General features: G+C 35.9%; 3 long non-coding RNA genes across 7 annotated transcripts; 2 read left to right on the forward strand and 1 right to left on the reverse strand.

Annotated features, from left to right (window-relative positions):
* Nucleotides 1–3255: 3255 nt before the first annotated feature.
* LOC103098462 (uncharacterized) lies at nucleotides 3256–117179 on the reverse strand. Of its 5 annotated transcripts, none has more exons than XR_008912884.1 (7): nucleotides 117124–117179; nucleotides 80753–80863; nucleotides 77408–77478; nucleotides 73890–74151; nucleotides 72749–72829; nucleotides 53082–53165; nucleotides 51288–52803 (listed from the first exon to the last, which is right to left on the reverse strand). It is a non-coding gene; the product is annotated as an uncharacterized LOC103098462 (long non-coding RNA). The 5 variants fall into 5 exon arrangements; XR_008912885.1 differs by having other exon boundaries at nucleotides 73886–74151; XR_008912883.1 differs by lacking the exons at nucleotides 51288–52803; nucleotides 73890–74151 and adding an exon at nucleotides 3256–3647.
* Nucleotides 89219–97675, forward strand: LOC103098864 (uncharacterized). Its single transcript, XR_001622959.2, has 3 exons — nucleotides 89219–89463; nucleotides 97173–97439; nucleotides 97525–97675. It is a non-coding gene; the product is annotated as an uncharacterized LOC103098864 (long non-coding RNA).
* On the forward strand, nucleotides 97697–99879 carry LOC107648910 (uncharacterized). The gene is made up of 2 exons (XR_001622961.2): nucleotides 97697–98055; nucleotides 98174–99879. It is a non-coding gene; the product is annotated as an uncharacterized LOC107648910 (long non-coding RNA).
* Nucleotides 117180–144179: the final 27000 nt, after the last annotated feature.

A 144179-nucleotide genomic window follows, 5' to 3' on the forward strand; every position in this document is an offset into this window, starting at 1 on the left:
CCCAAAGGAGATGGAAGTAGGTTGACTGGGGTTAGGCGTGGAAGGGAAAGAGTTTGAGGTCTCATTTGGTTTTGGTGGAAGATAGAATAGATTTATCCATTCAACCTTTGTTTAATCCATTAACATGAACAAATCATCTTAAAGTTGTCAATAAAGCTCAAAGTTAACATTCAGATGTCATTTCACGGTTATTAGAAACATTTGGTGTTCTACTGATCTTAATGAACATGTTTGGGATTTATTTAATATTTACATATCATAGGACCAAAAGACCATGACAGCAAAGCCTCCATGACCTCCTCTGATTTAGCACATACTACCAGGATGTGATTTTTGGTTACAATATTGCAAAATTTGTGAATTATGCTCCTCTGATCTTTAGGACAGTCTGTACATGACTTCTAAGTTCCTCCTTGCATTCTTACCCTTTTCTTTTGTCACTTTCCACTTATAAAATTACTATTTTGACTAGCAGAGGGTGGGGGAATCCTCAGGGGGAACAGTATAAGACACAATTTTAACATATTTTTTAAGCAAAGTTGGCTTTAAAATGAGTTTGTAGAAATTGAATTGCATTTTTTTCTTTGAGTACTATTTGAAGTTGGAAATACATTCCCACAGGAAAAGAAAAATAGTAAACTTAAAGAATCACTCATTTAATCTATAAATATTCATTTAGTGTCTACTACAGGTACTATGATTACAATACAAAGACAAAAAGGAAACAATCCCTACCTCAGAGAACTTACTTTCTATTGAAAGAAATAATATATACAAGTTTAAGTACATAAAAAACTATACAAGGTAATTTTGGGAGTGAACACTAGTATCTAGGGAAACTGAAAAGAAATAATCAAAATTGCACCTAATTATTTTCTACTGGGAAAATAAAAACAAGGCCCCAGTAACAATCAATAATCAAACACAAGAAATTTAATTTTCCTAGATTTAGGATTTCAGTAGTATTTATTCCATTGTCCCAGAGTATAACTCCATTACAACTTAGTAAATTGTATTCATGGGTCACTATGGTCAACTGCTTGGTGACGTGTCTCTCCAAATATAGCTAGGACTCATTGAGTATACTCTCATATCTGTATGATATATCTTTCAACTTTAGTAGAACCTGCCAGAATTTATAGTCCCCTGGAAGTAACCTTGAGAATCCTGGAGCACCTCGACACAACAAGGAACCACCAGAGAAGCACTTTAGAGGACTTAAAGAATTAGTACAAGAAAAATGCATTTTTTAATTCAAACCAAGTTACTATATATATATATACATATATATGTATATGTATATATATATGTGTGTATATATATATACACACACACAAAATATACATGCCAAATTATATTTCTTTGGTGCTAAATTCATGGTGGAAGAACTGAAGTCAAGTCCTGCTTTTGAAACATATTAAAGCAAAGCAGGTACTGATCCTAGTTAACAGAAATTTCCCTACAAGGTGGTGGGAGAGGGAAAGGAAAGACAGAGGAGAGGAGAAAGTGATTAGTAGCAACATACAAGGATATTTAATTTATTAACATGAGTTATCTAGAAGTCATTTACCTGGCCAAGTGGGTAGGATCAGGAAAAAAGAAAACCAAAGACCTTGCAACCTGAAATAAGTCATAAAGTCTATATAATTTATTTATCAGTGCCTCTGATGTTGAATACCACCAACAGATAGAAGAAAAAAACTGAAAATATCAGCGGAGACATTATTACGATATTAGTGAACTACTGATCATACAAAGACACCACTAGCAGCTCAATGAGATAGAAAAACTACAAAATGCAGAATTGGAAAATTAAACAAAAAACACAGACATTTTGGGAGCTATTATGATTAATAAAAGGAGCTCTAAAGTGATTGCTATATTTTAGGACAATAATGGATCATAACAGAAAAATTATCTAAGAATTTTTGAGTCAGATTTAGAGATGCTATAGGTCTTCAAGGCCATCTAGTATAACTCAGTGTATAGATGTGAAAAATTAGGTATCAAGGAGTGACTTGCTCAAACTCACATAAGTTGCAAATATAGATATCAACATATGAAAATGGATTCTCTGACTCCAAATCCACAAATATATTCACCATTCTACATTGCCATTCAAAATACAAAGTATATTAAAAGTTTCTGTCCAAAATTGCTATAATAATTAGGGTTTTAGTTCTTAAGGGGTCTAATTTCCATCCCTTTTTAAAAAATAGAACAAATATACATTTTTAAAAGTTGATGTTTCGAGAAGGATATTTACCTACAATAAAGATAAGCCTCGTCGTGGTGAAGTCTCAAAGCATACCTTCCCAAGGCATGCATTTGTTTAATGAGGTTTGTTCATTTTTATTTTTTAAAGAATTGAATGGGCTGCTTTGGAAGACCATTTTAATGTTTAGGCTTTAAATCAAACTTCAAGGATTTCTTTTGCTGGTGTATTCTTTCAATTCTGTCTAGATTATAGTCTCTCCATTACCCAAAATCTTGATGAATTGCTCTAGGTGAAAATAAGCCTCAGTTAGGTATTGGGAAATGAGACAATGGGTATGAGAGGCAGATGCTTGTTGTAAGGAAAAATTTCCTAAGAGTTAGAAATCCTTAAAAGTTGATTGAGTTTTCTTTGGATTCCCCTCGCTAAAGGTTTTCAAGTGAAGGCTGGATAATCATTTGTCTTCTAGGTTATAGAGGCATTCTGGCTCTGGTATGGGTTAGACTAGATAGCTGTTGAATCCTCTCTGAAACTTTGTTCCAACTGAGATTGTATGAAATAAGGAGGATCCTGGAGGCAATCAGATATATTGTCTAGAAAAACAATTTACTATAGGTTGTTAGTAACCTACAAACAAAGATTTAGGCTGAGAATGTCACCTAATGTTCTGAAAGAAATATACTGCCTTGGGAAAAGTCTTGCAGTTCACCAAATCAATGGCTGAAATATTGCTCATCTTCCACAAAGAGGCAGAGAAATGTGTGTTTATTTTGTGGCATTAGCCTGCCCTGTATTGATGAAAGGATGGACTATATGATTCTGTGAAACAGGGCTGGTTTACCTAAAGAAGGCCAAAAAAAAAAGAAAGAAAGAAAGAAAGAAAGAAAGAAAGAAAGAAAGAAAGAAAAATGGCTGACAGAAAATGTAAAATGGGTAAAAAATAATAATAAAGACTTTAAAAATGAGATTTGTTCACTCCCAGGCCACAAATGGCCCCCTTCTTTCTCATCAAGAACTATCTTAAAGAAAGTTAGCGCCCTGGCAGGTGATACGCGTGTCTGAGCAGACTTGGCGCGATTGGCTGTCAATGTCATTCCAGTCATTGTACAAATGTATGAGCTCTTTACTTCAAACTGATTGGAAGGGTTTTCCAATTTCAGTAACCAGTTAGTCTGCTCATTCAGGCATCTTTCCTCCATATGAGAATTCTTCCTTATTACAAGGTCACTTTCACCTTATATCTCTGCCTTCTGTTTGGATCTGAAATATCCAGGTGTTATCAATATTAAAAGACACACATCTTACCCTTTTTGAAGATTATATTCTGATGTTTTTCCCCCAAGGGCCTTTACATTTATTTTGTAATAAGCTACTTGTTTGATGATCCATTTTCCTTTTTAATTAGGACGTCCTCTGTATTTCCTTCCTGCTTCTACAGATACATACACCCAAAAAAAAATTAATCAAGAAATATCTTTATGAGATATGAAACAATTAAAACGCAATTCTTGTCTGGGTGTTAGTGAATCAAGTGAATCTGGAATTAGTTGTTCATTATTATCATTATAAAAGCTAAACTTTCACTATAAATGTAAAACATATCTGATAAGCTATATTACACAAATTAAACACCATTTTTAAGATTTTTTTAAATGTATCTCTAGGTCTGCTGTGCTGGGTATCTAGTAACAACTTAACAGAGTGTCTGTTATCAACCAATGATTATGATAAGTGCTGCCTTGGAAAGAAGCAAATCCTGAGAAGTAATTGGATTTGCTAAATCCTGCTTTGCCTTGGCTTGGGTTCTGGCACCTGCAACAAAAAAGGACAGCTGTTCTGGACACCCACCAAGTAAATACCATTAAGCTCATTAACACAAACCTTTTGGCTATGATCAAGTGTAGGATCAGTTTAATCCATTATGTGTCTTCTGCCTTGGGATTCTGCCTTGTCCTAGGATTCTGAGAGGTAGGGAGGAGGGACTTGGCAAGCCAACAAAATCTTTTTCATCTCTAACAGCTATGATTTGTTATTTATGAGCCTGGTAGAATAAATGGCATGATAACGATAATGAGAATAATACCTTGGATGGAAAGAACACCCTAGCTCTAAGAAGCTCAAAGATCTTTGCTGACATTTATTTAATCTAATTAATCCCCACCACATGCCTGGGCTGGAGATTAGAAGTGGGGAGCATTATGGTCAGTTTACAAATGAGAGCACAGGGCCAAAAGTGACTCGCCCAATAACACTAAGTAAGCTATCGAGGGAAAAAATGTCATAACTAAGTTCATCACCTCTAAATACAATGTTATAATTAAAGGAGCAATTATTGTTACATTTTAGGTTCCTTTTATAACAGGAAATGTGTGTGCATGTATATATACATAAAAGTCTATAAACAGTTTTTTTTTATTTAGAATATTTTTCCATGGTTACATGATTCATGATTTCCCCATCCCTTTTTCCTCCCCCCTCCTGGAACTGACAAGCAGTTCCACTGGATTATACATGTATCATTGTTCCAAACCTATTTCCATGTTATTCATAATTGCAGTAGAGTTATCTTTAAACATCAAAACCCTAACCATATCCCTATCACACTACATGGTTGATCATATGTTTTTGTTCTGCATTTCTGCTCCCACAGTTCTTTCCCTAGATGTGGATAGTGCTCTTTCTCATAAGTTCTTCTGGATTGTCCTAGATCATTGCATTGCAGCTAGTAGAGAAGTCCATTACATTTGATTGTAGCACAGTATATTAGCCTCTGTGTACAATGTTCTCCCGATTCTGCTCCTTCCGCTCTGCATCACTTCCTGGAGGTCATTACAGTTCACATGGAATTCCTCCACTTTATTATTCCTTTGGGCACAATAATATTTGGTCATCATCAGAGACCATGATTTGTTCAGCCATTCCTCAATCAACAGACATCCTCATTTTCCAATTTTTTGCCACCACAAAGAATGAGGCTATAGATACTTTTGTACAAGTCTTTTTCTTTATTATCTCTTTGGGGATATACAGTTCTTAAAGCAGTTTCTTAGTTTAAAACTGCAGAATGTTATTACTTAGTAATTATACCAGGTTACTTAAAACAATGAGCAACCAATGTCAATAATATCTTTAATGATGAAAAATTCAAATGAATAAATTCTTCAGATAATCCAAGTTATTTCTTTTCATCACAAATTTTGATATGTGTTCTGGCATAAAGTTTGGAATGAGAGGTATACACACAATGGAAGTCATCCTAGGATCATAGAAATCATTTAGTCAAAACATCTTATTTGAAATCAAGGAGTAGGTGGCTCCATATGAAGAAAAAATTATTTATTTAAAATCAGACAAGTAGTGACAGAACCAGGATTCAAATTCAGGTCCTCTGACTAAATGTAATAATACTCTTTCTAGTGTACTGTGCTCCTAATCTTCCCCTTAGACATTCCTAAAAGAAAAAAAATGTTGTTCTAAAGAAATTCTGAGACCAAAGATTAAAAAAACAAGGGATTGAGACTTAGTTTGGGGTCCTTTTAGCTGTATTCCCTTGGATAAATCACTTGACTATTCCAATGTCCTCATCTGGGAAAAAAATAGAAATGAAAAAGAGGAATTGAACTAGATGATCTCTGCTTCTGTGTTCATTCTAAAATCTATTGAGTCTTCTGAAGCCTGAACAAAATACACCATGGTCTAAGCAAATAGCTCCAGGCAGACATCATGAATGTATTACCATAGAAAAGTAGCATGGTGCAATGGATAGAGAACTGGCCTTGGAGTCAGAATGACCTGGGTTCAACACTTTCTTTTCCCTTACAGGGTTGATCCAGTGACTGATTACAGATACTGAAGCTAGTAGCTCATACCACACTGAGATTCAAAATAGAAGAAATGAGAAATATGTGACCAATTACCAAAAAAAGAAAAAGAAGAAAAATCTTGGTTTTGTTTTCTTATAAAGGTATATTTGTGTGTATGTATGTATGTGTGTGTGTCATTGAAGGTAATCTGATATTTTCCCTTTTCTGCTTGAAGTTTTTCTCTTGAAGTCTTTCTATAATCCAATAGATGTTAGGTCCTATCCCTCTCAGATTTTCTTCTCTTTACACTGAGCATGTCTTCTCCCCCATTAAAATATGAGCTGGAGGACAAGGACAGTTCTTGTCTTTCTTCTCATCCCCAGCACTTAGCACACTATTCAACACATAGTAGGTATCCGGTAAAGGCTTTCTTACTGATACGGTGTATCTATTTTCTATTTTGTCTATGTACCTGTGTTATACTATTTAGAAACAGATAGATAGATGGATAGATAGATAGATAGATAGATCCATATTTGTTTGCCTATTTGCACGTTGTCTCCTCCAAAAGAATGTAAACTCTTGGAGAGCAGAGACCATGTTTTTTACTTTCTTTGTATTCCCAGAACTTAGCACAAATCCCAGAATATAATAACCACTTAATAATACCTGCTGACTGGCATTTGCAAATCAAAAGAAAACTACTTAGGACAGGGTTTTTTAGAAAATATTAGTTTTAGCACATTGCAATGGAAGACAAATCCTTTTCCTTGTTTTAAGCCCCAGGCCTCCAAGGGATCTCCATCTGTGTTTCTAGGCCCCTTGATAGATAAACCAGAGAGAAATTGGGGTAGTTTCTTGAATACTAAACTAAAACAGATAATCAGTCTTCTGTGATTTGCTCCAAATCTAAATTCCAGAAAGCCCCTGCTCAAGTTCACTGTTAAAATTCCTGCCATCATTTTCTGCTTTGTAAATTGGAGATGTGTTGGGTTAAAACTGTTTTAGCTTGTATATCCATTATCCTTTTCAATTTCCCCAAATAGGTGACTTACTTTGCCTATCTTGTACTAGTATACAACCTCCCAAGAAAGAAAATAGGGCAGATCTTAGTTCCTTCGAATTCATCCCTTACCAAACTCTACACAGCATCAGCCATGGAACTCTTCCAAAAGACAAGAGACCTGTCCATTACAAACAAAATTTTGTTGCAGGGATTGGGGCAGGAAAGAGTTAGGACTTGTAAAAGCTGACAGATGCATGTTCATGGAACATTTCTTCCAACAAAATCCACCTTTCCAAAAATGGGCTTTGAAAAAACAAATGGCAGAGGCCCATCCATTTGGAGACCAGATGAACAAATTCTGGGATGAGAAAGTAATACTAATGTGCCACGAAAAAAAGGGAAAGTGATGGTTTCAGAAAAACATGGAAAACTGTATAATCTGATGTAAAGTAAGCAGAACCAGAACAACTTAAAAATGACAGAAACATTGTAAAGACAACTTTGAAAGACTTAAGAACGGTGATCAATGTAGTGATTACCATGATTCCAAAAGAACAATGATGAAAAATGTCAGACAGCCCCTGACAGAGATGCAATAGACTTGGAGATGTGTGGCTATGTATATGTGTGCATGCACATTTGTATACATGCACATATATGGATATGTATATATAATGTGTATTTATACATGTAGAGAAATACAGTTATTGGACATGGCCAACATGGAATACTTTGCTTAACTGTGTGTATTTGTAACAAGGGTTTTGTTTTTCTTTTCTTTTTCCTTATTTAGTAAGGAAGGAAAGAAAATAGATTCTTAAAAATTAGAAATAATTACATTTAATTAAAAAACCCCAAAGGCAGAAGTTAAGAGAATGACAATAGAGTTTTCCCTTCTAAGAACTCTAACAAGAAAATGCTGAAGTTTACAGCAAGAGTAATTTCAAATGTAAATTTGAAAACATTTTGCATTTTCTTCCTACAGGCTTAGTTTTCATCAGGTGTTTTTTTTTTTTTAAGCTTTTAATTGTTATGGCCTCTTTGAGGTAAAAAATAAAAACAATGGAAATGTGAGTTTTAATTAGGAACATGAAACATCTGCATTCATTTACATGATATTATAACTGCCAATATGTAAATATGTTGTCAGCCACTGTTCACACAAATACAAAAGGTCAACTAAATCTTGTCCTCAATTGCTCATCCACTTTTGATCAATATTCTGCTCACTAGTATTCACATGGCATTTAAATCCTCTTTAATGCAACCCAGAAGTCTCATCACAAGGTGACATTTTTCTTAAGGATCTCTTATGAATAATACTCCAAGATACAGTGTACATAATTCTCCACAAGAGGTCCTCCAGGTACCAGGGGAAATTTTTTAGGTTTAAAGGTCATTATTTTTGCCCTGTGGACCAACATGCACATCTGATATCAGAAATATCCCAGAATGACATCATATGGGGACAATCAGTTGGGACGGAAGTAGAAATAGTGGTACTGTGTAATTAGAATTTTCTCCCCAGAACTCTCTTTCCCAGCTTCCCATTTTCCTTCTCACTGTAACATGCTAATGTAGGGAGGTTATATTTTGATGTAACCCCACCCCCTCACTCTCTCTTCTTTCCAGAACTTGTCTGGGGAGGTTGGGGGGAGAGCTTAGCAGGAAAGTTTCCTTACTTGGTCATACTTAAGCTTTTGTACTTCTATTTTTTATTTCTTCTACTTCAAGTGATCACTAACAAATCTTATAGTACAACATCCTTAGAGATACATTTATGTAACTTGCATTCTCTTATTTATCAAGATTTTTTAAAACTTCAATAGTCATTGACTAACTTTGATTAAACATAACTCCCTGATGATGTGAATTGTTTCACACTTTGGTCTTTATACCCCCAAAGAAAGTACAATGCCTGGCACAGAGAAGGCATTTAGTAAATAGGTGTTAATTAACCTGGAGAAAACTTAATTCTTTGCATGCAAGTCTTTTTTTTTTTATTCCCACTCATTTGATAACATAATAAACTGGTTTTAGGGTCTTCTAGGAACAAAATTCTGACTTGTAATCATGTCTCATTAATATAGCTCTTGTTTTCAGACATAAAGATCTACTGTCATTTAAATAAGTGTTAGATTAAGATTAATAATATATATAATAAAATTTGATTAATAAATAATAATAAAACTATCATAATTGAGATCAGCTATGGTTGAGTAGAAAAGCATGTTGCTACTGAACCACTTTACCTTAGTTTTTTCATATTTAAAAAGGGGATAATGTTTCCTTTTCAACCTATTGCATTGATTATTTTGGCAAAAGTATTTAACTGTGAGGTTATTTTGGAGCAACACCATACCTAGCACAGCCCTTTTCTGTGTCCAGAATTTGACTCCACAGTGCCTCTCTGTCAGAGCAACCATACATTTAGCCCACCTTGGTCCATGGTTCTTGCCCTGTTTACTTAATTTAGTCTGAATTCGTGATCCAAGAGTTGAAAAAATTATTCTTTAGATTCTTTTAAAATTTACCAATCAATAGTCAGTTTAATAGTCTTCTTATATCTGGAGTAATTGTGAGGGGGCCTGGGCTATACCTTCTTTCCTATTCTACCATCTTTCTTGATCCAGACATCCTTTTTTTGTGAAAATTTTATTTAATTAGATGATTTAGAATATTTTTCCATGGTTACAAGACTCATATTCTTTCTCTCTCCTCTCCCCTAGCCTGTTCCTGTATCTGATGCATAATTCCACTGGGTTTAACATGTATCATTCTTGATCCAGTCGTCGTAATTTCTCATGAAGAAGCAAGTTTTTCATAAAAGATATGTTGATCTATTATCAAATGCCAGTAGACTCTAATAGAGACAAGAATTTTCATTTTCTTTCAAATTTTGAGAAACCAAATGCAATCAAAAACACTAGAAGGTGTGTGTGGTCCTTGTTGGGTGTTTTGTTTTGTTTTTGCTGAAACTTGATAAAAAGAGGATATAATTTTTAATTAAAGTGAAAATCTAGGTCCCTTATTTTAAAATCAGATAAAAATTCAACTAGCAATTAAAAGCTCTTCCCCTAATTCCTAATAATAATAATAGGAGAGTAAGAAAGAACCCAAATATTTTTAGCATTTCACAAAATAATTCTATATACTTTTTAAATACTGTTACTCAAAAATCATTGATCTGAACACTACCTTACCCAAATCTCTGATTCCTCTACATCATTTACTATATATTTGACCTTTATTCAGTGGGAATAATAGAAAATTTCTTTCTAATTCTAGTTTGTCTTTCATTCAGTCAACATATACTATGAGCATGGCACTATAAATCTCAAGTATCCATTTACAGGAGGAAATTTCTCCAAGTACCCTTTCGTGAGCATACAACAACTTTTATATATAGACTATGGAGAAGTACAGACATATCAATCCAACATCAAGGTATATTTTGTATGGAGATTCTTTTGAAAAGACACAAAACAAAAATCATTAGACTAACTTCTACCTAAGAAAATGATGTCTAAGGGACATATTCCTGGAACCTAATAAAATCAATATAGCTCGTGTTTGGAAATGGCCCTGAATGTGTGGATATTATTTATGGACTGCATGAGTTCTTAGAAATTCCATCATTAGGTCACTAAGCACAAGGCAGATCTTGTAAAGGAAATTCCATCATGGAAACAAATACGTATAAATGCTAATTATCATGAAGAATTGAGTTTTAATCTTGGTTCAAACAACTTCTACTCATGTAAACTTGGGTAAGTCACTAAACCTCTATATGTTTCAGTTACCTAGTTTGTAAAATGAGGATAGTAATAGCAATTCTCTGAAAAGGTTGTTTGGAGAGTCAAACAAGAAAATGTGTCAAATTCTTTGATAACTTAAAGCATCATATGCATGTGAGTTATCATTACTGTTGGTAGTAGTAGTAGTAATAGCAGCAGCAGTAGTAGTAGTAGTGGTAGTAAAAGAATACAGTACCTATGAAATGTAAAGAATTGTGACTGTCATTTTTCACAACTAATACTAGAGGTAGAACAGAGAAAAGACACAATTGTTTGCAGTTTTGTTCCCTTGTCACCATGTTTAGACTAGTCCCTCTACCAGTCCTTCATTTCTGAGTGGATACAAATCATTCCCAAACAAAGTATTTTTACTGTCCCCTTCTCTTGATCTTAACTTCTCTTATTTTTCACTCTGTCTTTGCCCCACCGCTTTTTCATCTCCTTAGCCTTCAAATAGAAAATTCTGCTTTACAGAAATTTCATGTTATTTTTAGAATACGGTTACCTATGTCATAGAATCATCTTATCTTGGGGTTGGGTGACCTCTTTGAGGTTATCTAGTTTAACTTTTCAATCATTGAATATATCACTCCTATAATATCCCTAAAAATGACCATCCAACCTCTGCCTGAACATTCTTTTTCAGTGATAAGAAATGACAACACAACATATCCTGTCCATTTTGGGGATAATATTTATATTTAGAAAGTACTTCCTTATGTTGAAAATTATTCTAATGCTTACTGGTATGGATACATTAATCAGCACTCTTTGGATAAGGTCATTTAATCAACTAGAAATCTACCTAACTAAAAATCTGGCCACATTTTTCCATTTTGTACACATGGATATCATGAATGAATTCTGTCAAATTTCTTGCTAACATTTAAAAAGTCTATCTCTCTGATATAATTGACCAGTTGGGAAATCTTAACTAAAGTAGATAGGTTAAAAAAGAGAGAGAATGTGATGCTAGTTGTGGGGCACAATATGTGCAAAGATACAGAAGTAGAAGTTAACCTGGTATATGAGAGGGATAATGAGATCAAACTGGCTGTTGAAGAGGAGCCAATAATATCTCACTACTTCCTGAATAATTAGAAAGGGCAGAATACAAACTACTCTTTTTAGAGTATAGTTTCAGAACTTGCTTCTACTCTTGAGGACTAAGCCTTCTTATCTAGGAGGGTGGGAAAAAAGGTCAAAGCATCAAAATAGCAAATATTAATTTATATGATGAAGCCATTATTCAGTGTCATATAATTGAAAGTAGCTCAAAGACACAAGTGAGTAATATAGATGGAGAGATCAGGAAGGAGGATGCTATTCTGACTCAGGAAGGATGCTACAATGAGGAATTCTGGTCTTTCAGGAGATGTCATGGAGAACACCTTGATACCAGAGAAGAGTACAACATTAAAAGCAGAGGGAGCAACTGAAAGTGCCTTAGAGACTAGCTAGTTTTTCATTGTACAAGTAAGGAAAATTAGGTCTGGAAAAACTTGTATAAGATCATATTGCAAGTCGGTGACTTTACTCATAGATCAGTGCTCTTACCATCATAGCCAATTACCTCATTTACTAGTGCCTTATTTATGAAATGGGCACAATTACAATTGCTTAAGCCTCAAAGGTCTGAATAATAATAGTTGAGATTTATATAGTTTTTTAAGGTTTGAAAAGCACATTACACATTTTTATCACCTGCTTCAGTCCTCACAATAGTCTTGTAAAGTAGGGACCAGAAATATTATACCCCTTTTAGAAATGAGAAAACTGAAGATCAAAGTTTAAAGGCTTTTCCATAGTCAAACAACTTATATCAAGGGTAAGGATTGACGGAATCTTATTCCTAACTATAAGGACATTTCTCTTTCAAGTTTTGCCTCTAGAATTAATGAATACAAAGCAAAGGAAAGAAGTAGAGTAATGAAGAAGAAAACTCTCCAGAGTATGGCTTGAGATGTGGGTTTGAACTCCACTTCCAGTATTTATAAGCTGTGTGAACAAAATTATTTAACCATTTTCGGCTTTGGTTTTCTCATCTTTAAAATGGTGATAATAGTATATGTCTACTGCCTAATTCACAGGGCAGCTTTGAGGAAACTGTTATGATAATTATAATAATAAACTTTAAAATAATGCAACTCAATAGGCTATATAGAAGGCCCCAATTTTATAGGCTTCAGTTTCCTCCTCTACAAAAAAAATTGGGTTTGAACTAATCTTTCAAACCTCTTATAACCCTAACAATCTATAATTGCATAATTATCTGTAATTACTATCATCATCATCATCATCATCATCATTATCATTGCTCTTATTATTCACAATCTCAGCTGCAGATCTGGAAGAGACCGCAATGATCTTCCAATCCAATTTTCACCTGAAGGAAGAATCTTGTCTATATTGTCTTTGCTAAATGTTCATGAATCCTCTACTCCTAGTCCTCCAGAAATGATGGATGGACTTGCTGCATTTTGAGAAAGCCCATGCTATTTTTAGACACCTAAAATTTGGGATTGGTTTTTTTGTTTTTTTCTTTTTTTTCTATATGCTAGGCTGAAATATTCCACCTTATAATTTGCACTTCTTGGTCCAGGTTATGACTTTGGGGATTGAGGACAGGAAGAACAAGTCTAATCTACCTCTTATATGATGACTTGTCAAATGTTTAAAAGCAACTATTCACGCACTGATTTTACTAGTGCTTCCAGCAAATTCCTTCATTTTGGAGCCTCAGGGTTAACATGGTCTTATGCCTTTTTGTAGGACTGGGTAGATGATGTAGGATATCATGTCATGTACCTAAAAAGAAACTTACTGGCTGGACTTAAATATATCAGCAATTAAAAGATTAAAACAAATCAGGCAAGTTAATCTAGACCAAATTTAAGGTACTGAATTAACATAGGTAAGACACTATGGAGAAGGAAGTGAGTTCTACTTGGGTCCCAGGCACTACCAATTCACAAGGTGATCCCTTCACTTGACCCTTTCATAAATACTCATAAGAATACCATGAATACACTTTCTGGATTTCTGTCACAGTGGCATCCAGTATCAGCAACAGTACAAATGGGCTAACTCCCTTTGAGAGAAAGTGATTAGATCCTAAGGAATAGAAGCAGAAAACCTCTCATCTTGGAACATCTCCCCAACATCATTGGGCTACTGGCTGGAATCTCTCAACAACATCTAGGGTCTCTTTGAAGTATCTGCTGCTCACTTTGCTTCTGCAGCTTCCTCCAGCATACTTCCTCTCCAAAGCTCAGCAGGCTTGGCTACTTTATTACTTTGTTATATTTTCTGTCAGCCCCTACCAGAACTGACCAATTCCACTCTTCCTTTGAGCTTTGATTGCCATCATTACAGTTCAGGCTGACCTCTCTATCTGCTCACTTCTCTTATTTGGACTCCCTGTCAGTGGCACACCTCAGGCAGTAGTCAGACAGGAGAAACCTCCTACAGTTGAAGAGAGAAGTTTATAGCTACTAGACAGGTAGATTTGATCAAAGTCTTTGATCATTGGTTAGATCTGTGACATGAAGAAGGCTTTGCTCAGATGGTAACTGGTACTTCCTAACTTGCTGCCTCTCTTTCTTCATGCACTCTGCTGTCACACACTTAAATTCCAAATAATTCAAAATGAAAGGTCAAAATGAAAGTCACTAATCTATTTTCTTTGTATTCACTTCATGAAAAAGGATGTTTTTCCAACCAGTCTTTTGGTTTTCTTCAAAGCCCTCTTTCTGGTATATAACATTGAGCACTTGTTCTTGGTTGAACTATCAAAGAACTTCTATAGAAAATACTATAAAACTTCATGACTCCAGTTTCTTCCTTCTCTTTTCCATTATCCATAAAATTTCTAATATCACCTTTCCAAAAGCCTAGGTCACTCCCCTGCTCAAAAATCTTTAGTGGCTCGCTATTGCTTTAGGGATAAAATATAACATTATTCTGACATTTCAAGCCTCCCTTAAACTTGCTCAATCTCATTTTCCGGTCTTATTTCCCTTCACTCAAACTAGATTTCAGCTAAACTAATCTATTTGTAGTTCCCCAAACCCAGCATTTCATCGATTGCCTCCTGCTCAACATTCCCACCTAACCTCCATCTCTTAGAATCAATCCTAAACTAAGAGGTGCTACTTTCTGTAGCAAACCTTTCCTAATTCCCTAATTACTAATGCTGTTTTCCTCCTCATTAGCCAAAATTCCACTTCCTTTTTGTAACCCTCACTGGAAAGTAAAGTCCTTGAGGATGTTTGGTTCCCCACACACACACTCATTCATCCATTTAAGAGCATTCCCTAAATACAAGGGTTGGTGCTAGGTACATATAAGGAAAAAAATAAGCTCTCTCTGACCCTTAAAGAGTTATTGTTGTATTATGAGTCTATTGTTATAGTATTTATATTCCAAACAGACAATACTTTTCATTGTATATAGTAGGTACTTAAAAATGTTTTTTATTCACTCAACCCAAATCTATAAATGTAAAACAGACAACCTGGAGTACAGGCAAGAAAAGAAAAAGATCACTAATATCTCATGACTCTCTGGCTTTTGCACCAAAATAAATGTTATCACAGACATCCCTTTATGGAAAATTCATAAATGAATTTCAACATGGAGACAAGGAAGGAAGGAAGGAAGGAAGGAAGGAAGGAAGGAAGGAAGGAAGGAAGGAAGGAAGGAAGGAAGGAAGGAAGGAAGGAAGGAAGGAAGGAAGAAAAGAAGGAAGGAAGGAAGGAAGGAAGGAAGGAAGGAAGGAAGGAAGGAAGGAAGGAAGGAAGGAAGGAAGGAAGGAAGGAAGGAAGGAAGAAAAAAGGAAGGAAGGAAGGAAAGAAGGAAGGAAGGAAGGAAGGAAGGAAGGAAGAAAAAAGGAAGGAAGGAAGGAAGGAAGGAAGGAAGGAAGGAAGGAAGGAAGGAAGGAAGGAAGGAAGGAAGGAAGGAAGGAAGGAAGGAAGGAAGGAAGGAAGGAAGGAAGGAAGGAAGAAAAAAGGAAGGATGGAAGGAAACAATTCTGTTCATAAAAGTTCTGGGTCAAAATATTTTTGCTACTGTTGTACATAGTTTGCAGTTACCAAAAGAATTGGTCCCAGTGGCCAAACTATTTAGAATGAAGACAGTAATAAGCATTTTAAAAAGCACCTACAATCCTTCATTCAAGTCATAGTACTAGGAACGAGGGATAAAAATACAAAAAGAAAATCAGCCTCTCCCCTCATGGAACTTCTGTTCTGATTTACAGACAATGAAGTGTAAGATCTTTTCAGAAGGGCGAGAGCCCAAAAGATACTTAAAATACTCCATTACTTCATTTATTCAAGTCAATGAACCTTTATGGATTCCCAACAATATACAAGACTGTGCAAAGCTAAATCAGAGATGTAGAAACTCAATACTAAAGATGTGATTTGAATGTATTAAATAGAATACAAAATAAAAGATGAAAAATGAATCCTAGTGTTACTACTAAGATGTGATGAATTGAGAGTAGGACAAGAGCATTTCTTCCTGGGAAGATGGAATAGCTTCAAAGAGAAGATAGTCTCTGAACTGAGCCTTGGAGGAAAATTTCAATGGACATAGGTGAAAGAGGAAGAAACATATCAGACATAGAAATTTTTATGAAGTCATGGATGCTATAAATCTCAGAATATGTTTCAGTGATAGGGGCAGCAATAAATTTGGTGAAGGACTTAAAGTTGATGAAATATGCTATTTGTCTAAAAGAAAGACAGTGAGGAGTGAAAGAACTGTCATATTGAAAAGGGATTAGATTTGTTCTATTTGTCCCAAGTGGGAAGAACTAAGAGCAATGAGTAGTGTCCAAAATTACAAATTTAGGTTTGATGAAAGGATAAACTTTCTAACGATTAGAGTCAATGAAAAAATTAAGTGGACTCTCTCAAGTCTGGAAGGCCACCTCTGAATCATGTTATTGAGAAAATGCTTTTAAGCTACCAGTAAAACTAAATTGTTACTGAGTCTTTCCAGCTCTGAGTCTGTGGTCCTCTGATGCCTAAATAATATGGCTATTGAGGTCTCTAAATTCTGAAATTCTGTGATTCTGATAAATACTCCAGTTTGGCTGTAGTATTAGAGTACATGAATAGGGGAATGCATGAGATAAGTCTGCAGAGGTTGATTGGAGTGAAACAATGGAGAGCCATGAATGCCAGGCACTTCTTGCCAAAAATGTTCCTGCCTGTAGGCTTTAGGTGGATTGAATTGGACAAAGGGGATTTTGAAACCTACACATATAATACAGGTAAGAGAAGGAAACAGGAGGAAAAGAGGAAATTCTAACACTTAACGAGCTTTGAATTCTCTGTGCCAGGGAATCATGCACAGATACCACCATTGCCCATCTAAAGTAGTTACTAAAAGACAAGCATTGGTTTCATGCAATATATTGTTCATGTGCCTTTTATAGCAATGTATAGCTTAATGAAAGTTGCCCATTGTCTTACCTAAAAATTACTTGATTGCCCATGCTGAGATTTGAAGTTTGTATTTTTTTGTTTTTTTTTTTTTTGGCCTGAATTGGGTTTTGACAAGCTTGCTTTGCCTCTTGGAAATTCTTTCTTATTACTTGCTCTATAGTAGAGAGTGTTCCGCAGTGGAGAAGCCACTGAAATGTATTTGAGAAGGTAATTTAAAGATATTATTTCTGCCATTTGTTCAGGAGTGTAAAAACTAGGCCTCTTATGGATTTCTCCTGTATTGAGAATTACTCTGTCTTTAAAAAGTTCAAGTGATGTTGCTGGATAATGGGCCATTTTTGTGATCTGCTCTCAGTCTCCTGGAAAGATATTGGAAATAAATAAAATCTAATTAGAAGGAAAAGACTGAGCAATACTTATGCTCAGCATTCCAGTATAGTAATGAGACTGCTTTTTAATTATTTTAGAGTGTCAGAACGATTTGTCTTCATTTCATTTGGATAACTTAACCATTAATTAGTGTTCAGTGACCACTTTCCACTTCTCTAAGTTCTAATCATAAATATATAGCTGCTGCTCCATAATGAAACAATTTCTCCCAAAATATCTGGGCTAAAGCGAAATACACAAACAAAAAATGGGATTTTTTTCACATGTATAAATGGATCTGGATGTTTTTAAGAGCCATGTTCTCTGTTCAAGTAGTGAAAATGATGAGATAGAAACTAATGAAGAAAGGAGGAGGGATAAGAAGTAGCTCCCAATTAGATACCACCACACAGAATTATAGGCTATTAGTGGTAGAAAACACCTTAGAGATTAACTAATTCAACTCCACTCCTTTTATAGAAAGAGAACATCTGGTCAAAACAATACCTGAACAAAAATCCCCTCCACAACATTTGAAATAAGAAACTACCTAATATTTTCTGGAAGATTCTTGTGATGGACAATTTATTGCTTCCCAAAGTAGTACATTCCATTTTTTCATAATTCTAAATGTTGGGAAAGTTTTCCAATGACACAATTCAGGCCAGAAAGGAATCATAGATTTAATGCCAGAAAGGAATTTAGAAGTTATTGAATTCTTATATTGTACAGAAAAAGAAACTAAGGCCTAGAGAAATTAAATTTACCTAAGTCACCCTATTAAGTGGTAGAACCAATAGTTCAACTCAGGTCTTCTGACCACAAATCCAACATTTTCCTTTTTTTTTTTAACCCTTACCTTCCATCTTAGAATCAATACTACATATTGGTTCCAAGGCAGAAGAGTGGTAAGGGCTAGGCAATGAGGGTTAAGTGACTTGTCCAGGGTTATAACTAGGAAGTGGCTGAGGCCAGATTTGAACCTAGGACCTCCCATCTCTAGGCCTGGCTCTCAATCCACTGAGCCACCCAGCTGCCCTCATTTTTTACTACACCAAACACTTAAGAATAAACCAGTAGTCACTAAAACACCACTGACAGCTCAAGAGCTAGACAAAAAACAGTCTACAGCATTTATTAAACACCTACTATTTCCCAAAGCTAAAAAGATGGAAAAGATATAATCTCTAACTTTTAGAATCTTATATTCTCTTGGCATGAAACAATATAAATAAGTATAGATAAGATAAATAGAGGGTCATTTGGGGCAGGAGGACAACAGATGGGAAAGATCAGGAAGCTTGAACTGAACCACAGAAAGACACAAGAGGTGAGGAAAGAATCTATTCTAAGCATAGTGAACAGTCTCTATAAAGGCAGGAAAAGAACTGGATTTTGGTTTATGAGAAATAGCATGAAGCCAGTTTTGTCTGATCCATAGAATGCATTAAGGGGTTAATATGTCACAGGACTGGGAAGGTCATTTGGAACCAGTTTGTGAAGAGTTTGTGAATTCTAAAAAGAGAATTTTGGATTTTCTTAATTCTATAAGTGATTGGAGGCCATTGGAATTGTGGCAAATGAAGGAGGGAGGATGCTTGACTTGATTAAAGCTAAGATTTAGAAAAAATTACTTTGGCAACTGAGAAAAGGACTGATTGGACTGGAAAAAAGTATGAGGAAGAGAGAACAATTAAGAAGCTATTGCAAGAATCCTGGTGAAGGCTGATAAGAAACTGAACTCAGGTGGTGGTTGTATGAATAAAGAAAAGACAGATCAAAGATGTTCTAAACAAAGAAATAAGGCACCTTGTTCAAAACTCTTCTGAATTTGCCCTCCTCTACCTTTCCTGTCTTCTTCCCACTTTATCCTTCCTTTATCACCTACCATATTTTCCGGGATCCAGTGCAATGACCTCCTTGCTGTGTCCCAAGAAACAAGACACTCCATTTCTCAATTCCAGAAATTTTCAATGACTGTTTCCTATTTCTGGAATGCTCTTCATCATCATCTCTGCTCTTGGGTCTTTCTGATTTCCCTCAAGTCCCATGTGAAATACTATCTCCCACAAGAAGACTCACCCAAATACCACTTAATTCTAGTGCCTTCTCTCTTTCTATCTCCAATTTATTCTGTATATATCTTGTTCATAAATAGTTGTAAATATAATTGTTTGTATATCATCTAAACCATTAGGCTGTGAGTTCCCTGAGATCAGGAATTATCTTTTACCTTTCTTTGTATCTATCTTTGTAACTGTCTTTCATCTTTCTCTTCATGGTTGTAGCATCTAGCTCTATTTCAAACTGAGACAGGGCTCATAATGTATTGAAGCATAGGGAACATGGGGTAAAGCTCTCTAATTTATACTGAAATGGCTTAGAAAAATCTTTTGAAAACTGCAAGAATTTAGGAATAATTAGAAATACGTTTGGCTTTGCAAGAAATTGTTCAAAGGTAAGGTACTAAAATATAAGGGGAAGAAGGAATAAAAGAGGTAAGTGCCAAAGAATATCCCACATGCCTTGCATGTAGGGAAAAGATAAGTAAGAGTAGAACTGAGTCAATGTTCTCCCAAAGAGTTGAGTAAAAGAAGAAGACTTTTTTGTTTAAATCAAGAGGGAAAACATACTAATGAGAAGCCATAGAGTCAATATGGACGGCAAAGGCTGAAAGAAGGAAATGACTAAAATCTGTCTCAGGACAAAAAGACACTTTGTAACAACCACATAGATGTTTAGAAAAATACATTAGCATTTATCATTATCACTCATAAAGATATTTCATCTATATTACTATGTGATGCAATGTGATTACTATGTGATTACTTCTAGTAAGTTAAAAAAACACACACACATTGACTCTTATGGGGGAAAATAGAAGGTCTTCTAGTCAGGCTCATTTTACTGATGCTAAAATCACCAGAGAGCCAAAGTGATTATATAAGATGACAAAATGAGCAAGAGACAGACAGGGTGATGAGTTTTGTTTTGAAAAGCCTTTCCAATGGATGATTCTACTTTCAAGAAAAATTTCTACCAATATTCTTTTTTTTTAAACCCTTAACTTCCATCTTGGAATCAATACTATGTATTGGTTCCAAGGCAGAAGAGCAGTAAGGGCTAGGCAATGGGGGTTAAGTGACTTGCCCAGGGTCACATATCTGGGAAGAGCCTGTCTCTCTAGTCCTGGCTCTCAATCCTCTGAGCTACCCAGCTGGCCCCTACCCATATTCTTATGAGAGAAATGGAATTTTCACAGTAACTTACTTCAAACAACAGTCTGAGTTTATTTCAATTTTTTCCTGTGAACAATGAAAGAAAGATGCCATTTGTGACAAGAAAAGAAAGTAACAACAGAAAGGATAGGTAAATAAAACATTTAAGCACTTACTATATTCCAGGAAAATGTGATAAGTGCTGGTTAAATAAATAAAAGCATGCTAGATAGTCCCTGCCTTCAAGGATGTTACATCTTAATGGGAATTGCTGAGGGGAGTGGAAACTAACCAAAATAAAGCAAAACTAGGGGAAGGGAAGAGTAGAGAAACAGGGGGATATATAGGTGGCTCAATGGATAGAGAGTCAGGCCTCAAGACAGGAGGTCTTGGGTTTAAATCTGGCCCCAGACTCTTCCTAGCTGGGTGACCCTGGGCAAATCATTTAACCACCACTACCTCTTTTGCCTTAAAACCAATACATAGTACTGATTTTAAGATAAAGGGTAAGATTTTTTTCTTTTAAGTAAAGAAACAAATATGTTATGCTATATAAGATATTTAAAATAACACAACAGGAAGAAAATATTACTCAGATATTACTCTTAAGATTACTTATCTAAAATAGAGATGTCTTATAGAAAACTTAAAATTAGCATCTACTAACCTAAGCTGATGTGATGGATTGGACTTGGAGTAAGATGTCCTGGGATATAAACTTGAACAAGTCCCCACCCATTCTGATCCTCTATTACAAATACCTTTTGGAAACTTTTATATTGATGTCCCATCAGCATCTTTTGACATATGCAAAATGGAACCAATTTATATCTTGACTAAATCTTTGGTTACTCAAAATTTCCAATTTTCTGTCAATAGCATCATGAGCTAAGTGAAAGAATGGCACCCACCCCCAGATTTTTCAGTCAGGTTTATAACCTTCAAATTGTGCTTAACTCTTCCTTCTTCTTCATCCCCTATATTGTTATTTCCCAAATATTATATAGATTCTATGTCTTTACATATCTACATATCTCTCTCTATATATATATACACATACTCTACCATTAGTCCCTTAGGACTATAGTATCTAGAACTGGAAGGGATCTCGGGCCATTTTAGTGGATCCAGCCTTCTCATTTTGCAAATAAAGAAATGGGTACAGAGAAGTAAAGGGACTCTTTTGTTTTCTCAAAAATAAGAAATATCAAATATAAAATGTAAACTCTAGTCCTCTACTTTGCTCTCTCTATTGTAGCATATTGTCTCCATTCATGCATCTACCACCCTAAATCAAATTCTCACCCCCATCCCTCAACTCTTGCCTGGATGATTGCAATAACCTCCTAATTGTTCTGACTTTGGCATCTATTTGCTCCAATCAATGATCCAGAAAGCTGCAAAAATACTCCACTTAAGGTACAGGTCTGATCACAAAATATCCCTAATTAAAAAAAATTCAGAAAATACAAAATATCTTAGCCTGGTATTTAAGACCTTCCACAATCTGACCCTAATCTGTATTTCCATTCTTATTTACATGCTTTTCCCTTTATAAATTCTACTTTCCAGGTTTTAACCATTTACCAAATAACAGTCCATCTCTTATTTCCATGAATTTGCACCAGCTATCCCCTGGCTTGGAATTTCTTTTTTCAAATCTACCTTACAATATACTTACCTACCTTCAAGGCACAACCAGTGTGGTACCTCTTCCATGGACAACTCTGAAACCTAACTCCATCTCCCTCTCTTATTCCACAAAGTACCTTGTATTATATGTAACGTATTTACATTCTACCATAGTAGAGGGTAAACACCTTGAAGTCATGGACCATTTGATTGCTGTCTTGTATTCACAGAGCCTAGAACCTTGGATTTAATAAGTTTCTTGAATTATCAGATCATTCTTGATAATAAGTAACAAATATGAGTGAATATACCTATGTACATCCATGTGAGTATATATGTAATACACACATACCCAGATAGAGACACAAACATATCCATTATTCTTGACTAAGTTAGAGCATTTCTTGGTATATAAAATCCTTTGTAAAACAAATGGGAAAGCTAAGCTAACATTTCCAAAGCCAAGTACTATTTTTTGTGTTGTTAATTAGATACTTACGAATATATATACATGAATATTTTTAGAAATATACATCTGTGATCTTCTCTTTAAATGCTAAATGGGAGTGATAATGATGTAAGGTACTAATAGTCTCTGATGATATTGCCCCTAAAACATGCTATTCATTTTCTAGCACCTCATTACCAGAAACTTATAGATTTCTTTAAAAAGCAGCTCTGAGGTTTAAAGTCTACAGGAATTCATTCACAGATGAAGGTCAAAAGAATTTTACCAAACATTGAGAGCTCATTAAGTTATCATCAATATATTTGAGATCTGGACTGTGTGGGACAAGAGATTTACACTCTGACATGGGGAAAATACTCATTAAGTCAGTGTTATGATCTTTAGTGTTGACTGGCTATGGTTAATATTGGTAATGCAAAAAAAAAAGGCAGGATGAGTTAACCAAGTGTCTCCCTATAAGGTTGGTACGTTGGAGAGGTCACTACCATCCAAAATCTAGTCAACTTTGAATTTTCAGAATTCAGCTTCATTAATTCACTCAAAAATGAATTGAAAGTTAGGGAAATGGCCCATTCTAGATTGACTTAAAGAGCCTAATTTATATTTGGGGGTATAATTATCTGGATATCTCTGCCCATTATCCAGTATACTCCCTTGTCAGTATCAAGGTATTGAAAGATTGAATCAATAATGCAAAGATTATTTAACAAATTAAATCTTGGGGAAAAAAAAGATAGTGGAAAAAAACAATAGAAGTTTGAATTCTAGCTCTTGGTCTGTTACTAATTATGTGACCTAGGGCAAACCAAGATTTCCCTAAGTCTCAATATTCATACCCAAAAAGAAAAGGGATGAAACTAGGTATGCTATCTTCTGGTTATAAAGTTCCTCTGAAATCACAGAATCTTTGGATTGTCATATGGGATATTTCAATTAAGTTATAGTACAGGATTCTAAAGAATTAATCCTTAAACAAGAGGTGGAGAAAATAATTAAACATAAAATGTATAATTTTCAATACATGAAATTGAAAAGTTTTTGTACAAATAAAACAAATGTTGCTAATATTAGAAGGAAATCAAAAATTTGAGGAAAATATTCGTAGTCTCTCAAATAGAGATCTCATATCTAATAGAGAGAGAGAACTTTGTCAAATTTATGAAAATAAAAACCATTCATCAATGGATAAGTGGGCAAAAATACAGATAGATTTTTGGATACAAAAATCAAATCCATATATAGCTATGTGAAAAAATGCCATAAATCACAACTGATTAGGGAAATACAAAGCAAAACAATTCTGAGGTATCATTTACACTCATTAGTTTGGCTAAAATGAGAAAAGGGCAAAATGACAAATGTTGGAGGGCATATGGAAAAGTGAGAAAACTGATGCACTGTTGGTGGAACTGTGAACTAATCCAAACATTTGGAAAGCAATTTGGAATTATGCCCAGAAAGCTATAAAACTGTGCAATACTATTGCTAGATCTGCACCATAAGAGATGATGAGCAAATTAATTTTTTTAAAAACTTGGAAAGAACTACATGAGATAATGTAGAAGGTAATGAGGGGGCAGCTGGATTGCTCAGTGGATTGAGAGCCAGGCCTAGAGATGGGAGGTCCTAGGTCAAATCTGGCCTCAAACACTTCCTAGCTGTGTGACCCTGGGCAAGTCACTTGACCCCCATTGCCTAGCCCTTACTGCTCTTCTGCCTTAGAACCAATGCATAGTATTTATTCTAAGATGGCAGGTAAGGTGTTTATTAAAAAAAAAAAAAGGTAATGAGTAGAACCAAAAGAATGTTATATACAGTTACAGATTTAATATTTGAAGAATAACATGTAAACGCTCACCTCCAAAGAAAGAACTGAGAAGTGGTAAGAGGAAGGATGTAATTTAAATATACATAACTGTCAGACAATGCCTTCTATGGTGTGGGGAAGGGAGGCAGTGGCTGAAAATGCAAATTGACTTAAAAAATAAATACAGTCAAACTTTGGGACTCAGTTTCAGAAATCATTGAATTTTGTATTTGACACATTTTGACAAGAAAAAAAAAACATCCCAGTATTCAATATTTGCTTGGAGTTCAATAGGTTTGCTAGAAAATGTTGACTTTGAGATTGGAATATTGAATCTCCAGAAGCATAAGCCTGGTCCTACTAGAACAAAGGATCACATGTTAGTTCAGGAGTATATAAAGAAGAACTCAACATGGAGGAGCTGCTGAAACTTCAAAAGAAGTAACTACAGCCAGTAACTACAGCAGGGGAGTTTTCTCCAGGTGAGGAGGAGCAAAGAAGTGTGTTCCCACTTCATTAATCAAGGAAATATGTGCAAAATGGTGGAATGACAAACCTTTTTGTTGAAGAATATCACCCTGATAAAGTTTTACCAAACACAATTATAAATTTGTTAAATGATCAGACCATTTCCCACTTTAGAGGAATTCTGAAACACTAACAAAAACAAGCATCATTGGATATGTTTCTTGTTAAGCTTACATCTGGTGAATCTCAAATAGGGTTCAGTCATGATAAAAGAGGAAGAACTTCAGAAGGACAGTTGCCCTCAGATATTATGGAAAGGGACTTCTTTTAGACAATATCATCTCTACTCCCCAACATTCCCTTAGGCTATGAACTCCTCTCAAAACAATTAAAGTTAAAATTCTTATTTAATTTAATTGTTTTTTATTTGTGTGTAAGTCTTCTTAATGTTTATTTAGAAAAATACTCCATTAATGAGATAATGCCTTATAAAATCTGGGTTTTCTGGGTTAATTCAATTTACATTATTCTGTATGGTAAAAATTAATTTGGTACTTGATCTTTTTTGGTACTAGACATGCCTTCTGGAACAAATTAATGACAAGTACCAAGGTAACACTGTAAAAAAAATTATAATAAATAAATGAACCTTTCTCTCTTTCAAAATATGTCTGCTTGGTGACCAAAATACCCATGCCTATATCATATTGTACCCCTCTCTCTGACATGCCTTAACAGTAATTTCTTATTTTCTGTTTTTAAAAAGACTTTGCCAACAACTATGCTAAGACTGTAAGTCTTCATTTATCTTTAATGTTATAATATTCAAGATCATATCTCATTTTATAGTAATTTGTCTGGTCCCATCATCACCTCAAGTCAACATTCTATTTTTCCGCCAACTTAAAAAAAAAAATAAGCCAACTAAGTTGACTACAGCTTTTTCAGTTCCAGTCAATTCCTAATGCTTTTCAGTCTGGTTTTCTCAAAAGTTATCTCAGAGGTTACCTATCACCTCCATTAAACTACTGAGTCTTCACGCTATTTGATTTTTCTATAGCTTTTAATACTATTGACCATCTCCTGTTTCTTGATATTCTCTTTACCTGGTTCCTGTGACACTATTCTCTTCATTTTCCTATTACCTCTCTGACTACTCCTCAATCTCTTCTGCTGGATTATCATCTATCCCCACTTCAGTAAATACCCCCAATCTCTTCTATGAGATCTTTTAATTTCTCAAAATTCTGAATCTTTATGAATTTGTCATATCCCACCCTAATCTTTCTCCTGAGAGTAAGTCCCATATATCTAAACTGCCTATTGGACAGTTGCAATTCTCCCTGACATCTCAATTTCTTTTTTTAAAAAACATTGTTTTATTTGGTCATTTCCAAACATTATTCATTGGAAACAAAGATCATTTTCTTTTCTTCCCTCCCCCCACCCCCACCTCTCCCATAACCAATGTGCAATTTCACTGGGTATCACATGTGTTCTTGATTCAAATCCATTCCATGTTGTTGGTATCTACATTAGAGTGTTCATTTGGAGTCTCTCCTCAGTTATATCCCCTTCACCCCTGCAATAAAGCAGTTGCTTTTCCTCAGTGTTTTTACTCCCACAGTTTATCCTCTGCTTGTGGATGGTGTTTTTTAGATCCCTGCAAATTGTTCAGGGACATTGCATTGACACCAATGGAGAAGTCCACTACCTTCAATTGTGCCACAGTGTCTCAGTCTCTGTGTACAATGTTCTCCTGGTTCTGATTCTTTCACTCTGCATCACTTTCTGGAGGTTGTTCCAGTCTCTGTGGAATTCCTCCACTTTATTATTCCTTTGAGCACAATAGTATTCCATCACCAACATATACCACAATTTGTTCAGCCATTCCCCAATTGAAGGGCATTGACATCTCAATTTCAACATACCCCAAATGGAACTAAATTACCTCACCTTCTCCAAATCTCACCTTTTCTGTTGAGGATACCACTATCCTTAAGTTACAACCACAGGGTTATCACTTATTCTTGCCTTTCCTTCATCCCACTATTGAATCAATTGTTCCAAGTCTTATGAATTCTATATCTACAATATTTCTCATAATCAGTCCTCTTCTCTTCCTACATACTGAATTCTACCTAATTTAGGCTTACATCATTTTTAAGAATTACATAATATAAAAGTTAGAAAGAAACAAAGAAGCCATCTAGTTTAGTCTCTACTTGAAAAAGAACACTATTACAATGTATCCCAAATTGGTCATTCAGCCTAGTGACAGGGAAACAAATATCTTTGGAGACATACTATGCCCCTTAAAGACAGCTCTTATTGGGAGCAACTGGGTAGCTTAGTGGATTGGGAGCCAAGCCTGGATATGGGAGGTCCTGGGTTCAAATTTTGCATCAGAGGCTTCCAAGCTATGTGACCCTGGGCAAGTCACTTGACTCTCATTGTCTAGCTACATCGCAGGCATTGATTTGAAGACAGAAAGTAAGGGTTAAAAAAAAAACGATAGCCCTTATTGTCAAAAGTCTCCCCTTTCATCAAGCTTAAGTTTCTTTTCTGGCAACTTCTACTATTAGTCTTGTTCTCCCCTCTGGCACCAATTCTAATGACTACTGAAATAAATTCTCATATCCCTCTGAATTCTCTATTATCCACAGTATAAATTTCCAGTTCTTTCAACTGCTTCTCATAACCCAACATCCTTCATTATTTTGATTGCTATTCTCTGAACATATTCTCACATACCAACCAACTTTCCTAAATGGATGCATCCACATTTGAATGAAAGATTCTAGATATGGGGTAGCAATGGTAGAGTGAGACAGGAACATTACCTCTCTATTAGTGGAAGCGACGCTTCAGTGCAGCCCAAGGTGAATATTATCACATGGTTAATACTTTTCAACTTTATAGTTCATTAAAACATTGAGATCTTTTTCTAAAACTATATTACTCTTTATACCAGAATTTTTTTCAAGTTCAATGTAAACTTTGCATTTGTGCCTATTAAATTTTATTTTGTTAGGTTCAGTCCAATGTTCTAGCCTTTAAAGACTGTTCTGGATCTCAACAGTCATTCAGTGTGCTAGTCATGCCTCTATTTGTGTCATCTGCATTTATGATAAGAATACTATCTATGAGTTTATCTAAATCAGTTATAAAGGACTAAACAGCGTGAGGCCAACTATAATCACAGCATGACTCCACTGGAAACCTCCTGTGAAGAGGATACTAAACTTTCAACAAATTCACTTTGAGTCCTACCATGCAACCTGTTCTGAATTCATCTAATTGTACTACAGTGTATAATCAAATTCACATCATCATCTTTTAGTCAAGAAGTCTATGAGTTCAACTTGATTTTGTTTTTATTAATTCTTTTCATCACTTGCTACTTTATTTTTAAATAACAAGTATTTTTATTCATCTGTCACTTCCACTGCTCCCTATTATGCATATTAGACCCAGGCTACCCATCTTCTGAATTCCTCTTAATACTCAGATCTAGGATATATGTTTGACTCAACTGAGATTTGCACTCTTCTGTCATGAAATGTAGGAGAATGTCACATTGCTCCAAGGTTCCCATCATTTCCCCCAAATGACCAGATCTACCCTGTTCATGTAAAAAAGACCCCAAATAGAATTTCACTTTGCTGGTTGCTCCTGATGGAATCATGATTAAGGGAAGTCAAGAAGTTATTAACTGTTTGCCTTTTGGCAAAGAAAGCTCCAGCAGGTGTCTAGATAATTAAAGTCTCCCATCATGATGAAATTATGTTTCTGTTCCAGGCTCATGATTTGTTTTACAAATTTCTCTTAGAGGAGAAATTATTATATACTTCTTCTTGGTCTGTAGTATATACAAAAATTATTATTTCTCTCTCCATTGATCTTTACCCAAGTACTCTCCATACTGCTTCACCTCTCTGATTCCTGGATTTCCTTATTAGAGTATAAAATATAAATAGATTTTGCTACCCTACCATCTTTTCCCTAGCCTATTTCTTTTTTAGTATTATGTGATCCAGAGATGTATTATGTTATATATTATTATTATATGATAAAAGCAGATATTATCATTAGATATGTTATAGGATAGGAATATATAATGATATTATAATAACTATGTCCTACCACTAAATTTCAATAATTTCTTGATTATTTGGTGCTTCCCTTCTTGCATTTGGACCTCTATGCTTACTTGTTTGTGGCCTGAATTTTGGGCTTAGTCCTACAGATACTTTAGGTCATAGCTCTTTTACCATTAGCTCCTTATTTGGATTTTTTTTCAGGGGCTGTTTGCTGATGGATATCATAGTCAGAGTATTTAGTTGCATCTTAAAACTGTAAGGAATCACAATGATCATGTCAAATAAAGTCTTCATTTTTCAGATGAGGAAACTGAGGCCATAGAGAATAAGGGACTTTCCTAAATTCACACAATCATTAAGTAAAAAAGCTGGCATTTGAAACAAAGCCTCTGACTCCAAATCAGTACTTCCCATTTATCATGCTAACTCTTTGACCACTTTTCTTCTTTCATTGCCACTACTTTTTATGCTATCTGGCTTGGTAGAAATACATAAGCAATTACCTCCCTCCCCCATCCATTTTATAAACCTCTTTTGATTAGATTTGCAAGGCAACAGGCAATTACATCCTTCCTAGACTTTAGGAGGGAAACTTCATACCTGTCATTAGTCTCTTTTAAGCAATGGTCCAAAAAATAAAAATTCCATTTCCAGACACCATCTTTCTAGTCAGATGTTAAATTCCCAAATCAATTTTTCCTCTCTCTTCCTTGCCTTAAAAAGACAACAATGAGGAAAATCCCACCTGTGCCCCTGTGGTCCTCAGTTTCTTGTCCAAGACTTAATAATCTTTTGGCAATACTTTCTAGGTTCCTTCTGGCAATATCACTTGTGCCCATGTCAGTCACCAGAAGTTAGTGATAGTCATCCAAATTGACAAATGTTTATAAGTTCAAATTTATATTTGGAATATATACTCTGGAAAGACAACAGAACTCTCTAGTCCTGTGATCAGATCAACAAATAGCTGCCTGAGTATTGACCACTGACCACTATCACTTTTCTCTTCTTTCTTGGACCTTTTTGTTCACTGATTTTTCACTCTTTGGAGTATAAGCAGTTACTTCTTCCTCAGACCATCTGTCTGATTCTTCAATTAGAATTCAAACTCATATTTGTTATTAACTACAAGTATACAAGTATCTTTTTTCCTTCCCCTTTTGTGTGACCCTCTTCCAATTAAACTCAATACAAGTTAAATTTCCCCTCTGTTATTTCAGGTTTTTTAACTCTATTTTTTCTATTGAATTTCTCCCCTGAGACTTTGGGCTTATTTGGAAAGAATGAGAGGTAGAAGGGAATCTTTTCTTCTGTTTGTTTTCAGAAACAGGAGTATAAAGAGGAGAGATCTTCTCTTCCAAGAAGGAGAACAACCTATTCTTCCACCTAGATCTCTTCTTGTTCTGCTGTGTCTGGCCATTCCTCTGTTTTCTTCTTGGAGCTTTATCTAGGTAACACCTACTAATGAAAGTGTCCCTCATGACTTTCTCTTAAATACTCTTCTCTTCCCCTGCTATACCATTTGGCAATCTCATCATCTCCCATATATTCAATTACCATCTCTTTACAGATGAACCTCAGACTTACTTGTTCAACTAGAACCTTTCTCAGAATGTCCTGGAAACATCTTCATCTTAAACTCAACATGTCCAAAAGAAAATTCAATGTCATCCACTCCCCCTCATCCCTACCTCTTTAATTTTCTTATTTATGTGGTGGATACTGCTACCCTCCCTGGCTCCATCCCTGTCTCACAACCTCACTATCATCCTCAGCTCCTCACTTTCTTTCACCTCCCAAATAAAAACTATTGCCAAATCCTGTCATTTCCACCTTCATAATGTCTCTTTTTATATCCTCTCTTCATTCTTCTGACATCCTAGTCCAAGCCTTCAACACCTCATTCCTAGACTATTGTAATAGTCTTCTAATTTGGTCTCCATACCTCAAATTTCTCCTCACTTCAGCCTCTCTACCACCTACCTGTTAAATTAATCTTCCTAAAGCACAGGTCTTACCCTGTCAATCCCTCCCCATTCAGTCAGCTCTTGGAGTCCCTGATTACCTCTAGGCTCAAATATAAATTCTTCTCTTTTGCTTTTTATGTCCTCCATAATCTGGTCCCTTCCCACCATTCCAATATTCTTACACTCTACTGTGCCACACATACCCTTTAATCCAGGGACACTGACAGCATTACTGTTCTACTCTGAGGCACTCCATCTCCTGGACATTTTCATTGACTGTTCCTCATACTCTCATTCTTTTCCTCTCTTTCTCCTGGCTTCCCCAAAATTTCTCCAAATCTCAGCTAAAGACCTATCTTCTTCAAGAAGTCTTTCCAGTCCTACTGAATCTTAGTGCCTTCCCACTGAGTATATCCCCAATTTATTTTTTATGTATCTTGTTTATACATAATTGTTTACTTATTGTCTCCCCATTAGACTATGAACTCCTCTAGAGCAGGGACAGTTTGTTTTTTCTTTCTTCATATCTCTTGAACTTAGCCTCATGTCTAATACTTAGTAGGTGATTAATCAATGATTGTTTCCTTGATAGACTTGATCTTAGCAATAGTTTTCTGATTGGTCTCCCTACCTCCAGTTTCTCCTTTTTCCAAGTCATCCTTTAGAACTGCCATAATCATATCCCTAAAACATGTGTCAGAAGTCTACACACACACACACACACACACACACACACACACACACACAACTTTCAATAGTTCCTTATGTCCTTTAGAATAAATTGTTGTTCAGTAATTTTTGACTCTTTGTGACTCCATTTGGGTTGTTGTTGTTTTTTTGTTTGTTTGTTTTGGCAAAGATACTAGAATGACATGCCATTTTATTCTCCAGCTCATTTGACAGAAAAGGAATGGAAGTAAACGGGGTTAAGTGACTTGCCCAGGGTCATACAGCTAGTAAGTGTCTGAGGTCAGTTTTGTACTCAGGAATCCTCCTGACTCCAGGCCCAGGGTTTTCTCCACTAGGCCACCTAGCTGCTCCAGAATAAAATACAAACTTCTTAATCTATCATTCAAAATCTTCTACAAACTATTTCCTGCTCACTTTGCAATCTTTATGCCAAACTTTAGACCTCATTAACCCTTACAGATTTCTACCTTCAAGCCATACTTTACACAGGTATATTGCCCACATTTAATATTCCATCTCCTGCTTTCATACAAATCATCCCCTATTCCTCAATACACTTTGTCATCATTTCTGCCCTTTGGATTCTTGCCTTCCTTCAGGGCTCAACTCAGATGTTACCATCTCTGCAAAGGCTTTTCTCATTCTTTCCTGAGTCCCATTCCTCAGTGCTCTCTATCTCAATGGATGTGTATGCTTATCTTTGTGCAGATTAAATCTCTTCAGTAGAAGTAAGCTCTGGGAATCACTTTTTTTGTGTTTATATCTTTCATGGATATTCTGATCCACATTGCCTCTATTAATTAAAAGTTGAATTTAATTTAAAATCACACTTTAAATGTCTTCTTGTAAGGAAGCGTGACAGGTAAAGAGGCACCTCAATGACATAAAACTTCCCCAAAAAAGAAGATGTGATCACATCCAATGTAACTTACTCAACATTTCAACTCTACAAATATTTCTTAAATTCCCATTCTATTCCAGGAACGTTCTTAAGTACTAGGGCATGCTAGGTCATAACACAGGCTTCTGCAATCAAGTATTTTATACTCTAATATATAGAGAGGGAAAGACTTGCATAAGAATAATAGAAAAGTATAATAAAAAAGAGGAGTTAGTATGATACATTAAATAAAGCATTGGAGTTAGGGTGATATGAGTTCAAATTTTACCAGAGAAACTCACTCACTAGCTTTGTGACTCTGGGCAAATCACTTAACTTTTCTGGGCCTCAGTTTTCTCAATTGCAAAATGAGTAACTGGACTAAGGGTCTAAGTTCCCTTCCAGTTTTAGTCTATGTTTTTATGATCTAAGCAAAAATGCTTTGAGAAATTTGATAGAGAATTGGGGGGGGGGGAGCATTCAGATTCAAGGAAGGTTTCATGGAAGGAGGGACTCCTGCATTGACTTCTGAAGGAAAGGAAAGATTTCAATAAGTAGAAATAGGGATTAGGATAATGGAAATAGTGAACAAAAGCATGAGGCAGGAGTCAGAAGAGTTGGACTAGATAAGAACTAGTTACAGATAAATGCCCTGTGTTATTAGAATATACAGTATAAATAATATTTATAAAGTTGTAAAGGTAGATTTATTAAGTTTTGCATATTGTCAAAGGCTCTGAATGCAGATATTAGGAGTTTTTATTGTATTTAATAGGTAATAGGGAGCCACATGTATTTTAGATGATTTAATATATTGTATAACACAGTAAGGTAGATCATGCTATTTTGCAGGACTATATATCTAATATTGACACCTAGTAGTTCTTTAAGAAGACTATTTCTAATGACTTAATGGCATTAGTGCCAAATTATGACCTACTCTGAATGTATGAGCTCTTAGAATGTGTATGACTAATAATTTATATTTAATGTCTAGAGCAATCTCTATTTTGAAAAACTATCATGTGACATAAATGGTCCTGGATATTATATGTGATTTCTCACCTCCATGACTCACTTCATTGTCTGACACAGAAAGCAAGTAGGGCTCTCAACAGAGTTTGGGGAAAATAAATGGGCCATTCTCCTCTGAAGGCTCATATAGGCTCAGTCTGTCATAGTTAAACCCTAGAAAAGGCTTTTCACCAGATGACCTTACCTCTACTATGTTTCTTTGATTAAATCTTTTACTGAGGTTCTCTACAGGGCCAGCAGGGTATATGTGGAAGGCCATTGTTCCATTCCTTTCCATAGTTCTTCTAACCATTTGCACATCATTGTCATTCTCTGTCCAAATAAATTTTCTGTAGCTCCCAGCTTGTGAAAAGTAGAAGGTAGAGGGAAAATCCTGTGTCATACCTTCCTCTCCAGTCATCTCATCATGTGTCATTCTGACTCCATTCCAGTTCTAAATCTCTCAGTCAGCTATGACCCCATCAGTGGCCAGCTGTCTGCCAAAGAGGATAATCTAAATTTTCTATGTGGAGATACGTGTCCTTCTTGTATTCAGCTCCCACTCAGTGTCAAACAAAAGTCTCTGCTCTTAATCTTTCTCTTGTGCTTTTGGTCTGCTTCTTGGAGAAGCATACCCAGTGGTCAGTACTTCTGTACTTCATATATTTCAAGTCTCCACCCCTAATAATAATGTCTCAGGAAATTTTATAGTCTCTTCTCTTCTCTTCTCCAACACCAAGGTAAAAAAAAAACAACTCTTTCTATTCAATTAGACCCTCTCATGAATATGGATTTTCAATAATTTTCCTCAATTAGCTCCCCCATTATCATTTGAACCATAAATCCTTCCAGAAGCAACTGAGCAGTAATATTCATATCACCACATCATTCAGAGATTAGCCTAGGATTGTGGAGGGCAAATAAACTATCTCTAAGACCCAGGGGAGAAAACGTCATAGACAATATAATGAATTTTTAGGTACTATGGTTAGTTATCACAACACTCAAAAGAAGTGATAAAGTACCATTCCTATGCCTCATTCATCCATCAACCATCATTTAGCATGCAGTTACTCAGTACTAAGTACAGCCTAAATTCTGGGAAGACAAAGAAATATAAAACTACTCCCTGCCCTCAAGGAGCTAACATTCTATTGGGGAAGACAAGCTATAAATAAACATTGGGCTCTTAGAGCCTATGCTAGTAAGTTCTTCTAAAAGATTTCAGAGGATCAGTCCAGTTAAATTTGTCAATATTTATCTCCATGAGGTAATCAATGATTTTGACCAGGCCAACTCATGAAAATGTTAGAATTAGAGGTTCAAATCCCTGCTTTATCATTTAATAAGGCATGTGACTTTGAGTAAGTCACTTAGCCTCTCTAATCTGAGTTTCCTCACCTGTAAAATGAGAGTAAGAAACTAAAAGCCCTCTAGGATCCTTTCTATGGTTTGACCCTGTACTCTATTGAGGCACAGAAGAGCTGTGATCTGCATTAGCAGAAAGCATAAATACAAGTGAAATCAAGCACAGAACCTTGAAATGTAAGGACTGACAAAGCATTTTATATCATGTTATTTTCTTGGGAGTGGAGATTGCTAAAGACAGTATGCCCTATCCAGATCTATACTAGGGACATGACAAATAAGTAATGTATAGTCATAGTGATCTGATATGCCTCCAGTTTTGGTTCAAAATGCTCTAACTGGTGAATATTTCACATGGTCAATGAGGTTATTTAAATATCCAAATCTCATAGCATGAGAACACCCAGTGAAACTATGGTACATTTTATTTTAATACATATGTAGTTTTAAAGATCATATAGATTAATTGTCCACTTGACTAACTTTTCTTGCTTTGTGGGAGAATTAATTACCCTTGGATTGTGCATTGACAAAGGGTAATATATTCCTTGAAATGAGTATTTGGATTTTAAATCTTTATGTCTTTGGTCCCCCATTTTTCTTCTTTCATCTATGAAATAGAAGTCAATGAGAAAATTCAATTTTATGAGCCACTTTGTTTTTTTAAAAAGCAACTTTTCAGGAACACACCTAAAGCTTAAAGTAGTATTTCAGATATTTGGTAAAATATGACAGTCTTGCAATCATCTAGGTTTAAATTCTGTTTCTTATGCTGAATCTGGGATTATGGGTAATTTGTTTACTCTGAATATCACTTTGCTTGTCTATAAAATGGGAATAATAATACCTGTAGTACCTCCCTCATAGTATTGTTAGAAAAATCAAATGAGACAGCTTCTTTGAAACCCTTCATAACCTGCCCCATTACCTTTCCTGTCTTCTTACACCTTAGCACCTATGCCACCTTCTCTCTACTTTGTAATCCAATGACACTGGCCTTCTTGCTCTTCTTCAAACAATATATTCCATCTTCCAATTCTGGATATTTTCACTGACTAGCTCCCATGCCTGGAATACTGGTTTCATTCAAGTCTCACCTCCTAAAGAAAGTCTTTCCTGCTCCTCCTTAATTCTAGTGCCCTTCCTCTCTATGTACAATTTATTCTCAATATACCTTGTTTGTATGTTATCTTTTACCTTTAGATTGTAAGCTCCTTGAGATCAAAGACCATCTTTTAGCTCTCTTTGTATGCCCAGTGTTTATCCCAGTGCCTGGACCATAATATCGTATGGTCATTTTTCAATCATTTCTGATTCTTCATGATTCCACTGGGGTTTTTTGGCAAAGATACTGAGGTGATTTGCCATGACCTTTTCCAGCTCAATTTTCAGATGAAAAAACTGAGGCAAACAAAGTCAAGTGACTTGCCTAGGGTCACATAGCTAGTAAGTGCCTAAGACTGAATTTGAACTCAAGAAGATGAACCCTCCTGATTCCAGGCCTAGCACTCTATGAACTGAGCCACCAAATTGGCCCAATCCCAAAATAAATCTTTAATAAATGTTTATTTACTGACTAATGGATTTTGCAAAGTTCTTTGCAAGCCTTAATGCTATTATTATTAAGGGAAAGAAAGAGAAAGGAAAGAGAACAGAAAAATAAAAGGAGAGAGAGAAAAGAAAGGGAACTAACTCCTTAAATGAGGAAAACAATAAAACGCCTCCAAATTTGTAGTGACCCATCCCCCTATTTTCCTTTTAACGTCTCTTGATTTCTTTTGTTTCCCATCTTTCTGTCCTTAATAAAGAGCATCTGCCTTCTAAATGAGTACTTCATATACACCCCACCTTCCTCATCACTTACTGGATTGTTTCCGTGGTAATGAGAGGTTTAAGAGGTAAAATTAAAGCACTCACAAGAGTTTTCCTTTGGCCCAGTCCCCATGTTCAGTGATTGAGCTTTTTCTTTTGCATTTTTATAGCAATGCCTCTCTAGTTTGTTTGTGAGTTAGTCTCCTCTCCAAGAGAAATCTCATTGTGCCACCCACCAAGCAAGCACTTGCTAATCACCTCTAATTGCTGACAATTGAGATCAACAGACTGTTCACTGAGTACAGCAATGGGCACTTAACTCATTGGCATCAAGGTTTCCTGCATGCCCATTTCTGTTAATGGATCATTGGTCCTGGAACTCTCAACTCACAGCATCAATCACTTAAACCAGATCCAAGGTGCTGCAATGTTTGCTTTCCTCCCCACCTCAGTGGCAAGAGATGCTTAAAATCTGGCCTGAAGGATAACTTGATGCAAAGAGCAAAGGCTCCATTGCTGACACCCAGCTGTGGCAGAGTAGCCTTTAACAAGGTGAGAGAAAAGAAAAAGACAAAAGTCATGGGGGGAAGGAAGGGGGGCAAAAAGAGGCTGTGATTCTCCTTTTTCCACTCCTTGTCAGCCTATCACAACCAGAAAAGTCAAAGTAAGACTTCTAATATTGCTAAAGTAAAGCCGGCTCTTTTAATGGCTAGTTAAGAGTCTACTTTGGCACTGTAGGATGGAAAATACAGAGATAATGATTGCAGAGGACAGAGACAAGGTAGACAGCACATCACTCTGACATGGGAACTCACATATAAAGAATGAGAAAACACTGCCTTCAGACTCTAGTGGTCAGACGTAAATGTCTTTCAGGGGTGTTCATAACAGAAAGACATTGTGCAACACCCTTCAACATATGTACTTATGAGCCAGCTTTCATTTTCTCCGAGTCACAACACAATGTTTAAATATTATATCTTTAACACTGGAGATTTCCCTGTGACCCACATATAGCAAGGCTAAGTAAACAACAACAACAAAAAAAAACACAATAATGCATTCCTTCTTCTCTCCCACTCGTCCTCTGCCCCCAAAAGGACTGCTTATTCCTAAATGTTCCACTATCACAGCTTTCTTTACTGTAGTTCTCTCAATGGGGAGAGGAACTTCACTTAGGAGGTCAAAGTAGATCCAAGATGGCACCTCCTTTGTCATTTTTTAGCCATTGTCAGTTACATAGGCAGTTACTTAGGATCCAAACCCAGGTCTTACTGGCTTGGAGGCTACCTCCCTATCCACTGCTAAATATTGCCTCTGAGTAGTTATAGTTAATGGGTATGAAATGATGGAAAAGAGAAACAAGCAATTGTACCTACAGTACATAAAACCACCACCACCACCAAAAACATGCTAATTCAACTATTAGGAAAATAGAAGTAATGATACATTTTTTTAAAATTTTGGTTAACTAAAATTCCTATTTTTTGTTCTAAGTGACCTGACTGCTTCCTGATTTCTCCCTCTCAGTTGAATGAGAATCCATTGTTTTTATTTCTGTCTTTATATCTCTAGTCCCTAGAATGCTGCCTGGCACATAATAGGCACTTAATACATGCTCAATGATTGATTTTTCCCTGGGAGAGAGAACTGAAGAACTGAAATGGGAACCTAGTTAGCCAATGGGCACCTTCCATAGCCAGACAAATCCTAACAAGCTTCTGGCAGCCCTAGCTAAGCCTGTCATCATCTATTAAGTTTGTAGACAGATACTGGTTACTGTACTGAAGATCTGTTTGTGGGCAGAGCAATCAGAGAAGTTTCTAGTGTCTGAGGAGTGACAAGTGTCAAAAAAAGAAAACAATTTTTACTGTGCGGTGTCTGTGTCTTCATAGAGAATGAAGTGTGAATTACTTCCAATATGGTGACTGTTTTCCAGTCTATCAGTTTAAAATTTCTTTTCCCCTTTTTTCTCAGATGTCCACTATCATTAATCCAGACAAGTAGAGCAAAGGGAGGGCCAGAGAAGAGCAGGGGTAAGATGGGAAGGACATTTCCAAAGAGCATCATGTTGTGAAAGAGCCTTTTAACTGGATTAAGAGCATTTCAAGAGGATCTGGGTGGCAGAGTGGATAAAACACCAGACCCAAAGTCAAGGAAGACTCATCTTCCTGAGTTCAAATAGGTATCAGACATTCACTATCTGGATGACCCTGGGCAAGCCACTTAACCCTCAGCCATACAAAATTGTTGAATTGGGAAATGACAAATCACTCTATTATCTTTGCCAAGAAAACCCCAAATGGGGTCATAAAAGTTGTACCCTCCTGAAAAATGATTGAATAATAAGAGGAGTTCCAATCCTAATTCTACCACTTTGTTTCCTTGATAATTTGGGGCAAGTCACTTTACTCCCGTTAGTCTCCATTTTTTCATTATAACAACCTTGTAAATTAGATGTCATTACCCATTTATGTATAGAACATGATGTTAAAGCAACATACTAATATAAGATAATATTTGTGTCATTTTATTACTTAGTATGACTGGATCTCAGTTTCCTTAGTAAAGTTAGGGAAGGGGTTATTCATTTCCAGGTCTTACACTTCATAAAACTTTTCTGAATTGTTAACACTATGAAATGCTTGACTTGAAGAGTATTGAGCTAGACAACAGATACTTGAATGAAAACAATTTGCATTTATTTTATTATTGAGGTGATTGAGAACATGATTTTTATTAGTGTTCTCTGAAGAGAAATATGGGATCCAGTTATAAGATTCCTTCCATACTGGTAACTGGGTAAAAAAAATTACATGCCTATTAATATGAAACCCATTCAATTTTTTTCCTTTTTAAGTCTATTATAACCAATTCAGTTAATGTAATCCCAATCTGAATTATACTTCAGTATCCAATGACCGTAACATCTTCTGCTGGTCCACAGGACTAAAGTAATATGCTTTTGCAAGGAATTATGAACCATCTTACCTATATTGGACTATCTCTGACCCTGTCATGAATCTATTTTTCTTATAAGGCATCATTTATATATCTTACTATAAGCCCCATTTACATGGTATGGATATATATCATTACTAAAATAATAACAAACATTTATATAATACTTCTTTTGAACCACATACTGTACTAAGCACTTTGTAATTACCCTGGAAGACAGATACTATTATTATCCTCATTTTACATATGAAGAAACCAAAACAAGTAGAAATTAAATGACTTGGTAGGGCAGCTGGGTAGCTCAGTGGATAGAAAGCCAGAGACTGGAGGTCCTGAGCTCAAATCTGGTCTCAGACACTTCCTAGCTGTATGACCCTGGGTGAGTCACTTGCCTCCCATTATCTAGCCTTTACTATTCTTCTGCCTTGGAACCAATATAAAGTATTGATTCTAAGATGGAAAGTAAAAAAGAAAATTAATTTACTTGACCAGGGTTACCCAGCAAGGAAGCATATGAGGTTGACAGAGAGAGAGAGAAAGAGAAAGAGAGAGAGAGAGAGAGAGAGAGAGAGAGAGAGAGAGAGAGAGAGGGGGGGGGGGGCGGGGGGGGGAATATATAAGTATAGACATATGCATACATATATGAGAGAAAGAGAAATATAAAAGCAGTGTGAGGATTAGATTGTCAGGGAAGAGAGGAAACAAATTAGGAAGATATTACAATAATCAAGACAAGTTATGATGAAAGCCTTAGTAGAATAGAAGCAGGAGAAACAGAAAGAAAAGGATGATTTTGAGAGCACTGAGAAAGGAGTTTTTTTTGTTGTTGTTGTTTGCCTTGTTTTGGTTTGTTAGTATATGTTGCAAACCTGGAAGCACTATATAAATGAGGTCTCATGTTATTCATTCTGCACATGATACAAAGGTGCAACTACTTTTTCTAAATTCTTAAATCAAGTCTTTCAAACTCAAGATCATGGCTGGAGTTCTCTATTTGCCTAATATAGCCTCAGCGTCTTATGGGAGCAAACTAAGAGACAATAAGAGTGGGCAATAACCCTCTAGAAAACTTAGGTTTATTTCTTTGATAAAGGATAACTTGCACAAAGTTAGAAGCCCACAACTAGATATATTAAGGCATATCATAGCAAATAAGTTTGAGGTCAGTAACTTTTACCTTCCATCCAAACAATGCCACGTAAAGAACAAATTCTAAAGAAAAATAAGTCAAATTACATCCAAGATTAAGGAATGACATATTAAGAGAGCACTTGGCTGAACTCAATGACTAGCTAAACTGTTTCCCAAATAGCATCATTCCCTTATTTGATAGGGTTATCATGTTACCACATCAAGGATATTTTAGTGCTATTTAGGGATATAGTGACTTAGAGATAAATAGTAATATTTTACCCAAATTGTAGCAAGACATTTAAGGATACCTCAAGCCATTCTTATGAACAGGATAGACAATAATACAAGTTGGTGGATTCATAATCAAATAGCAGTCATTACTTGTTTCATGGAAACTTGGAAAATAGTTTCCAAGCACGTACCACAGATATCAGAGAGATTGACTATTTAATATTTTTATCAATGACTCATGTAAAAGGATAACTTGTAGAAACTTACAGATGACACAAAACTAAGTGTAGTAGCAAGCACATGAGCTAATAGAATCAGCATTCAAAAATATCATGGAAAGCTTGAACATAGTTTCAAATCTCATTAGATTAAATTTAATACAAATAAATTAAAATCTTACACTTTGATTCAGAAAAGGAATTTCACAAGTGCATAAGGAAAGCCAAATAGAAATTCTTCTTAAATAGATGGTTAGAAAACTCAATATGAGTCTGCTTTGTGAAATGGCATCCCAAAGAGGTACTACAATACTTGGATGCATTAAGTGAAATGTAGTATCCTAGACAAGAGAGGTTAGTTTGACCAATTTTGGTATAAATCAGATTATACCTGGTATATTGCAGTCAGTTCTGGGCAGTACATTTTAGGAAGGACTTTGAAAACTGAGTCTACTATCTATAGAATAACAGCTATTAAACGATAAAGTCCCATCATCAAGAGTTTGATCAGTAGATGATGGATTTCTTGACCTTGGCCAACCATGAATCAAAGAGAATTTTTAAATGTCTGCTTACACAGACACAGTAGTGTGTGCTGGAAAAGGGGACCCACTAGTGGTAAGAATCACATAAAGATTGTCTGTAAATACTTAGCTTAGTGCCCAAGAAATTGATATACTATTGAATGAACTGAATCGTATAAATATTAAGATTTTAATATCAGTAAAGAAAGACAAAGAAGACAGAAGGATGCTGCAGATGAATAGAAGAATGGCTTGGGTTTTCCTTGGAGGAATAAACAAAGGAGTTTACAGAGTTAATAGAATCATGTGCACAATAGTAACAAGCAAAATCATTGTATAAGATATTCATCCATCTTTCCTTGAAATTGCAAAAAAGTATACAATTAATATGAATTATGTATTTATTTAATGAAAGTACAATTATTAAGCACTTACTACAGGACAAATACCACACTAACAGACAGGGATACAAATATTTTTAAAAGATGGTTATTGCCCTATGGAGATTAAATTCTAATAGGGAATTTCTACAGATATATGAGTGGTAGCCATTGAAAGAAGTGTCTCTGGAGTCTTAGAAATGGATATTTGAACCAGAGGGGGTCAATTGGCATTCTTATACCAGAAACATTGGTATTATGGTAGTATTACTTTGATTACTTAATTGAATTTGCCCTCACTTGCCAATGACAGCTCAGTCCAGGGTTGAAGTTCCAAAGCCAAATTAATCAATTCTATGAGATAGCAGTACCTTTTTATTAGCATTTTAACCCAAAAGTACTGTTCAAATGGGGAGATAGCAAGATGTCCAAGAAACATAGGCAGGTCTGGTAGTTTGAGTGGCCTAATTGAGACTGCTCAGTTATACACCAATTGAGACAGAGAATACAGGGAAACTCAGAACAAAGTTTTGACACAAAAGCTGAATAAAGACACAGAGAAATTCTACAGAAAAAAAAATCAAAATAAAAGCAGCATTGACTATAATGCTTAAATTCAAAAGTGAGCACAGATGAGAAAGATAAAAAAATATGAAAAAATAGACTTCAAAGGACAGCTTGTTTGCCTAGTAGATAGAGTGTCAGGCCTAGAGCTGGGTGAATCAGAGTTCAAATTTGGTTTCAGATACTTCCTAGATGTGTAACCTGGGGCAAGTCACTTAACCCTGATTGCCTTGCCTTTGCCACTGCTCCATCTTAGAATTTCTACTAAGACAGAAAGTAAAGGTTTGAAAATGGAAAAAGAAAATAAAAATATAACTCAAATTTTGGGGGGGAAAAGGTCAGATATATGTAAACTACTCAGAAATTTTGCACCTATCAATCATGAAAATTCTCTTCCATAAGAAACTCAAAAGGCATTAAACTTGGTAAATACACAAAAAAAATTGAAAAAAAAATCCGGCATGAAATAAATATGTTTTAACTCAATGCGAATGGCTGGTAGTTGATGGCAGGGATATTTCTGAAGCAGTCATCTGTGTGTAGTTAGATCAGTGGGTAGTTAATACAAATATTAAAAACAAATTCAAATGATAAGAAAGAATGAAGTTGAACAATTGCAATAGCATCAATTCCAACCTTTTCAACTGAGTTGTTTAAGGGAAGGCAGAGTCAAGATAGCTGCTTAGGAGCAGCAAAAGTCAAAAGCTCTCTGACTATCCTTCCATACCAATCTTTACAAAGATCTTCAAAAAAGACAAAAAATCAAACCACAAGATGGAGCCATAAAATGACTCTTCTACTGAATACAACTTGAAAGGTAGGCAGAGAGAGTCAAGTTCCATAATATAAGGAAGAGACCAAATACCTGTATCCTACCTACTGTGCTGAGACCTGTGATCAGATGGGAACTAACTGTGGGATTCCCAGGTGGAAGCTTCAACCATGATGGAGCACCTCAGATCTACTACATGAGTTTCAAGCCTCTCACAGCTCCTGGCAGCAGGCTCCAGTGAAGATTTGACCTCAGGGTAGATTTGCATGGCAGGTCAGCTCAATTGATCTAATCTAAAACCAGCATAAGAGAAAAAGGACTGAAGATTTCCTCCAGGGTGAAGCAGCTCAAATACCCAGTTCAAGGAAACCAACAAAGGGAGTTTACAGTGTGGGGGTGGGGGTGGGAGGGAATAAGTATTAAAAAAAGGAGTCAAGGATAGAAAGTTTCAATGGGGATAAAGACCAAAGAACAGAACTAACAGAATTCAAGGAGATCCAAGGAACTCCAAGCAAAACCTCAAAAAATTCAGGAAATTGGGCTCAGGCTCTGGAAGAGCTCAAAAAAGGAATTCAAAAATTAAATATGATAGGTTGAAGAAAATGGGAAAAGGAAAACAACAGTTTAAAAAGCAAACTAGGATATCTGGAAACAGAGACTCATGAATTAAAATAAGAAAATAATGTCTTAAAAGCCAGACTTGACCAGCTGGAAAATGAGGCAAAAAAGGCAAAAGCTGAAAAGAATTACTTGAAAAGAAGAATGGACCAATTGGAAATGGAGGCTCAAAAGGTCATAGAAGAAATTTAGTCTTTAAAAATTTAGAAATTTAAAATTTTAGAAATTTGAAAATAGAATCTGGCAATTAGAAACTAATGGCTTCACAAGACATCAAGAAACAATAAAACAAAACCAAAAGAATGAAACAATAAAAGAAAATATGTATTACCTCACTCAAATAAAATGATCTGTTAAACTAGAAATTTATAATTAAAAAAAACTAATATATTGATCTTACTGTCATTTGCTGCCAAAGCCCTGCAAGTCAGTAACCACAAGGAGGAGGACAAAGCAACCCAGAAACCACTTGAGCCAGAAAATGTTTTATCTCATTGATGGAGTGAAATTAAAGCCAAGGGCAATGCCAGAACATAATACAACTCATTTGTGAATGTAATGAAGAAAGATGATAGAAGATCATAAATAATATCATTTTATCATTTTAAAAAGAACAAAAAGCCGTGAAGTAAGAACATGTTTAAAGAAAACCTGGTATTTAGCAAAATGGATCACATCACACTAAGGGCATTCAAAATGAAACTGATAGGAGAATAATAGATATTAAATGTAACAAATTGGGGGCAGCTTGATGGTTTATTGGATTAAGAGTCAGGCCTAGAGATGGGAAGTCCTGGGTTCAGATTTGACCTTAGACACGTTCTAGCTATGTGACCCTGGGCAAGTCACTCAACTCTCATTGCCTAGCCATTGCCTAACCATTACAGCCCTTTTGCCTTGGAACCAATGCATGGTATTGATTCTAAGACAGAAAATAAAGGTTTTATAAAAAAAAATAAATGGAACAAATTTATAAATAGTTCTATAATGAAATATTTTCATAATTATAATAATTGATATTTAATAGGACTTTAAAGTTTTCAAAGCACTTCACATGTGTAAACTCAATCTGAAAGCCCATTGGTATGTGCCTCTCTCCTTATTAGTGAAAATCCAAAGCCCTGTGCTTCTGTGAAGGATAGATGGAGTTAGTGAGACCAGAAGAAAGGAAAATACATTAGCCTTGATTTCTCTTCAAATTTCAAGTTGCTTTGACTGTTCCTGGCTTCCAACTTAGAAAGTAAATGCACAAGGTCAATCCCTCTTCAGCTTGATGAAAGAAAAGACTAAAAATGAGAGAAGCTTACAGTCTCCATCACATCCTCAGCTTTCTATACTAGAAACTGTGGGACTTCCCCCAGTGAGATCTAGGACTTTTTCTGTCTCTGTCTCTGTCTCTGTCTCTGTCTCTGCCTCTCTCTCTCTCTCTCTCTCTCTCTCTCTCTCTCTCTCTCTCTCTCTTTCTCTCTCTCTCTCTCTCTCTCTCTCTCTCTCTCTCTGTCTCTCTCTCTGTCTCTCTGTCTCTCTGTCTCTCTGTCTCTTTCTGTCTCTCTCTCTCTCTGTGTCTCTCTGTGTCTCTGTCTCTGTCTGTCTCTGTCTCTCTGTCTCTGTCTCTGTCTGTCTGTCTGTCTGTCTGTCTGTCTGTCTGTCTGTCTCTCTCTCTCTGTCTCCCTCTCTGTCTCTGTCTCTCTCTCTGTCTCTCTCTCTCTCTCTGTCTCTCTCTCTCTCTCTCCACTTCACTCCCAATTGGAGAGTCCTTCTCTCTGTATTACTTCCTGAGATTTCTCTTTGTTTTTGTTTTGTTATTTGATTTGGCTAAATGGGTTTCTTGCTATTCAGGGTGTGGTCACTGTGAAACAGGCATTTTTAGGGAAATAGGGCAGGACTTGGATATAGATCCTGGGTCCTCCCCCCAATAATGAAAATGATCATAATTTAGACCAAAGCTGAATGGAACATCCACTAGACTAATGATATTTAAGGCAGCAGGTAGATATAATTCTGGCACATACCCCCTCTCAGAGTAGAGCAGAGTAGCCAAAGTTTCTGACCCTTATCTCCTGGTTTCCTTTCTGGAAGGGAATGAAAGTATATCTTGGACACAGGTTTGTGAGTAGAGGCTAGAGATGTCTCTTCTGCTTCCCTTCAACCCACACAATATCCCTATGCTACATGGGGGAGACAGCTTTCAACAGAAATGGAGACTGACAATATATATGGACCCTCATGACATATGCATTATCTTCTTTGAGCCTCATAGAAGTCCTTGGAGGTAGATATCGTAGTTATTATCATTCCAGTTTTACAGATGAAGAAACTAAATCTCAAAGAGTTTTAAGTGACTTGCCCATAGTCACAATGCTAAAAAAAGTATGATTGGTGAAATTTGAAACCCAGTCCTTCTGACTCAAAGAATCCAACATTCTACCCATTATATCCCACTATCTAATCAGTGACTGTGAATCCAATACATCTGTATTCTAGAAATTCAGTTTCTAAAGTGTTATGTGACAAAGTAAAAGTGGCACTCTGGGAGATTTAGTTGAGAAGATTGACTGAATCAGATTTCAGATATACCAAGAAAATTCCATATTGAAAGTAAGGTAGTATTGGAAATATTGAAGGATGATTTCAAAAATGTTTCAGGGAAGGAAAAATATCAAAGTAATGGAGGGGAATGACATACAATATTAATACTAAAAAGGTCACAAAGAGAATATAGATGTACTGTGACTAATTTCTTTGTGAAATGTTTTATAGTGTATTTTGAGGGTATTCTTGACAAAAAAAAAAAGACATACAGACTTTCAAAAAAGATTGTGTACAACACAGCTCTGAAGTCATACAAATGACTGAAAGGTGCAAAGATTATAAAGTCCTACTATATGTGTTATTGATTATTTTCTTAAGACATTTTAATTGGTAGACCATAAGTCAGTCACAAAGTCTTGGGGGCAGCAGGGTAGCTTGGCGAATTGAGATCCAGACCTAGAGAGAGAAGGTCCTGGGTTCAAATCTGACCTCGGATACTTTCTTTAACTGTGTGATCCTGGGTGAATCATTTTATGCCCATTGCTTAGTCCTTACTATTCTTCTACCTTGGAACCAATACATAGTATTCATTCTAAGATGGAAGGTAAGGGTTGTTTTTTTTTTTCATTTAATTCTTTGTTTTAAAAGAAATCTCTCTTGCCTATATGAAGATTCCTTGAAATTCCTTGAAAATTCCTTGAAAAATAGAATAGTACATATAATCCTTTGCACAATGATCCTCTGATTATTAACAGAGAAGAGACAAACAATAACCAAATATAATCAGTCCTTTCATAGAGTATGCATTACATATGGTCTAAATGGAAGGGTGTTTCCAAATAAATAGTGAGATCTATAGTAAAAATATTAGGTTCTGGATGATATTTTATTGACCTAGTCAAGCCTCTGAATACTATAAGATCTTTTCAATGAATTATATGTCATCCATAATTCAGGGAAGAATAGTTCTTCCCAGAAAAGCACTTCATTTCTGGACTCCACAGAGAAGTTAAATTCCCCCTGTCTGTGGTCTGACCCTAAAGAAAGGCAACCAGATTTCTCTCCGATTGGTAATGCCTCTACTCTTTAAAATAAAGCTTAGATATGATTCAGATGTTAATAAGATCACATGTAGAAAGGTACTCATTTACAAAGTAGATATCAGCTAAGGAATATCTCTTTATCTGATGTACACAGAAAAATTCATAAATCCATATTAATAGTTAAAATCAATCAATTATATGTACCCCCATGGTGGTCAGGACAGCTTTCTGGAACTGCTGCAATGTTTCACATTGACCTCAGTTCTGACAACTCACAAGGCACTCATAAGTCTACATCTTTTGACCAACGAGTCATGAGTCTTTAGTTGTTATGAGGCAGCTTTGTGGCAAAGTGGCTAGGATTCTAGGCAAAACATTTAACCTCTTTTTGTCTCAATTTCCTTATTTGTAAAATAGGGGTAATAATAGCACCTACCTCCCAGGAGTATTGTGAGAATCAAATGTAATATTTATAAAATGCTTTGCAAATCTTCATAAAAATTAGTTATTAATATTATTGTCATCATCCTCATCATTGTTATTATTTCACATTCAGGATGATTCTGATTCTCCAGTGCTCATCTTTTCCTTTGAATAATGGCATAGCAACTGGAAGCATCTATCATTCTACAATGAACAAAGACTCAAATTCAAGAACTCCTTAACTCATGAGGTTTATTCCAAGGCTAAAAATATTTATTTTTCAAGATTACTTTTGACTTTCCTGAGCTAAGGTAAAGAACCAAAACCAGAGAGGCAGCCAGTGATTTGTCTAAAGCCCAGAAAAATCATATGTTCTTTTTATCATGTTTTCAAGTTTTAGCCACTAATGCTGCTGAAGAGAAAGAAGAAAAATTTCCCTTTCCTTCTCTCATTAATAAAAGATTAAGAGAGAGAGGTAGAATCTCAGAGTAATGGATCAAAGCAGAGGGAGTAGAGCCTGTCTATACTTCTTATCACCCATTGGAGAGGAGATAACTCCCGAGACTATGACCAATCATCTTTGACACTTGTTTGGTTCCTGAAGACACAGTAATCAAGAAGAAGCAGGTGTGACATCTTAGCAAAGCCAAGCCCAAGTCCCTCAATAAGAAGCAAGTATTTATATCTATGCCACCAGACCCCCCTTTCCATGTGATTATTCTAACAGATAAGTCCAATAATAGATACAAGAAAAGCTAACTGTATGAAAAATTACCTATTGTCCAGATAATGGCAAGCTGTGAGATGTCCAGGCCATGGAATTAGAGTATATTTTGGATATGCAATACAGATAGAAAGTAAGATGAGCTTAGAATCAACTATTCTGGAAGGCAATTTGGAATTATGTTCAAAGAGCATAAAATAATGCAAACCCTTTGATCCAATAACACCACTACTAGGTCTGTATCCTGGAGAGATCACAAGAAGGGGAAAGAATGCACTTGTACCAAAATATTTATATCTGTTCTGGTTAAGGTGGCTAAGAATTGGAAATTAAAGGAATGCTCATTAGTTGAGGAATGGCTGAATAAATTGTGGAAAGTTGGTGATGGGACACTATTGTACTACAAGGAATAATGAACAGGAGGATTTCAGAAAGAACTGGAAAGACCTTCATTGACTGATGCAGAGTGAAACATGAAGAACCAGGAAAACAATGTGCATAGGAACAGTGCTTTTGTATGATGATCAACTGTGATAGACTTAGCTATTGTCAACAACGCAATGATCTTGGACAATTCTGAGGGACTTATGGCACAGAATGCTCTCCACCTGCAGAAGAAGAACTAATGGAGTCAAAATGTAGATAAAATCATATGATTTTTCAATTATTTATTTGAGCTTATGTTTTGGGGTTTGGGTTTTATAAGATTATATATTTACAAAGATGAACAATATAGAGATATGTTTTGCATGACAATACACATATCACCCAGATCAAATCATCTGCCAGCACCAGAAGGGGGAAGAAAAGGGAGGAAGGGAGATAAGTTTGAACATATAACTTAGGAAAACTTCTGTAGACATTTATTATTACATGTAATTTATAAAAATAAAATAAAATAAAAACATTTAAAGGATGAGCTTAGACTTAAGGAGGAGGAAGAAGAGAGAAATATTAATTAAATTTTCAATATAGTATAATATTTTGTAACTATCCAAAATTGTTCACATCTTTGCAATACAAGGACTGGTAATGCTGTATGGTGGCCCACTTTAGAACATCTCAATCTCCTAAAAATTAAAGTCACAGGTCTTGTGAAGGATGATGGAGAGACATATGTTGAATGTAAACTGAAGTATATTTCCTATAATGAGCTATTCTCATTATGTGAATGTGGAAGAAAAGATAACACTGAGAAAACTGAGTAGAAAAGAAAGTTGGCCAGTCATCTGGCACAAAGAGTAAAATAGGCAGTCCCCATATTCCATTGACATTTTTAAAAGTAACACTACCTAGAGGAAGATTATAAGCACCTTAGGTGAATACTCTGTGGGGAATCTTGGGAAGAACATGAATAAGTACAACACAGGATGAGATACAGGTGGGCAAAATGCAGTCTGCACTGATAAAGGAGTTTGGTAAGAAGAGAGAGCCACTGAAGTATCATACTACTTATATAAGCTAGAAAATGCTCAAGAGAGGGTGACAAGGATGGGGCAAGGCCTGAAGATCATGAGCTCTGAGATCATTTGAAAGAGTCCTGAATTTGGAACCAGAGGAACTGCCTCTGCTCGTGTCCTGTGACCTTGTGCAACTCATTTAATCTCTTTAAGACTCAGTTTCCTCTATAAAATAAAAAGAAAAAAATTTACCTCTACAAAAAAAATTATATAAAGGAAAGTGGTATATATAGCTAAAAATAGCTTCTTTCCTACCTAAATCTATGATCCTATATACCCAGGGATGTTTAGTTGGGAGAAAAGAAGGTTTTGGGGAGACAAGTTCACTCTCCACTAACAGGGGTAAGTAAGCAGAGGAATTAAGGAAGTAAAGGGTAAGGATATAAGAAAAATTTCAAAATTGCCTTTTGTTCTGAAATTACTTACTATATATTATTTCTGAAAGACCTTCTCAGTTCAGTGCATAAATAATAATACCCGTTTAAAAATGCATGACTATTCATTAAACCATTGACCACTTCCAGTCTATTGGTTACATAAGTATTTTTTTAAATTACTTTAATACATATTTACCCAATAGACTGGAAAAGTTCCTTTGGTACATGATATGCATTTTTAAAAGCTGCCTACATAAGGAGTTACTGATCTAAGCCACTGTCTTCTGCCAACTACATAATATGCATTTTAAAGAACAGTCTAATTATGTGCTTACCCAAGAGAACAAAGTTAATACTGAGGGTCAATAATTATTACATTCTATTGCTTTTTTTCCTTAAAGAAAAAAAGGATTGTATCTGCCTGCTTGCCTACTTTCTCCTCACAACTACCCCTACAAAAACCATCTCTACTTGTAATTAAATAAAATGATCAATTCTCACAGACTCAAAAGAACACTGGATTTCACCCTTTGGTTTACATGGCTTTCAACCTCCAATTCCTTTCCCTATAACACCTCAACTTTTAGTTCTAAATTTCCCTTATCTTTCTTGTTCAGTCTGTTCAATTTAGTAAATATAAAATAAACACCAAATTCTTTTCTCCCACTTGAAGACCTGCTGATGTAGGTTCTGCTTGAGGGTAGAGGTGGAAGATGGGAGGAAGATACTGGGGAAGAAAGACCACTGCTCAATATGTGCCTGATTAAGGTTGCAAAATGTCTATCATCCTTTTTTGACTGAGATTGTGCTAGGTATTTCTCTGTGGAAAATTTAGCCCTGATTCTTTATTTCATTGCTCATGCTCCCTAGTCTCTTATATATAAAGATTCTAGTTTCAAATCCAAAGTCATTTTAAAGGAACAAAAAAAGTATAGAAATAGGAACTTTGGACTAATGGATATAAAGCAGAGGCTGGAGTCAGAAATACCTAGAATCAGTTCCCACCTCTGGTACTTCCTAGTTGTATGACCTTGTTCAAGATTTCACCTTAGGCCATTCTGGAGAATTGATGGACTATATCATAGACTAATTTTTCTCTGCATGGTGAATGTTATGGCTATTTGGGGAACTACATACAGAAAGAATTCACAGATTTTGAGGAGTGGTCAGTACTGATGATGTTGGTGCCATTATTGTTTATTGTTTCTTAATGTTATTGCTCTATTAACAATAAAATGCTTTATAAAATTTATGATTTTATCAGTGAGAGGACCTCCTGGTCTAGAAATTTGTTACACTAAGCAATTCCTGTATTATGTAGCTTTTAAAAAGTTATTTGGGGAAGGGGGGAGGTCATTGGCCAAAATGCAATGGCAGTTTGAAATTTGTTGAGGCATGGTCTTATCCCAGGAATTTCTCTGCTCCCTGAGGTCCACCAAGGAGCCCCAGGCAGCAACCACTGCAGCTCCCCATCTCAAGAAATGTGCCATCTACAAATTGGACTCAGACAAATATGGAGATAAACCCTGAATGCACACAAATGATCCTGATCTGAATAAACATGATGAGTATTTAGGACCCAGAGTCTTCATGCAGACCTATCACCAGATGACTGACTCTATGGATGGCTTTATAGAGGAGTGGCTGGTCCAGTTATAGAACCCATTCTCGTTGTACTGACATCAAACCATCATGGACTATACCAGAACCAGCCCTAAAATACTGAATCCAGGAAAAGCAATAACAGAAATCAAGATGATGGCAACCTAGAAGAAGGAAAAAAAGAAACATCTTAGCTGTTTCCAGACTAATCATGAATTGTAACCTCTGCAGAACTGAACATAATTTATTTTATTTGACTTCAGGTTCCTGTTTTTCCATGAATATTTCATTTTCAAAGACAACTACAAGAGGAAAATAAGGCATACATTACTCTATAAATTAGCAACAGAGACAGACAGAGACAGATGGAGACAGAGAGGGAAAAAAGGAGGGAGGGAAAGAGAGAAAGTTCTTGGGAGTCATTGAAAGTTAAATCACTTACCCATGTGTCAGAGACAGAATTTGAAGTCAGATCTTCCTGACTCTCAAGTGATTCCTCTCAACCTTTTGGTATTTGCTTATTATCCTTAAATGAAACTATACAGTTTTACTGTAAACTTTATAACTGCTTTATTTACTTATATTGAATTTCTTTAACTACTGGGGATAACCAAAATAACACCTCTTTAAAGATATTATCTTCCTTAATTTCTAACAGAGTAGTACTTTCTATTGAGCTCAAATAAAATTGACCAGAAATGGACTAATGTTTTTAAAAAGCAAGGGGTCACTCCATCTCTCAAACAGTAAATCATAGAGTTATTACAGGGCTTCCACAAATATATTCCTTAAGTGTTACCCCATATCATTTCTGATAAAAATGTTTATGGAGGGTGGATTTATCACAGGTTGAAAGAGGATGGTTATTTTTTAATTCCTTTTTGAATTAAGACACTTGTTTCCTTAAATTGTATGTCATATTATCTTCAAGGATTCTTCAGAAGAAAATTCCATATTCTCACTTCTTGAGTTACCTGCTTTGAATTTTGAAGGTGCCTTGTGTAGTCTATGTGACTATATTAATTTGAAATTCAGTCATAAAATGTAGAATACAACATTCTTAAGTCCTTGAATGAACTCATCCCCAGGATTTTCTCATTTATTCTTTTCTCTTTTATTTTCCCTTCATAAATCATAACTTCATATCCGAAGCATTTACTAGAGACAGTGAAATTCAATTGGATTTTAAAAAATTGTTTCATAAAGAATGGTGATTGTGTAGGAGTTAAATATAATATATTAATCAATAAGTGCCTACCAAATGCCAGACCTTATGCTAAATGCCGATAACCTATTTTTAAATAGTCTGACTTCAGAGAACTTACATATTATTAGGGGCAAAGATGTATAGGGAAGGCAGCAGTCCACATGGAAGTAAAACACTCTCTTGGTCACTTCCTCTGTAGGAAAAGACCAGGAAATCAAGACTCCTATTGACTTGTAGCAGAAATATCCTAGGTTTTCTCTCCTTGATCATCTGGACAGTTTTTTCCTGACCCTAGGACTGATGGGAGGACTGACAGGTTCATAAGCTGGTTCCTACAATCTTTAGAATTGTGGAGAGGAGAAAAGAAGAAAATGAAAGCTTGGAGAAGAACAGTGAACATGGTAAGGTAATGCAGAGCGACTACAGACATGAAGATGCCAAAGCTGGACTCCAGATTCAATGTTTCATGTGCAAATCAGGCACAAGTAGTGACAGAGTAAATCCTGTGTTGTTGAAGTCTGTTGAAGCTATAGATGAAAAGTAGTGATTCGTCACTTTCCTCTTGCCTTTTCCCTCACTTTCCTGAGAGGGCAAGGGCTAGCTTTCTGAATATGTGCCCCAGGGGGTTGGGAGACTTACCCTTGATTCTCTAAAGACGACAGATATAGGGGTAGCAGGCAGCTCAGTGGATTGAGAGCCAGGCCTAGCGATGGGAGGTCCTGGCTTCAAATCTGGCCTCAGACACTTCCCAGTTGTGTGACCCTGGGCAAGTCACTTAACCCCCATTGCCTAGCCCTTACCATTCTTCCACCTTGGAACCAATACACAGTATTGGTTCCAAGGTGGAAGGTAAGGTTGGTTTTATTTTTAATTTTAAAAAATAAAGAGGAGAAATGTGATAAAGTTATTCACCATCATATTGCCTAATAGTTTTATTGTTGTAATACAGCATTAAAAAGGGCAACTGAGAACTAGGAAACCAGAAAGAATTAAAACCATAGTGTTTTTCAGATTATATTTTCTACTTGAACTGTAACTAAGAGAAGAGAATATTGATTTATTGTTATATCTTCCCAGGGCATAAAGATAGTTTTTATTAGGGTTTCTCTAGGCAAATGGTTCAGCAGCAATAAATGGGGGGGGTTACTGGATGACTTGAACCTGAACTGGGAATCTACATTTTTGTGGTCCCCAGAGGAGAAGAGCTGAGGGTCTAGTCAGAGAGAAAGTTGTACCTGAGAGGAAGAATAGCCTGCCTCTTAGCAAAGAGGGGTGGAAGTGATGGAGAAAAATATCTACCCCACTGCTGGTTCACCAGGTAGGAGTACAGCAAAGCACTGCCTAAATATATAGAGTATTTACACAAAATAAATACAAGGTGATAGGGACTAGCAACCATAACCAAAATAAAGCCACGTAAGCCAGTACAATAAATAAAATACAGTTATTATTTTAAGGAATACTTGAATAGAAAAAAATATATCTCCCATTCCAAATTCTAAAACAGGTGACATTCTAACTCTTTCACTATCATTCAAAGCAACAAAAATTTATTGAACCCCTATTGTGTGCCAGATGGTGTGCCAAGAACAGGGAATACAAAGACAAAGGAAACAGTCATCAAAAAAATACACAGTTCAGTGAAGGCTCTGCTTTTTTCTTTCTGCACAAAAGAGAACACATTGACAAAAATAGCAAGTATAATTGCAAAACGCTTTGTAAATATTAAGTTATTGATGTTGTTATGTTATATAGAGCACTTGGTAGAGCAAAGTGCTACATGAAGGGTACAAAATGATAGTCATCAACATTCTTCTGAACTAAAGGGATCTGGAAAATGCTCTCTTTTGCCTCCCTTTATTGGTTTGTCTTCAATATTACATTCTCTATGAATAGTGAAACTCATCTGATGTGGTTTCTTTTATCATTCTGTGATACCTTAAAGCTTTAGTGCAAAATGTGACAACATGATAGAAAAAAAAAGCTTGGTGAGAAATTCAGGAGGTTTAATATTTAACTTATTAGAGTTTTTATTATTAACTTCAGAATATACATCAATTCTCCCAGGTTCCTCTCATACCACTTGTCTTAAATAACGTCCACTATCACCCATGAAAGGGAAATTTCTCGTCCAGAAATATTGCTTCTGAGATGACAGCATTTTCTTACTTTCTTTTTTCTAGCATCTTGTCATCTAGCATTATCTCCTCCTTCATCATGTTCATTACAGCAATGCCAACTATGTCCCCAAAGTTCAGTAAGTTGGAACAATCACCCTGAATTTTGGGTTCTGTGGAGAACCCATTGCTGTGGGATCCCTGATACTTAGCATTGACTTTCCTATTGGAAACATCCAGTAGGGGAAAAAAAGATATTTATCTACCAAGCTGAACTTAAAAAGCAAAATGTATTTAAATTCATTCTCCATGTTATTTTTAAAATTTCAATGTTTTTAAAGTATAGAATTGCACAAAAATGTACAAGACACTATAAAATTATTTATATATAGGTATCTATTTACATGGGTATTTAAGGCATGAAATTCCACATATATGTGCCCCAATAGCCATGTATATATGTACACATGTGTATTTGCTTATGTATATATATACACACATATACATCTAGATATATCCAATAACTCCATTATTCCCACCATATTCAAGGTAAAATCTAGTAGAGCTGTACATTCCTCCTACACAGACTCTTTAGGTTACACTTTTATGACTCTACTTTCAATATTACCATAATATTAATTGTAACAGAACTTAATAATATAAAAATGCTAACAAGGATGTATACAGTAGAACTCACTACAGATCAATATTTTCCTGGAGGGGTTCTTGGTCCTTGCACCTAATAACATTAGAATCTTAGAGTTAAAAGGTACCTAAGAGATCATTTAGAACAACAAATAACTGAAAAACAATATTCTCCATAAAATAACGGGTGTGTGGTCCTCCAGCATCCATTTGAAGTTCTCCCTGAGTGGCCCTGAGTATGAGACTTTGAATATTAAAGTGCATACTAAATAATAAGCATAAATATAGAGTATTTATTAAGCTCTTTTAAGTTTTCCTAGTTTTCACTACTAATATCCTAACTTTTTATATCATCATTATAGTTTCTTATTTAATAGTCTATAATAGCAAAGACCATAAGGAAGTTAACTATCAAACATTCAACACTGCATTTCCAGTATCTGAGTCTATTCAAGCATGATCCATTATTTATGGATCAGCCTTCCCCTACTCATAGCTCTAGATCCATCTGGTTTCAGGCAATCAAACAAAATGACCGTAGTTAAATAATAGTTTAATTAAATTTGATACATTTCTAGGAAAAAGGGGGGGAGATAGATGCATTATGATAAAAGACAACATTCCTTTAATGCCCTAATTCTAACTTCATTACCCTTGTCAGGAAACTGTTCAAAATAGTCTGCATTTGCACTCTTGAGTTTCCAAAACAGTAAGTAGGAAAAAAGCCAGAATGCAACAAAGAGAAACCCTAAGATGAACCCAATTAGAAACACTACAGTTAAGTTCCAGAATTTTAATATTAACATTAAACAACAGGGTTTTTAAGTGACAAAGGAGAGGTATTTCACATATCTAGTAAAAAAAAAACCAGTCAAGAGAAATTTTAAAGGATTTAAATATATTCCATAAAGCAATGCAATTCATTTTGCACTGCCAAAGCCTGAGTTCCCCCCAAACTGGAGGAGGGAGGGAAAAGGATTTTAGATAGAGACAGGTATCCCCTTTTCCCCACTTTCCTTACCCATTCTTTCTCTGCTAGTTATTTCTTTGTATTATCCTGATTGAGTTGGCATTAAAATAGTTATCTTTTCCCCAAGTTGTGAATCAGGTGTGAGTGAATAGATCAAGGGAAGACCCTTTGGTCTCGAGTAGTGGAAGGGGGACAAGAGGGACAAGAGCAAATCTGGGAGAGCAGCCATAGCTAAGGAGGGAAGACAGAAGGGGGAAAATCTTCAAAACCCCTCTCCTCTCTCTGAGCCAACCCTGAACATCAACTGTCTCCCTTGAACCCCACTTTGAGAAGGGAGGTCTCCACTCTTTTCATATATATATATATATATATATATATATATGAACATATATATATATAACATATATATATATAGATATAGTTATATAGATATATAACATATATATAGAACATATATATATAACAGTATATATATATATATATATATTGAAAGATTTAACCTTTTTTCAATACAGTAAAATTAGGAGATTAGATTAGTTGAACCTTGAGGGTCCCTTATAACTCTTCATTTATGATCCTGTGTAATACTCATATATGAGATGTGCATTCTTCATTAGAAGTCTCACCTTTTCTAAGAATTTCTAAGAATCCTTAAAAGAAAAGAGAAGAAAAAATAAATATTTTAAAGGCTCAATGAAGTGGAAAGGAAATAATTTTGTAAGCCCAGGGACCTCAAAACAAGAGACTTTGGGATTCATACATTAAAACTTCTTCATTTTTAAAAAAATGTTAAAATTTGTATACAGAGGGCAGCGTGGCAGGATGTACAGTTAATAGGGAACAAAATCTAGACCTACAATCTCTGATTCCATTTCCCCTTTCAAAGCACTATGCTACATCTTTTGTAAATTAATATTTCTGGAATTAATGAATGAATAGTTCTTTGTGGATGGAGTTCTTTTAAAAGACAAAGAGTAGAAAGAGAGATCCAGAGATATCTCTATCTAATTTGAGCAAAGTAGATGAATGGCTTATTTGAGAGCCATTGTGGAAACATTGAGAGAGCTATTTATTAGCAACTTTCAAAGGGGAATTCAATCTAACCTAAAAATCATTTATTAATCCACCTAATCTTATAGTCATTTATTAAGCACCTGGCATGTGCCAGTCACCAGTGATATAAGAACAAAATGAAAAAAGTCCTACCGTCACATCAAAATCTCCCGTTAGATGGGAAGAATGAGAAGAGGGAATAATAAAATTTGTCTTTCTTAGAATTATATGTCTTAAAAGATTACTCAAAACAAGAGATAGAGAGGAAATGAAGAATATCTAGATGCATAATCCTTCTTGGGTTAAACAAAAGAGAAAAATATGAGTATGTGTGCTTTAATGTCTAATAAGCATTTAGAAGAGGAAAAAAGAACATATATCAGCAAAGTTCCTGAAAAGGAATCTTCTCTAATAGATTGTATCCCACTATCATCCTTTTCTCTCTCCCCTCTTCTGTCTCTCTCTCTCCCTGTTTCTCTCTGTCTCTGTCTTTCTGTCTCTGTCTCTGTCTCTCTCTGCCTCTGTCTCTCTGTCTCTCTCCCTCTCTCTCCCTGCCCCTCTTTCCTTCTTTGCCCCCAACTCCTCCCTTCCCTGTTGCCTATAAAGAAACATACTTATCTCCCCCAGTGTTTAAGAAAGTCCACATTAGATCCTACCACTCTTACTAGCTATGATTCTATATCTCTGCTACTATCCTTGAAAAAGTTGTCGACAGTGAAATCCTCTAGTTTTTCTCTTCTCTTTCCCATCTGAACTATCTTTAGACTGGCACCTGACCTCATTGTTCATCTGAAACTGCTCTCTCCAAAGTTAGCAATTGTCTTAATTGCCAAATGAAAAATCCTTTTCTCTATCTTCTGCAAAACTCTTTTCTCTATCTTCATCTTTCTTGATGTTTCTGTAACATGACTATTGCCCAACTTTTCCTCCTATATACTCTTTCTTCTCTGGAATTCCATGACGCTGCCCTCACTTGGTTCTCCTTTCTGTCTGACCACACTTTCTGTGTCTCTTCTGCCAGCCTTTCCCCAATGCTATATCCCCAAACTGTATGTATACTCCCAAAATTCTATTTTGAAAAGCCAGTTGTTCTCTTTTCTTTATACTCTGCTCCTCCTAGTTATTATCTCTGTTCACAAGATTCCCATTTCTATACATTTCTTTTTCTTGAACTCTAGTCCTACTTCACCAACAGTCCATTGAACATTTACTTAGCTATGCATACATAACGTGGAGGAATCTTAAATACAACAAATCCTAAATAACTAATCTTTCCCTGAAAACTCACCTACTGAATTTTTCTTTTACTATCAAAGTTATCACTATTCTCCCAGTCACCCAAGTTTGCAAACTCACAATCATCTTTAAATCCTTACTCTCACTCTATCTACATATCAAATCCGATATCAAATTTTACTGTTTCTATCTATATATCATCTCTCATCTATGCTTCTTTCTCTCCACTTATTCATAGCTACCACCTTAGTTCAAGCCATCATCTTCTATTATCTAGACTACTACAATAGTCTTCTAAAAGCTCCTTGCCCTCAAGACTCTCCCCACATCAAGCCATTCTCCACATAGCTGCCAAAATGATTTTCTTTAAACATAGATATTACCATGTTACTGTTCTCATTAATCTCTAGTGGCTCCCTATTACCTCTGGGAGGAAATAAATTCCTCTGCCTAGAATTTAAAGTTCTTCACAGCTTGCCCCTGACCCATTCCACCTTTCTAGTCTTCTTGAATAATATTCCTTGTCACACATTCTATGTTGCAATTATATTGTAAAATAAAGGAAATCACAAGGGTGATACAATATGCCATTTGTGGGTGCCATAAAAAAGCATGAGGAAAAACTTTCTATCTCTTAATGTTTATAGACATGAAACAAAAAAGAATCCTACTAATGAAGCATGCAAGAAAAACTTAGGAAATCAGCAAATTAACAATCCCAAGAGGAGAAAATTTGAAAAGCAAATGACAAATAAAAGCAAAGATAAAATTATTGTACTGAAAAACAAGGGAAAGATGGCAAGGAAATAGCATTTATATACTCTCTACAATGCCAAGCATTGTGCTAACTTCTTTTTCACAAATATTATATAATCTGATCCTCACAACAACCCTGGGATGTAGGTGCTATTATCAATCCCATTTTATACTGGGGTAACTGAAATAAACAGAGGTCTGAGCTAGTAAATAACTGAGATTATATTTGAATTCAGTCTTCCCGATTTCATACCCAGCACTTATCTGCTGCTAAAACCAAGAAATGTGCCTTAAAAATTATTAATGAAATGTTGAGCTGCATTTGTAAGAGGAGTCTCCATACCAGCACTTCTCTAAGCCAATGAAATCATACGTCCTGGCCAAAGTGAAAAAAATTAACCATTGCCTAATTTTTTCTAATAAAAGAGGAAAACCAAGTTTTTTAAACATATATATATATATATGTATAGTTCTATATACAATATAGACTGAAAAAATGAAGAAAGAAATTTCTTTAAAATGTTTTTGTGGGATAACTGGAGTACAGATACATGATAAGAAAATTCAGAGAAAGAAACTTATAGAAAAAGTACATTTTTAAAGAAAATGTTAGATAAAATAGCTGAAAATCTGTGTCTCCTGAGCAGGAAGTTTTCACAGGGAGAAATCTAAGCTATTGACAATCATATCAAATGCTCCAAATGACTCATAATTAGATGCAAATTAAAGTAAATTTGAGGTTCTACTTCATACCTATTAGATTTGCAAAAATGACAAGAAAAATGACAAATGTTGGAAAGGATTTGGGAAAACAGCCACACTAATATATTCTGGTGGAGTTGTGGATGAACCCAGCCATTCGGTAAAACAATTTTCCCCCCAAAGTTACTAAATAATATATACTCTTTTTGACCCATGTGTGACATTACTAGACCTATGCCACAATTAAATCAAAGAAAAAGAAAGAGGAGATCCAAAAATGTTTATAATAGCTCTTTTTGTGGTAGCTAAAATGGAAAGTTAAGGGAATATTCTCCTATTCAGAAATTGCTTAACGAATTGTGCCATTTGAATGTAATGAAATAATATTGGGACATAAGAAATGACAGTAAATTAAAATCAAGGCCTGGGACAAAATCTATTATGTTTCATGTGAAATTGAAAAATTCAAAGATAGCAATTCTATTCTCAGCTAAGGCAACAGTTAAAACTGACAATAGAGAGAGATACACAGGGAAACTATATTATGCTTAAAGGTGCCATAAACAAGGATTATAATACTAATTTATATGTGCATAAAATGGCACAAGATCCTGATTCTTAAAAGAAGTTAATTAATTTAAAAAATATAGTAAAATTATGCCAGTTAGGGCCTTCAATGTGCTTCTATCAAACCTAGTCAAATTTAATTTGAAAAAATGAACAAGAAAAAAAGTTAAGGAACAGAACAGAATTTTGAAAAAATTAGACATGGCAAATCTCCAATGGTTACTGAATAGAAATAAAAAAGAATCCTTAATTTTTTAGCCTTCTGTTGTACTTTCACAAAATATCACTATGCATTAGGGCATTGTTTCCTCTGTTGGATTAGTTTGGTGCTCCTTAAAGTTTTGGAGCATGGCTGAAGCAGTACTTAGGGGGAAATTTACATATTATACATTTTTATCAACAAATAAGAGAAAGAATATTTCAATGAAATTGGTGTACAACTAAAATAACTGAAAAATGGATATCAAACTAAAATCACTGAAAACTAAAGAAGAGCTAAATAAAACTGAAAGAAGAAAATCAATAAAGTTGGAAACTATATGAAAACACACAAAAATAGATAAGCCAGTAATTAGTCAGTTGGTCAATAAACATTTATTAAACACCTTCTATTTGCCAGACATTGTGCTAAGCAATGGAGATACAAAAAGAGACAAATGACAGCCTCTGGTCAAGAAGTTCACAATCTAATGGGGGAAACACAAGCAAATAACAAGCTATAAGAAAGATAAGTAGGAAATCAACAGACAAAAGGCACTAAAATCAAGAGGAATTAGAAAAGATGTCCTATATAAGATGGAATTTTAGTTGGAACTTGAAGGCAGCCAGAAAAGCCAGAAGATTAAGATGAGGAAGGAAGGCATTCTAGGAACAAAGGGCAGTCAAGAGACAAAAAGTGCCTTGTATGTGGAACAGCAAGGAGGTCAAAACACTGGACCAAAGGATACACAGTGGGGAGTAAATTGTAAAAAGATAGGAAAGGGGTGAGATTGGGGTGTTAGGTTATAAAGAGTTTTAAATACCAAAGGATGTTCTATGTGATCCTGGAAGTGATATGGAGCTACTAGAGTTTACTGAGTAATAAAACATCTTGATCATATGTTGTTTATTTAAAAAAAAAAAGTTGTCTATTATAGAGATCTGAAGTTTCATATGAAATATACTTTTTCTGTTTCATTGTGTATGTGGAAATGTTTTTTTATATTTGCAAACCCCAAATTAAATATATATGTGTATATATAATTTGTAAGAACAAAAAATCAAAAAGCCCCAGTACAATAATGAAAAAGGAATCAAGGTGGTTAAGCATTACAAAAATCTCAAATTATAGGACTGAGATTATCAGCATTATTTCATACACATTAAAACTTTAAAAAGATCAGTGAAATGAGCCAAATGAACAAAACTCAAGCCAGTTAAGTGCAGCAGTACCCAACAATAAAAACTACTACAAAAGGGATTCTTGATTCAACAAACATTTGTAAGAAAAGTTACAAGTATTTTCACTGAAGATAGATTTAGACAATATACACCATATAGTAAAATAAATGTTATAGGGAAAGGATAGTGACTAGACTTGGAATTTCATTAGAGTAGTGACTCCCCGGGGAGGAAATTCTCTTAGAGAGTCACCTAAAACACTGAAAGACATAAAGTGACTTTTCATAGCCAGAGAAAAAACTTGCATTCAGGTCTTCCTGGACATAAGGCCATCTCTCTAATTGCCCACTTATGCTACCATCTTTATATAAATTCTAAAAAGATTTTAAAATCAGATGATAAAAAAGTTCATATCTTTCATTATTTTAGTTAATAGAAAAAATTCAAAGAAATAGAATTTACAAAAGACAAGAGTATTGACTGAAAATTTAAGGCATTTAGAAGAACTGTTGTGGTTGGAGGGAAATGATTTGCATCGAAAATCTCTAATAAATGATTCACATTTAAAAATCCATAGAAAATTTCCCCAAACCTATAAAAACATGTTATTCCTTAGTAGGTGGGTAGTCAAAGTATTGGAACAAATTTCAAAAGAAGAAATGTCATCTATCTGTAACTATTTGAAATAATGATCCAAATCACTCATTATGAGATAAATTAAAATTAAATACAAGCAAAAGGGATAAGAATTGGAAATAGTAAGTGTTGGATTGGTTAAAAGAAGATAAGCACATTAATAACACTGTTGAATCGCCATGACTATACATTGTTCCTATTCTGAAAATAATTTTGAATCATGCAAAAAAAATCATAGAATTATTGATATCCTTTGATCCAGAAAGCACATTACTAGGTTAGCTAAGGACAAAGGACAAGTCCCACACGAACCAAAATATCCATAGCAGCACTACTTTCAGCTGCAAGAAGCTGAAAACAAATTATGTACCCATTGATTGGTGGAAAAGCTGAGCAAATTATGGTATTTTAATGTAATTGTGTATTATTATAATCTAAGAAACAAAAATATGAAAAGTTCTGAAAAACCTAGGAATTATTGTGTGAAATGAGGCAGAGCAACGAAATACCAGGAAGAAGAATATTGAAAATTAATGTGATAACAAATGAAAGCAGAGAGATAAGGATAGGTCCTGAACCTGAGAATTCTTTTGTATAAAGAATTTCCAGAGTGGGGAAAATACCCCTATCCATGCAGAAGAAAATCTTCTCTGCACTTTCTGGTTTTAAAAAGTCTTCTTGCATTGAACTCTGAGATATTAATACCTTTCCCAGAATTACAGAGCCAGTTTAGATCAGAGGTGGAATTTGAACCCGTCTTCATGACTTCTAACCTGATTCTCTATTTGCCACCCTGCATTGCCTAAAAGAAGACAGAATTCAGTATAAATGCATTGGTAATGAGGCTTCCAGATAACTATATAAAAACATGTCTATCTTTCTGTTGAGAAATAGAAAACTACAAGTAGTAAACTATTTTAAACAGGAATTTCCAGGGCAATCCAACTGTTCCAATGCCAGCCCACAGAGAAGTTGTAGGTATTTGTTCTGTTCTGTTTTGTTTTCCCTGCAGAAAGTACAATGAATGTCTGTGTGAGAAGGCATTGGGGTGTGTGACTATTCCTAGGAACTTCACTTTTCCTGACATCTCTGTCCTAGGCAAAAACATGGTGCTGTGCCTCCCTCATTCCCACTCAGGCCAGAAGGAACAACATTACCACTCTTTCAAGAGACATCAGTAAAGGGGAAAGGGAAAAAGAGTCCATTTTATAAAAAATTATCCATTTAATTAATTAATTCTGAATATATTCCCATGATTACATGATTCATGTTCTTTTCCTCCCCTCGTCCTTCCCCCCCTCCAGTAGCCAATGAGCAATTCAACTGGGTTTTACAAGAGTCCTTCATTTGATAGACCTTAGCTGCTGAAAAAGTCCTCTGGGCATAGTCTTATGCTAGAAATCACTGCAACACAGAGTCACACAAATCAAAAAGGAAAAAAATATGAAAAGAATGAAAAAGAAATTTAAAAAACAACAACAGTGTTTCCAAAACACCCCTGGCATACCTACTGGTTATCCTACTTTCCCTGGAGACTGGTAACTATCTCTTACCTCAAATCCCTCCTTTCCCTCCTTATTCTACACTACCTCTCAGAAAGACAATATTCTAAATTGGCAAATATATCTCTAAGGTCTGTGATTCACATCCAAGCTTACCATTCTCCATCCTAATAAACCCCAACAGCCTGCGTGAAATGGCAACAGGGTACTAGAGTAATTGTAAATTTAATCAGGCTTATGGTCCTGAGCTGAACTCAGATGTGGTGCCCAGATGTTGATGCATAGGTCAATAACTGTCTGGCTACATCTTCCCCAGACAGATGACCTATTGACAAACCCATAGGGAAATTCCTGTCAATATCCTCAAATCTCATGTACTCTCGAGGGATGCTAAATTTATTCATTCTTGTTTTGCTGACTTCTACAAAAGAGGAAGAAGGGTAGAGAAACTGGACTTGTAAAATTAAAAAAAAATTAATCTACTTCTGGCATTTACTTATTAGGTAGAATCTTGGACAAACCACTAAAAATACAATAATAGCGCAGTAAATACTTGGGGTTGGTGTGTTCGAATGGGGTTGGTTTAAAAACCCTCAAGTCATGTGGGAAATAGATAATGAACACCACCCTCTCGGATAGATTAAAAATGTAAACACTGGCTCTTCCCTGAATGAACTTTAACATCTCCTACTGTCCTGCTCATCATTTTCCAATTTCTTCAATCAGGCCTGGCCAGGCAATGAAAGGAAGGCACAAAGACCATTCTGAGGTCCTCTAGGGCTGAATGGAATGTTGGGGCCGAAGGATTGGGTGTTAATTGTCTCTTAGTCTTCCTGCAGTCACTGCTGGGGCACCTCCACGCTGCTTAGCAATTTAGCTTGCTGACAATTGGCAGGTTGTGGAATAAGGCACTACATTTTAGCTTTAGATTCTTTTCTTTTATCCCACTCAGAAGGGGCAGAGGTTGGTTTCTTTATGTCTAGCTAGTGGACACATATTGATTGGGCTGGAAAGTTCTTACAGTACCCATATGGCTAGACTCAGTGCCACTAAAAAGAAAGTAACTTTTCAAGTGAAGTTTACAATCACTATAACCTATGAATAAGAAAAAGGTGATTACAAACTTGGTCAGAAGGGCAAGCATGATAAGCCCCAAAGGCCATAGAGGAGAGCCCACATTTGTATAGCATTTTAGGATTTGCAGGCACTTACCTTATTACAACCCCATAAAAGAGAGTAAATTATCCCCATTTCACAGAGGAGGAAATTAAGGCTTATGAATGATGAGGGGCTTGCTCAGGGTCACAAAGCTCTTACCTATCAAAGATGACTCAAAATACTGGCCTTTTGACTGCAAGGCTAGTTAGTTCTCTTCCAAATACTAGTTTTGTAGAGTCAATACAAGACTGAAATCCAGTGATATAGCAAGGACACTGGGATTAATCTATCTCTATCAAAAAATAGAGTACTGCCACTTTTTTTTTAAACCTTACCTTCTGTCTTAGAATCAATACTAAGTATTGATTCCTAGGTAGAAGAATGGTAATGGCTAGGCAATGGGGGTCAAGAGACTTGCCCAGACTCAGCCAAGAAGTATCTCTGTTCAAATTTGAACCCAGGACCTCCTGTCTCCAGACCTGACTCTCAATCCACTGAGCCGCCTACCTATCTCTAAGTGCTGTCCCTTTGTGTCTTTTTTAGGTTATCTTTGGCCCTTAGTATTTACATCTATAAAATAATTTTAACAGCAGCCGTCTATTTACTCTACCATGGCAATCTCTTGGATTAATTCTTCTTACCATCCCCAGCTATCCTCCATGAATCAACCCCTAATAAATAAACATTATATATTGTATATTTTATATTCAAGATGCAACTATTAAAATATGATTGATTCCGCCAGCTACATATGAAAGTCTGTCTCAATACTTTATAGTCACACCTCATACATATTTAAGTCTTAAATTGGTTGAATGCTCCCATACCTTGAGACATCAAGCCTTCGGTGGCTATAACTTATTAATGATGGATGATTTCCCCAAGTCTTTCAAATTATCTGTCCTAGTTAGATAATCTTTAAGAGTTCAAGATTGATCTAATTGAAATCAAAATGAACTCAATGTGTAAGGGATGAGAAACTCTCCTAAGAGTTTGTTTCGGTGACTGCCCACCATCTTAGCACTTTGTTAAGCTCCCCTTGCAGCTCCTTAAAAGGATGGCTCTAAGTTTACAGTTTATAGATTTAATAAGAATAATGGTCTTTATATAGCTTTCAGTTTTATAAATTCCTTTCCATATGGTATCTCATAAATGTTCCTTTTGTTCTTTAGAGGTGGGTGCTCTTATTATCCCCATTTGGGAGATTAGGAAATTGAGGTCGAGAGACTTTTAGCTTGCCAGGGTTGCACAGTTAGTTAATATCCAAGGCAGGATTTTAAGGCAGGTCTTTTGGAATCCGAGTCTCACACTTTAACCACTATACCATTCATATTTCTCACTCTAACTGATTAGAAAAACATGAAGAAAAAGCTTGGGGGACAATTAAGTGTCTCAGTGTATAGGGAGCCAGAACTGGAAACAAGAGATCCTGGGTTCAAATTTGACCCCAAATCACTTAACCCCAGTTGTCTATCCCTCACCACTCAATTCTAAGACAGAAAGTAAGGATTTCTATTCTAAAAAATAAAAAAGGAACAAGCTTAGAAGAGTTGACCTGACTAGTACAAAAGGTTATAACATCCTGACTGTCCGATTTTCCTGAATTTTACCAAAACAGTCCTGCTCATGGCAGAAAACAAAATAAATTCCAGTCAAGCAATTAAGTAACCTTTTGCAAGAAGCCTTTCCTAATACTTTTTATGATGAGCACCTCCTATCCCCTTTTATCATGCCCAACTTTTCAGATTGATAGGTCCATCAGTAGATAATGCATGTATTTAAGATTATGATATCTCCAGTGCTTATAACAGCACATGGTGTGTAGTAAGTGCTTAATAAATGCTTGGGGACCTAGGTGGCACAATGGATAGAGTACCAGACCTGGATTTAAGAAGACTATACTCTTCCTGAGTTCAAATCCAAGCTCAAACATTTCATAGCTATATAACTCTGGGCAAGTCACAACCTTGTTTGCCTCAGTTTCCTCATCTTTAAAATGACCTGGAGAAGGAAATGGTAAACTACTCCAGTATGTTTGCCAAGAAAACCCTGCAGAAGGTCACAAAGAGTCAGACATGTCTGAAATGACTTAGTAACAAGATTGATAAATTTCTCAAGATTTCACAAAGCCAGTAGCCATGGGGAAGTTTCTAATCATGCTTTCTTCTCAAAGCTGTAGACTTCTCCTTCTAATGTACTATCAACTTATAAATATGGGAGAATTTTGAGGGAAAATACCATTGCTTGTATTAACCTTCATCACAGAGCAAAGGCAATATGGAATTAACAAACACTTTCCCTATGAATATACTCTGTTGGTTTCTCCCAGGCTGGTAGAGCTATGAGTACAGGCTCAAGAACAGGCTTTCTACCTAAGGCATGTAAGTACCAACCTTGCTAAGTTTAGAGAAGTTTTGGACCAAAGGACTGGCCAACCTGTAATAACCATTGTTAATAGTTCATTAACAACATTCACCTGTTTACAAAGATATAGAGGAGATTGGCTTGAGTATTATTCTTTTTCTTTTCTATATTTAGCACCTAGGACAGCGCCAAAGTAAACACTTAAAGAATACTGTACTTGCTGACCGATTTGATCAAATCATATATCCCAGAAGGACAAAAACCATCATTATCATTATTTCTATTTTATATTGATAATCATGCAAATAAGATCTGAACCCCCTGGCTATCCAAAATTAAAAGGGATTAGGACTAAGAATTAAAGAGATGAAACACTCAGCTTCTTTGGACAACTTCTATGTGGGGCTAGAATTCAACCCCTCAGAGATCATTCCAGCCTCCCACTTTTACAGATGAGGAAGCTGAGGAACTGAGTCATCAATTGACTTGCTCAAGATGACAGAGCTAGGGAGTAGCAAAGTTGGAATTTGAGCCTAAGACCTCTGACTCCAAATATATCATTCTTTCCACTATACCTGCCATGCTTCCTGACATGTGTCTGTGAGATGTGGAGTGTCTTTGCTTGCTATCTATTGCCTTTATTCATTGGAGCTAATAAAGTGAGGTAGAGTAAAAAGAGGTGGACATGTTGAGAAAAGAGAGGAAAATAACCTTGGGAAGAGTAGGTATTGGTTATTCAGTCATTGCATGAGTTTAAAGATGAGTTGGGTATATGAAGTGGCAGAAAAGAAATTATTGTGAATGTGTTATTGGAAAGGAAGGTGTGAATAACCTAAAGGAATATATCTTGAAAGACTTCAGATCTCTTATCAGTGCAGCTTCCCATCCTGATTTCAGAAGACTGATGATGAAATACGCTCCTCTCAACGGCAGTGATGAATTGTAGGTACAAAATAAAACATGCTTTCTCAGAAATAGGTAATGCATTGTTTTGTCTTGCTTGACTATCCTTATTTGTTCCAAATATTCTCTTTGGGATTAGAGGTGGGGTGAATTATTGAGTAGTGGTAAATATGGGGGAGGGCAGTAAAAATCATGAATCAGACATTTTTTTTAAATATCCAAACAAAACAAAATTATAAAAGAAAAACAGGACAATTTTGTTAATTTTTATATACATTTTCAATTTAATTCAATTGCATATAGTTTAATATACATTGCATATAAGAAAAGGTGACCATTTTATGTGCAACACACATTTTAATTTTCCTCAAATCTTGTTTGCTGGTGATAGTTACAAAAGAAACGAAAAAAAAAACAAAAAAAGAAAGGATGTAGGTCTGAAATAATTGAAGAAAGAGAGAAGAAAGACAGCATGAGTACTACATTTATAACTGAGAAGTATTAAAAGAATCCATAGAAAGCTTCCAGCTCATTGGGCAGTATTTCTCTTGAGAGATAACATTTGTACAGAAAATATAAATAAGACTCCCTAATATAATAATTATTGTTATAACTACTAGCATTTAAATAGCACTTACTACATGCCAAGGACTGTGTTAAGCACTTTACAATTATTATTTCATTTGATACTTATAACAACCCTGGGAAGTAAATCTCATAATTAGTCCCTTTTTACAGATAAAGAACCTGAGGGAAAGAAAGGTTACCCAGACAGAGTCACATAGACAGTAAGTATCTGAGGCCAGATTTACCAAGGTCTCCCCATATCCTACACTCTGGCACTCTATGAACTATGCCACCTGGATGCCTGGAAGTATTGTAATCAGTCACAGTGGAGGGGTCATACACAGATTCAGAAAAATACCAAAGTATTTGGTCAGATGACTTTATAGTTCTCTGGATTTAGAAGGGACTTTAAATAACATCTAGTCCAACTGCCTTGTTTTATCAGTGAGGAAACTGAGGCCTTGAGAAGAAAAGAGATTTACCCACGGTTAGCTAATAAGGGGCAGAGGCATATTCTAACCCAGATGCTTGATCTCTACCCTGCTGCCTCTTCACATGGGTTACTGTGAGTCTACTGTGCATGTAATCATTCCTGTTGAATAATTCCATTTAATCTGAAGATATAACTGAGCAAGTGGACTGGAGACAAAAAGACAACACAAAATGGACTACTCTTTTTCTAATGCAATTATTTTATACCAATTGTATATATTAGGTATTGCTACATGTAAATCTACATAAACAAATGTGCAACTTCATTAATTGATTTTAATCAACCTATGTGACAAGGAAATCACTTTAAAAGACTGATATATATTAATTTAAGGTCGCCAAGGAATTCAGCTATGTAATTCCTAAATGAAAACTCAAGTTTGCAGTCAATCTTTTATGGAGTTTAATTACAATAGGAGGAAGAAAGGAATTAGAGATAGAGAGAGAGAAAAAGGGAGAGAAAGGAATAGGGCTTAAATACCCCTTCTGTTTAGGCTGGGCCAAAAGGCCCAAGCCCTTAGATAGCTGGGGCAAAGAAAGGAGATCAGTCCCTATTACTCACGTGACCAAAATGGAGAAACAGTCTCAGAGGCCCCCACCTTCAGCTTCCTTCAGAGCAAGCTTCTCAGAGTACACTGCCACCACTCCGATCAACTCCTCAACCACCCCCAGTCTTCAGACCCCCCTGATCTTTAAGGAAACCATCCAAGTTGCCTCCCCTCAATTCTCACATCTACCAATCACTGTCCATCAATTTCCCTGTGCCAATGGAGGCTCTAGCTTAATCCAGGACCGCCCAGAGGCTTTGTACATGTCTGTTGAAGGTCATATTTTCAAATGATTAAATCTTTGCTCCTTTGCTACAGCCCTTTCTAAATCCTGTTAACCTGAGTAGGGTAGAGATTGGAATAATTAAATTTTGATCTAGGCTGCAGCCCTTACTCAATCCTGTTAGGACTGAATAGGGTGGAGATGGATTCCAAGTATCTCCATTGTATCAATTCTAAAATCAATCATGACTCAAAGAAATTCCTGTTCTATGCTTAAGCATAGGTCAAAGTCCTTTCCATTGTTCAGCAAAAGGTTTCTGTCCTAAAGTAATCTTAAGAAGGGAGGAGGAGGAACCTCCCATGCCAATGGGGTTCACATTCCAATAGACTATCAGTAAGAAATTTTCCAAGTATGAAATATCTCAATGGTGAAATTTCCAACATTTATAAGTCTAAGGAATTTTGAGGTTTACACCTATTTATACTGTTTTGTCCTATTTACACACATACACACCTATGCAGCTTTATGATTATATAGACCAACTATATATAAATTTTGATATACACTAGGTGTTTCTCTCTTAGAATTCCTTACTCTCTAGACCAAAGGATAAGAATACTATAGATCCTTTTTTTTTGCGGAATTCCAAATTGCTTTCCAGAATGGTTGAACCATTTTTCAGGACTCTCAACATTTCCAGAAACTGTGATATAAGTCAGGGATATAGATACAGAAGAGAAACAACCCTTGCCCTCAATGAGCTTATATTTTAATGGTAGATACAATAACCCTGAGTGAGTAATAATCACAGAGGAGAGTTTGGAGATTAGGTAGCCAGAGGGGCTCTGAGTAGACATAAGACAATAGATACTCATAGTCTTTCCAGAAGCAATGATAGTATTGATTTTATTCGTGTTACAAAAACAAGCTTTAGAAATGTGTGGCAACAGGGCAGATGCCAAGATATTGGCAGAGGACTTGGGGACCTGGGAGGATGTCAAGATGGGATATGAAGAATGGGATGCTGCAGGTTAAAGGCAATTGGTTGAAGTGAGTTTTCACTCTCCAATTAAAATAGCTCACCTTAAGACGGTGACTTCAGACTGAGTAGTTTTACTTCCTTTACAATGGCCTCTAGAGATGTGGATCTGGAGTTTGCTCCTGCTGGTGGAAGAAGAAGGGAAAATGTCAGAGTATATGAAAGATGCTGACATAGGGTATCTTGTGTTAAACTATAATGATTCCCACATGTCCATTTATTTTCCCTTTTCTCCTTTTCCCTTTTTTTCAAAGTAACTTTTAAAAAAAATTATTTCCTAATGATACATGTAAAACCCAGTGGAATTGCTTGTCAGCTCCAGGAAGGGACAAAAAAGGTGGTGGGGGGATCACAAATCATGTAACCATGGAAAAATGTTCTAAATAAAAAAAAATGTTTCCTATAATAGTTGTTGCACAGGTATGTAATTCAGGTTGTTTACACTAGAGATTTTGAAGCTTAGGAAAAGAGACTTATCTCTTCAGGATTATTTGATTTGCCTTTTCATCTGTTTATTTCAAGGGAATTAAAATTTTTCATTTAATTTAATTTGCTTGAAGAATTTTGCCTACTTAGCAAACTATGAATTCATTACAAATATGGGCACATTTTGCATTCTTCTGCTCTGCTTCCATACTTCAAAGCAATACCTAAAAAAGAGTAACTTTTCAATTCATGAAGATTTTGAAACTTTCTCATGATAATTCATCAATGAATAGAATGCAGTAGCCAGCTTTGGACCCATTCAAGGATCCTGCCAGAGCCCAGGAATACAGCTTCACAGTGAAGCTCCACAGTTATGTGCATCACTGACAAAATGATACTTAATTGAATTTATAAAATCCAGAAAATAAAAACTGTTTTTATGTGCCATCAACCCTCAGACACACACTGTGGAATCTGGTGCCAGTGACTCACATGTACCTTTATAGTAGAAAATGGGCACAGTGTAGTCTCCCAGTTTTCGCTTTGCATTGACAGCACCAAATACGACAGCAGAGTGGACCACTCATATTAAAAAAGCAACTAAAAGTGGCCTCATCTTCATGACAGCACCCAGAATGAGGACTGTTGTTTTTCTCTCATTGACAAGGCTAAATTGCAGGAACTGATGAGATGTGTACAGCAACAGACAATGAAAGGGTATTTGTTTTAGCAAGCCAAATGGTGAAAGGATTTACCTACATATCACTAAGCATTTCTTGTGTTCCTCCCAGACTGTAATCTTCTCTTCATTTGAGGCTGACAGGGCAGCTGTATGAAGAAACAAGCCTCCTGGCCCTACACTTGCTGGCAGACCTGAGTTCCATTTCAATGGAGCAAAGCTACCACCAGTAACACTCCATCCAGGGATTCTTGAAATGGAATGCCTGAAATGATGGTTGCATTTACATTCCAGGACCTCTGGGCTTACACAGCTGGGTTCTGGCTAGAATGGATTTGTGTGCTGGAAAAACAAATGGAAAGGTCATTAAGCATTTATATTTGTGATGGACTTAGGGCTTGCTAGTAAAGGAAAATAAAATACTCTTTGTTTTGTACCAGCTTTGCAAGGTGTTCTAAAAGGAAATCCTGTCTAAGACTGAGAAAGTTGTTGGTAACAAAGATGAATCAATTACAGATTTCATTTCCAATTTTAAGTACTTGGGAAAGGATGGTTAATTAGATGGATAGCCTTATCAATGTTGTAATTTTGCTTTCCAGATAAAGATATCTTGTCAAAATGAAACGATTTTGTTTTCTGTGTTTGGAAACATGAGAATTCCATGAAGTAATTATAAACTGAAATTAGGGCAGTTATTAAAGATGAATGCTTTTTTTTCCTTAAAAGCCTCACAAAAATATTAATTATATGTGGAAAACTCATTGGATTTGGGGTCAGGTGAGCTGGGTTCAAATCCTGGTTCTGCCATATTACCTGTGTGATCTTAGACAAGTCATTGGACTTCATTGATTCTCGGCTTCCACATCTATGGAGTGCTATTAAAGACAATATACTACATGATTTTTAAGGTTTTTTCTAATTCTAAAAACTATGGCTATCTGACTATAGGATTTATCATGCTAATGTTGTCTTACCTTATAAATTTGAGGCAAACCTTTTCTAATTCGTTAAACTTGAGATCATGATATTTAGAGTTGAAAGGGAAAGAAAAGATCTCTAGAGCAGGCTGAATGTAGTTGCCTTGAGAAGGACTTTTGCATACAGGGAAAAGTGGATCTTGGCTACATAGATTGCTGAGAGATGTACATTGATGGGAGACTGTGTTTCCACCTTGGATGACAGCTCAGTGATTTTGTTGTTTGTTTTGTGTTATTTTTTTGGAACTCCCCCAAATCCTCTCCTGCCCCTATTTCTCTTCAGGATAGGAAAAAGACAACACTATCTCTTTCAAGTTATAGATCCTGGGAATCTACAACCCAAGCTCCAAAATTTCTCTTCATTTAAAGAAGTCAGACTTAAAGCTTGCTCAACATTTCAATTTTACAAGTGTAGAAAGAGGTTCAGAAAAATGAACTGACATCCTCAAGTCTCATAAGTAGTAAATAGCAGATTTGGTTTATGTTGATGGAATAAAAACAGCTATTAACTGTCATCTTGATACAGATAGAAGAGTTCTAGATTAGGAGTCAAAGGACCTGGGTTTCAAATCTTAGCTTGTATACTTTTGGGTAATTCATTTAACCACAGCTAAGCCTCATGAAGATTCATGTAGCACCTACTATGTTTCAAGCACTATGCTAGGCACATTTTACAATTATTATCTTATCTCATATTCATAATATTCCCACAAATAGGTGCTATTATTAGCCTCATTTTGCAGATGAGGAAACTGAGACAAATGTCAAGTGACTAGCCTAGGATCACACAGCTAGTAAGAGTCTGAATTCAGATTTGAACTCAGGTTCTCCTGACTCTGGGTCCAGTGTTCTAACCACTACTCAAACAGTTGTCTCTGCAACTAAATATAAGAGAGTTGAACTCAATCACCTCTAGGATCCTTTCAGATCTAGATCTAAGATCTTGGGGACACCACCTGGATAATTCTTGTAATACCAAAATGGGTATGACTGGGTTATATATTGTGTTTTCTTCCTCTAGTCCTTAACTCTGCAAGTCTAGAATCTAAAGAACCAGGTCACAGAGAAACAACCACTACTATTTGTCTCAGTTCAGCATATTTCTATAACATCTTATAATTCCAAGGCTACAGACTTTTTCATTCATTAGGTTTCCTATTTTTATTCTCTGAGACTCAGTCATACTTTCAGAAAAGTGCCAAATTAGCCTAGTTTGGAGTCAGTTCTCATTAGTGTCTCTAGCCACTTGACCATGACATACAAATTTCCCGATTCCCTTTAGCCACCACGTAAAAATGAAATCATACCACTAGATGTTTCTACTCTCACTAGAAAGTGAAAGCAAAACATGGCTCCCTTATATCCTGGCACAAGTAGTTGCCTATGGAGCTGATCCAAACTCTTTACAAAATGCCAACTACTGAGATAATCCCTGAGACTGTGAAGGCAGAGTTCCTTTGGGCATGAGTTCCAGTACCATTGCCCCAGTTATTAAATTACATAGAATTACAACTTCGCAATAACCTTCAACAGCAATTTAGAAAAAGGAGTTGATCAGATCACCAGCACTGGATGAATTTCCAAAACTGGTTGATAAAGGCTCAGTTTTACCATTCTCAAGTAGCTGTAGCAAATGAGAGATTGCCTATCCATCTACTCTTGCCTCTTTGAAGCCATTCAAATTGTACAAATCTGGCTCTAGATACTATAGCAGATTGATAGTCATGGGCCCAGGAGATCATTTGTAAGGCAGATTACAGCAATGCTGTACTCAGAGTAATTTCGGAAACCTAGGAGCATGAGGATTTTTATCAGCAGGAGCAGATATCATTGGTTTCTCACTACTTAGGTGAGGGGGGCAGGGAAATGACAATCAGCTAGAAAAAGTAGGAGCTCCTTGCTTTGAAGGCTGGAAGCATGAAATAGAAATGATTCAAGAGAAGGAGCAGGACAGAAAAGAAAGGGGAGCAGGCTAGTAGAAAGTCAGCTTTTTAGTTAGATAAAGACTATGGCTAAAAAAATCCTATGGGTTTTTCAGACTAAAGTACCTGAAACATCTCTGAGCAAAGGCTTAAGGTTAATAATGAATTGTAGCAAAGGAAGTGTCAAACACTGGTTTTTTAAATCCTATTTTTATGCCTTTTGTTTTTTATACCACAATGATTTCATGATATTCCACATATACCAATTTCTCAACCCCTACCATGGAGCCCTTCCTCAAAAACAAAAAACAAAACAAGCCAAAAAAAAAAAAAAAACCAACAACTACATTTGACAAATCACTCATCGTTCTGTACCTTGAGTTCATCACCTTTCTCATGAGAAGCAAGTAAGCTTCATTAACTGTCCTCAGTTGCTGATTGGGTCATTTCAATTAATGTGAATTTAGGAGCCATTCAATGTCACATTGTTCACAGTATTTTTGTTATTGTGTATGTTATTCCATCAATTCAGTAGTAGACACTTTGGACAACAACTTCATTTATCAAAAAAAGGTAGGACAGAGGTGCATAGAATGGAAGAGGTTATTAGTCCCAACTCTGTTAAATAGAAAGTAAAAAAAGCAATCATAGTAAAGACATTTTTCAGGGAGTCTAAACCACCTTCCCTGGGTTGCTTACCTTATCCTCCAGGCGTCTGAGGACCCAGGACTATCTGCAGGCTGTGAGCAAATGACAGCATGATGATCCCGCTACAGTGGAAAAGGAAATTGAGTGAGGAACCACCTCATGAACAATGTTTTCAAACAAATGGACTTTTTAAAAGATGTTGCTCTGCATACATGAAAGGATATTAAGTTGAAGACTAATAGAATCCTAGACTGTACAAGCTAAAAGACAGACACCCTAAGAGTTATCCAATCAATTTACATTATTAAAGAAACAGCTTCTGAGAAGTTATTTCACATAACCATGCTGATTCTACATTCTACATTCACAAGGTATATTCCCATGTCTCCATTCACAGGGCCACTGTCCTGGTCTAGGTCCTCAACAGCTCTCATCTAGATTGATTATTCGTTTGAGCACTAAGGTGACTTGCCAAGCGACAAAGAGCCAGTAGGTCAGAGGTTGAGTTTGACCCCAAGTTTTCTAAGCTTCAAAACCTGCTCTCTATGCACTGTCATGCAACTTTCTTCAGTTCACTTAATTGCCTTTATACTCACTGGGATAACAGGAAAAAGTCAAATGAAGATACAGAAAGAAAGAAGAAACTCCATTCTAGAATTATGCCAATTTGCTTTGTTTTCCCATACTTCTTTGTTTGAAGCCATAAGAGGCAAGTGAGACATCTTCAGCATTCAAAGCTGATGTGTGTGTACCTGCATACACACACACAGATAGATATAGATATAGATATAGATATAGATATAGATATAGATATAGATATAGATATAGATATAGATATAGATACAATATGTATGTATTACCACAATCATGCCAGGTAATGGAGTGGGAGGAATGGAGGTGGGGGACATTTTATCTTTTGGTGCAAAATTAGCTAGTTGTAGTGCTGCCTGTTTTAGGCAAGCATTTTGAGTTTCTGTTTGGAGATCCTGATGCTATTAATATGTAGAAAACCTACTCACTGATTCCTGGAATCCCTAATGGTTTTTCGCTTTCATCCATCTCTCTCCAATCTGTTGTGTTTTTTTTTTAATCCGATCTCATATCAATCCCTTTCATGTACTTCATGTTTCAGCCAAACTGGATTAATAGCTATTCCCCAAAGTCAGCATTCACTCTCTGGCCTTTGTACATTTGCACAAGCCTTCCCCTCCTCTACTCCTCTCTACCTCAGAATCCTCATCCTCCTTCAAAGCTCAGTGCAGGTAACAACTACCCCCATTAAGCCTTCCCCAGTCATTCCCTGATTATTAATGACTTCTCCCTCTCAAATGATCTTTCATTCGCTTTTATTTCTCTGTGCACATATATCCCCAACTCCTCATTAAAATAGAGGCTTCCTAAAGGCAGGGATTATTTCATTTTGTCATTTTATCCTTAATGCCTAGCACCATACCTTGCATTTGGTAGACACTTAATAAACATTAGACCTTATTCCACTTTTATTTTATCAGTTACCGTGGAACAGCCTTTGTTTTCTTCTCAGTCTCTCTGTCCTGGTGCCCACCACCACATTACCATTGGTCAGTCCTTATAAAGCACAGCACGTCTCTAAAATGTGTTGAAACTTTTACAGTGACTGATGAGTGTAACTGAGTGGATACAGAACCAAAGTGGATGTAGAAAAAAATTAACGTCACGAGTAATTTGCTTCTGCTGCTCCAAAAGCTTTTAAAACAATGAAATCATTTTTGATTAAGGAATATTTAAGGTCTAGCTGGTTTAGAAGACATTTTGTTTTTACAGACAGTACCACAGTTAGGCATTCTAAATTATATAGCAGTCCAAAAATACATGTCCTTCCAAGTGCTTCATTAAAAACCATCTCAGAAATTTTGAAATTATAAGCCCATTTGGGTGACAAAAGTGGAAGGAGGATATATTGGAATTAACCCATAAGTCATCTTTAGAGATGAAGAGGACTTTAGAGATCCTCTAGATCAACTCCCACATTTTATAAATATGGGACTGAGCCCCACATAGCTTACTCTATATTGACCAAAGTCACAGAGCTTAGGTGGTGACAGAAATTTGACCTTGAACCCAAGATCTCTTTCTAAGACTCCTCTGCTTTACACCATGCTTTCATTTCATTGGAATATACTTCTTGATCAGGAAAACTACATAGTTTTTATATATAACCTAAATTTCTCAAGTATCAAAAATCAAATTCAAAGTTAAATATGGATGTGAATTTGAAGGTAAATTAAACTTAAAGAAATAAAACATAACTTGATTTCTATATAGTCTCTCCTTCATCACTGTTTGACCAGCCAATATTGAACCAATTAGTCTTTCTTCATCCTAAACTAAAAAATTTCCTATTCCTTTAATAAAAATAAATAGGTGGTTGCCTATTGCCAACCAAATAAAACACTCTTTATTTTAGTTTCAAGAGTCTCCACAAACTGATTCCTACCTATAGTTCCAGGATTATCTCATACTATTCCCCTTTACATATTCTATACTATAGGAAAAAATGAATTACCTCTTATTTCCTAGTCTCATTCTTGCCTGTTTAGTCTCTGTGCCACCTCCTCATGATTGAAATAGATAATTAATAGTGTAATGAAAAGAATACCAAATTTCAAATTAGATGACAGATTCAAATACTGGTCACTTACTATGCCTCAATGTCATGATACATAGAATGAGAAACCTGGGCAAGATGGTGTCACTTAGACCTTCCCACTATTATGCCTTGGAATCAATACTTTGAATCTTATTACCTGTAGATACCTAGACATGTCATTTGAATTCTATGGGATTAGACAACCTCCAAGACTCTTTACAATCCTAAAATGTTTTGATTAATAAAGGCTTGTTACTGAATTGAATTGAGCTGAAATGAATTGAGTTGGGATGAGTTTAATTCAAAGCTGATGAAAAGTGAGGTACAAAGCCTAAAATTAGAAAACAGAAAAAGGAAGTCCAAGTAAAGACAATATCAAAACAAAGTAATAAAAAGATAAGAGACAGTAAAAAATGATAAGAGAAAAGGGAAACAATAGGGGAGAGTATCATGAAGTATTGAATGAGATAAGGAAAAAGATATCTCTGGGATCTCAAGGGTTAGTAGAAGCCAAATGAGTGGATAGATAAATGGGAAAGTTCATGGATGAGTAGACAGAAAGTAGGTAGATAAATGAAAGGACTTTGTAGAAGGGTTAGGAAAAAAGAGTCAATTTGAATATCCCAAGGAAAAAATAAGTAATGTGGAATTGAAACTGCTTTAGTTATTTATAATATGGGAATTATTCATTTTTCTAGAAAAACATGATAAAAAGATATATTTTGTTATATAAGATATCTGAAGGTAAAGGAATCTATGTTTCTTACCTAATAAAAAGCAGGTTTATAGATGCTCTTCTTGCACTTAGATGCCATAAAGATGAATTTCTTTTCTCCTTCAGACTTCCCGTGGCCTTACTACTGTGTTACCAGTAGTATCTGACATATAATGAAAAAGAGAAAATAGCATTCTGAACCAGCTCCTCCTCTCTTTGAATTCAATAGTCTAATCTTTTTAAATGGCTTTCTGGAGACCTATTCAAAAATATTTCTTGAAAGAAATTGCATGTTCCCTTTTCTTCTTCCCGATGAGATAATGACGATTCCTTATGATTATAGAGCAATTCCATCTAAAAGGCTTAGTGCTTTACCTGTTGCTTTTAAAACTTCAAAAGAAAAAAAAACTATTTAATCTATATGCCACTACTAGTGAGGCAACAGAGATTATCCCTATTTGAAGCCAAGGTAAAAAAATTTAAATATAGGAGTAATGGACTGAGAAATAGAGCCCCTTGCCCGATTTCACTAGCTCAAGCTGCCTCTAAGGGTACATCTGTGCACACCATGGCATAATTTGGTCAAAAGACCGCCTGTGTTTAATTTGTATCCTCACATCTTAATAAAGCCTGTCATTCAGTGCAATGGAATCTTGATAGATCAAGCCAAGAATTTGTTTTGATAAAATGAGTATGCTGTATCCTGAATAGGTTGAGATAGGACAGGCACTGGCCCCATAATTTCATTAGTTTACAACAATGGTATCAAAATTAAGTAGAAATGAGGGGCCAATGAACCCTACATAAGGATCCCTACACGTGCACATTGACTAAGAAAACCACATATTAACATTGTGGTAGTTCAGTTGTTTTTCAGTGGTGTTCATGAACCCTTTTGGGATTTTCTTGCCAAAAATACTGGAGTGGTTTTCTATTTCCTTATCCAGGTCATTTTACAGAGGAAGAAACTGAGGGGAAAAGGGTGAAGTGATTTGGCTTGCATCACACAGCCAGGAAGTGTCTGAGGTCAAATTTGAACTCAGGAAGATGAGTCTTCCTGACTTCAGACCAGCACTCTAGCCACTGTACCACCTAGCTGCCTGTATTAACATTATCTCTGTTCTTTCATATTTATTTATTTATTTTGTTAAATATTTCCTGATTACAATTTAAACTGGTTTAGGCTGCATTCAGGACCTCCAAATGTTCCCTGCACCTCTGGTATTGGGAACTCCTGAGTGAGGAAATTCCCTCTATCAGTGTAGTCAGCAAATTCCCTGCAATTTAGAGACTTAAACAGCTGTCCAGAGCATTGAAAAGTTGTGATTGGGCTAGTGATTTCTGGTCTCCCTGGACCCCAAGTTAACTGTTTATCTACTTCTCTATCTCAATCTTTCCAATTTAGATACTATTAGCAACCCCAAACTAACTGAGTCTAAGTACCACTGTAATATTTCCTCCTAAGTTTTACAAAATATGGTGAGAGAAAGAAATCTGATGACATAATAGGTAAAAGAGTTTTCCTAGATTTGCTAGATTAAGGAAAAGCAAAATTCGTATCTAAACACTTAAAGTAAGGAAAAGAAACAGAGAGGGATGCCTTTTTCATAGCCAGTCAGCCAGTAGAGCAACCTACCAACTAGAAAAAGTGGATGGAGCCAGGTCTAAAGAAAACTGAAGCGAGGAACAAAACTCAGAATCGAGAAGAGATGAGTTTCAAACTAACCTTGGACAATAATCGTATGCCACTGAACAAGTCACTTAACATCTTTGGGATTGAGAGGGTTGAATTTGATGACTTCTAAGGTCATTTACAGTTCTAAATCTGTGCTTCTATGATCCTATTCCCTATTCCTTGTTTTCCCCAACCTTAGTAGCTTGTCACCCTTCTCTCTACCATTTAGTAACAGGGACTTCCTCTCCAATGCAGGAATCTATCCTTCTACTAGCACTGTTACTAAAGCAGAGTAACTAAAGTTTGGCCTCAGAGCACTGATTTTAATAGGGGTTAAATATATATATATATATATGTATATATATATATATATATATATATATATATATATATACAGTTCTTTGGTAGCATAGAAATGAAAACCTTTAACATCTAGCTATTTGAAATAATTAGTTAAAATAGAAGCTACCATTGGTGAGTTTGCAGGAGTTTCTGCTATGCCTGTGGTGGTGAACCTATGCCACATGTGCCAGAAAGGGCATATAGAGCCCTCTCTGTGGGCACACATGCTATTGCCCACCTGAGTTCATTACTAGAAAGCCAAAGGGACCCAAAGTCAAGCTACTTTCTTCCCCTTCTCTATTGCACCTGAGGACATTTTTTTCACATCACCCATCACTCTATCCAGCAGCCTGATGGGAGCTCTTCCTCTCTCCCCTGTATGAGTTAATACGTAGAGTGGGGTGGGGAATGGCATAGAACTCCATCTCTAAAAGTTTGACATCACTGTGCTACATGCTTGCCTATTCAATTCATCCTGTCCTCTTGACCAAAGCACCTACCTCATTCCAGTGTCCTAGTGAGTTTATTACTCAGAGCACCTTAATTGAGGGCTTACTTTATGTTACTTTGACTTGGGTATTTCTGGGGTTCACTTTGTGTTACTTGCTGCAGGTCCAAAAATTCCAAGCTATGCCCCTCTGCCTTACAATCTTCACTTTTCTTCCTTCTGACTCTTATCAGAATCTGAGCTCAGGAAAGGGTATGAAATTCATCAAAGCCAAGATACATAGGATTGATAACAGCTTAAAGCAGTACTCTTCTATGACATTTCTTTTAACCAGCCAATATATACTTACACTAAAAGAATTAAGGTCTAACCATAGAATTTTTGCTTTGTGATGATGACCTGAGATGATAGGGAAGGTAACTTTTGCTTTGTTTTTGTTCTGCTCTTTAAGGAGCAGGAGCTTATCTACAAGCCTGAAATCAGCCCATATAAGTGGCTAGACTTAAAAGAAAGGTAATGGTGAAGCATGTATAACTGAATGTTTTAGTTATTATTACAGCCCCAACTCCTCCATCCATCACTGAGGCATCAGATCATTGCAATACAACAGGAGAGATGGAAGATCCAGACAGCTGGCCTGCCCACCAGTCTGATGTGATTACAGCTTTGCACACCAATATTCAGTCTACAAGGAAATGTGTATCATCTTTATTATATTTTAGAGCAGTATCAGATGGGTTGCTCACTGCATTCTGTAGCCTGTGCAAAATAGAAGAGGACACACAGTGTCTACCATATGCCTGAAGGGACTCCCAGACAAAGCAAAGGGAAGAGATGTGTCACTGATTCCATTTGAAAATGTATTTTAGAAACAGAAGGGAGATAATAGAGTACAGGAATTCATTCCTCCAATAAACTTGGCTCTGCAAAAACACCCCCCAAAACCCCCAGAAATCTCCTTAATATGAAAAGGCAGAGAAATAAGCCACACAATACCAGAAATTTGTCCTTACCTCTAGCAAGAACACATATAACCTCTCAGGGGCTCAGTTTCCCCCAAATAAAAATAATTTCATTGAGATAAAAATAATGCTCTTAAATGATTTTAAGTGCTTTATTAATACTTTGTTCTTTCCATTTGCCATCCCGGCAACTTTCTAAACAAAAATACTCCTCTCTGGCCATCCATTTGCTGGTCTGTGCTGTTTCCCTTATTAGAATGTAATATTCTTGTTCCCAAGACACCTCAATGTGCCTTCTCCCTCCATTAATCCTCTCTTGAAACAAAGAAAAACAGTAAAAAAAAAACCTACTAAAAGATAGCAAAAGTAATATTCTGCCTCCATAGTCTCCCACCTCTCTACCAAGAGAAAAGAATGTTACATTTCTTCACTTAAACCAAGATTGGCCATTGTAATTCACCCGAGTTCAACTGCATTTTGGCACTGTCTTCATTGGCATTAGTGTCACGCTTAGGCACACTCTTCTCCCAACTGCTTTTTTTTTTTTTCAATTCAAAATCAGTTTCCCTAATGTTTTTATAAGCACACGTGAGGGTGGTTCTAATTTGACAAACACAAAGCAATAAGGTATAGAGAATGTGCACCCTGCCAGCGAATGTATTTACATGGACAGCTCTCTCTTCTCTCTTTTTGTTTCATTTCGAGATAGGACCCTTTTTCCTCAAGATGTGATGGCAGAGGAGACTATGTGTTCACCAGGTTGAGTTCAGTCAGATTAAGTGTCACCTAGCAGGTGAAGAGTCTTTATACAAATCATATTTTGAACCAACACAATGGAATAAGTTTGTGCCTCTCCTCCAGAACACCTATTTTCCCACCATGGAGCTATATTCAAACCAACAATGCAATGGCAATCTCCTACAGTTTCACTCACTGTTCTTATAACTTTCTAAACCAAAATACTCCTCCCTGGCTCCCACTTTCCAGTCTGTATTGTCTCTTCTGTTAAAATATAGACCGAACAAGGGCAGGAACTGTCTCTGCTTTTGTACTTCTGTCCTCAGTGCTTAGCAAAATCCTTGGCAAATAGCGAGCACTTCATTTTCTTAACTTTCATTTATTCACTTAGGCAAGAAAGTATTAATTAGAAGACAATGAAGAATGAAAACTACTGGTGTACAATATGCCGTACTCATTCAGTCTGAGTCATTCATGACCTCTTCTGGCTAAGGATTGTCTTCCCTTTGCAACACCAAGTAGTATCTTATCTAATTGTCCTCTCATGTACTAACTCCTCAAAATGAAGTAAAACTCCCAAAATATCCCTTTTAATAAGCTATTCTCCCTGAATCGATTATAACATACGTCAGATGGTAGCATATGATACTTTTGTCAATCACATAGCATATACACAAAGCATGGAAAGGTTAATGTATTCAATTAATGTGACATTTTACGTGTTTCCAGTTCAATAACTTTAAAAGTTACTAAACTGATTATGTCCCAAAAGCCTAGCAAGAACAAAATGCGTATTTTCTACTTACAAACAAGAAAATTATTTGAGTATCTTAAATTTTAAAATTAAATCATTTGTTCAGTTTCCTAATCTGTGTATTAAAAGGCTGAATATGTTCTAAGGTCCCTTCCAGGTCTAATATACTTTGATTCTAGTCTCTTTAAGAGAGAAAAGGCTATTTTATACACCCAGATGTCCGAGTCATCTTCACGTTAAAGAATGACTTTGGTGTCCATCGCTATCTTCAAGAATACCCAATAGCCAAATACCCAAAGATCTCCATTCCTCCAGTGAAGCATTTCAAGCTACTATGGAATTCTAACAAATAGAGGCTTCTGGTGGTCATAAATACAGTATTAATCTGATTGACAGAGATAGAACATACCTCCTAAGATCCCTTCTCCAGCTCCAATGACATGTTGCTATTTTTACTGACCCAAAGGTTACTCTACTCACTTGAGAGCAGTCTATAAAACCTCGTAGGAAATGATGCAGATCCAAGTAAAAAAAAATAAAACCAAGAGACCAATTTACAAAATGACCACAAAAGAAAGCTTAAAGAAAAAATAGCATGAAAAAAAATAGAGCTCTTACCAACACAGGTAACTAGTCATGACTCCAGAAGATGTAGGGCAAGGTGACATAGCTCCTTTTTTTTCAGAGAAGTGATAGGTATAAGTGTAAAATGAGACATCCGCCATCAAACATGAATGGAGTAGGAGGCATGATTCAGTTTTGCTAGTCTGTGTGTTACAAGGTAAAATTTTTTGAGGGTAGAAGAGTAGCAGGAATGTTTTTTTTTTTTTTAAAAAGAACTTCAGTGAAACATGTATTTTGAGGGAGGAGGAAACAAAAGGAGAGACAGAGACAAAGACACAGAGGGAGGGAGGGAAGGGGGAAGAGAGAGGAAAGAGGGATGGACAGATGGAAGGAAGGAAGGAAGGAGGGGGTTAAAAAAGTAGGGAAAGAAGAAGGGAGATGGGAGGGGAAGGAAGATGGAGGGAGAGGAAAGAGGGAATGAAAGAGACCAACCTACTTTTTGAAGTGCAAAGAGCAGTTTTGGCATGTACCAAATACAAGGAAGAATCAACCTGGCTCATTAGCTTAGGAGAAGAACATTCTTCCCACCTCCATGTGCCCTCTAGCAAATTTCTCTTGCCAAGCACACTTTTGCTGTGATAATCCCTCCCACGAATATACTTGAGTCTTCATCTCAAAAATCCCCTGTTAGCTCTTTCCCCCAAAAGTTGAAGAATCTGAGACCTGAGGTGAATTTTTCTTGTACACTTTCCATACAATTTAAATCTTCCAAGCGGCTGTTCTGGCCTCCCTTGGAGCTGCTCTGAGAACAGAATAGCTATTTACATAATGGAACTCCTGAATAACTTCAGAAGAAAAACAGGAAGAGAGGCATGCGGGAGAGTAGAGCAGCATTTGAACTGAACCATTTATATCAGATTTGTCTCATCTAACACATTGTGAGCATAAGCGAGGACAGAGACTACCAGAATATTGTTCAGAACTGAGTTCCCATTTGCACACAGGTGTAGTTAACACTGAAGAAGCCTCTACAGGATTTTATTTTTCCCCAGTCCTTAGCCACAAATTATCAGAGCCCACCATCTCCTAAACTGAGATTCCCTTAGCTTTAAAACAAGAATAATCTTACAAGCATCACCAAAATTGGATGGGAAGTAATTCAGTAAAAATAGCAGGGCACCTAGGTGGCACCATGGATAGAGTGGTAGGCTTGGAGTGAGGAAGACTTAAGTATCTGAGAATTTCTTTTTTATAAACTGTATTAGTTCTCTGACGGGCTCTAATCAATTCCTTTGCCTGCATGCTGAACTGGGGGCTTCATCCAGTCTATTAATTTTTGCATTCTCTTTGTTCTTGTCATCAAGATTCTTTTGAGATGGTGTCCCTCTCTTTCATCCCTGGTTCTTGTCTTGGTCATTTCTCCTGCAAAAGGAGATTTAGATTTCCAACTTCTTTGCCCTTTCTGTCTCAGAAATAACCATATTATCCTCCCTCAGATTTCCTAAGGATTTTTTTTGCTGCTGACAGCTAAAGGAAAACATCAGGGGTAACAGCATGACAAACCTTAAATAGAAGCATAATTGATTTGTATGGGCACTCCCTCTGATGATACAGCTCACACCTCCATGCTTTCCCATCTCTGGGCTATATCCTCCTATAATTTTGACACAGGACATCTATAGAACCTGCTGTGAGTCTTCCTCAAGTTAGAACACACAGTCTGTCCAACTATCTCACATTTGCACTCTGACCAGTTCATTATCTTTTTCTATCCCCTATTTCTTCAAAGACTTCCTTTGCTCCTCTTCTACATAACTCTGTCTGTAATGTCTTGTAGTCTACTTATACCCTTTCTCATTAACTTGTTTTTTTTTTTCCTGGATTGTTAGGACAAACTTATTCATATCATTAGGTATGTAAGTTAGGAAGCTGTACAATGTTTCAGGCTTTGAAGCAATCAGCAAAACACAGGAATACAGCTAGATTCCAGTTAGTACAAAAAATCAGCCCCCAGAAGTGGTCTCCTTATTCAGACATTCATTGTATATTTCCATTAGGATAGAACCAACTGCCATATTTTGCATAATTAAGACTTCCAGTATTATGAATTTGAACTCATGCATCTATTTCAGAGGATTCATTATTCACACTAATAAAAACCTCGCTTCAACTAGACCACCTCACTGACTACAAAATCTCTCTTCATGCTAGAACTCCATGACAATGTTGAGTACCTTTTATGTGCATTTATCTCTCTACAATGCTTTGCTTAATATTAGCAATAAGTAAACATGAGATCACCAAAAAAAGTTTACTTCTTGTAATACACTTTGCTCCTCTTAGCAATGCAATGTTCCAGGACAATTCTGAGGGATTTGCAACAAAAAATGCTCTCTACCTCCAGAGAAAGAACTGTTGGAGGAGGAATGTAGAGAAAAACATATGATTTATCACGTGTTTATTTGGGTATATGTTTGGGGGTTGGGGTTTTATAAGATTATTCACTTACAAAAATGAATAATATAGAAAAATGTTTTACATGATAATACATATATAATCCAGATTGAATTGTCAGGTCCGGGAAGGGAGAGGGGGAGAAGAAAAGGAGACAACTTTGGATCATATAACTCTGGAAAACTTAGGTGGAAATTTGTTATTACATGTCATTGGTAATAAATAAATAATTTTTTTTTAATTTTACTTCTGTTTTTGTAATAGAATGTAAGTTCCTTGAAGGAAGGGATTATGCTATTTTTTTTACTTCATTTCCTCAGCATCTAAAAGAATGGCTGGTGTGTATTAAGCCAATAAAAACTGATCAATTATTTTACCTTTCAGGGATATTGTATATGAATTGGACAAATGCATGGAAACCCTTAAAGTGACATTTTAACCAATTGGATAAAATGTTTGAGTAGTGTTGTAAAGGATTAGCTTTGCAAAAGGCAAGAACCAAAGAGATCCCACAGGGCAATGACAGGTCCAACATTCCAAAGCTCTCAGGAGGCGAGGAACAGAACACAGAGTTGTTGTTGGCAGTTGGTGGATTCTGGAGGAGTGAGAGCCTGCTTTTCCTCTAGCTGGCAGGATAAACCAGGAAGGTAGCTGTCTGGTTTTCTGGGGTGGACCAAGATAGCCATTGGTTCCCTCTTTCTTTGGCTGTCCTAATCTGCCTGTTTCTACTGTTGCTGTTACAGAGAAGTAGATTTCTGCTGTTGCTGGTAACATCTTACTGAGATTTCTATTTGGATCAAAGAAAGGACTCCCAGGGGGAAGCTGGGTGAGATTTCTATTTGGATCAAAGAAAGGACTCCCAGGGGAAGCTGGGTAGCTCAGTGGATTGAGAGCCAGGTCTAAAGAAGGGAGGTCCTAGGTTCAAATCTGGCCTCAGACACTTACTTCCTAGCTGTGTGACCCTGGGCAAGTCATTTACTCCTCATTGACTAGCCCTTACCACTCTTCTTCCTTGGAATACACAATATTGATTCCAAGATGGAAGGTAAGGGATTTTAGAGAAAAAAAGAAAAGAAAAGAAAGGACTCCTGTGTTGTGAGATTTCTTTGGGCCCTTTGTCCTTGCCTCTACCAATCCTTAACTTTAATTAATTAGTTTGTTTAGTATAATTATAGAAAGTTTTGGATTTTACTATCTGGTGTAAGTTAGTAGTTAGTTAGTCCCTGATTTCCTTCCCTTCTTTCTCCTTTTTGTTAAATAGACCTTTTATGATATATGATATATATATATATATGTCTCTCTCTCTCTATATATATATATATCTAGCTAGTTTGAACCCTTCTTTTAACCTACCCTATAACAGTGGGAAGGGTTATAATCAAACAACAGTAAGTATAGTGGGATTTCATGTTTTCTGTATCTTTTAATCAATTGTGTAAAGGTAAAGTTGTAGTGTGCTTCACCTGAACAAATTTATCTGCTTGAGCCTTCACCAAGATACCCTTGATAAGATACAGATGGAAAAGTGGGCATGTAGGTTACTAGTTACTGGTGTTCTCTCAGCTTTTATGGGCTTTTCCTCACAACTTTGAAGCCTTCAACTTCTTCAAAAACTTTGAGAATTATTTTTATTATAAAGATATTTTATTTTACCAATTAAATGTAATAAATTTCCAAATAAGTTTTCTGAAGCCATATGATCCAAATTGTCTCCCTTCCTCCCTCCCTCCTCCTAAAGCTGGAAAGTAATGCAATCTGGGTCATACATATATTATCATGTAAAACATATTTCCATAATATTCATTTTTGTAATAGAAGAAACATAAAACCAAAACCCCAAAATAAAAACCTAAATAAATCACAATGAAAAACCCTATGCTTTAATCTGCATTCTGAATATAACAGTTCTTCCTTTGGAGATAGGTAGCATTATTTGTCATTGGTTCCTCAGAATTATCCTGATTTATCCTATCCTAATTATCCAGAATTATCCATTGTATTCCTGAGAGTAGCTAAATCTATCACAGTTGATCATCCCACAATATGGCTGTTACTGTGTACAATGTTCTCCTGGTTTTAAATATGTCATTCTGTATCAGTTCGTGTAGGTCTTTCCAGCTATTTCTGAAATTATCCTGTTCATCATTCCTCATAGCATAATAGTATTCCATCACCATCAGATACCAAAATTTATTCAGTCATTCCTCAATTGATGGACATTCTTTCAATTTCCAATTCTTTGCCATGACTAAAAGCACTGCTGTAAATATTGTTTTACAAGTGGGTCTCCCTCCTCCTCTTTTTTATATCTTTGGGATATAGACCAAGTAGTGTTATTCCTGGGCATAGTTCCAAATTGCCCTCCAGAATGGTTGGATCACAACTCCACCAGCAACGCATTAGTGTCTAACATTTATCACTTTACCTTCATATTGGAAAATCTGATAGGTATGAGATGTTACCTCAGAGATGTTTTCATTTATATTTCTCTAATAAGGATAGAACATTTTTTCATATGATTGTTGATAGCTTTGATTTCTTCATCTGAAAACTGCTTATTTATATCATTTGAACATTGTCAATAGGGGAGTGACTTGTATGCTTAGAAATTTGATTTTGTTCTCTATAGGTTTGAGAAGTGAAGCCTTTATCATAGAAATTTCTTATAATTTTTTTTCAACTTGTTTCCCTTCTAATCTTGGTTACATTGGTTTCATTCATACACAAACTTCTTTTAAATTTAATATAGTCAAAATCATTCATTTTACATCTTGTAATGTACTCTATCTATTGTTTGATCATAAATTCTTCTCTTCTCCATAGATCTGACAGATAAACTATTATATGTTCCCCTAATACCTTGAGAATTATTGATCCTTCCATGCCATCAAATTTGTATCAATGCCAGCATAGACTTCTTTGTAACTTGTCAAATTCATCTTTGTTTTATAGAGTAAGCATTATTATTTCCACTTGATCTATAATAGCCTCTCCAATATATTTGATGTTCAAAAGAGATTGATATAAAATCATTACAATTTTTTTATATTTTTATCTATTTGTTGTGCTTTCAGGTTCATCCTTGAGTAGCCTCAGAATGATGATAAGCAGTTAGGACTCTTGTCTAGATTTTTTTCACAAAATTTACATTTCACAAAAATTCTTAGGCCAGAACAGAAGGAAACTCAGAAGAAAACATTCATCAGAGAATAACTTGGAAAGTAACATGATGAGTTTATTATTTATTTTTTTTTAAAAACAAACTATACAGAATAGAGATTTGCAGTTTTACATGTAATCATCTTTTATGTTTTACTTTGTCTATGGACACATTCTTTAGAGGGGAATGTTTGTGAAGTTGAGAATTTTAAAAATTAAAAATATAATAGAAAACTTATTTTTCTCCTATAGCTTCTTGCTGATTTATTAAATTTTTTAATTAAATGATTCTACAATTCAATCTCTCATCATCCTTCTTTGTAAGAAATTATAAATGAGTTTATGCACTAAACCACTGTTTGCCATGATTGCCTTATCTTCTCTTTATAGAGAGAGTATTCATTCTCCGAGGAAATTTCAAGATTTGTATGTATAGATGTGTTTGGGTGTCTGTCTGTCCTAGTTATGGCAACTGATTTTTCAATAGCTGCTATGGTTATGGTTATTTATGGTTGTTATGATTTTTGTCATTTTGTCATAATTGTTTCATCAGCCAACTTGAAAAAAGTCGATTATCCAAACTATTGTAAGCAGCTGAAGAGAAAAACTATAGCACTCATCCTCTACACCTATACATAGGGTCTTTATGTAGATGTATTTTCAAAATGAAGTTATCTGTAACTTGCTAGCTCAGGGTGGAGTTATTTTAATTGCATACTCTATCTTTTTCTCATTTTTATTCCTTCTTGTGGTTTTGTGTTTCTTTTGAACTTTGCTCTAATTAGTTGGTGGCTGCCTTTACACTGACAAGTGATTCAGGATGATACCCACATCAATAATGAGCCATTTTCTGTCCATTAAGCTAGAGGCAGTTCCTTTTTTGTGATGTTATTTGGTGTTCTCCATATTGGGGACCTCATTATTCTTTTCTTTAAGAATTCATGAATTATAGACCTCTCTCACAGAACTACTTTTCCCAACATGTTTTTCATTATCCAAGCCTATATTCACTTCTTTACTGAAATCACTGATTAACAAAGTATATAGTAATTTGATTTGGAGGATCTTACCTGATTCTTTCCCAATATAGTCTTGAATATATTTGTATTTCCATGTTTCCCCTACTCTCTCATTCCTGCCACCAATCCTTGAGACCATGTCCAACACTGCACCAAACTTGAGTGTACTCAACATGCTGTTGCCTGACTTCACGTTGTAAGTGTATTCTCGTCTTTGTGTTAGGTATGCATTTCTCTGTGTTTCCATGGTCCTTAGCGATAGATCTATATCTATTGAAGTTTGGAAATGATCATACACACTAGAGGCTCCCTGGGAATAAACTCTTCAAAGCTGCCCATTAACCACAAAAAGGAAAAGAAAGAAATGGAAGGGGATTGCACAGGATGAACTATAAGAGGTAGAGATGAATAGGGAATATATTCCACATGTTTCAGAGAGCCTGTGTAAAGATAAAAGATGGATATGGAATGTTAGCTGTGAGGTATAGCAAATACATTAGTTTGGCAATGTCACGGAGTTTCTGACAAGTTTCAGTGTGTAACAAGTCTGGAGCTGGTAGAGACAAACTGGAGTTACTCTAACTGATAACTGGACCTCCTAGAGACAACCCTTGAAATTTTGTTTAGATTTGTCTTTGTTCATGACCAAAATCAATCTTTGGGGGGAAAAAAATCTTGTTTTCAGCAAGTCTACTGCACCAATATTAAGGAATGTATGGTCTAATCTAAGATGAGCCGTCCAGCGGTCTCTCTAATCTATTCAAAAATTTACAGATGATTTAGGCTTGAAAACACTGAAAATTGCACATTATCTACCCACAATGATTTATTTAAAATGATGTAGCTATAACTATATCTAATTTATGACAGAAGTACACACATTGTTTGATGAGCCTGGAGGTTATTTTGTGGTAATTCAGTCCTGGGTGATCAGCATTAAAAATTATTGCAAGAATTATAATGAAAAGAAACTGGATTGATGATAGCTACAAAAGATAGATGACAATGAACAAGACAATAGAATATGTAATCGGAGTGTGTACTGTCTTGGTTGCTGTCAATTATGTTAACGCATGTGCTAATGTTCCTAGCATTACACAATTAGCCCTCAAATGTGTTACTAAAGGGTTTAATGCCACATTACAAATGTGAACCAAAGAACGTGTAGGAACAGCTGCTCCCAGATATGCTTGGAGAGAGCCATGATGACAGAACAACAAATTCCAGTCAGTGGTTTAGTTAGGTGTTTGGCTACTTAAGGAAGGTCAATAAAACAGTAGATTTTAGATCACTCTCCTAGTAAGCAAGGATATGCCAAATATGCAAAAAAGATGTGTGGCAGTCTGGAGAAGGAGCTGTCAGAAGCATGGAGATTGAGATACAGTAAAGGGAAGCCAATTATTATCACAGTAAAAGGGAGTGATTCTGCAGACACTAATTAAACACATCTTAAGGAACTGAAGATCCATTATGTACTGAGGCCATTTCAAAATGACAGTATTTCTAAATTCCTGTCATAGAACCAGGTGATGTTTATCTCAGTGGGAGATGATCTTAATGGACTTGGCTCATGCCTTTATTATAAAAATGTGTAAAGAGCAGATTAATGTAAAAAAGAAGAAAAAAATACATAACCAAAGTAACAATAATACTTTTCAAAGTTGACTTTTTAAGGACAAGCATCACAATCACACCAATTGATATCCTAAGGGATTTCTATTGCTCTCCAACCTCTAAGCCATTTCTCCCTCCTTTCTCAAGGAGTTCAGCAAGTGTGCAGCCTTCTGTTCCTCCCAAATTCTGCCTTCGCTCACACTGGAGGATTTCAGTGTGCATGCATATACATACATATTTACATGCATATAAATATATATTGCTCAAACATCCTGGCTTTCCAATTCACCTCCTTCCACCCTCTTCAATTCCTTCACTCCAATTCTACCACTCACAAGAATGATAATGCCTGAGATCGCCTCCTCCCTTATAACTGTGCCATGGCCATGATTTCAAATGCTATAAATTTCCTCTGAAATCAATATCCTCCTCTTATTTTCCCTCCTCTTCATCCTCATGGCAAACAATAGTCTCTGTCCCTCTGTGTCTTTCTGTCTCTGTGTCTGTCTCTATCAGTCTCTCTAATTTATCACCCATAATTAGGTTTTCATTTTACTTCATTCAGTCTTGATTGTTTATTTAACCAATTCATCTAAATATTTAGATACATCTTTGATGTTGTACCCTTCCCCTTCCCAGTCACTTACAGTTTTACAATTTTACAAATTTTACAATTTACAAAATTTTACAATTTTCAAACTTGAATCACCATCTTTAGTGCTCATCAGTCCAGATTATGAACATTGCTGGAAGAAGTTACAAAAGCATACCAAGCCTGTTCTCTACAACTTCTTCTTACTAGTAACAGTCCTTGCTGCTGTATTATTTTTATGCTTCTTTCATTAGCAATCCTGCTCCCTTCAGTAAACACTTCAAGCTTTTTTCTCTTCAAGTCTTTCAAATCATCCATACACTTCATCTCTTTCAACAGACGTCCTGCGATCCTACTTTACCTAGAAAATCAAGGCCATTTGTCAAGAGTTTTGTCATCTCCCCGTTCCACATTTTGAAACTCTTCTATTTGTACCTATTGATTCAACTTTTGCTCTAGGTTAGGAGGAAGAGGTATTAGTTACCACTTCTTGTCAAAAATAATTTCCTACTTGTGCCCTCTCTTCTAGTCTCTTCTCAGAGACTTCATAAGGAATTCTGGCACCTGGGATGAGGTTGGCAGAGGGTATGGGCAGAGTACAGGTATATCAGTCAATCCTTGGGAGAAGGCAGAGAGGCAGTGGAGAAAAAACACAAAGTCCCCCTAGTCATGTAGTATCAACAGGCAGTCCACAGTAGGGAAAAGAGATGAGTGGATGCCAGAGAACAAAAGTAATGCTACTTGGCTGTAATACCACCAGGCAAACCCATGGACTAGGAAAAAAGACAGAATGATGATCAGAGTGTGTTAAATGGAACTTTAATCCTGCTATAACCAAATTTAGAAGGTGTCAAACATGCCATAGGCATAAGAAGGGACATGGGTGAGATAGACCATTTATATGCCACACTCTGCCCATCTTTTAGGATGTCTCTTCTTCCCTCAGGCTACTATGGCTCAAACAATCTGAAAATCATTCCATTCAAGCCTGGGCTAGAAGAAGTGTAGGGATGGACCATTAAACCTCTCCACTGGAGATAAGCTAGTTATTTGGGGACACAGAATGGAAAGATTAGGGTGGGAGGACCTGTGAAACTGCCTGTTCCAAGTTTATATTTACCCTCTCCCCACTGAAGGGATAAAAGTCTAGAGGAGGAAGGAAGAAGGGCAGGACCAGAGGATCCCTGAAATAATGGCAATCCTCTTTCCTGATCAAAATCAAACTGAGAAAGTTAAGGAGATTGTATCCTGTCTGGTAGCTGTAGCCAGAACAGGAGGTGGAAGTCAATTCTCCTTCCCCATCTCCCCTTATTGAAATCTTTGTTCCTTCTTTATATATATAAAGTGACATATATATATATAAAGTGATATTTTCTCCCAGACATTTTTCCCTGATCCATACTCTACTCAATCCTTAAATTTTTCTTGTCTTTCAGTTTTTAACTTTGCTTTGAATTTTATCATTTTTTAACCTATGCATAAATGTCTCTCTCATCCCACCCTATTTAGCCATAAAGGTAAGGTAAATGGTCTATCTCACCCATGTCCCTTCTTTTTATGCCTGTGGCATGTTTGATGCCTTCTAAATTTGGTTATAGTAGGATTAAAGTTCCATTTAACACACTCTGATCATCATTCTGTCTTTTTTTCCTAGTCCGTGGGTTTGCCTGGTGGTATTACAGCCAAGTAGCATTACTTTTGTTCTCTGGCATCCACTTATCTCTTTTCCCTACTGTGGACTGCCTGTTGATACTACATGACTAGGGGGACTTTGGCTGGGGGCAAACCATACTGTTCTCAGCTTGAAAATAAATCCAAAGTTCAAGACTAGAGTTGTGAAAGCACAAGAGACCTTCCCAGAAGCCCTCCTGGTAGCTCATATTTAAGTAGCCTGAGGATTTACAGTGCCCTTTGTATACATAATTACATCACTCTCCCAACAACCCCTTACATAGAAGCTTTAATTATCCTCATTTTATAAATAAGGAAACCAAGTCTCTAGGAGGTTAAATGATTTGCCATGGAGTCATTCAACAAGTGTTTGACAGAGGCTTTGAACCTCTATGAAGCCTACATCAGCTACATGAGTATCAGCTACCTACTCAAGTTCACCAGTCCTATTTCACCCAGTTTTCCTTATTCTTGTTCCAGCACTCTGCTAAGAAACAACACCAGGAGGTGGAGAATGGCTATTGGTCTCTCACAAGTCTGCAAGATTTCAATGACAGCCTGAACCTGATCTGCTGGCCCCATACCTGCTTCATGCCTGCCTAGCAATGTCCAACTTAAAAAAATAACATCTTGGTCAAACTATTTATTTGAAATAGTCAAGGAAAGGAAAGCCTGGTGATCGATCAGCCAAGGAGATACTATGTTTTCTCAGGGAGCAAAAACAAACAAACAACTGCCAAATTTCAGGTCAGCAGGAGGCAAAAGAGGCAACAGAGCCTGGCTCTGAGGAGTGACAGTTTCAGATTCACTGTTCTCACTTTCTGTTTATCAGCCAACAGAGGAAGCTGCCTGGCTGATGAGTGAAAAAGATAGAGGAGTGTACTTGGCTGATGCTGATATTGACATACCCCTTTGTCGCCTGGATCATTTTGGACACAACATCGGGGCATGTGGGAAATTTCACCAAACCCTGCAGTCAGTGAACAGGCAAGTCATTTAACCAATCCCTGCTTTTGTCTGCATCCATCTGTGACATAGACCCAAAACAACTCATTACCCTACTTGCTTCCCTCTTTGGAATGCTGTCAGAAATAATGTTGGAAAGTGACTGGGGCTCCTTGAAAGGGCCTTGAGAAATACCATCAGAAAGAGTCAGGTTATCACTATCAGTGCATTCTAGCTTCTTATTCTTCTTTCTTTTCCATCTGTCTTTCAGACCCCAGTCTAATAAGAAAAGCCAGCTTGGTTTCATGGTGGCTTGTTGAATCCAATAATCTTCTTCTGGGGATGTTAGTACAATGTATCCATGGCCCTGACTTTCCCTAGCCTAAGAAACACTGGATTTCAAACATTAACAAGTCAGGTGTGTTTTAGCAATCAACCTGGGGCATACTTAAGTATCATGTCATCACAGTGATTTGGTGCTAAATCTTACATGAAATTGAATCTTTCGATATCACTTTCTCTGTGTACAACATCAGGTTAACCTGTGGCACCTCTTCAGGAGTAAATGACAGGAGGATGAATGACAGAATCACCTATCAGTAATGGAAACACCATAATGGAGCTCTTCTATTCTGCAATGAAAACATCATAAATGGACAAATTGCAAAAGAAATCCAACATCCAAAGCACGACAATGGACATCCGGTTGGATGCTACAGCTGTTGCTCAAAACTGATCAATGTTTAATTTAATGGATGGTCAAGTGGCTAATTTAATGAGGTTGTAAAAAAAAAGATAGCCTCCGGGAAAAAAAAAAAGAAAGGAGAGGAGGAAAAAAGGAAGGAGAGAATTAGGAAGGTAAGGAATCCTTATCTGGTAACCATTTTGTAAAATTCCTTTAGATAAAAAGTAATAAATTTGGAACCTCAAGGTATAATGATTGTTTTAATCTTACACAATAAAAGGAAGTGAGTCATTTTGAAGGCATCATTGCCAGCTGTTATCTAATGGAATAGATGCCTTTGGAACAGCATTTTGAGGACAAGAAACAGGCAGAAATCGATGAGGAAAGGTTCAAACTTCTGACCCCAAACAAGTCTATTATGTTATCAGGACAATGAGATGTTAAATGGCATTTATGATATTATGAAACATTAAATGACATAAAGGACATACTATTAGTACTAGTCAGAGGCAAGACCTGAATTTAGACTTTCTTTATTCCAAGACCAGCCCTCTACTCACTATGGCAAACTGACTTTCCAAAAGAAAACTAGTATGTCCTTTAAAAAGAGATGTTTCTTTGATATTCTAATTGACATTGTTATATATTTACTGTGTGCTATTTTGGTCAAATAAGTGCATTTTATATATTGTTATCTTTCTTCTCTATGTCCCCTCAATTTTTAAAACCCGTGTAAGCCTTCAAAACCTACTTCCAAACCACCCAATTAAAATTTGCCATTTGAAAAATGTTCATTTCTGAAGTTCAACTAGGTGTTTTAAGATGAAAAAAGTTACTCTCCTTAGCTTAAAGAAGAGTTGTCTTTAAAACTCCTAAATATATAATAATGCTGAAAGAAAAGCAATAATTCTACAACAGAAAGGAATTGAGGAGATTTAGCTGTATTCAATCCAGCTTAAAATAAAGTTACAGTCTTGTCCTTTCCTATGGCTTATGTCTCTGACAGCAAACATAATTAAAGCCATAGAGAGAGAAAATCTCCAGTTGCTCTGAACCATTGCAAGTTGACAACAAGAAAATAATGCCAAGGCTCCCCACCCTCCCCTAAGCACTTATTCTTTTCACAGTCCCTTCTCTTTTCTCTGTCACTTTTAATAGTAGATATAAATATACAACTAACATGAATCACCAGGAAAGCAAGAGGGAGAGAACAATTAAGGGATTTCTTTCTTGGTTTTGTTTTGGTTTTGCTGTATTATACTTCAGTGTCACATACCTATAGCCATCAGAAAGGTATGATTTTCTCCAAGGCCCTGAACAGATCCAACACAGTAGTATTGGCATCTATCCTACTATCCCAGGATGCTACATGGTTTCGACCTCTTCTTTCTCCAAGTAAGATGACTATCAATTTGGTTATCCCATGGGACCAGTGAGATTCCCAGACTTGTTCCCTTCAAAGATCAGTAATTTCAGTATGACCGCTTGCCTTAGAATCCGGAATAGTGTTAGGGGAAAGTGATTCCAAGGAAAAGAAATAAAGTTGATTTTCATTAATATTGTTACTCATGTTAATAATTATATTTCTTCCTAGAATTATTGAAATGATTATCCTGAACCAAACCCATTCATTTAAAGCATGCCTCCAAGTCATTTCCATCCTAGACTGAATCTGATGAGGACCTCGTATCCAGAAGGGAGACAAAAATCTTCAAAATACATCCATCTTTTGCTGATTACTACTGCACTTTTTTTGCACTTCTTTTTTTAAAAAACTTAAATCATATTTATGATGATTTTCCTGACACAGATTTTAGCTGGTTTCACAGGGTCTTGGCTGTGTCAGGAAAAGCAATCCAGAAAAAATGATCAGTGTCAAATTGTCTCTTGCACTTGAGCCCAGGAGGCAGCAACTGGCTGATCATTTCTTTAGAAGCCCTGGCAGAGAAGCCAGGTTTCTGCACAACTGGGCACCTCAAGTGAGTCTGATGCTTGCGTTGCTCAATTTTTATCAATGTGCCCAGCTGTAATTAATCCATAATGTCATTCCACTTTGTCATCAGCACCATATGGGCTAACCATTCCTTTGAAGGACTAGCCACAGTATGGCTGAGTGCTCTAGGATGATTGTAATTAGATGGATGATAAGGTCCTGGGGGCTTAAATGTGGATGAAAATTAGATTTATTTACTTTTTTAAAGAGATATACAGGACATTAGCTTTTCCTTTGTCTCATGATTAGAAGGTATAATGTATTAGAATTTTACCTTCAAATTCCAGTTTAGTCAATGATCTGATTTCATGTGTGTATATATATATATGTATATATATATATACACATACATAGTAGAAAGGAAGCATATGTGGTGGATAGAAAGCCAGCCTCAGAGCCAAGAAGATGTGGGTTCAAGACCCTCCTCTTACACATGCTGGTTGTGTGACAAGTCCCTTAACTCTCAGAACCACAGGAAACTCTCTAAGACTCTAGGTTGCAGAAAAGGTGCTGACCTATAGCAGCAAGAGTGTCTTTCTTCACAAGGGAATTGCCTATATAAATAAATCCCAAGTCCAATACCTATCCCAAACCTATATAGCAAAAAAGTATCTATATTCTGTATGCAGACACAAATCCATATATGTGTGGAGAAAGGGAGTCAAATTTTTGTCTATGTCCAAATCCTAGGCAGATCAAGCCTGGGAGAAATGATTTTCCTTACTGGTGGGGATTAACAAATAAAAGAGAGGTACTAGAATACAAACTATTTCATGTTTCCACTCTGTTTCTGTTTAGAATTGTTTATTTACAAACAAGTTGATCTGATGATATAAACTTGGAAACATTTTTGAACTTTTAAAAGGCACTACATTTTGGCATGGTATGTTGTCACTTTTGTAATTTCAAAGTCAACAGCAGGAAGAATGTGAAAGGTTTCTAGAGTTCATGTTTTCATACACCACTTTTAATTAGCTTTTCTTTTAAGTACTTTGGAAGATGCTGAAGCAAGATAAGTTCTGCCAAATATTTGGGCAAGGTAATTTGGTAAACTTCAAGCTTGGAGATTTTGAGAAAAGTCTGAGATCTTGAAGATAGCTCATGCTATTGATTTACTTTCATACAGTTACCAATATTAAAATATCTTTTCCTGAGCTATTTATCATACTTAACTTTTTATTACCCATGTATTCATTATTGTGAACACCTCCATTAGTACAAATTGTGATCTAGCTTTGCTTTCTTATCCTATGTAATTTATTGCTGCTCCCTAACAAATCATGCATGTAGCATCCACCAAATGTGATAGGTACCTTCTAAAGATCTCTTGACAATACATAGATAGTCAAGGAACAAGTAAGCAACCTACAGGCTATTCTGTAGTCTCAATACATGACAGACTCATCTTTCTTTCCTGTCACTTTTCTCTCTAATGACATCCTTTACAACACTTAATCTTGTGTAAGTACTTCATTGGTAATGTGATGTACGTTATTGATGTCCACCATGTTATAATGATAGATAGATTGATAGATAGATATAAACATACATACACACACACACAGAGTTAAATTTAAAAATTTATCTTACCTAACAAGGAAGTCTATAGACAAAATAAGAAAAGGGGCAATAATAAAGGGGAAGGACAATTAAGGGAAGTAGTGATCAAAAACAAAACAGACTTTTGAGGAGACAGAATAAAAAGATAGAGAAGGATAAACAGAAGAAAATAGGAAGGGGGGGGTCATAACTGTGAATGTAGATGGGACAAACTTACCCATAAAAAGATAGTGGATAACAGAATGGATTAAAAACCATAATCCAACAATATGCTGTTTACAAAAGACACACTTGAAACATGAAGATACTCACTGAGTTAAAATAAGGAGTTAGAACAGAATCCATTTTGCTTTACCTAGTCTATGGAAGTCAGAGATAGGAATCGTGATTTCAGACAAAACAAATGCAAAAACAGAATTAAATAAAAGAGATTGTGTGAATTTAATATAAATTTTACTGCCTAATTACATCTGAAAACCCATTTTGGTTAGTATCAGCCCCACCCTTTGACTAACATGATGGACAAGGAAAATGACAAAGTTTAGAGGGGATGTGGAAAAATACATACACTAACACTCTTTTAGTGGAGTTGTGAACTGGTAAAACCATTTGGAACCAGACCTAAAGAGCTATTAAATTGTGTATACCCTTTCATACACCAATATCACTACTAGATCTATCCCAAAGAATTCAAGGGAAAAGGAAAAAGACTTATGTACAAAAAAAATAAGCTCTTTTTGTGTGATAGAGAATTGGAAACTAAGGGGATGCTCATCAATTGGGGAATGGCTCAATAAGTTGTGGTATGTGATTATAATGAAATCAAAGAAATGATGAGAGGAGTGGTTTCAACAGACTCTGGGAAAAACTAGATAAACTGACATAGAATGAAGTGAGTAGAACCAGAATATCATTGTACATAATAACAGCAATATTGTAAAGATAATCAATTGTGAAAGATTTAGCTACTCTAAGCAATATACAGTAATTTGAAAAAATTCAGAGGACTCATGTTAAAAACTGCTACCTACCTCCAGAAAGAAAACTAATGAATTCTGAGTGAAAACTGAAGAATAATTTTTCACTCTTTTTCTTAGGATTTTTTTTTAAATGGCTATTATGGAAACGTGTTTTGAATGATTTCACCTGTATAATGATAATATATTGTTTGCCTTCTCAACAGAGTAGGGGAGAAGCTGGGGGAAGTTAAAAAACTTGGAACTAAAAAAAAGTTACAGATAAATAACTATTTTTGAAAGCAAAGCAAAAAGGAGGGGATAAGGGAAGACATAGCATAGCTTTGTCAAAAATAACTCATACAAGACTAACCATATTTCCTTTTTGACAATTACTAAACTGGGCATGCTATAGGGGCATGCTATAGACATAGGTTAGCTTTTGATAAAATATACAGTAATGTTTTCTTAAAGAAGTTTGGGTTCCAGACCTGATTCATTCATTATGACTCTGTATAAGTAACTAAACTGCCCAGACCTTCAAACTGCTCTCTACACTCTAAACAGATGAGACTAATCTAAACTTGTAAAAGAAATTCCTTACCACCAGCCTCCTACACAGTTCACATCACAGGGCTACTGACAAATACTAACAATAGTTCAATAAAAAATTTCTTTTAAAATCTCATTTGATAGTTGAATAATACATAAAATTAATTTACATTTCTGCTAAAGTTCCAAAACAAGCTTTTCTTTGTACTTGGGCAAGTCCCACCTGAGAGTATAGAAAACATTCAGACTTTAAAATGGATATCTCTACATGCAATCATAATATATATATAATATTGTCATTAAAATTATAATCTTGAAGAAAAGTTTATAACTGGATTTGATGGTGTTTGGAAACACATTGAATATAATCAGTCAGTATTAGATAGGAATGAAGCAGTCCCTTTTTCTAAGGCTAGACTTGAACCTATGATTGAACCTTTCAATGTCTTCACCTAATCTTTCCTCTATTCTTCTAGTCTCAGAAGAACAGCTGATCTTCTTGCCAAAACTAATCCTTCCAACTATGCTTTCATTGATTGTCTCTCTTGTCCCCTCCACAACCCAGTTCCAGCAATCATTCCTGCTTGTGTATCTTCTATTCAATTGCTTTTTCTCTGATGGCCTCTTCTGTTCTACCTAGAATGCTGCTGAGGTGTCCGTCCCTTAGCCTAAGAAATTCCTTCCTTTATCACTACTATTCCTTCAATCTATTGTCCCATCTTTCTTCTCCCTTCCACTGCAAATTTCTATAAAAAGGAGTCTACTATAGCTGTTTCCTCTTCTCCCATAAATTACTCCCCAACCCCTTATGATCTGGCTTCTGTTCTCACCATTTTCTTGAAGCAGCTCTCTCTAAGGCCTTAGGACCTCCTAATTAACACACCCAGTGGGGTTCTTTTCTCCTGTTCTTATCCTCAGTGATTTCCTCATTTAATATTATGGAACTATGCTTTTTAAAAGAAAATTATCAGAATCTTCTACATCCAATGATATGCCAAAAAAAAAAGAACAAATTAAATGGATGATTGCAAAAATATCAAATACCCAAACTAATAAAATAGGAAATAGAGGTTTCTAAACAACTCAATTTCAAAATAAGAAATTATCAAAAGAAATCAAGTCCTAAATAATTCCCCCTAAATACTTCAAGAACAGAAGGATTTACAAGCATATTATGGCAAATAAGAAGAAGAAAGAGGAGTAAGGGGGAAAGAATAAGCATTTATTAAGTGCTCATTATTTGCCAATAAGGAAACTCCAGAGAAATATGGGAAAGCTTATATGAACTGATTCAGAGTAAAGAAAGAAGAACCAAGAGACCAATATTCACAATGGGTATATTAAAGTAAACAACAAAACTAAGATCAATGAGAGAGTAGATAATGTCAGTTCCAATTTACCAAAGAAAGAGCCCACAGTCCTTCTTTTTAAAGTTAAAAAAAACTATGCTCCTAAAATTTAAACACTTGCTATCATTCAGTGAGTCAGTTTTGCTTAAATCATTTTTAGAGGAAAGTGGCCTTTGGGAGATTATTTGATGGGAAATAACTGTTGTGTCAAAACAAAACATAAAAAAAAAGAAAAGGAAAAATAAGTGGCCTAAATCACTATTAAAGATGTCCTGAAAAGAAAGATCATTATTGGTTGATGTGGTCAAGAAGGGCTTCCAGAAATAGGAGAAATAGGACTAGAACTTTTAGAACAGGCAGGATTAGGAAAGGTATGGGGAAAAAAGGAAAAGTAGGAAATCTTAAAAGCAAAAACATAGAGAATAAGATGACATGATATGGTGATAGAGATGACCCAGGCTGTTTCACCCTATAAGCTTTTGGGAATATTTCATGAGATAAGGAAAACAAGAAAAATTTGAAAGTTCTTTCAAAGATAGAAGCAGTAGCAATTTTGCATTCATATCACAAATCATGTACCTTCTATTTTCAAAAAGTGCCTTGCCTATCTGTTTATAGTGAGTGGTTACTGAATTGATCCGTTTTATTATACAGTTTACTTTATTCCATATGTTCCTGGTGTCCACCACTTGCTTTATTATATAAAATTCAGAAAACACCTACTCTTTAGTGTTAATGCACTGATTATTAATTATCATAGAATCATAGATCATAGAGATAGAGCTGGAGATTATTCCAAAGACCATTTAAATAAACATCCTCATTTTCCAGATGAAGAAACTGAGGCTAGAAAGATTAAATGACTTGGACTTGGTCACATAATCCTCAAAGAAGTGCAATGTACTATACCTACACTTTGATCCTCACAATAATCCTGGGAAATGGGTACTATTAGAATTCCCCATTTTATACATGAGAAAAGTGAGGCTTAAAGTTTAAATGACTTACCAAGAAAACCTAGTCCAACATTAATGAACCTTTAGAGATCATGTTCCCAAATTGTAACTTCAAGCTGCCTGTGAGCCCCCCATATTACCCTAGAGAGCAAAGGGAAGAAGTACTCACATTGGACTGCTGAACAGAGAGGTGGGACATGCAAAAAAATGAACTCGGGTCATTTGAGAGGGGAAACAGAGCAGCACCCTCTGGCATACTGGGGCATGTGTTCCATGACTTCGCCAACACAGAGTCCCAGTCAGGAAATCTTCTGGATACCAAGTTCAGTATTCTATCTACTATACTGTGCTGCTTCATTATGAAAAAAAGCAAATAAATGCTCTATAAATCTCAGAAGACAGTTCTGCTTTGGAGGGTTTTGTAGGGGCCTTTAGGGAAAAGATATAGAATTGGTAAAACATAAAAGTCTGGGTTAAACCAATTTATGGATGTTTTCAAATGCAGATACTGATCTGCTGGATTTAAAACACATCAATATTTTTTGAGATTTGCTTTCTTCAGTTTGTGCACTTATTTACTTGTATGTTGTTTCCCCCAATAAAATAAAAAGCTTCTTGAGGGCAAGAAATCTTTCATTTGTATCACTTTGGTTTTGGATTCCCAGCATCTAGCACACTGAGGGCACTTAAATGCTTGTTGATAGTCTGAAATCTTCTATTTCAAACTCCTCATTTTACAGATGAGGAAAATAAGGACTTGAGAGGTTAAAAGACTTCTTCAAGGTCTTGCAGAGAGTTGATGGCCAGTCCAGCATTAATTTCTGTAGCTATAGCAGTTTGTTTCTGGTTTAGCCTTAGTCTTGATTCTCTTTTTCAGCTGGCAGGAGCATCTTCTTTCTCTTTGATAAACAGTGACAGAAAAATGAGATGTTGCATTACCCAACAGTGTATCTCAACTGAAAAAACTACTATAACCAGTAAGTTCTCTGTCAATAATAATAAAAAAAAATAGCAGGGATTTTCCCTCCTTTACAGTACAAACATAAGAGTAAATAAAGTGGCAAGACTCATGATTTTTTTCCGTAGGAATTCCTATAAATGTAGAGGGGCAACAGTTGGTGCTAGGTTTTTTATTTGATTGCCACAGGAAAGCAAGAGACATGAAAAATTTTAGCTCTCGATTTTACAGCCTGTTCTCTGACACGCTGTTTATTTGTTTTATACTGGAGCATCAGCAGCTTATGCATCAACTGATGACTGCTGTTTGCTCAGTTTTAATAAAAATAAATGTCATCCAGCAGTCTGACTTGGTTTGCCAGGATAGTAAAAGCCAGAAAGTCAGCTTGCATCAGGAAAAAGCTAAACTAAACCTTCTTCACTACGGCTGATTTGTGGGCCGTCTGTCTTGATTTACTTCCCCAGATGGGCCACCTTGTATCACTCCAGAGGGATGGTTACTAAACATCCATGCTGAGAAAAACAGCATGATTACAAAGATTCTACATATTTGGAGAAATTACCAATCACTAGAACTTAGGAGGAAGAAAGTTATTGCCAAAGATGGTTTCTTTAGCATTTGCGAAGGTCCTGGAGGTGTATGGAATATAAACAGCCTATTAAAAATATTTTTCTCTTCATTTTTTATCAGCTATTGCTCCTATTGTGATGGTCACATAATCAAAAAGTTAGCCTAGTCCATTGAATTATGAGGCAAAGCACTGAATTTTTTAAAGGATCCCTGAGGCTTTCTTTCCCACCTCGAATGGCTAAGTGACCTACAACAACTGCCCCTATTTCAGTTGAACTTTCCTAGAATGGAGATAATGCAAAATTATAGCCATTGGATTCCTCTCCACTACATGGGAAGATTCCACTTCAAATAATCTTCATAACTTAAATTGACTATCTGTCTCCAAAGGTCTGAAAACACTATGAGATGTTTAGGAGATAGCCTCTAGATCAGAGATGACATGTTTTCTTTTGAAAGCATTCCTCTCCGAATTCTGCAAAGCAATTAGGAATTGTGCAAAGAATGGTGCCCTTTAAGCTGGGCTCCTCTTGTAGGCATATCTATCTATATGCCTGTAGGTCAGAGGTCAATGATCAAAAGAGAAGCGCTCTGCAAGCCAAAATATTTACGCAAAATTTTTTGTTGCAGAAAGAAATAGAAACAAAATAAACATCCTTCTACTGGTGAATGATTAAATAAATTATAAGCTAGGAATGTACATTGGGATGGAAGACAAAACAAACATGATAAACACAGAGAAGCATGGAAAGGTATATAATTGATGCAAAGTGAAATAATATATGCGAAAATAGGAAAACAACATATGCAATGACTACAACACAAAAGGAAGAAACAATCACTTCAAAATATTACCAAATTATGATCAAGCTTGGTCCTAAAGAAGGTAAATGGGAAGACAATTTCCCTCCCAATTCCTCCCATACACAAACTTCCTCACAAAGGATAAGAGCTCATGGGTCATTGACTATAATGTCATTTATAGTGTCATTCATTTTGCTGAATTTTTGATCTATTTTTCCTCCTTTTTCATTCTGTTTTAAAAAAGTTCTCTAAGGGAGCTCTCTAATATTTGGGGTTAAAGTAAGCTACGTAAAAACAAAATGTATCAATAAAATCTATTTGTAAAAAGAAAACATACTTTATAAAGCCAGATCTAATTACCTATACACCAGAATGCACAACAACTTATATGAGATGTCTGATAAGTTTTTATTAATGCTAAAAATTAGCAAATCCCAATGCCCCAAATAGTCACCAATTTGGTCAATGAAACAGTACCTAGCTTTGGGTAAATATGAACACCTAATGAAGACTCTGAAATGCTGAAATCATCACAATAATGCTCAATGTAGCTGGACTATAATGCTATACTATTGGACTGAGAAGTGTATTTTAGGATGTATAAATGAATGAAAGTCTTTATTAGGCATTTAGCAGGCAGTGCACTGGGTGCTGAGGTTATAAATTCAAACTGAAATAATATCTGCCCTAGAGGAGCATATTAAAAACTCAGTTCAGAGTCCAGAGCAACATGAAAGCTCTAAGAGGTGGAAATAGGCTGTAGAAAGGGAGGTAAAAAGATGCTAACCACAAGCCATAACTAGTTTAAAATGTCTTATTTAATACTAATATCTAGCACCTATAAAATACTTTAAGATTTGCATAACCTCTTATGTTATCTCATTTGCATCAGAAAAAACCCTATCATTATTATTATTATTCTATCATTATTCCCCATTTTACACATGAGAAAACTAAAGCTGATAGAGGGTTAGTAACTTACTCAGAGTCACACAGCTAATAAGTGGCTACAGCAGATTTTGAACTCAGGACTTGCTGACACTGACTTCAGTGCTCCAAATAACTATATTACCTAGCTCCCATGGTTGTTGGTTAATCCCAAGAATGACTCCACTGAACAAGAGCTTTTATAATTCTTTTCTGCTTCCAAATCTTAGCTTCACCTTGAATCTTTAGCTTAACATGATCACATGATGAAAATTTTGCTGAGGATTAACCCCTAATAAAGGAAAGGAGATGGTCACTTTCTTTTCCTCCCTCTTCTCTTTTAAATAATCCCATCTTTTTCAGCCTACCTTGGGATAGATGTAAATATTAACTGTTCTGAAAACTCGATTGTCCATGAGTGCCTGAGTAATGTCTTGGCAACCTGAGTACAGATTTGTTCCATCTAAATATATGATCTAAATGACTGCCATATCCATCACTTTGACTAGATCCTGAAAAAAGCTTCCTCTTCCTGATTAGAAAAGTGACAATAAAATGTTTTGCCATGTGTACTCACTCACAAATACCTATACGATCAGTGGGAAAAGTGGACAGATCTGGGGAACATTCATGAAGGAGCACAACAGAAGGAACATCTATCCCCAGCAGTTATTAGGAAGGGGCAGACCCAGAGGGGGCATTTGGAACTGGGGTGTCTGGGAGATGGCATATTCTTAGAGAAGATGTGTGAGCAGGATTCATATGTGAAGGGGAATATAAGTTCATGGAGTGAGTATATATGGAAGAAAAACTCACTTTTCTAATTGAGCAGGATGATTTCTAGTGACATTATACCACACCTATAGATCTGCTCTCCATTGCTCTAACATGCATATAGTAATTGCTAGAGGAGCTCTGCCAGGTATGTAGACTAGAATTGTAGTTTCCCCTAAGTTCCCATCAGGTCTTGTGTTACTAAGGCTATAAGACCAGTCCCATTATCATGACTAGTTTCTAATAGGTATGACTCCATTGGGCAAAGGGTTATAATATGTCTCTCTCTTCACCTTCTGGATTCAGCTTCAATTTTTAGCTAAGATACTAAGATGAAGATGGAAAGAGGTCTCCATGATCTCTCTTTTAATTTAAATAACAACAACTAATAATAATAATAATAGCTAACACTTATTGAGCACTTAATTTGTACCAGGCACATTGCTAAGTGATTTCTAATTATTATCCCATTTGATCCTCATAATAACCTTAGGAGATGAGTGCTATTGTTTTTTTTTTTAATTTGCTTACTTTTTTAATCACATGTAGAAAGAGGTAAAAAAAAAAAACCCTTACCTTCCATCTTAGAATCAATACTATGTATTGGTTCTAAGGTAGAAGAGAGGTAAGGGCTATGCAATGGGGGTTAAGTGACTTACCCAGTCACACAGCTAAAAAGTGTCTGGGGTAAAATTTGAACCCAGAACCCCCATTTCTAGGCCTGGCTCTCAATCCACTGAGCAACCCAGCTGTCTCCTAGAAATGGTTTTTGTTTTTTGGTTTTTGTTTTTAATTTTTATTTATTTTTTTGTTACAATACTCACTTTATTTCCCTCCCTCCCCTCCACCCACCCTTCCCACAGCCAACACGTAATTTCATTGGGTATTACTTGTGTCCTTGATCAGAAACTATTTCAATGATGTTGTTTGCACTAGAATGTTCATTTAGAGTCTATCTCCCCAACCACATCCCTTCAACCCATGTATTCAAGCAGTTGTTTTTCTTTGGTGTTTTTATTCCCATCATGTTTCTTCTGAATGTGGATAGTGTTTTTCCTCATAGGTTCCTCCAAGTTGTTCAGGATCCCTGTGTTGCCACTAATGGAGAAGTCCATTACATTCAATTGTACCACAGTGTATCGGTCTCTGTGTACAACGTTTTCCTGGCTCTGCTCCTCTCACTCTGCATCATTCCTGGAGGTCATTCCAGTGTAATTTTCTTTTATCTTTTGGGGATATAGAGGTAGTAAATGCTAATTCTGGGTCAAAGGGTATGAATAGTTTTATGGTCCTTTGGGCTTGATTCCAAATTGTTCTCCAGAGTGGTTGTATCAGGTCACAGCTCTACCAACAGTATATTAGTATCCCAATTTTCCCATATCTCCTCCAACATTTATAATTTTTCCTTTTTTGTCATATTAGCCAATCTTATAGGTGTGAGGTAGCACCTAAGAGATGTTTTAATCTGCATTTCTCTAATTAATAGTGATATAGAATCAATGGATTTTTTTCTTAAAATGATGGAAAGAATCTACCTAAAACTATCAGCAAGTATCGAAACAAGGAGAAGCTAGAAAGTTTCTCAATAAGATCAGACATGAAACAAGAATACCGACTCTCACCAACATCATTTAACATAGTATTAGGAATGCTAGCAATAGCAATAAGAAAATAAAAAGAAATTGAAAGAATCAGAATGAGCAAAGAAGTATTAAAACTATCTATTTGTAGATGGCATGATGATATATGTGAAAAATCATAGAAATTCAACTAAAAATTTAGTTGAAACTATCAATAATTTAGCAAAGTAGCAGGATATAAATTTAATCCAAATACATAATCAGAATTTTTATATATTACTGACAAAAGTCCTACAAGGAGAGATAGAAAGAGATGCTCCATTTAAAATAACTACAGATAAAATAAAATACCTGGGAGTACACTTACAAAAACAACCTAGGAACTAGATGAACATCATTATAAAAAACTTTTTTACACAAATAAAGTCAGATCTAAATTATTGGGAAATACTCATTGTACATGGATGGACAGAGCCAATATAATTAAAATGGCAATACTACCTAATCTACTTATTCAGTGTCATTCCAATTAAATTGCCAAAAAATTTATTGTTAGAAAAAATGTTAAAAATAACAGCAATTTTCATTTGGAATTTGGGATACAAGATCAAGAATATCAAAAAGAATTAATGAAAAAAATGCAAAGGAAGGTCTAGCAGTACCAGATTTTAAATTGTACCATAAAGCAGTAATGACCAGTACTTTGCTAAGAAAGAAAATGGTAGATCAGTGGAAACAGATATACAGCAAATAGCCATAAAAGATCATAGTAATATCATATTTGACAAAACCATAGGCCTACTTTTTTGGCATAAGAAATCATTATTTGTGAAAATGGAGAGAATAACTGGAAACTAGTTCAGCAAAAATTAGGTATAGACCAACATTTTATACCATTCACTAAGATATGACCAAAATGGATATATGACATAGGCATAAAAAGAGATATCATGAGTACATTAGAAGATGTAACATATTACCTGTCAAATTTCTGCAAAGGAGAGGAACTTATAAGTCAATAAGAGGTGGAGATAATTGTGAAATATAAAACAGATAATTTTGAGTATGTCAAATTAAATTTTTTTCTCTACAAATAACTGTTGCCAAAGTAAAAAGTAATGCAGAAAACTGTGGGGGTTGAGGTGGGATTATATACAGTCTCTTAGGTTGAAGTCTTCTATCTAAAATATATAGAGAACTTTGTAAACTTTATAAGAATAAGAGCTATCTCCCCATTGATTAATGGGAAAAATAGATGAACAGTTTTCAGCTGAAGAAATCAAAGCCATATGTTAGTATATGAAAAAAATGTTCTAAATCACTACTGATAAGATAAATGCAAACCAAAACAACTCTAAGATATCATCTCAAAGCCATCAAACTGGCTAAAATGAAAAAAAGAGGCAAAATAACAAATGTTGAAGTGAATATGGAAAAATGGGGACAGATACACTGTTGGTGGAGCTACTGATTGATCCATTTTGGAGAGCAATTTGGGATTATACACAGAAAGTTATAAAATTATGTATACACTGCATCTATTTCCCTAGCAGATCAGGGAAAGAGGAAAAGAATACATATGCTCCAATATTTATATTTATAGCAGTTCTCTTTGTTTTGAATTTGAAACTGAGGGGATGCCCATTGATTGGGGAACAGCTAAATAAATTGTGGTGTATGGTTGTGATAGAATATTACTTCACCATAAGAAATGATGAGCAGATTGATTTAAAAGAAAACATTTGGAAAGAACTATGTAAAAGAATGAACACTGAAATGAGAACAAGGAGACCATTATACACAGGCACAGAATTGATGCTAGAAGAATAAACTGTGAATGTTATCTACAGAAAGTGAACAGAAAGGTGAAACATGAAAGATTTAATTTATGTATACATGTTGGTCTCCCCGATTATATCTTCTATGATGTGGTGAAGGTGAGGAGGTGCTAGGAAAACTTATGGGTGGGATTTATTATGTTGACATGAAGAAAAGTCAAATACAAGCATAAAGGAGATTTGTAATTTTATTTGTGTGCTATCTTCTTTTTCTTTGTATATGGAAATCCTTATTTTGTTTGGTTTTATAAATTTTAGAATTAAAAAATAAAACAAAATAAAATTTGAATAAAAGTTTAAAAATGGTGATTTAGAACATTTTTTATGATCTGACTAAAAATATTTTTGGTTTCTTCATCTGTTCACATCCTCTAATCATTTGTCATTTAGAGAGTGTTTGTGTCCCTCTAAATTTGACTCACTTCTCTATATATTTGAAAAATGAGGCCTTTACTAGAGACCCTCATTATAAAAAATATTATTCACAATTTTTGTTTCCCTTCTAATCTTGGTTGCCTTGGCTTTGTTTGTGCAAAATCTTTTAAATTTAATGTAGTCAGTTATCTATTTTATATCTTACAATGTTCTCTATGTCTTATATGAATATAAACTTCCTTATACATAGATCTGCCAGGTAAACTATTCCATGCTCCCCTAATTTTTATGATATTATTCTTTATTTTTAAATCCTGGATCCATTTTTACTTTACCTTGGTATGAGGTATAAGGTGTTGGTCTGTATCTACCACATTATTTTCCAGTTTTCCCTGCAGTTTTTGTAGAATAAAAAGTTCTTCCAAAGTCAGTTGTTTCTAAGTTGAAACTGCCTTGAATGCTTCAAGGAAGCTAAAGGCACTAATAATCTTTTCATGAGAACTGTAGCAGTGCATAGTGAGTTCATAGCTGGTTTGCCTTCTGTCTACTAACTCTTAAATTACCAATATTCATCAAACGCACACACGGAAACTCCTGTGATACCATAAATCACAAAGATTTTCCTATCACTCTGTACTATTCAAGCAAGGCAAAGAAGACCTGAGTCCTGAAGGGAAACCTTATCCTTCAGAAGAGATTTACAAATGGAAGGAAAATTAAATATATTCTCAAGGTCTGTGCTGATTTGTAATGGGGGAACAAAGTCACAGGAGGGCACTTAAAATTATGTTTTATCAATCCTGGCATGGCTGATCAATAAAACAATTTTGGCATCAGTTAAACTAAAATAAAATGGCTAACAAGCATGTGGGCATACAAGTGGTCATCCAGATTTCTGAATCGATTAGATGATACCTCTTTTCTCCTTGTCTTTCTTCTTTAGCCAGTCCCTCAGTTTAAGTCTTAACAGAAACACTATTTGTCAACAACACAAGCCCAAAAGGCAACTTTAAAAATAGATACAATTGTAGAATGTCTGTATTATACACTATGCCTTTTAGACTCCATTGAAATAAAGGAGCTATAATCTCTGTGACAGTTGCTACCATTAATGCTGATCATAAAAGCTGGTAAGGAAGCAGATATGTTGATTTATCATGCATTGCTGCTCCCATATATCCACTTACTAATAAAAATCAGTGAAATTATGACTTGCTGAGAGTTCAGTGCTTCAACATTTGTATTTCTAACTTCATCTACTGTGAGATTTCAGTCTTATTCATGCTGGTTTTTTTCTCCTCAAAGTACTTCCAATTTGAATGTACCACACTTGAGTACCATGGCACGTTAAGCTGAAGGATCATACTTTCCTATATCCTTAGTGGAAAATGTGGTGTTTAGGGAGCAATGAAGCAAGCTGTAACTTAGACTTAGAGCTAAAAACTGTTGGGGAGTCTAGTTCCATGAACATATATAACCCAATTTAGTAAACATAAGAAGCATATTCTTAATATTTTTCCTCACCAAGCTTCATTTTAAATATTACATTATGACATGCATAATACCTATTTCTTTTATTCTACTGCTTAAATTTTATCCAATGTATTAATGCATATATAGTTAAGCAGTACTAAGAGTCTGTTGTAATAAGATATACCATCTGCTGACATGATGGGCACATAAATCTGAATAAAGATATAACCCTCAGAAAATATGGAATTAATCTGATGAAGCCCTATGTTTTATATAGGTTATCAGTAAAGTCCATTTAATTCCATATATATGTCAGAAACACTATGACCTGCCCTCACTATAGACTGAGTTATATCTATTTGCCAAATCACCAAATGGTGGAATATAAAGGGAGTCCTAAGAATTCTACATTTTAAATGACTTTAATATATTCTTATATTATGAAAGAAAAAAAGGAGGAAGGAATGAATGAAAAAAGGAACAAAGAATGGAGAAACAGAGGAAGAGAGGGATGGAGAGAAGGGAAGGAGGGGTGGTGAGAAGAGAAAGAAGGAATTGGAACCATGACTGTCTACGAGCTAGACAATGAGAAAGAGCACTATGCGCAGTCCTTCTTTGAGTGAAGCCTATCTATATATCCAAACTAGCTCACTGACTTTTTCCACACCAAGACAACTAAAACTAGGTAAAACTGAATCACAATCAATTCAACCCTCATTTTCAAATTTACAAGGAAATTATCTTAGATCCACCAAGGTCGGGAATTTTGAAATTAGCATCTAGGAGTTTGGTTTTTAAAAGTCTTAATATCTCTATATATCAATACATATTCTTTATTTTATAATTCTAGAGTTTCATTTTTTGCATTTATAAACTATATTCTGAGAGGAGATTCATAGGCTTCACCAGACTGCCAAAGAAGTACATGTTCCAAAAAGGTTAAGAACTCCTGATCTAGTCCAACATCTTCATTTTACAAATAATGAAAATTAGTCTCCTAGCAATCAAATGACTTCCCCAAGATCACACAAATATGTGTCAGGATCACAATTTAAATTTAGGTCTTATAACTCAAAGCCAATCCTCTTTCTACTGTAGTCCTCCCACTCTCATTCAATATATTGATCAGAAAAGACAGGTCAACCACTCAGTTGATAAAGTCAAGTCTTGCTTATTTTCTCTGAGGTATCATCTATATAAGGTGCAATAGGAAAGTGTCATAGTAGTAAGAACAGAACAAGGAGTACAATTCCAAGCAGGCAAGGGAATATAGAGGCGTTGATATGAACAAAATTGACATCTCCTGGGAGGGAGGCAGCATGATACTATGGAAAGAACCCTAGTTCTTAGGTAAGAGTACTTCAGTGTAAACCTGCCCTCTGATATTACTTGTACAAGCTTAGGTACATAATTTATCTTCCTTAAGTCTTCAGTTTTTGGCTAGACTAAATGACCTCCGAGCTCCCTTCTAGTTCAAAATCCCTAATCCTATTTCCCTCTACTGATATATATTCTCTGCCAATCTCTGCCTATCAAAGTATTTCCCCCATTCCTCAAGACCAGCTTAAATGCCATCTTCTCAAGAAAGTCTTACCTGCTCCTCCCAATTTGAAATAATCTCACCAAACTAAATCCCTCATAACACTATCTGTATTTATTCTATCACATTTAAATTAATATCATAATTACTCATGTCCCTGTTTCATCTTTCCCCTTGATAAAAGTGACTAGGTCATATTTTAGGTTCCTATTCTCAGTAAATAGAATATTATCTTTCACATAGTAAGATATTAATAAAGTTTGTTAGGATAAGTTGAATTCAATCATGAAAGAAATAAAGAGGAGAAGGTCCAGAGATATGACATCATGATTGCCTTGGGAAATCTTTTTTGGGGGCATGTCACCTTTTTAGACTAATGTAAAATGTTTTTGATTTAAAACCAATGATGAAATGAAAATGCTGTCATGGGGGAAGGGAGGAGGGGGTTAGAGGGTCCACCATAGATTTTCTTACTTTTGAACACCTATTAAAAAAGATTTCAAAATTTAATTCTTTGTAGTACTCAGATGTCTCATCTATAAAATGAAGGAGCTAAACTCAATGTCCTCTAAGATCCCTTCCATATCTAAACTCACCTATGATCCTAGGTTGAGTCTGTGGTCCTTCCCTAGTAACACGATTTAATGTTCCATAGACAAACACTTAGAATTCTAACTTTTGTTGAGTTCTAATCTAAATCATTCTAGTGAACTAAATAACATCCTGATTATGACTTTAAGTCAGTAGTTTCTCTAGTACAGTGACTTCCTGATTATTCATCATATTGTATATGGTGAGAAAATTGAGGGAATTAGCAAAACAAGTGATGGTGGGAATTGAATGAGCACCACTGATTCTGTCTTATGACAATTCTGGAGCTAGTTTAGCTCCCTTTCTATTCAGTTCTGGGCCTACTTCAAATTCTATCTTATGAGAAAAGTTTATTCAATTTTGTGAATTGGAAGAAAATCTAATTGCCTTGTTTGAATTTAGCCTAGTGTGGCTGGGAAACTGGACCACCTGTACCTTAGAGATGCTTAACCAAGGATTTAGGTTATGTTGGCCAGAATTGCAGTAAGAATCTGAAATTGATGTAAAGAGATTTCTCATAATTGTCCATCTCAAGCAGACAATGTCTATATCTGAAAATTGTCATTGTACTGATCAATCAGCTGTTTCCATGTTGCTTTTATTATTTATAGATACTTGGGGAGGAGTAAGAAAACTTTCTAGAAATCAGGAAATTATACCAAAGATTCCACACTCCTGCCCCTCTCACCCCGCCCAGTGAGGTGATCAATTCCACAAACTTTAGCCTGGCACTTTTCTTATGTGCCAGCCTCTGCAACATACCTCTTCATTCTGCCCTTCCCAATTTGAAAATCCCTAATATTTCACCAAATTAGAAATCAGATTACCTAATGTTATACCACTTCTTTTAATTAATTGGTCTTATTTGATTAATTACTTCTAACATACAAAAGTCTGTCTCTCCTTGAATTCAAGGTCCAGCCCAAAACTGAGAAAAGGGTTTGGTCCCAATTTGTTGGGTAATTAGCATGCATTCTTTAATAAATTGATACGCCCAGAAAATCAGACTTTGATTTATTCAGTCATTTTATCTTTTGCTCATTACAATATAGGGTATATCTTAGTAGGGTCCAAAGAACAAGATATATAAAAACATGATCCAGTCATGTGTCGCTCAAGGAGGAAAGATGGAATAGGGACACAAATAATGACAATACCAATTAAAATGTCATAGATATATGGAATTGCTACTGACAACATGTTTTGGGGGATTTAAAAAGAGATTACTTCTAACTGACAGGATCAGGTAAGACTCTGTGGAGCAGGTGGCACTTAAATGCTCATAAGGGATGAGAAGGACTTCAATGGATAGAGATACTAGTCCAAGCAAATGGGATTAGAGATTTAGATAATAACCATAACAGTGTAAATATAGTCAAAATAGGACAATAAAAATTAGATCAACCACAATGAACAATGTTGGCACTATACCATGAAATTTTAGGATCCATCCTTCCTTCGAGTTAGTATTCAGCCAAACTAGAGAAGGGTCTATTGACACCTGCATATCTTTCACAACCTTTGGTAAAATTTTGTTAATCAGTTTTCCAGGATTGAATATGGGAAGAAGGAGGGGTTTGTGTCAAAATATATTTAATGTAAATTAACAAAGGAAATTTTTAAATAAAATCAAGCAGTAACGTTCCCTTCTAAATCCAGTTCCTTTTCCTAATAGATAAACTATTCTTTCTTTTATTCAAAAAGTCAGAATGGACACATTGCTAACCATACCTAATTTGTTTCATTTTAAATGGGGCAACTACAATCCCACAATTTCTCTTTCTTCCCTCCCCCTTCCCAGTGTTGACAAGCAATTCAGTCCAGGTTAAACATGTCAAGCAAAACACATTTCCACATTACTCACTTTTGTATAAAACCAAAACCCCAAGTCATATACCCAAAAAGTCATGTGATAAATCATATGTTATAATCTACATTTACACTCCAACAGACAGCTCTTTCTCTGGAAGCAGGAAGCATTCATTTTCCTAAGTCCCTCAGAATTGTCCTGAATCACATTGCTATTAGTAGCAAAATCTATCGCATTTCATCGTTCCACAATATTTCAGTTACTGTGTATGATGTTCTCCTGGTTCTGTTCATTTCACTTTACATTAGATCTCATAGGCCTTTCCAGTTCTTTTTGAAATCATCCTGTCCATCATTCCTTATTCATAAGTCTAAGAAATTTTAAGGTTTATACTTCTCCAGCTCATTTTACAGATGGGGAAACTAAGGCTACGAAGGTTAAATGACTTGTTCAGGGTCATGCAGCTAGTAAGTACCTGAGGTCAGATTTGAATTTAGGAAAATGAATCCCTGACTCCAGACCTTGCCTTCTTACCCACTTCACCCAGTTGCCCCTGCCTTGCACAGAGTAAATATCATTTTTAACCCTTACTTTCTCTCTTAGAATCAATACTTAGTAAGGGCCAGGCAATGGGATTTAAGTGACTTGCCCAGGGTCACATAGCAAGGAAGTATCTGAGTATAGATTTGAACTCAGGACCTCCCATCTCTAGTCCTAGCTCTCAATCCACTAAGCTACCTAGCTGCCCCACACCCATGGTAGTTTTTTTTTTTAACTGTTTGTTGAATGAGAACAGATAGGATTGGATTAGAACAGATTCTGGAGATCATCTAGACTACTTTAACATGCACTTATAAAGTATTTATTATCAGTTTACACATGAGGAAACTGAAACCAAAGAAAAGAAGCAACTTGCCCATAATCACATGTTCACTATAGTAGGAACTAGAATTAAGGGCTCCCAGTTCTCTGCCCAGTCTTCCCTCACTAGGATACAGAAATAATCCATCTAATGCTATTAATTAGGTCCATAAAAGTGTGTCATCAAGTAAAACAGATTTAAAGGCAACAACTAATTCCATAGTAACAGGGTTATAAATGGGAGCTATTTTCTTGGGCAGGCAAATTCAGACTAAAAAGGCTAAGAATAGATCTTTTGAGAGACCTGAGACTTGAATAAGGAATTCCACTTCTCTATGGCCAATCCAGTAAAGTCATGCAGGCCATGCAGCTCTGGGCACAATAGGGAGTAGTTAAGATGACAGCAAGAGGTGAATACTGGGGTGCTAATGCTGGGAAAAGGGACCAGTGCCATAAAAGGAAAGAAATGTCTTCACTTGGGAAGACAGAGGGATTCCAAACTTCAAAGATCAAAAATCTTCCTTGTCTCTGACCCAGATAACCACATAAAAGAGAAGGAATGGAGTAAGAAGTTCTGAAGAAGGATGAAGTTTTTTCTAATCCTGGGGCATTGATTTATCTTGGACTAATTCCCAAATAATGTAATATGTTCCCAGGACAAAGCCACCACATATAAGATATGTTACATGGTGGTCTCTCACTAAAATCTTACAAAAAAACATGTAGGAGATGTCAGAAGGCCAGAAGATAATATGGTAAGAACCGAATTGGACTAGCCAGAATTCTGGATTTGAATTCTCGCTCTGCAAACTAATGTGTATGTTATTTCATGGGGTATATGGTATGTTTAGGGAGAACTAGCACCTTTGGTTTCCTTTCCAGATTTGCTCATCTACCTTTGGTGTCTACCTTTCACTCAATTCTCACTTGTGGCTTTGAGAAGCTGTAGCATGCACAGCCACCACACCCTGGTAAAATCATCTCTAAACCAGGTTGAAAGTATGTGAAGACTTACTCCTGTGGAAGCCAGAGGAGGAGAACAATTTGCTCCAATCACTTTACAAATGGCTAAAGCAGGTACTGTAGGATGTTTAGAGCTTGGTCAAACATCAAAGAAGCCAAGGTTATTCATTTCATCTCATGCCACTATCCTGACTTTTTGTATTGCCACTTGACTTGGATGGCTCAAAGAAAGAATGAAGCTGGCAACTTTGTGTAACTGCCTGTTTTAAATCCAATTTATGCCCAAGTCAAACATCACCCTGCGTTGCCATGGGTCCTCTTCAAATGGAAAGAACAAAGTGTGACTTTTGTGGAGGGCATTTGACTAGATTTTTCTCCTCTTCTAGAAGATGAGGGGTTGAAAAGATAATAGTTAGGGTTCCTTCCAGCTCTAGATCATATAGACTGCCTTAGACTCAATGTCTAGGCTCACTCAACTCTCCACATGGAGCAAGATTGGCTGGGGGAACAAGAATTATTGTAAAGTGTCCTAGACCTGACAACAATTCAAAGAGTGAAGAGTAAGGCTGGAAAGCCAGTAGTCATTTAGAGACCAAAATTCACATTATGCTTTTTGGCAGGGTCCTTTAAACAGATGAGATAATGAATGTGAAACTGCTTTGAAAAATTAAGAACTCTGTTCACATGCAATCCATTATTATTCCTAGAGTATCTTCCCCCAGGCTGATCCTGCTTATATAGATATCATAGCTCCAAAAATCCAAGCTATCTATTTCAAAACCGTGATTCTCTCTTTTCTGTGTATGCATATGATGGGATCTCTGATTACAACATATCCATACAGCAATACCATTCACAAATTACAATTTCATCTGGTATCAGATTCAAGACTAAAGTCCCTTCCCACCTGCCAAGAAAAGTGTTTAAAAACAGATGTGTTTACTTCAATGAAAACTAGGCAATTGAAGGAAAATGATTCCCTCAAGGAACTGAAAAACATAATGGCACTACATTTCTATCTGGGCTAAAATTTGCACAGATGAAACACAGGGGATATTACACAGGATCTCATGTCCAATGATTTGGGGGGAAGGGTGGTAATGGGGGAAAAGTGATGACAAAAATTACCACAGACAAAAGAATTCTATCTTGTAAAAAAATTCTATTAAGATTCTGGGACATATGACATTACGCTGGCTAATTTCTTTTTCCAAGCTGAATGAATTGCAAACAAAAAAGGGATAAAAGTAAATTTAGATTAAGTAATTCTACAAGTTAAGTAAACAAAATGAATTAAAATTTAGGAAATCGAACTTGATGTCCTTAGTGTCCTCTTAATGATTTGAGCTGTTAGTCATCCAGGTGAACCTTTTTAAATATGTATAATTTTTGTCTCAACAGTATCCCTTTAATTAACTCTCTGGTCTAATGTGATCCAATTGTTTAGCAAATGGTTATTAACTTCTGCTCCATTGCATCTACAGTGACCAAGCTGTGCCTCTCCAGTGGTTGCCATTTCGTACATGAAAAAGCAGAGGAGAGGACTGCTAAGGCGGTATAATAGCAAAGGCAATATAAAAATGGAAATGTCCTTGAAATTATTAACTGGTCAATGCTAATAACTTTCAGAAATGCTGCATAGGTGAATTTTAAAAGACTAGTGATAGGAAAAGAACAAGGCAGCAGGAACATTGAAGCAATCACATATGTTAGTTAAAATTAATTATAGAACTATGTTTGGATGACCAAGGTTACCCAAGCAACTATTATAGACTTTATCAAAAAGTTCAATACTAAAAGCAAAATGTTTTCTTTTAAGTATATACGAAACCCCTCACCATTTGTCTTTCCCTCTACTCTAGTGGTAATTAGTGTCACTATTATTTTTAGCATGTCATGCTCTTTTTGACAGTGTGAGTATTTTACTCTTAATCTCACTTCTTATTAGATGCTATGGAAGATCCTGGGGGTGAGGACCCTGGATTCCTTCGCTCTTCAGCACTAATACAATCACCTACCACCACCACACTAACATTCCTGGGAAATCGGCATAAAGCAAATTAAATATTGGGTTACATGAATCCATGGAATAAGGAGGTGATGGTCTGGCTATCCACTGGAGAATTGTTTTCAGTTGTGAATACCAAAACTTAGATAAGACATTGATAAGCTGGAATTCAGGTTTATTCAGAATTTGGTTTATTCAGAGGAATAAACCAAAAAGGTAGTGGGCATAGAGTCCATCATGAGGATTAGCTGAAATAATTGAACTGACCACAAGAGAAAGAAACATAGCATAGAAGGTACCTTGAAAGGTTGTCATATCCATTGTAGGACTATCAAGAGTGCCTTATACAACATAAAAAATGAAAAGAGGCTTTAAAACTTTCAGTCTAGGTGTCTATCAGGGTAGAGATCTCACCCCTACAAAGAGCAGGGGATCCTCGAGAGGACGCTCATTGGAGAGGAAACATTTACTGAAAGATGTATAATTGAAAAATCTGTTACCCTAAAAAAGAACTACATTTCCCAAGAGCCCACTGACTTTCTGTCATTGCACACTTCCTGTAGACAGGGAATAAATATCCAGAGGGAAGTCCTGCTCCCTTTCTTTGGACATGATACAGCAATCAGCAGTGATGGTGGTAAGTGGGGATTTTGAAAATGGCTAACCAGCCATGGGCATGTGATTTTTATTTTGTATCCTCTTTATTCCTTGATTTCTAATGATCTTTAATAAACCTCATAAAATATAATATTTTTTATTATTAGAGACTAGATTTTAATTTTTTACAAAGAGAAGATGTCAGTCACAAAACAGGGAGGAGTTGGTACACTTGAAAAGGATCAGAAACAATGGAATGCAATAATTCAATGTCTGATAAATCTTAAGCATAAATTATCTAGGGAAGAAGAATTGCTTGGAAAATTAAAAGAACATCTAGTAGAAATTGGGTTTGTCAACATTTTATACCATATTCTATAATTAACTCAAATACATCTATGACCTGAATATTATAGGAGATAACAGAAGGAGAACCAGGTCTAATATCTTCTAAAGCAATGTCTAAAACAAGAGTGCTTAACTTTATTTATATTGTAGACTCCTGTGTTATAGACAAGACTTCACAGTTTATGAAGCCGATAACTCCTCAGATAATGTTCTTAAATTAAAACAAACACGCAGAGTTACAAAAGGAAACAATTCTATTTAAACAGTTCTTATTTAAAAAATTGTAAAGTTCACAGACTTCAGGTTAAGAAATTTTAGGGCTAATCGATGAATTTCTAACCAAAGAAACATAAAGACAAGTTAAAAAAATGAATTCAATAATTTAAATACATGATTCTGATCATTTTAATTGCATTGAATTGAAACATGTTTGCAGGAACAAAACTAATATGACTAAGAAAAAGGAAACAGCAAATATTCAAAGGGTAAGAGCAGTTCTTATAAGAAAAGCAAACCATTAACAACCATGGCCAACATTGCTCTAAATTATTAATAATAAGAAAAGTGCAAATCAAAACAACTCTGACCACCTTTTGCTTCATACAGCAATTTTGAAAAAAACAACAAAAATGGACATAGTCAACACTGTTATAGCAAATGGGTACACTAAAAATGTTGATATTAGTGTCCTTATTCTTTGATCCAAAAATCCAAGTGCTAAGCATAAAACCCAAAGTGGTTAATGATAAAAATTGAAAAAGGTCCCAAAATAGTTGTAGCAACAACTTTGTAGTAACAAGAGACCTGGAAATAAAGTAGATACCTGCTGATTAAGGAATGACTAAGCAAATTCCAGAATCCAAATGTATACAGAAAAAAAAACATGAGAAAAATTAAAAATTAAATATAACTGATTGAGATTCAGAAAAATAAAGCAAAAAAAAATCTACATCTAATTTTTAAAAATGAAAAATTATATCCCCTAGAGAATCAAAGTAGTACTCAAATACAAAGGCCTGAATCCTGAATTACTCCTTTGACACAAAAATGCCAAAAACATTTGAAGCCAATAAAGAGCAAATACTAGTATCTGAAAAAGGAATTTAAACATTTTCTATTACATACATATGTATATGTGCGTATATTAAAAAGAGAGAGACAGACAGACAGACAGACAGAAGGGGAGAGAGAGAGAGAGAGAGAGAAACTCTGGCTTAAGAAGAGGAATTTGGTTTCCTTCAGGTCTCTCAGCAGTACTAAATGAATCAAAAATGAAGAGAAGAAAATGGTTTCTTAATCCTCTGGAATGAACTGCCAATGTTAATCCTTAAGGATATTTCCTTTGTTCTCTCATTAGAAAGGGCAAGCTTGATATAAAGAAACAAAGTTCTTGTGACATATTTTCTTTAGGACATAATTAGTCAACCATTGGAGAACATTAATAGAGAAAATGACAAATGTGTTCTGTGGCTTCATAAATCACAAATTTGACTTCCTAAATTCCTAATAAAAATTCCAAATTTCTTAGCAATAACTTCCAAACTCCATGATAATTGCATAGATTTATATGTAGATTTTATGAGTCCTTGAAGACTTCTTAGCAGCATCCAGGACCACCTCCTTAACCTTCCTCCTGCTGTAAGATATAATAACTGACACTTAAAATGATTATATGTTGACTTTCAAAGCTTGAAAGGAACCCAAGAGATTTTCCAAGGGATCCAAGCATTTTCTCTGGCTTTCCCCCAATTCTTAGAATGCACTTCTTACTCATCTCTGTCCTCTGGCTTTCCTGTTATTGTTGTTCAATTGTTTTTCTGTTGTGTCTAACTCTTCTTGATCCCATTGAGATTTTCTTGACAAAGATACTGTAGTGGTTCACCATTTCCTTCTTCAGGATATTTGCCATGAAAATTCTAAACGAGGTTGAACAACACCTATATAAGGGAATAGAAAAAAATTAAATTTGGTATAAGATCACTACTCAGAGTAGATGGAATATTCATATAAGCTGGGAAGAAGTAGAGCTACTAAACTCTTCCTTCTAACTATTCTAACAAAATACTATGGAAAGCATAAAGCAAGGGAAACAAAGAAGTTAGTGGATAAAAGGAATTAAATATTCAAGATAAGTAAGGTCATAGGAAGTTTGGCCCTAGTCAAACAAATTCTATCTAAGAAGCTGAAAGAACTAATAGATGTTTATTGAATCATTGTCAGTGATCTTTGAAAAATCATGATCATAGAGATTCCATAAACCTAAAGAAGAAAAGTAAATGTTGCCTGACTTTAGAGGAGAAAAAACTTATCTGAAAACTGTAAAGCAGTGAGCAAAACCCTAGAATATATCACAACAATAGTTAGTGAATATGTATAAAAGAAATGGAGGTTACTAAGAGTCAGCATGTCTTTACCAAGAATAAGTCAAATCAGTTTAAGCTTAGTTTCCTTTTTTCAAACCTTTACTTTCTTCCTTAGTACAACTCTAAGACAGAAAGACAAGGCTTAGGCAGTACTGGTCACACAGCTAGAAAGAGTCTGAGACCAGATTTAAACCCAATTCCTTCCAAATCTAGTTCTGAAGTTTTATCCACTGTGCCACCTAAATGCTTTTTAGTTTCTTTTTTTTTTATGGGTTTACTCAGGTAATAGATTTGAGGAATGCTGAAGACATATATTTAAAATTTTTAAAGCATTGAAAATGTCTCTTAGACTTCTGGAAAACATCAAAAGATGTGAACTAGGCAAAAGAACAAAGTTTTATTCAGAGCCAATTAAATGGTCAAAGCCAAGGAGAAGTCATTAATGGTTTGACAAGCAGTTTGCAACAACTTAAAAATAAGCTATTATTTAGAAGTGATAAACATTGACATAAGGAAATATAGTCTTAGTTTCAGTTTTAATTATCTCTTCTTTGATTTTCAAGATTTCTAAAGTCGTGTTTAATTGAGGATTTTAAATTTGTTTTTTTTTTCTAGTTTTCTTAGTTGCAAGCCCAATTTATTATTCTGCTCTTTTCCTTTTATTGATGTAAACATTTAGAGACATAAATTTCCCCCTAAGGACAGCTTTGACACCATAAATTTTAGAATGTTGTTTCCTTGTTGTCATTCCATTTAATGAAATTATTGATGGTTTGTTTTTTGACCCATTAGTTGTTTAGGGTTAATAGTTTCCAATTAATTTGCAGTCTTTCTACTATCTTTTATTAAATGTTAATTTAATTTAACTAATTAAAATAAATTAAATTGTATTAAATTTATTACATTATACTCTGGAAAAGGTATATTCAATATTTCTGCTTTTCTACTTTTTGTTATGAGGTTTGGGGACCCTGTTATATGATTAATTTTTGTGACGGGGCCTTATTCTCTTAAGAAAAATTATATTCCTTTCTATTACCATTCAGTTTTCTTCAGTGGTCTATCACATCTAACTTTTCTAAATTTTTATTTATCTCATTAATTTATTTCTTATATTTTTGTTTGGATTTATTCACTTCTGAAAGGAAAAGATTGGGGTCCCCCTCCAGTAAAATTTTATTGTATATTTCCTCCTGTAACTCACATGTAACTTCTCCTTTAGGAATTTGGTTGCTGTCCATTTGTTACATATATGTTTAGTATTGATACTGCTCCATTGTATATGGTGCCTTTTATCAAGATGTAATTTCCTTCCTTGTCTCTCTTGATTAGATCAATTTTTACTTTTGTTTCCTCTAAAATGATGCTACCCCTGTTTCTTTTACTTTGCCTGAAGTATAATAGTTTCTGCTCTAGCCACTTACTTTTTCTCTAACTATGCCTGCTTGCTTTAAATGTATTTATTATAAATAGCATATTATGGGGTTTTGGTTTTTAATTCAATCTACTGCCCTTTTTCATTTTATGGGAGAGTTCATCCTATTCACATTCATGATTGTGTGTTTCCATTTTAAGAATATAAAAATTTAGGTGTATATGCTAATATGAAAGTTCTAAAGTAATATTGTGATTACCAATTTAAAAATATTATACTTTAAGTCAAAATTACTTTTAGTAGATTTATTTACCAAAAGGTGGAGTGAAAGTGGAAAAATGTAAGAAGAGGGTAGAGAAAATGTCTAGCCTATCATTTTTTGTGTTGCTCCAGCTTCTGGCTCAGTCCTGGTAGGACTCAGTAATCTTTACCAGAGGACCTGGTGGTGTCTTCAGCAAGGGTTCCTGCAATGCAGCCTTCACCAGGAAAGGAAGGCCATTCAGAATCAATCTCTCTAGAAGCCAGGAAAGGTAGGCCAGCTATTCACCCAGCAAGCCAACATAGAATTCAGGGAAAGAGTCTGCTCCTTCAGTCCAGCTTACCAACACAGAGTCTCCAAAGCAGTCCCAAGAAGAAGGTCCAAAAGTGAAGCCCAAGTCCCTTAGACAGGAAGTTGAGGACTTTTTATAGTCCTATATCCACATCACTTCCTGTCTTTTCCTCCACTTCATGGGAACCAATTGCAGTCTTTCAATTTGCTTAGCACCACCCAGGGGCAGGGTAGTGGCCTCTGGAATTGTCACCCACTTTAACAAGTGACTTGGGAACTCTTTTCTTTAGTATTAAGTAGGGGTGCTTAAGTTTTTCATTGATTGATTTAAAAGTTGCTGATTGATAAACAAAGAAAGTTTGATTCACTCTTCACACCATCCATCTTATTTTCACCACTTAACCTTCTCTCACTTCTTTCAGCTTTTCCCTGTTCACAAATGTTTTACTTCCAACCACCACTTCCCCTATATGCCCTCCTTTTTATCTGTCTCTCCCCTTCCTTCTCTTATTCCCCTTTCACATCCACTTCCCTGTATGGCAAGGTAGATTTCTACAGCTGGCTGAGTATGGATGTTTTTCTTATTACTTTGAGCTAATTCTGATGAAATTAAAGTTCAAGCATTGCCTGCAATACACCCCAATTTTTTCCTCCACTGTATTGACTCTTAAGTATCCCTTCACCTGAAATAATACACCCCTTTCTATTTTCTCCCTTCTCTCTTCTTCCCATGTGTTTCTCTTTCAGGTCCCTTGATAATATGAAGGGATATCAACCCATGCTGTTATGCTTGCTTCCTTCCATATATATGTATATATACATATATATGTGTGTGTGTATATATACCTTACTGTCCTAACAGTGATAAAGTATCTTGAATGCTTTAAGTATCTTGAATATTTTAAGTGCCTTACTTAACTCAAGAATCATTTATATTTTAAGTATCTTGATTATCACCTTCCCAGATTTGCAAATTTAACCTTATTGAAATCATTAAATTTTCATTTTTCTATTTACCTTTTAATGATTCTCTTGAGTGTTGAATTTAGTCACCAAATTTTCTTTTCAGCTCTGTTTTTTTTTTCCTTTAGAGATACCTATAAATCCTCTATTTCATTAAATGTCATGTTTTTCCTCTGAAGGGTTATAATTATTTTTGCTGGGTATGTTATTCTTGAATGTAGACCTAGATCCATTGCCTTTTAGGATATCATATTCCATACTTTCCAGTCTTTTGAAGGAGAAGTTGACAGGTCTTCTGAAATCCTGACTATGTCTCACAATATTTTAATTATTTCCTTCTGACTGCTTATAGTACCTTTTTCTTTGGTCTGTAAGTCTTAATCCTGGATCTCCCTTTAAGAAGTGATCAGTGGATGTTTTCAATTTTCATTTTCTCCTCTTGCTCAAAAATATCAAGGCAGATTTCCCTGATGATTTTTTGTAATATTGTGTTCAGGCTTTTTTTTTTATCATAGCTTTCAGGTATTCTGATAATTCTTAGATTGTTTCTTCTATATCTATCTTCCAGGTCAATTGTTGTCCAGTAAAGTGTTCTTAGGTTTTCTTATGTTTTTTCATTCTTTTGATTTTTGTCTTATTTTTCCTGATGCTTCATGGAGTCATTAGACACCATTTACTCAATTCTAATTTTTAGGAAAGTATTTTCTTCCTTATGCTTTTGTATTTCCTTTTCTATTTAGCCCATTCTAGTCATTGGGGAATTATTTTCTTCACTGTTTTTATTAGCCTCCAATTAACTTATTATAGTTTCCAAGTTATTGAATGTGTCTATCCTTTCTTTTATTATTTCTTTACAAATTCTTCCAACAAGTCTTTTGTGACCTGATAACCTTTCTCACTTTCCTTTCAGGCTTCACATGTTCCCTTCTTGCTGTAGCTGACCTCTTCTGAATTTATATTTTGATCTTCCCTGTCACTAAAGTAACTTACTAAGTTAGGCTTTTTCTTTGTCTTTCACTCATTTTTCTACTTATTTTTTTCCCCTTGTTACCTTGTCTATCTATTGAGGTTCTGTGTTGCTCCTGGGGAGGAGGAAGCATGTTCTAAGCTCTCAGTATAGCCTGCTCTAGTGCTTGGGGTAGGCCTAGATGTCTTTGGGTCCCTAAGTGTGCATTTTGAGGAATTATTCTGCCTAGCTTTTGTGAGGATGCTTGCAGAAGTTTTTCCAACTATATTCCACTCCCCCTGCTTTCTATTTTCCTTTTGTCCCCTGTGTGGGACTGTTCCATGCTCTGCCCTATCATTACCTCAAGTCATATGGAAATGGGTAGGCTATAGAACTAAGTTACTTTCCCCCTCTGCTGGTTTTGTTGTTGTGGTAGCAAGTAGGACTTCTCCCCTACCAAAAACTACCAGGTTGCCTTAGGCCATGTGGAAGCTCTCTAGACAGATATGCATTCTTTAGTTTCCTCCCAGATATAGCACTCACTGGGTTACTCTCCCTGCTCACCCCAATAAGGCACAGCCCTCTTGCTTTCTTTTATTTTGAGCTGCTTTACTTCCTGTTTTTGTGTGTTTGGAGAGTTTGGGTGAGCTAAGTGTCCCTTATCCACCATTTTAGTTCCTAGAATGCACCCAGAAATGTATGACCAAAAGAGACGCCAGGCTGATCATATGGTGAGAGCAAATAATAACCAATGACAAACCCAAATGTTCTATTTGTATCTCTGTGATGTTGAGAAAACTTAAGAAAGGTCTCAAACACTTTGGGTGGACACCCTTTGGCTAAGGTTTGTAGAAGAGGACAAACAAAAGAGTTGAATAGAATGAAAAGTCATTGGATTAAACTGGATTAAACCAATTCAAGTGAATAACCACATTAATGAAATCACAGATCTATTGACATACTGGTGAAAACTAGAAAGGAGATCTCTAATGGAATACTATAAGGATATGTACTTGGTATTTTCTTTTCTATAACTGATAAAGCCATAGACGACATGCTGGTAAGACTTAAAGATGGCACATAAATTGGAGGGATAGGCAATGCATTACATGACAGTTAGGGTTCTATTTTAAATTTATCCTGTATATATTTTGGTTGTATACAGTTGTTTTTAGGGGTTTTTTTTAAGACTATGAACTCTGAGCTCAGACTTTCTTTGTATCCACATGTAACATTTAAAATAGTTGATGTCATAAACTGTTATATTTAAAATAGTTAGAGACATAAACTGTAGTGAGTTAAAATGGTGGAAGATATAAATTGTGATAGATATAAGAGAGGGTGAGTAAATTTGACTGCAGAAAATATGTTTCACTACAGTGTCTTGGTTTTTAAATCAAATATAAGGTGGTCACCAGGGAATATATTCCCAAATTATGCATATGCCCAAGTCAACTGGGTTTTATAGAGAATTTAATTAATAATACAATGAAGAATTAAAGAAAAGGAGAAGGAGAGAGAAAAGGTATTAATGAGAAAAGAATAGGTAGGCCCAGGGCAGGCCTGGCCAACCCAGGCCGAAGCCTTAAGAGAGAAACCAGTTAGTTATCACTCACCACAAGATTTGTCTTAAGCAAGGATGTCTGGGGAACAGAGTCTCCCCAGAGGGAGTTCCAGCCAGAGTCAGCCTCCCAAGGGACTTCTTCTCAAGAGCTCTTCAAAGGGCCTCCTCCAAAAGGATCTATCTCCAAGGACCCAAGGATCCAAGGATCCCTTGCTCAAGAGATTCCTTTTCTTATATAGGGGTTTTTTTTCCTATGTCACCTCCCCTAAGTTCTTCCATCTACCAATCACCGTAGATGTTGTTTTCTAAAAGGACAGCCCATCTGAATTCCTGCTAAGTCAACTAATCTCCTCAGTAAGTCTGAACCAGAGAAAATGCTGCTGTGTCGACTAATCCCCTCAGTAAGTCTGAACCAGAGAAAACACAGCTGAGTCAACTAATCTCATTAAGAGAAAACCTGCCCGACCTTTTTAGGTACCTAGCATCCCATTGTATCAATTCTAAAAAATAGGCATGGCTCAAAGAACTCCTTGCCTTATTATAAGCATGGGTCCATGTACTTTTCATTGTTTAGCAATGAGTTTTCTCCCCTAAAGCAGTCTTAAGTACAGGTGGAGTAGAGGTCCTCCCATAGCAAGGAGTTTTCTCCCCTAAAGCAGTCTTAAGTACGGGTGGAGTAGAGGTCCTCCCATTTCTGATCCTGGTGAGTTCTCACATCAAAATGGGGAATGTTTCCAGTAGGGAATTAGTTCCAATGGAGGATTCCTTAATGTGGAAATTTTTAACATTCACAAGTCTAAGAAATTTCAAGATTTACACACAGCACTTTAATTGTTTTGTTCATTCTTTGTTCATCTTTCATTCATAAAGAGGACACATCTTGACTTGTGCATAAATTTACTTTAAGTGAGGCAAAGTCCATAAAGTCATCAGCTTCATTCTCTCTTCCAATCATCCAAGTCCAATGGCAAGACAATAATAAAAACAACTGGAAATGGCTTAGGATTCAGTGGATGACCTTGGCATCTTTGATGTCTGACCGAACTAAGCATTCCACAGTGCCTGCTTTGGGCATATTCGTGGCAATTGGAACAACTTGCACTCATCTACCCATTCCATTTGGGGAAGTATTCACATGCTTGAGGTGGTCACTGATGGGTTTGAGTCCTGTCAATTACTCTTAACCAAGTTTAGCCTAGCTTATGGCTGACTAACTGGCTGATAGATTAGGACAGCTGTGTTGACACACTCTGTATATTGACTTGGAAAATCACACTGGCATAAAACAGCATATATGGTTAATTATATTTTTATTTATTTGGTTAAATATTTCCCAGGTGGTATGGGTTATATTATAGATCACAATGACTCCTCTCAAAGCCCTTCTTTATAGGGGACAAAAACTTGACTTTTGGTCTCCCTCCACTGTTTCCCCTGTCCAATCTGATTTCAACTCAATGGACCTGGGAACAAGATTCCTCCCTGCATGGGGTATGTCCTATTGATTCCCCACTCTGCTTTCCTTTGACTTTCGGGTGTTGTCTCTCCCCATTAAACTATATGTTCCTTGAAGGCAGGGACTGGTTTTCTCTTCTTTGTGTCCCTAGCACTTAGCACAGTGCCTGGCCCATGGTAGTAATAAATATTTACTGGATTGGATTGGATTGGATTGGATTGGGTTGGGTTGGGTTGCCTTAGAAGAGAGTTAATACACAGGTTGGACAAGATGACCACTTATTTCACTCCTGAATCTGTAAGTCTACCATTCTGTGCTTTATGAGGATAGCATGATCCCCAGAACTCTTCAATTTATGTTGCTATAGATCCAGAAAGTGACATTTTTGGAAACGGATTTTCTGTATATGTACTTTTCTGAAAGCTAAGGATTGATTTGTGGTAATCAAGTATCTGTTAAGTTATCTATATATGTTTCCAAAAAAATTCATCCACATGGATATAATAGGAGCATCAGTTTCTACATTTAATATACACAGGTGTAATACAATATATTGAAACCACTCTTTGCCTGTCCTCTCCAGCTTTCTGCAGGGCTAGTCCTTGTGCTCAAAAAAAGAAGAATTAACAAATGACAGAATTTTAAAGCAACCAAAATGAACTCTCTCTATTGTCAATCAATTTTGCCCTGACTCCAGTCCTAGTCCCAATCCTAATCATGGGAAAAGAACTGCCAGAACTTCAATAATTATATTCTTTACCAGAAAGTATTAACTGAGCTTCCTCATGTGTAGTACTCCTGAATCACTGAAGGTCTTGTTTATCTGGCTAATAACGAGGGAGAGAACATTTTCTCAACTCTGTTTCTCCAAAGCCACAGGCAGCCTCATCAGAAGGCAGCAGGAAGCAGAGAAACAGGTTGGTCCAGGTGCAGTTCTTGCATCACTTTCTGTCAGCCTCAGAAAAAGAATGTTCACATCCAGTGATCTGTTGGAAAATTATAATAATACCAGCTCATACGTATGGAGTACTTCACTTCCTTTGTTCTTTTATGTCCATTATATTGTCTGATCCTCACACCTACTTCATGATATAGAGGGAAAGCAAATACTATTTTCCTTGGCTTAAAACACAAAGAAAATGAGGTTAGAGCTACTCAATGTCATATACATAACTAGTACAAGGAATAGTTCAAGGAAGTCTCATCCGCAGGATGTGGTTCTAGGGAGGGGAGCCTTCAGGCTTGGGATATTGGTTGCTTTTCCCTATAGAAGATATGAACACGTCAAGATCCCTCAGTCAGAAGCTTATGGTCATCTTCTGGCCCAGGGCACCTGCATGTCTCATCAAAGATGGCCAGTCAAGTCACAGGGTCAATAATGGTTCCTTGATTCATCAGGGAAAGCCCTATTACTAGGCTTTTTAAAAGGTGATCGAAGTTAAGGGAGAACCATAGTAGAGCTAAGAGCAGACCTGTTAGTGTTACTTGTACATTCTTTCAACCTTTTTGGCCCAAGCAATGGCAGCTAAGTGAATCATTGTTATCCTTTGGGGGCAGATCTCAGATGGGATATTTAAGAAGAAAGAGCAGTGATTGGTGTCAGAAGATTATTGTTGCCTCTAGGTGCTTATTTGTAGAGTAAAATGGATTAAATCTCTGGGATGTACAAAGAGTAAGGATCTCCCTAGGTGCTTCCCCTAAATAGAAAGGTTTTCCTTTGTTTTACTGGTCACTAATCCAGAAGGAGATAGCCAAGTAAACTGGTTACACTTATCCTCCTGCAGGTGCCTAAGTATTGTAACTTTGCTTGTTATGTTCCCTCATTGAACTAAAGAGTAGATTAGGATGGAGAGTCTGATAAGGCAATAAAAGCATGGACTATTTCTCATGTACTTTATTCTGAGACTCCAGTCCTTTGTGTCTATGAGCATGGTTAAAAGCCTCCAGACTTTCCACCCTTTGTCCCATACATACTATTGCCACCTTTATGTTTTTCTTCCCAAAACCCAACAAATTCACCAAGTAGAACTGGATGTGTATCATCTTTCTGCTGGGATTTAGAACAGTGCTTCTCAAATATGGCCTGGGGACCCCTCTGAGGGGGCCTAGAGACCCATCCAGTGGTTCCACAAGGTTGATATTCTCATAATAATACAGAGATGTTTTCACTTCTGCTATAATCAATAAGTAATAAATACAATCCATCCAAAATAAAAGAGGACTCTTTGAAGAGTCCTCAATCATTTTTAAAAGTGCAAAGGAGTCCTGAGACCAAAAAGTTTGATGCTGCCTTGAAATATAAGTTCTTAGAGAGCAAAGTGTTTGGTGTTTTAAATAATGCCCAAGACATTAAGGACTTTTTAAAAGTGAGTGCAGATCTAAGGGTACAGAATAAGGCATGTGTTCTTTGGAAGTGTCAAATAAAGGAATTTAACTTGCTTAACTAAGCACATTTTTAATAAGAGTTTTGTTTTCCTTTTTCAAAGGTGGGGGAGAAAGTAAGAAGGAAGGAAAAAAGATTTTTTTTTATTAACAAATTATTTTAAAAAAAAACATCAGTTTTCATATTTGGGGCAGAGTATAATGTATCCACACCCATGATTTACATATTGACAATTTACAGAATTAATGCTTTCAGAAAGTTGAGAGTTAATGTGGGAGAAACTGAGGGTTTAAATTACTTGCCCAATGTCACTACCACACAGCTAGCATGTGTCAGAGTTAAGACCTGAATTCAGAACTCCCTGACTCAAAATTCAGCTCTCTGGCCATTGGACCCCACCACTAACTCTACTTTGTAAACAGCAATCACATAATAAGTGTTTGTGTTAGATTGAACTGATTCTATAAAAGGGAAAAATATAATTATTTACAATTACTCAAACCAAGACCACATTATGTCTTTTTTTAGATGAATATAACTGCTTTCTCCTGTGAATTATCATTTTCCTTTTTTCTATGTAAAAGAACTATTGCTAACCCACCGAGTCTCTGCATTAGGCCTTGCTTAGACTCTTCTCTCTCTCTTTTTGTCACAGCTGGAATTGTAACAGATGGAGTTATTGAATGTGGAAAGGGAGATAAAATTAACACAGGTAATGAGCAGTAGTTTTACTGAAGGAGGAATTTTAGTCCATTTGGAAGAATTCCAGAATCTTAAGATGTGAAATAAGATAAATCAAAATCTAGTTTGGGGAAAGGGGGAATATTGTAATTATTTAACATTTACCAAGCACCAGCAGTATATGAGACACAGCACAGGGCAAAGGAGAACACTTGGTCATTCACCTCTGGATCACCATTGCGTAGTACAAGAAAAAGACTACTATAAATTGTGAGCCAAAACATATTTAAAGAGTGCATACTGGTCTTTCATTAAAAAAAAAACCCTTCAGTTAAAAGTAGCTCACTGACCACCTAAGGGCTCTCTTTATCTTCTTGTTAAGTATTAGGGATCCCTGACTGATAACACATCCAGAATTGCAAGGACTTCATTTTCATGATGTAGTCAGTCCTTGACAATACACTCAACTCAAAGAGGGAAAATCAACTCAAGTTATCTGGAATTTATTAAGTACCTACTATATGCAGAGTGCCATGCTAGCCACTGAGGGAGTTACAAGGCTCATAAAGCTTTTTAGTCTTCATGTAAATACCCAAAAGTATCTACTGGAGAGGGTAGCTCTGGTTTTTTCCATGGCAATGGTAATGCAAGAGAAATTCATTCTTAGCTTTTCCCAGTTATCTTTCTTCCTTGGATATTTAGGAAACAACCCCAGGTAAATTGAGCAATCCTACCCAGAAGGACAACTGGGAGGAAATCAGGGTCCTGTATCAACCATTTATATTACTGGGAAGTTTTGGTGTGGGCAGGAAGCACACTGACCAGGTGTTAAGGAAAACAGGTTGTGAGAATGTCTCATTGATGGAGAGAATTTGGAACTAAGTAGGGAAGGATATGCTCCTGACTCATGCATGAATTTTTGTGTGAGGTCAGAATTTGGCAGGAATAACACCTCAAGGGAAAGTGTATCCTCCTTTCCCCCACATTAGTTTTTGATTTATCTTATTTCATGTCTTAAGGTTCTGGAATTTTTCCAAATGAACTAAAATTCTTCCTTCATCACTAAAACTACTGCTCATTACCTGCATTACCAGTAATTTTGTCTCCCTTTCCACATTCAATAACTTCATCTGTTTCAAATCTTGCAAAGAACTGTGGGAGAAGCAATAATATGGGCAGATGACAAGTACCTACTGGGAGCTGAAGTACATAGTACTACTATCTGTTTGTCTTTTCATTTTCAAGAGGACCAATAACATAACAGGGTGATGTATTGACTTGTGCATAAACTGAATTAAAGTGAAGCAGAGTGGTGCAAAGTTGTCAGCATCACTCTCTTTTCCAGTCATCCAAGTCCAGGGGCAAGACAAGAGTCAGTATAACTGGTGATGGCACAAGTGGATGACTTTGGCGTCTTCCATGCCCAACCAAGCTCTAACTTCTCCACTGAGCCTGCTTCAGCTCCCTCGATGACCCTTAAAACAATTATGCTCATCCACCCATTCCACAATGGGGAAGTCTTCACATGTTTGAGGTAGGCACCTCCCCAATTTGCCCATCTGCTGAGGTTTACCAGGATGTGGCCACTGGACATGCTATAGCTTTTTGGAGCCATTGGTGAAAGTCGAGCTCCAGGAAGACCCTAAAAGTGGATAGGCAACCCTGAAAAGGATGTGAAACATCCATATATCCATAGTATATATTTTACAAGTAGTATCTATAGTACCACTCATAGGAAACTCTTTGTACTACTCTGCTACGGTCTATAATATGCATTGAGGAATTCTAAGATGAGAAGCAATGCCTCTGATGACCATTCAAGTGTGACTCTGCAGTTCTGGGAAATGGTTTCTCTTGCTCTATATCAATGGTTTCCATGATCTCTCATAATGTCATCATAAATTTACAACAGGAAGGAGCTTTAAAGGACATGTAGTCCAGCCTCCTCCTTTTACAAATGAGGAAACTGATTCCCTTTAAGGTTCATCCAGTCACCCAATATCACCCAATTCTGGGGGCAGAAAACAGATTCAAATACATGTCTTCCAACTCCAAATCCAGATGATTTTTCTACCTCACTTATGAATAAACTTTTTCTGTCTTGAACTTTGTGAAGTATGGTCTTGTAAGAGAAAATGGTAACCATAGGTTCATGTGTCAAATGATGGAATTCACAGATTTGGGGTATAGAAAATGCTAGACAATAGGGAAACCTCCCCAAATGTACCAGCTACTTCATGTCCCTGGAGACTCGGACACAAGGAATTCTGGGTTTTTTTAAATAGTACTGTGATGTCATCAATGAACTCCAAGTGAGGAAACTTTCTCAAATTATATATGTGTATATGCATACACACATTAAGACTATACAATTTATATTCTCAGACCTATTGTGATTGTACTTCTAACTCTTCATTTGACATAGCCTGAGAATCATGATATAACAATTATAGGCACCTAAATGATGCCATAGTTAAAGAATGTTGACCTCAGAGTAAAGACCTGAATTCAAATCTGGCATCAGACACCTACTAATTGTATAATACTGGATAAAGACTTTAATATGTTTGCCTTGGTGTCCTCAGCTGTAAAATGGTGATAATAAAAGCCCTTAATTGTTATTGTTGACATTATTACTCCTTGACTAAAATGAGAGCTAATTGTGCAGTTGATTAAAATTTTAGAGGAAAAGAGGACAAGGAAGAGAGAGAAGAAATGGAGAAAAGATCATACCCTAAAGGACCCTATGTGAAGGATATAGGAAAGACCTGGGAAGGGTTCTGTTCTGTCCCTATTTAGAAAGGAGGAGGAAACAGAAGATATAAGTGCCAGGGGACAACTCCACCTTCCCTGGGAATAGCCACAACTAATGGTATTACTAGCCCCTGGCCCACTGAAAGGTTAAAATACTTGCATAGGGTCACACATCTGTGTTAGGACTGAGACTTGAACCTAGGTCAACAGAGGCTTATTTGTTTCCTTCCATATCCCTAAAGTGGATATTTTATTTTTTCCTTCCCTTCAAAGGCTATATGCCCTGTGCCTAGAATGTGCTCCCTCCTTACTTTACCTAATGGAGGTTGGTTTTCTTCCAAGTTCAGGAAAACTGGAATGTCCAAGTTTTCCAATAATCTATTTATTATCTGCTGGATATGTTTTTTCCCCTTCAGGTCTCTTTTCAAGACACTACATCTTGCCAGCATTCTACCTAAAATATAATGGCCAGCACTGAATAAAATGCTCTGGATGACTTCAGCCAACCAAAGAACCATCACTTTTTTAGTCTTTTAAACTATGACTCTGAATAGCACCAGGTTATTTTTGGCTCCACACTATGGAATTTGTAATGCACTGATGCCTCCAGAAATGTTTTTCCAAATGAAGTGATAGAACCATGTTCATTCATCCTGTACTTGTGCAGTCAATTAATTAAACCCAAACATACTACTTTATATTTATACCTATTAAATTTCATTTTATCAAATTCAATCCATCATTATAGCTTATTGATCTCTTTGGATCCTGTTAACCAAAATATTATGTTGAATACATAAGTAATGGGATACATATGTATATAAAATATGCATACATGCATATACATATATATGGACAGCATAGCAAAATTAATTAGCATGCCTTTTGTAGCTTCATCCAAATTATCTTTAAAAATGTCCAATAAGACAGCACCATGTACAAAACTCTAGAGAAATCCATTATAGGACTTGCCCTTGGCCACTAATGACCCTCCCAGTTCTGCAACTGATTGCCAATCTTCATCCCAGCAGTTGTTTGTTTTTTTTAGCATAGAGATGACGACAGCCCATTTCTCAGATTGGTCAGTTTCTGTCTAGACCCTCCACCTGAGGCTGTGCCTATGCCAACAATAACTTGCTTCTCTCCAATTCCTATTTATGACTCTCCAGATTTTTTAACACTCCCTCCTCTCAACCTGCTTTTCAGCTCCCTTTTTACACATTACCTTCCTCCATTAGAATGAAAGCTCTCCAAGTATGGACAATATACTTCTTTTGAGAATATATTTTGTATTCCCAGTGCTCAGAATTATACCTAGCCCATAGAGTTTTAATCAATGATCCATCTAATAATTCAACTAATTCTAAAACGATCCACCTTTAGTACCAATCTGTCTTACATCTCTCCATCCAGTCTACACAAGCAGGATGCTTTGCTAAAATCGAAGCATGCTATGTACAGTTTGTCAGCCTCAAAGAGTTGCTTTGACAATCAAATGAAATGGTTCATACAAAGTCCTTTGAGAAGCTAAAAGTGCCATGGTAACATCAGCAATCATTATTGTAATTAGGATTTCAGAATTCTCCAATGTAGCAGTCTACAAACACAGTCAAAAATGGAAGTAAGATGAGCCTGACCTGATCATTTCTTGATGAAGCCTTTCAGGTCCAGAAAGGTAGCAAAACATTGAAGGACTGATTGATCTTCAAGATGGAGACAGCTTTTATTGATAATTTTTGTAATGATAGAATGACAATTCAGATAGGTCCATCAAAGTAAAAGGAGATGAGCCATTGTGCCTCAGCAACTCCCCCTTTGGCATTCATGAGGGCTAACATGATATATAACAGGTAATACAAAGATGGCAAAGTGGGTGACCTCTCATCCAACTGAGCCCCCCTCAGCAGTCATAGGACTTTAAATAATTTTTCTCTGTATGTTGCTGTATTTGTTTAATGACTTCATTACGAAAGAAATAAAAATTAGGCATCCTTCAATCATGGATCAAAGTAATGACAAGCTTAAATGGTCTCTTTTTTCAGTCCATTTTGGAAGCATGCTTGTAATTTAAAAACAGTACCATTGGTTTTACCTTTCACATTAAGTATATTACCACTGAGACCAAGGTGCAGGTACCAAAATGAGCAACCAAAGGATATCTTTTCTCTAAAATCAGCTTCTTAAGATTGGCTAAATTTGATTAGAATGGAGCTATACTCAGTCCAAAGGGAAATTTTTCTATTACATTACATCGCATACTTGAGGAAATTATAGCAAAATCAGAAGTACATATCATCAGCTTGCAAATGCAGATAAAAACATTATACTGTTTTATATTATAGAATATATGTTTTACAGATACTACAGAAGAAAAGCCATTAAATAATCATTAGTCTTGTCTCATTTGCCATGTGTCCAAGTAGAAAGAATACATTGTGTTCATCACTCTATGCTCTAAATCCAAGAGGATCAATTATGCCTTGCTGGTCCCCTACAAATATCTTTTATAATGTCTTCTGCTCCAAATGTCCAGATTCAATATTTGACACAGAAACAACTGAAGTGAAGATGGTAAGAACTCTTTATTCATATTTAAATGACTCAGATGTAATTTCATTTAGAAGATTTAGAAAGTTGAGGAGGGAAATAAATGTGATTCCATACCACATTGTGGGAAGCATATCTATTGTAACTGCTGAGAGCTAAATTTGGTAAACAGTGGGAGAATGTCAAAAAATTTAACCTAGTCTTAATTGGCTCAGTAATCTGGGATACCAGACTGTATCCCAGTGAAGAACAGATAGAAATGTAGCATTGGATTTTTTTAAAAAGCCAAATGTTCTCTTAAAGGCTCTTTTCCAACAAGGTATCTCCCATGCTAAGAGGTACAAAGGATATAACTGTAGTGAGGAGGACAAGTTCAAATTCAGCGTTAGACGCTAGTTGTGTGACCCTGGGTAAGTCACTTGTTCTCTGTTTATTTTAATTTCCTCAATTGTAAAATGGGGATAATAATAGTACCTACCTCAAAGAGTTGTAAGGATCAAATGAGAAAACATTTGAAAACTGCCTAGCACAGTCCCTTGCATTTAGCAGAAGCTTAATAAATGCGTGTTCTTTCCCCTTCTCCCACTTATATTTCAAAAATTATATATTATCCCTTAAAAGATGTAACAACAGTGATAATGTTATCCTAAGACATTATTCTAAGATCCTCATTACTATCAAATGAGGCATAAAACATGGAAATGTACGATTATTGAAGGTGTTTGCCATTGTCATGGTGGATGTCTGGTAGAGAGTACAAATTACACTATGTACGAGGAACATTATGAATGAGATGAGATTTGTGGATGATATTATACTGATTGTTATCAAGCCCCAGAGCATTACAGAGATTCCTAAATGAAATCTATAACCATTCACGAGATTTCAACCTCACTATTCACCCAAGGAAAACCATCTGGATAAAGAATGTCTATTGTCTAATTAGAATGAAATGCATTTAGATGGACTGCTCTTGAGCTAGCCCATCAATGCATGCTACAAATAGATTCAGGTTAGAATTAAATAGGAGCAGAAGAAGATGAAATGACTTTGGAAAAATATAGTTCTTTTAATGATGCTAAAATGGTCCCTCAAATCAAACAATCAGTCAACAAACATATTATATGATAGGAATAGTACTCAACAGGAGGGACATGCAAAGAAGCCCATGCAAAAAAGAGCAATCTCTTCCCTCAAGGAGTTTATAGTGTATCAGATGCAGATAGATAATACAGGGAAATAGAGCATTGGATCTGGAATGAGGATGGCCTGAATTTAACTCAGACCTCAGACATTTTAGCTATGTGATCCTGGGCAAGTCACTTAATCTATGTTTGTTTCAATTCTTTCAAGTGTTAAATGAAGATAATAATAACTCCCCAGAGATGTAATAGGATCAAATGAGATAACATTTGTAAGTGCTTAACATAGTACCTAGTGCATAGTAGGTACTTAATGTTGGAAGAGCGTGCAGAGTACAACAGGTACATATAGAAATATATAAAAGTAAATGGAAGCTGATTTTTATGGAGTGATATTAACAACTGAAGAGATCAAAGGCTTCATCTTGGAAACCTGTGAAACCAAGGTCCATCATTCTAATTCAAATGGTCTTCTAGGACTGCTATTGGGCACAAAGCTATGGAACTCTACTCATTCTGAAGACATGAAATTAAGAATCCTCCAAAAAGACAACAGATAGATGCTTGATAACTATAAGCAACCATCAATACACAAAGGAGTTACATCATCAAAGAAATAGAAAAAAAGAAGCTACCTTTTGTCCTTTCACATGTGTGTGTGTATATGTATCAGAAGCCTGTAGATAAGTTTGTGTGTATGAAAAAAAAAACCCAAACACACAATGATCCAGGGGATCTGGGATCTCATCCAGATGGTTATTTCCTCCCATAATGCCAATTTTAACCTACCTGAGCCATCTTGAACAGTTCAGGTTGTGTCTATTATCCTTTGTAGTACCTAGCACAGAGCCTTGGACATTAGAGATGCTCATTGATCATTGACTTACTTGACTGAACTTTGTTGACCTCATTCATAAGATACTTGGGGGCAAAGCTCTAGTGCCTCTTGCCATTTCCCCAGGAGTTAATCCCAAAAGATTAAGTCATGGACCACCACACTTGACAACTAAAAATGCCAAATCCTACTTTTTCTCTCTCAAAAGGGCAATGATTTTTTTAAATGAGTCAGGAATCCTGCTTCTGATTTCATTTTTATCTTTCCTCTTCAACAGAGATAACACTCATATTTTTATTTCAGATTTGTCGTGATCAAAAATATAACTAGTTTGCAAATTTCAAGAAATTAATCCTTTCCTCTGCCCTGAATCGACCTTCAATTCATGTATCTTCCCTCTTCCTCCATCCCAACTCTACCCTGACTAGTTTTAATCCTGACCTATGCATACTTTTGTACCCATCTCTCCCTTATACTTTCTCCTTCCAACTGGACCCATCTTTTTCCATGAAGTTCCATTGATAAGGAACAAGTTCTGGATTACAAGGTATACTTTAAACATAATTCTTAGTAATATCACAATGACTTACCCCCATCTTGCTTACTGGCTTCATTCTAGTTATATAACTTCATGACAAAGAAAATAAATAAATTAGCTTCAGGTTCTTAACCCAAAGTCTGTGAACCTTTGTTTCTAAAGTATTTTTTGTAACTACATTTTAATATAATTTGGTAATATACATATATATATATTGGCGATATATATGTATTGGTAATAACATATATTTTGTTTTATGTGTCTTAAAGGATTATTCCAAGAAGGGGTCCTTACATTTTACTAAACTGTTAGAGAAATTACAAGGGAGCTAAGTGGTCCAGGGAAGAGAGAGTATTAGATATGAAGTCAAGAAAACT

This window comes from Monodelphis domestica, chromosome 6 (assembly GCF_027887165.1).
Source record: "Monodelphis domestica isolate mMonDom1 chromosome 6, mMonDom1.pri, whole genome shotgun sequence".
Classification (NCBI taxonomy): domain Eukaryota; kingdom Metazoa; phylum Chordata; class Mammalia; order Didelphimorphia; family Didelphidae; genus Monodelphis; species Monodelphis domestica.